General features: G+C 38.5%; 19 protein-coding genes and 4 long non-coding RNA genes across 30 annotated transcripts; 13 read left to right on the forward strand and 10 right to left on the reverse strand.

Moving 5' to 3' along the window:
• The first annotated feature begins 1,113 nt into the window (after nt 1-1,113).
• On the forward strand, nt 1,114-5,894 carry LOC121807018 (major facilitator superfamily domain-containing protein 12-like). The gene is made up of 12 exons (XM_042207203.1): nt 1,114-1,277; nt 1,762-1,831; nt 2,030-2,226; nt 2,532-2,607; nt 2,945-3,028; nt 3,111-3,190; nt 4,304-4,430; nt 4,541-4,600; nt 4,704-4,754; nt 4,840-4,998; nt 5,183-5,315; nt 5,475-5,894. The coding sequence occupies exons 1-12, from the start codon at nt 1,114-1,116 to the stop codon at nt 5,645-5,647; spliced, it is 1,374 nt and encodes a 457-aa protein (XP_042063137.1). The 3' UTR covers nt 5,648-5,894.
• LOC121807019 lies at nt 5,187-5,955 on the reverse strand. The gene is made up of 3 exons (XR_006051735.1): nt 5,828-5,955; nt 5,367-5,664; nt 5,187-5,294 (listed from the first exon to the last, which is right to left on the reverse strand). It is a non-coding gene; the product is annotated as an uncharacterized LOC121807019 (long non-coding RNA).
• Nucleotides 5,956-7,016: 1,061 nt separating this feature from the next.
• On the forward strand, nt 7,017-11,995 carry LOC121808582 (serine/threonine-protein phosphatase PP2A-2 catalytic subunit-like). Its single transcript, XM_042209140.1, has 11 exons — nt 7,017-7,356; nt 8,146-8,202; nt 8,519-8,602; nt 8,720-8,791; nt 9,150-9,221; nt 9,944-9,984; nt 10,523-10,589; nt 10,853-11,044; nt 11,139-11,228; nt 11,313-11,420; nt 11,541-11,995. Exons 1-11 carry the CDS (start codon nt 7,264-7,266, stop codon nt 11,604-11,606), a joined length of 942 nt encoding a protein of 313 aa, XP_042065074.1. The 5' UTR covers nt 7,017-7,263; the 3' UTR covers nt 11,607-11,995.
• A 204-nt stretch (nt 11,996-12,199) lies between these two features.
• On the reverse strand, nt 12,200-15,144 carry LOC121807278 (protein SOSEKI 1-like). 2 transcript variants are annotated; one of them, XR_006051784.1, is made up of 5 exons: nt 15,021-15,144; nt 13,665-13,800; nt 13,533-13,602; nt 13,340-13,460; nt 12,200-13,266 (listed from the first exon to the last, which is right to left on the reverse strand). XR_006051784.1 is itself a non-coding variant. In XM_042207495.1 (5 exons), the coding sequence occupies exons 2-5, from the start codon at nt 13,617-13,619 to the stop codon at nt 12,602-12,604; spliced, it is 723 nt and encodes a 240-aa protein (XP_042063429.1). In that variant the 5' UTR covers nt 13,620-13,800; nt 15,021-15,144; the 3' UTR covers nt 12,200-12,601. The 2 variants fall into 2 exon arrangements, 1 of the variants encoding a protein (XP_042063429.1); XM_042207495.1 differs by having other exon boundaries at nt 12,200-12,613; nt 12,728-13,230; nt 13,533-13,800.
• Nucleotides 15,145-17,583: 2,439 nt separating this feature from the next.
• LOC121808311 (RNA polymerase sigma factor sigB-like) lies at nt 17,584-21,521 on the reverse strand. 2 transcript variants are annotated; one of them, XM_042208728.1, is made up of 7 exons: nt 21,240-21,521; nt 20,294-20,508; nt 19,490-20,095; nt 18,662-18,892; nt 18,393-18,533; nt 18,113-18,313; nt 17,584-18,049 (listed from the first exon to the last, which is right to left on the reverse strand). In XM_042208728.1, the coding sequence occupies exons 1-7, from the start codon at nt 21,334-21,336 to the stop codon at nt 17,768-17,770; spliced, it is 1,773 nt and encodes a 590-aa protein (XP_042064662.1). In that variant the 5' UTR covers nt 21,337-21,521; the 3' UTR covers nt 17,584-17,767. The 2 variants fall into 2 exon arrangements, with proteins under 2 accessions (XP_042064662.1, XP_042064661.1); XM_042208727.1 differs by having other exon boundaries at nt 20,294-20,574.
• A 164-nt stretch (nt 21,522-21,685) lies between these two features.
• Nucleotides 21,686-23,498, forward strand: LOC121808313 (protein TRI1-like). Its single transcript, XM_042208730.1, has 2 exons — nt 21,686-21,984; nt 23,145-23,498. Exons 1-2 carry the CDS (start codon nt 21,871-21,873, stop codon nt 23,268-23,270), a joined length of 240 nt encoding a protein of 79 aa, XP_042064664.1. The 5' UTR covers nt 21,686-21,870; the 3' UTR covers nt 23,271-23,498.
• LOC121808314 lies at nt 22,529-23,274 on the reverse strand. Its single transcript, XR_006052171.1, has 2 exons — nt 23,133-23,274; nt 22,529-23,047 (listed from the first exon to the last, which is right to left on the reverse strand). It is a non-coding gene; the product is annotated as an uncharacterized LOC121808314 (long non-coding RNA).
• A 153-nt stretch (nt 23,499-23,651) lies between the features above and the next one.
• On the reverse strand, nt 23,652-26,544 carry LOC121808312. Its single transcript, XM_042208729.1, has 7 exons — nt 26,334-26,544; nt 26,077-26,249; nt 25,953-26,005; nt 25,572-25,686; nt 25,345-25,467; nt 24,112-24,271; nt 23,652-23,966 (listed from the first exon to the last, which is right to left on the reverse strand). Exons 1-7 carry the CDS (start codon nt 26,490-26,492, stop codon nt 23,781-23,783), a joined length of 969 nt encoding a protein of 322 aa, XP_042064663.1. The 5' UTR covers nt 26,493-26,544; the 3' UTR covers nt 23,652-23,780.
• Nucleotides 26,545-27,911: 1,367 nt separating this feature from the next.
• Nucleotides 27,912-29,074, forward strand: LOC121809898 (glycine-rich protein A3-like). The gene is made up of 3 exons (XM_042210742.1): nt 27,912-28,046; nt 28,345-28,625; nt 28,682-29,074. The coding sequence occupies exons 2-3, from the start codon at nt 28,349-28,351 to the stop codon at nt 28,885-28,887; spliced, it is 483 nt and encodes a 160-aa protein (XP_042066676.1). The 5' UTR covers nt 27,912-28,046; nt 28,345-28,348; the 3' UTR covers nt 28,888-29,074.
• Nucleotides 29,075-29,970: 896 nt separating this feature from the next.
• Nucleotides 29,971-32,167, forward strand: LOC121809897 (protein ANTAGONIST OF LIKE HETEROCHROMATIN PROTEIN 1-like). Its single transcript, XM_042210741.1, has 5 exons — nt 29,971-30,179; nt 30,434-30,967; nt 31,068-31,293; nt 31,383-31,828; nt 31,911-32,167. The coding sequence occupies exons 2-5, from the start codon at nt 30,437-30,439 to the stop codon at nt 31,932-31,934; spliced, it is 1,227 nt and encodes a 408-aa protein (XP_042066675.1). The 5' UTR covers nt 29,971-30,179; nt 30,434-30,436; the 3' UTR covers nt 31,935-32,167.
• A 10,766-nt stretch (nt 32,168-42,933) lies between these two features.
• On the forward strand, nt 42,934-49,273 carry LOC121808354. 2 transcript variants are annotated; one of them, XM_042208785.1, is made up of 2 exons: nt 42,934-44,195; nt 48,857-49,273. In XM_042208785.1, exons 1-2 carry the CDS (start codon nt 43,817-43,819, stop codon nt 48,982-48,984), a joined length of 507 nt encoding a protein of 168 aa, XP_042064719.1. In that variant the 5' UTR covers nt 42,934-43,816; the 3' UTR covers nt 48,985-49,273. The 2 variants fall into 2 exon arrangements, with proteins under 2 accessions (XP_042064719.1, XP_042064718.1); XM_042208784.1 differs by having other exon boundaries at nt 42,934-44,183; nt 48,845-49,273.
• A 186-nt stretch (nt 49,274-49,459) lies between these two features.
• LOC121808002 lies at nt 49,460-50,298 on the forward strand. Its single transcript, XM_042208334.1, has 2 exons — nt 49,460-49,536; nt 49,626-50,298. The coding sequence occupies exons 1-2, from the start codon at nt 49,460-49,462 to the stop codon at nt 50,296-50,298; spliced, it is 750 nt and encodes a 249-aa protein (XP_042064268.1).
• Nucleotides 50,299-53,268: 2,970 nt separating this feature from the next.
• On the reverse strand, nt 53,269-54,534 carry LOC121808003 (aspartic proteinase CDR1-like). The gene has a single exon (XM_042208336.1). It carries the CDS (start codon nt 54,532-54,534, stop codon nt 53,269-53,271), a length of 1,266 nt encoding a protein of 421 aa, XP_042064270.1.
• Nucleotides 54,535-62,475: 7,941 nt separating this feature from the next.
• On the reverse strand, nt 62,476-63,714 carry LOC121808004 (aspartic proteinase CDR1-like). The gene has a single exon (XM_042208337.1). The coding sequence runs from the start codon at nt 63,712-63,714 to the stop codon at nt 62,476-62,478; it is 1,239 nt and encodes a 412-aa protein (XP_042064271.1).
• A 7,968-nt stretch (nt 63,715-71,682) lies between these two features.
• LOC121808667 (aspartic proteinase CDR1-like) lies at nt 71,683-72,165 on the forward strand. Its single transcript, XM_042209265.1, has one exon. It carries the CDS (start codon nt 71,683-71,685, stop codon nt 72,163-72,165), a length of 483 nt encoding a protein of 160 aa, XP_042065199.1.
• A 559-nt stretch (nt 72,166-72,724) lies between these two features.
• Nucleotides 72,725-76,108, forward strand: LOC121807719 (pentatricopeptide repeat-containing protein At3g03580-like). Of its 2 annotated transcripts, XM_042208002.1 has the most exons (4): nt 72,725-75,174; nt 75,268-75,304; nt 75,414-75,532; nt 76,086-76,108. In XM_042208002.1, exon 1 carries the CDS (start codon nt 72,725-72,727, stop codon nt 75,050-75,052), a length of 2,328 nt encoding a protein of 775 aa, XP_042063936.1. In that variant the 3' UTR covers nt 75,053-75,174; nt 75,268-75,304; nt 75,414-75,532; nt 76,086-76,108. The 2 variants fall into 2 exon arrangements, with proteins under 2 accessions (XP_042063936.1, XP_042063937.1); XM_042208003.1 differs by lacking the exons at nt 75,268-75,304; nt 76,086-76,108 and having other exon boundaries at nt 72,725-75,130; nt 75,414-75,522.
• LOC121807722 (glutathione transferase GST 23-like) lies at nt 75,829-76,750 on the reverse strand. Its single transcript, XM_042208009.1, has 2 exons — nt 76,410-76,750; nt 75,829-76,286 (listed from the first exon to the last, which is right to left on the reverse strand). Exons 1-2 carry the CDS (start codon nt 76,719-76,721, stop codon nt 75,930-75,932), a joined length of 669 nt encoding a protein of 222 aa, XP_042063943.1. The 5' UTR covers nt 76,722-76,750; the 3' UTR covers nt 75,829-75,929.
• A 712-nt stretch (nt 76,751-77,462) lies between these two features.
• On the forward strand, nt 77,463-79,310 carry LOC121807725. Its single transcript, XR_006052027.1, has 3 exons — nt 77,463-77,596; nt 77,853-78,588; nt 79,228-79,310. It is a non-coding gene; the product is annotated as an uncharacterized LOC121807725 (long non-coding RNA).
• A 2,332-nt stretch (nt 79,311-81,642) lies between these two features.
• On the forward strand, nt 81,643-83,726 carry LOC121807724. The gene is made up of 4 exons (XR_006052026.1): nt 81,643-81,843; nt 82,009-82,062; nt 83,214-83,283; nt 83,374-83,726. It is a non-coding gene; the product is annotated as an uncharacterized LOC121807724 (long non-coding RNA).
• Nucleotides 83,727-83,887: 161 nt separating this feature from the next.
• LOC121807723 lies at nt 83,888-85,584 on the reverse strand. The gene is made up of 4 exons (XM_042208010.1): nt 85,349-85,584; nt 84,625-84,748; nt 84,474-84,546; nt 83,888-84,371 (listed from the first exon to the last, which is right to left on the reverse strand). Exons 1-4 carry the CDS (start codon nt 85,374-85,376, stop codon nt 84,105-84,107), a joined length of 492 nt encoding a protein of 163 aa, XP_042063944.1. The 5' UTR covers nt 85,377-85,584; the 3' UTR covers nt 83,888-84,104.
• A 313-nt stretch (nt 85,585-85,897) lies between these two features.
• LOC121807721 (BTB/POZ domain-containing protein At5g17580-like) lies at nt 85,898-89,275 on the reverse strand. Of its 2 annotated transcripts, XM_042208008.1 has the most exons (3): nt 87,838-89,275; nt 87,695-87,755; nt 85,898-87,618 (listed from the first exon to the last, which is right to left on the reverse strand). In XM_042208008.1, the coding sequence occupies exons 1-3, from the start codon at nt 87,876-87,878 to the stop codon at nt 86,044-86,046; spliced, it is 1,677 nt and encodes a 558-aa protein (XP_042063942.1). In that variant the 5' UTR covers nt 87,879-89,275; the 3' UTR covers nt 85,898-86,043. The 2 variants fall into 2 exon arrangements, with proteins under 2 accessions (XP_042063942.1, XP_042063941.1); XM_042208007.1 differs by having other exon boundaries at nt 87,695-89,271.
• Nucleotides 89,276-89,500: 225 nt separating this feature from the next.
• On the forward strand, nt 89,501-96,606 carry LOC121807720 (pentatricopeptide repeat-containing protein ELI1, chloroplastic-like). 3 transcript variants are annotated; one of them, XM_042208005.1, is made up of 11 exons: nt 89,501-90,504; nt 90,699-90,731; nt 90,795-90,966; nt 91,031-91,209; nt 91,286-91,428; nt 91,494-91,589; nt 91,657-91,726; nt 91,797-91,880; nt 91,948-92,056; nt 92,318-92,484; nt 93,654-93,755. In XM_042208005.1, the coding sequence occupies exons 1-10, from the start codon at nt 89,548-89,550 to the stop codon at nt 92,395-92,397; spliced, it is 1,923 nt and encodes a 640-aa protein (XP_042063939.1). In that variant the 5' UTR covers nt 89,501-89,547; the 3' UTR covers nt 92,398-92,484; nt 93,654-93,755. The 3 variants fall into 3 exon arrangements, with proteins under 3 accessions (XP_042063939.1, XP_042063938.1, XP_042063940.1); XM_042208004.1 differs by lacking the exons at nt 89,501-90,504; nt 90,699-90,731; nt 90,795-90,966; ... (5 more) ...; nt 91,948-92,056; nt 92,318-92,484 and adding exons at nt 93,073-93,205; nt 95,904-96,605 and having other exon boundaries at nt 93,654-95,541; XM_042208006.1 differs by lacking the exons at nt 89,501-90,504; nt 90,699-90,731; nt 90,795-90,966; ... (5 more) ...; nt 91,948-92,056; nt 92,318-92,484 and adding an exon at nt 93,073-93,205 and having other exon boundaries at nt 93,654-96,606.
• Nucleotides 96,607-118,130: 21,524 nt separating this feature from the next.
• On the forward strand, nt 118,131-119,338 carry LOC121806871 (AT-hook motif nuclear-localized protein 23-like). The gene is made up of 2 exons (XM_042207040.1): nt 118,131-118,206; nt 118,309-119,338. Exon 2 carries the CDS (start codon nt 118,338-118,340, stop codon nt 119,163-119,165), a length of 828 nt encoding a protein of 275 aa, XP_042062974.1. The 5' UTR covers nt 118,131-118,206; nt 118,309-118,337; the 3' UTR covers nt 119,166-119,338.
• The last annotated feature ends 6,981 nt before the right edge of the window (nt 119,339-126,319 follow it).

A 126,319-nucleotide genomic window follows, 5' to 3' on the forward strand; every position in this document is an offset into this window, starting at 1 on the left:
TGAAATTATAATTTTATCATATATAATAATAAACAAAATTCTCATTCTTTCACTTTAGACTGCAATTGAATTCACAAAATTATATCGGTGCATATGGCCTGATTGGATTTTGATGAATCAGATCGAATAAAAAAAGTGTGTAGGGATAATATTGTCTTTTGAATATGGTGACTTATTTGTGTTCCCAACGTACATAATGCAAGAGGTGGCGAATGGCGCGTCATCGTAATTCGATACATTCAAAGAAGGAAGGAAGGAAGAAGAAGAAAGCAGGCATCTGCATCACCTACTAGAGTTGCACTGCCAGTGAAAACCTACAATCATCACAAAATTCTCATCTCTTCCAGGAGCCTTACTCAGTGATCATTTCCACAATTCAATTAACGTCTGTGTTGATCAAATCACAGAGAGGTATGAAATCAAATTGCCGCATTAGATAATTGAAATTTGCTGCACCGTAGAGCTTTACTGCGCCTTGTGTTTTGTCTATACCTCTTTCTGAGTTTTCTCATGATGGGTGGTGGATGAAGGTTTTCAATGCAACCGCAAGCATTATACCAATCTAGCTTCATGAAAATACTAGTTTTAAGATTCTGAATGGAAGTTTCCATATATAAAGTCATTGTGTTTGTTTATTACTGGTATGAAACCCTGCAGTTTACATTCAAATACATTGGAGCTGAAGATGAAGAATAATCCTATTTTCTTTTTCTCAACCATGAAATTGAGAAGATTTCATTTTCCCATCTGCTTTCTTTTCCCCTTATTTTCTGAGAGGATTAAAGAATTGAACTCCATCCACACACTCATAAATTTTTCATTATACAATAAAGATTTGTGAAGAATCAGAGCCATAGCCCAACCTTTTGCAGAATGCTCAGTAGGATATAACCTGTTCTTTTATAAGGCTCTCTACTACTTTACACTAGTGGTTTTGATCATGAAGGGAAATCTAGACTTAAGAACATAATCTGCAATGTTAAGAGAGTATGGTGTCTTTCGAGTATTTAATTACTTCACAACATCAAACAGTTTCTTGTGTTTGCGATGACTAAATGGGTATAACTTGCAGGAACTAACCAACTAAGAAAAACTTGAGACTTCTAAAACAGCATGACTCGGGGCTCAACGGATGATGATGATGATTCATGCACCAGGCCTGTCAAAAGATGGTCCATCTTCTACTATGGGGTGGGACATATGTTGAATGATGTAACATCTGCATGTTGGTTTACATATCTCTTAGTGTTTTTGACCGATATCGGACTTCCCCCAAGGTTTGAACATTGTTTATTACTCTCTGTTCTTCTCCTTTAATATATTATTCATTTATTTTTCTAAACTAGAAGAATCGTGTTTCCTTTTACCCTTCCAGTGATGGCACATAAAACAAAGTAGTCATCTATAATGTCAACATGTATTGTTTGTTCTCAAAGTTGAAGTTTGGTATAGTTGTGATCTGTAACGAATGTTTACGTCATGAATAAACTGAAACTATATTAACATTGGGTCTCAAAAGTAAATCCATAGATTGCACCACTACATTCTCAGTAGAAGCAACCATATTTTTTAGCATATGATTTTAGAAAATGTTTTCTTCTCCTTATCTTGTTGGTTGAGTTGGGGAGGCAGGGCATGTTGGCTTTGAAAGAGGAACAGTGACTTCTATATTTTATAGTAGTAGTTAGATTTGTTTTCATTTTACTAGTAATTCTGGTGATTTCTCATGTTTGAAATTTATGCCTTGGCTTTCTCTTCTAGTGATGCTGCTATGGTCATGCTCTCTGGTCAAATTGCTGATGGCTTCATGACCATATTTGCAGGTGAACTGGTATGTATAGAAGTTATTGTATAAGTTAAACATATGCTTTTATGCTTTGATACCACGTAATAAAGATATTACATACTTCTCGATCAGCTTACAAAAGTGTCAGATTTCTGTTCTGAAGTTTAACTCTATGATAGTGTGAGAGAATTTGTTAGGTACTTGAGAGTAGAAAGGTGATATTTGGTTTTCTGTTTCTCATAGATAGACAGGTATGGGAGCTTCAAGATATGGCATGGCGCAGGATCCATTTTGGTTGCTGTTTCATTTTCTTCCGTCTTCGGTGGTTGCATGCCTTGCAAAATTATAGGTTCCTATTCATCTACTACACAAACCATCAGTTATAGCCTCTTTGCAGCAATTTTCAATGTTGGCTGGGCTGCCACTCAAGTTTCACACATGTAATTGAAGCCTTTTATCGTATCTCAATAATTTGTTGTTCTTGTTGCTGTGATAGGATTAAGTGCTGAAACCAAGCACTTTCATTTACTAGTTTTATGTATTAAGAAATGTACTTCATATGGATCATTACGAATTATGCTGTATGAGTGAATTTGTGATTTATGATTTTTGGCCCATGGGAGTTAAAGGAAATAAACTAGTACTCCAATGGAGTATTATTTAATGCAAACAAGTCAAATTATACTGCTGGCTCTTCTGCTTATATTTTTTAGTCGATAATGCTGCAAGTCTGCTCTTGTTGTAGGTCCATGGTTAACTGCATCACCCTGAATTCAACAAGCCGGGTAGTTATGACCAGTTGCCGCAATGCCTTTACAATGGTACTAGTTCTACTATGCTCTCATCCATTATATTAGTACTCTCACCATCCCATTAAGCTTGGCACGCTTCCATTATGGTTGTCCCATTTGTAATGGCCCAAGCCCAAAATGGGGAAAAATAGGGGTTTAGTTGGTGTGTCCATCTCACTTTATGCACCCTTCCTACTTTAAAGCACTCTAAATAAGTGGGTTCATCTCACTTTATCCCTTAATCAGGCATATTTCTTAAAAGTAGGGAGTCATGCTTAATGGGATGAAGGGAGTATATTGTGTGCGCACGAATTAACTTTTACATGATTTATATTCTCGCATTTCCTTACCTTCACTTTTGGTAAAGGTTGCGAACCTTAGTCTATATGCTGTTGCTTTTGTGGTATTCAAGTTTAACACAAGACGGACCATTATTGAAGTTGAGCATCAGGTATTTAAACTAATAGTTTGTTTACTTGTCATTTTCTCTTGGGCTGCTTTCTCATTTCTTTGTATCTTTTGTATGTTTTCAGTACCGCTGGATAGCTTATGCATCGATCTTCATTGGTTGCTGCTTTGTCGGTATATTTCATCTCGGAACTGCAGAGCCAAGGTAAGTAATATATGTTGGTTTTATAATGATGCCTAGAGAAAATTGTTTGGCTTCCTTTTGTTAGTAATTAGTTTAATGTGTATTTTCTTGTGCGATCCAATTAACTGATTACTTGCTTGGAATTCTTTGTGTTTGTATGCTCATAAGTGACCAGTAAAGCATGCTCCAAATTGTTAATTTAGTAAGATGTATAGTGGGGTTTGTAAGAATGTAAGACATGATATACGAATTACATTACGTCATTACCTGATTTTTTGAGTTTTTGTTTTTCCCCTTTCTAGTACCCAATGCAACCTTATGTCCCATGTATAAACACTATTATTTATTGCAATCTGCTAGTTGATTTTGAATGTTAAGCATGCACTGCTGGTCTTGTTAAATGACAACAAGTTTCATGCCATATTTTTCTATCACAAATTGAGACAACTTCCTCTTCCTTTGAACAAAAACTACAAATGTGATTTTCACGGGCTTTACTTATGTAAACTTATATCCTATTGGATGCTACGCCAAATATTGGGATCTTCAGAGGGCATGTTGTGAACTTCAGAAACTGCTGGGGTACAATCTTTTGAAATCTTATGCTAACAGTAATAAGTGATTTACTTATATAACAGCCCTAATCATGGCTTACCTTCCGCATGGCACTGTAGTTTTAAAGTTTCAACAATAGGATTTAATGTCGGCCTAAATGAATAAATCTTTAAGCCTTGACTCTCAGTTATTTACAGTTTGAAACTTGGGTCTCTTTGAGTAATTGGTGTCTAACCAACTAGTAGGAGTAGAACTTATGAGTGTGTGAGGAGTCAGCTAAGAATCTGGTCGTGAACAAGTTGTTTGTTCATGTGTGTTATCCTTCTTCTCCTTGATGAAAGAATCGAATCACTACATTATTCAGATCCCATTGTAAGAAATGTAGTTTTAACTTATCTATGAGGAAGTGATAGGGAAGAAGGATATTTTTTGTTCTGATAAGAAATATTTATAAGTGGTTGAACATTATGCGTTTCTTAATGAATGCCAAAATTCAAGCTTATCATGCTAAAATTAGTGTGTTACACTTGCTCAAGCTTAGACTTGTTATGTTTGAATTCCGTTTGTGGCTTTGTGCAGATTAAAAAGAGAAGCTCATGAAAAAGGATATGCCAGAATTTCTTGGACATACTGGTTTCGAAAGTTGTTATACCACCAAGTGGCGCTTGTATATGTGCTAACAAGACTAGTCACAAATGTATCCCAGGTTAGCATGCAACTGTCTTTGCTGTTTTGCTCAATTATTCGAGAGAGTCTGAATCAATCAATTCACCTATATCTTTATTTAATACAGTAGTTTTTTCCATTGTAACTCAGGCATTTCTTGCTTTTTATGTTGTCAATGAGCTGAGGATGGACCAATCTGCCAAAGCCTTGGTACAATATTTTAGTGCTTTCTTGTAACATAAATCTGTCATATATTTGAAAAACAAGTATATATTTAATGTGTTGTAATCGTGTACAATATTTGTGCCCGTAGGTGCCTGCTGTCATCTATGTATGCAGCTTCGTCACATCAATCATCCTACAGGTTCACTTGAAACCAAATTACGTACAAACTTCTATCTCATTTTATCACTTTAACATCTTTCCACAATTGCTTGCTCTTTATATAGGAGATGGCCTGGAATAGTCATCGGTTGAAGGTTTCGTACTCTGCTGGGGGGCTTCTTTGGATGATTTCTGGTGTTGGCATCCTCTTTTTGCCAAGCAGCATGAAATATTTCATGTACCTTATATCAGTAGTGATTGGAGTGGCAAATGCCTTGATGATGGTAAGGAAAGTTTTCATTTGATAACTAAGTAGAAATTAGAGGCAGCATCATTAAACAGTTATGATGTGGTTGCCTTCATATATATATATATATATATTTCCATGAATATGTCAGTTCTTTTTATGTGCATTTTTGGTTTGTTGATCTCCACATTTCTGAGCAGTGACCTTCATGGAATGACCAGGTGTCAGGGGTGAGCATGCAGAGCTTCCTAGTTGGTCGAGATCTCAATGGATGTGCCTTTGTTTATGGATCATTGAGCTTTATGGACAAAATAATATGTGGAGTAGCATTATCTGTTCTTGAGTCGTACCAAAGTAAGTTAATTTATTTACGTGATACTCCTAATAATTTGTAGTTTTACTTACATGCGTATTTCGGTTGCATCCTTTAAACTCAAACAAGACGTTTGTCATAATAAAATTTCATTCAAGGCCATCTGCTTCTTTGAGCTAAGGTTCCTACATGTTGGGCAGGCTCGACTCCAGATGAAGTGCGGAACTGCAATCCTGTATTCTCTCTTTCTATTACCAGATACGGGCTTGGGCTTGTTCCAGCCATATCTGCACTGGTTGGTGTGCTAGTGACACTTAGCATGAAGCTTCCCGAGCCGACCTTAACACCCTTAATTGCTCCTCTACTGGAATAGCTCATCACAGATGTACACTGTACACATTCTTAAAAGTCAAATCACAGGTGTGTCTACATTTCATGAAATCAAAGTTGTATAATTGAACTAATAGCTCTTAGAATGTCAAATTCTAGTTCATGTGGGAGACAAATTTTGCTGCAGAAGGAAACATAGCTCCAAATGTTTAGTTTGACTTACCATGTACAAAGTTGTAATCACTGAACAACTGATGCTTATACCTAAGGCATATCATTCTTCACTCACAGTCTTGGCTGTCAGGATCGTGCCAGTTCTTGATCTGACAGCGACTCATTTGGCTATACGCGGTGGATAATGTTTGGTATGCTTATTTCTACTGGCTTCTATTCGCACAGCCAGTGAGATTTTTAGTGTGGCGGGATTGTTAGCTACAAGTATCTTCTTGAATTCCAAAGGAAATCATTTACGGGCGTTTCTGATCACAAATTTTACTAGGGTATCTTGAACCACATTTTTTTCTTCTGAAATATCCAAGTCTTTTTAGTTTTAGGGGACCATATTTCTGATCTGTTCAAATAGGAATATAAATATATGTAAACAAAATAGCCTAACTGGATCATTACATGTACTGTACTAAACTGGTAACTTCTGTAGTATAAGCCATTGCCTTTTTTTTCCATGAAAGAATCACTTCTATTAATAAAAATAATTATTTTTAGATTGATTTTAATATATAATTTTTATGTATAAAAATATTATTTACAATACATGACTAAGCGGAAGACACCTGTTTTTTTTTCGTATCATATCTTTTGGAATATTTGAGATATAGGCGTGGAAAAGAAAGATTATAAAGAACGTGATTTTCCTATCAAACAAACGAGGCGTAGGGATATTTAAATGGTTAACCAGGTATTGGTTAATCGATAAATAAACCGATTAAGATTATTACGGGCTAAGTAATAGTTAATTATTTTGGGTATAAGTTCTGTTACATAAGAGGATCATGTTGGGGTCAGTGAATTCACTTATAAATCCGTTTGATTATATATAAATTTCTAAATTGTACTCAACACTCCCTTTCCATCTGGAGTGGATATTAATCTGAGATTATTTCTGCATTGTAGTTCATGTATGCAATAAAAAATGCGTCAATATCGTATTTTTGATAGACTTCAGCGGTTAATTTGAACTAATTTGTGGTCAACTTTTTACAAATTGAATAACGTATCTTTTTTTTTTGGAGGAAAAAAAGTTCAAATATGGAAGTGTACATATAGCAAGTTCAATCATAAGTAAACATCCAAATAAAGCCATTTATCAAAATAAAAAATAAAACATAAAAATTCAAAATCCATAAATTAATGGATTAAAAAAATAGTAAATCGACCATTTTAAAGTTTAATTTTCCTTCCTCGGTTTCCACCATCTTCATCCGCGCGCACTCTTCGCGAGTCCTCGTGCTCCTCCTCTCCTACTTCTTTCTCTCTCTAGATTCACTGAATCCTGTATATCTTTCTCCAATCACTTTTTCAGTTCCCTAAATTTTGCCCTAGGGTGGAGTCATATCTTCCCGAGGCGCCTAGTTTTGGTGGCGGGGAGGCTGCGGCGACTGAATTACGGTGGATCTGAAACTAGAAGGAGGAAGAAGCAAGATGAGCGCGGATCTGGTGGCGGAGAGCACACATGGGAATCTGGACGAGCAGATTGCTCAGCTCAACCAGTGCAAGCCTTTATCAGAGCCCGAGGTTTTCTTCATTTATTTGTTATTTTCCGATACCCTTGTTGATTTTCTGTTTAGATTAGCTTAAGCCTGGAATATATGGATCTGATAGATTTGTACCGATTGGTGAATTCGACAAGTTTAGAGGTGTATGGGGATACTTATTCTTTATATTTCTTAAATTTGATAACTTTAGTGTAGGGTTTATTGGAAATGACTAGATTGGGGTTTTGAACTTTTTATTAAGCGACTTTTTACTGTAACTGGTAGAGAGATAGGAGCCTTGCTACTTGCTAGAAACTCTGTAGTTGTAGTGAGGTCTGAAAAGAGAGTGGGAGGTAGTTAGAACATCCGACTGAAGCTTTTATCTAATCAGTTTGCCTGATACTTAGAAACTAATAGTAACTGCTACTCCAGTTGGTAACTGATAAGTTACTTTACTCCCCTTCAGTTTGAACTATTGGCATCTCTTTTTGCTGAGGCAAGAACTAACTACACCTCCTTTGGCGATGTAAAAGTTGGCCACTTCGTAATGTATAGATGCTTGTGATGTTTCAGATTTGATGATCATCTAGTAAATGATCTTTCTGGCCATTCCTCTGAGTGGTCAACCTTGCTAGCTTTGTCAACTCATTTGCAGTTTAATTTTAGATTTTTGGGGCGTGGTTCTCAATATTGCTGATGGTTTGACCTGTTGTATGATCTCTAAGTATGTAGAATGTTCTGTTTTATTCTTAGAATCTTTTTTCAGCGAATTATCTTGGAGATGCAATGGATATTGTTTTTTTGAGTGTTGGTTATATGCTGAATGTAGGTTAGGGCCTTATGTGAGAAGGCTAAGGAGATACTGATGGAGGAGAGTAATGTTCAGGTATAAAGTTTTTTCTCTAGCTGTTGAGTTGGTTTAGCCCTGATTAGCAATTTAACATGCATTTACCGTACATATACATTTTTAGATATATTATGGGTTCCCCTACTCTCTAAACTGTTTTGCTTTGGAAAAATACAGTTTCTTATTTTGTCTCACTATATTCTTACTTTTGATATCTTAGTATAAGTGGGATCGTTAATGATACTTGATCTCTGCCCTTCAGTGAGGTGGCTCAATCCTTTTATCTGGGTAATTTGAGGATATATATGAAAACTTAATAATTGGAGATGCTATATTGCTTTTTTTGTCGCTGCAGCCAGTGAAAAGCCCCGTGACAATTTGTGGTGATATTCACGGTCAATTTCATGATCTTGCCGAACTATTCCGCATTGGAGGGAAGGTATTGCTTTGGCCATGATAGTTTGCTATCTTCTAAGTTTCTTCAACTTTCAGTTAAAATGTATTGGCTAATGTTCGACTAGTTTCTCATATTAGTTTCATTTTTTCATATGGACAGTGTCCAGATACAAATTATCTATTCATGGGAGATTATGTTGATCGTGGGTACTATTCGGTCGAGACTGTTACTGTAAGAACAAGTCTTATGAATGCTATTTTGGAATGATATCTATATTGCTTATATTATTCATGTTGGATGAATTATGTTGATAGCTTTTATCATGTGCATTAATAAGGGGGAATTATAACTATAAGAACAGCCCAATGACTCTGATTTTGGAATTTATCTTAATATTATCTGTGAATTTTAGGTGGAAGGTGTTGGATATTTTGTAGGAGATTTGTGTCTTTCAACTTGTATTATACACTCTTCCCCCCCTTCTCTTCTATGTGTCTTCCGATAACACCGTTCATGCTCTTGAGTGGTGCAGCTTCGAATGCTTTATCAAATAATCTTTTAGAGGTGCTTAGAGTCTTATTTTCTGCAGCTATTAGTGGCTCTGAAAGTGCGCTATCCTCAACGTATCACTATTCTCAGAGGAAATCATGAAAGTAGACAGGTATCGATTATTTTGTGGCCGTTCCTGTTCCTTTTTAATATATTTAGTTATTTACAGCACTTGGAACCTGTTTCCTTTTTTACAAATTTGTTTATATTGTTGGCAGTTGACATATCAACCTCATTTATGCTAGAAAATTTGTTTCAGTCACTGCTATGTGCATTTTAATCTCTTGAACATTATATTATTATCTGATTGTTGTGCAGCTGATTTTGAACGGTTTATATGAGTTTTGTTTGTGCTGCTGCTAACTTTTAACAGTTACCTTATTACTTTTCGTGGTAAATCGTGATTGCAACTGAAAAAATGACATTAGAAGATGATGTTCTGTGTGGCATTAGGACTACTAGCATTTGTTAAAACAAAATTTGGATCCAGTCTTATACTATTTTGAGATTGCTGACAGCCTGACCTCTCTGTTGGAGCTAATGCTACAGATCCAGGATTTGTTGTTTCCTGGGGGTGTTGCTTACTATAGTTAGCTGTTTGTATCAGGACTTCTTTATTTGGTCCCACGGATTTGCATGTCCAATTTATTGACTCTTTTGTACATTTCTTTATCTTCTTTCTCATCTGAGGAACTTTAAATCTTTATTTTACTGTTCAACTATTCAGGAGAACTATTGTTGTTTTATTTACTTGCCCTTTGCAGTAATGCTATCCTTAAAACTAATATGTTTATCTACTATTGCCTTACTATTTATTTTTTCTCCACCTTGCAGATCACTCAAGTATATGGTTTTTATGATGAATGTTTGCGCAAGTGAGTTTCTTTTGTGACCCTTTTTCATTTATTCCCAAGTTGTTTCAGTAATGTATAATCTTAACTTAAATTTTCTTTCTTGAGAAACATATGGCAAGGCTTAAAATAGTAAGGCTCACTTAGTGTTACTGTTGAGTGAAACTTTCATTACCAAAGACCATAATATGATTCTTTAATAGATTTAGGTGGTATGATTTATGACTTTCATAATTTTGTTATGTTACTTTATTACTTGGGAGATTCTTGTCTATAATCATATCTGCATATAAAATATTGCATATGCAAACAGAAGGTATGCTGGAGCAAGTGAATTCTTAGTAGTTGCTGAGGACTTCAGTTAAGAAATTCATAAAAACATATATAATATATTGGTCAAGTAGAAGCATTCCAGTTTTCTATAAGTTATCTCTGTCCATGTATTGTATCACAAGGATGTATTTGAGTACCTGTGATACGGCAAGGATGCTTTACTGATATGCACATGTTCTTCACATCCTACATAAATACAAATGCCTTTAAATTATCTCTTTTGTTATAGGTATGGAAATGCTAATGTTTGGAAGACATTCACCGATCTGTTTGATTATTTTCCCCTGACCGCATTGGTTCGTAGATCCTCTCTTCCATATTATTGTTATTTCAAAGTTTCTTATTGACATGTATGCTATCAGAGGTATAAACAGTTTCTTTGGAGTCTTATTTCTTATTGACCCTACACAAATGTTTATTAAGGACTGAATTGTACAGACTTGCAATTATAGTTTATAGGTTCAGTTTCCTGTTTCTTATATGGGACTTTGATTGTTTTAGGTGTATGGTTTATTGTGCTTGCTATTAAATTAATCTGAGATAAGTCATCTTTGTGTAGGTTGAATCCGAAATATTTTGTCTGCATGGTGGTTTATCCCCGTCTGTTGAGACCCTTGACAATATAAGAAACTTTGATCGTGTTCAAGAAGTTCCACATGAAGGTCCTATGTGTGATCTTTTGTGGTCTGATCCCGATGATCGTTGTGGTTGGGGTATATCTCCCCGTGGTGCTGGATACACTTTTGGGAAGGTATTCTTCTGCCTGATAAGGGTTCTGGTTTTATTCTTCCACGAGGACCTTGACTTACTAATTAATTCTTCAACTATGCCTACTTATTCCCCAGGACATATCAGAGCAGTTCAACCACAGCAACAGCTTAAAACTAATTGCCAGAGCTCATCAACTGGTTATGGAAGGATATAACTGGGCACATGTAAATATTCAAAGCGATATTAGACCCTTTTTCTTTCTAATTACCATGAGTTGGAATGGATTTTCATTGTTACTTTGTCTGCAGGAACAAAAGGTTGTTACTATATTTAGTGCACCAAATTATTGTTATCGCTGTGGAAATATGGCATCCATTTTGGAAGTTGATGATTGCAGGGAGCATACGTTTATCCAGGTTTTCCTCTATTCTCATGCAGGCTGTTCATTTTCAGCCAAAAAAAATACAAGAATGGGTTTCCAAATCGGTTCATGTAACAGTTAGTTGACGATGTTCCTTGTAACTTTATCTCTATAGTTTGAGCCAGCTCCAAGGAGAGGAGAACCTGATGTCACTCGGAGGACCCCCGACTATTTCTTGTAGCTCTGATACTTGTAAACTCATCTTCTGGCTATATATGATGCGTCAGTTTGGGGTGCTTGCATGGTTGTTGCCTGAGAGATTTGAGGTTCAAGTAATTCACCTATTTGAAGTTGGTGCAAGTGGGAAGGTGCATGCAAGATGAGAGGCTCCTAGTCTTGCAAGTTATATTCTAACCTTTCTTAGGATCCAGAGGTCTGGAAGTTGGAATAGGGGATGCTTCTGTGTATCATGTTCTATAATTTTTTTGATGTGATGTTCCCCATTTCTACTCTTAATTATATTCTGTTTTTATATTCATCTTTGAATCACTGCCATTTGGGGGATAGGTGTGTTGTTGGAATTATTGCACAATCTGTCAATTTAAGCCTTCTCATTTTCTTGGTTGCAAATCTCCATGCTATTGAAATCTTGATATGGACTCTTTGTCTGGTTCATTTGTTCATTTGCTCTCTCTCTCTCTCTCTCTCTCTCTCTCTCTCTCTCTCTCTCTCTCTCTCTCTCTCTCTCTCTCTCTCTCTCTCTCTCACTCACACACACACACACACACACACAAAGTAAAACGATTGACATAATATGAGGGTGAAAACTAAATGTATCGAAATTGCATCTCTTTTCACAAAGAAGGCTGAAACGCTTTACATCTCTCTGTCTATAGAATGTGGCTTTAATTAGTAAAGAGTGAACAAATGGCCAGAAAATGAGTCCCCACTTTCTTTAGTTGCCTTATTATCAGCAGCCACATTTGGAGAAAGCTTTCAGCTCCTTGCAAGATTTCATGTGGGCATGCATCTTCTCTGGCTTGAACACCTTCCCACATTGTCTGCAACAACAAAGAAACACATAACTGCATTCGGGCGGCTCGCCCGAGGGGACAATCTCTCAAGAAAGCAATATCTACTTAGTAGCAATTCGGCCCGTTCATGGGCTTATAAGGAGCACAAGGTGCCTTTAGCTCTGTTGGTTCACCCTTGCTCTTCCTCAAATCCTCAATCCCATCAAGGCTCTTCCTGCAAAAATTCAATCATTTTCCCATCATTTTCTCAGTAAGTTAACACAGTAGACAAATGGCAAGAAATATTTCCACTAAAGTATTGTCGAGCCGAAGCAGGAATCCTACACACCCTCTGTGAGCCTCCGAAGCCACCACTATCCCTTTTCCACAATGCAGCGGAATGAACATTCTCCACATCACTCCAACACATGCTCGTGAAAGGCTGCTTGTTTGGTTTCTTCATTGGAACAACTGCAGACTCATTCGTCTTTATATCTCCACAAGTGATCAGGTTCTTGAGCATTTTAGATTTGCTGTTCGTGTTGTTCTTGCTCTTCATGCATTGAGGCTCTGATGCCAAGTCCTTGCACAGGTCAACATCCTCAGCTGGAACAGTCTTTTCATCAATAGTGGCATTCTTGCTTCTCTTCTTGCTTAAAAGTGTGGAGTAAAAAGGCCAATGCCGCCCCACTTTGTCATTGATGCTTGGCGTTTCTTCTTTGGTTGTGTCCGAACTTTTCTCCATCTCGACTTTTCCCGAGTCATCTGTACTTGTGGATGTCTCTGAGCCAAAAGACGGCGATTCTTCTTCGATTTCAGACGCCGGTATTGATGAGACTTCAACTGAGGCCTCTGTTGTTGGGTGAGTTTGTTTTTTTTCCTAACCAACTTTTTCCTCTATGTATGAATATTCTGATTACCAAAGATTCAATTTGGACACACACTAAGTAAATGAATCTACCTTTGATATTGATGGATGAAATCTCTGATCCTTGAAGCACATACTCATTGTATGAAATTGGAGTGATGAGATCATCATCTACCAAATCCTGCCACACATGCCCTGTTTTGTATCTCCTGCACTATAAAATCAATAAAAAAAAAAAACACCTCAAATTTCCAACTTTATAAAAATGTACAAAAATGAAACCTACCTCTTGTATGACCAAGAAAACGACTCCGGTATCTCGTTCCCACGCAGCACCGACAGCCATCTCTTCACATCTGCATTGCAGTGTCATATCATACACATATTATCTTGCTTTGTGAACTCAAAATTACCAAACCTCGCAATCGAACACCATTTCTGGAGAGATGATGGACTCGAATGAGATGAGGGTGTTCGATACGCCCCTTTCGACTAAGAAAGTAGACGATGTGAAGCCTCCTCACTTCTTGTGTCTCCATTACTTCTTTCTCTGCCTAACAAAAAACAACAAAACTGCCTCCTTATTCCACTTTTTTAGGAAGAAAAGAATAAAACAGAAGTTCAAATGGCGAGTGAAACCCGAGAAAGAATTCTATGTTCTATGCCGGCCTGAGATAAAGCAAGAAACCATAAACAAAACACAAAAATAAATTAAAAAAACATGCATGCATCTAATATTGCAGGCCTACAACGACAAATATACTCCTATTTTAGTAAAATATAATAATGCATAACATTATTAATTGTTGTGAGAATCGAAAGGATCATTGGATAACGAATTTTTTTACCATATAATTATGATCTGTTAATTCGCTTTCTGCAGGAAAAAAAGCACATACACACGCAGTGAGGGAGATTGGATTGGTTAATATACTTATATAGAAATACTGCAGCTTTTGACCAACTTTTATTTTATTTTTATTAAGATGGTCTTGTTTTTTTAAAGAATCATGGTTCCCCGTTTACCTTTTCGGTGACTCAAACCCTCGAATCCCTACCTATTAAATGGAGATAAAATCATAGCACGATTTCTCTATTTTTAGTGCTCAAATGGTTAGTAGAATAACATTTCTCGTCTAATCATATAAGGAGCATCCACAATGGGGCGAACGATAGCGCGCCCGACGGACGATGCGTCGTCCGCGCCCTAAGCTTAGTCCGCGGACGAAGCGCGGACGATAGGACATCGTCCGCCTATTGTGGGCGACGCGGACGATGCAACGCGTTTTAGTTTTTTTTTAAATTCGAAAATTTTGTTTATATAAATACTCTATCCTCAGATTTCATTTGTAACTTTTCAATTCACTTTTCAACTCTCAAATTACACTATAAAATGGATTCGAGTGGATACTCAAGTCCTGGTAGCCCGATATTTGGAGATGGCGCACGGTGGTCAGGTACACAACCTGGCGAATATCGGTCGTTCGACGACAACAAGCAGTACGACCCCGACTTCAGTACGGATTCGTACGGTCTCTCTGACATGGAGCCGTCTCCAACTCGCCCTGCCGCCCGTTCCCGGTGCGCCGCCCCTGCCCCCTCCGCCGCTGCCGCCCCTGCCAGAAAGAAGCGGACCAAGCACCAAGCAAACCTAAACTATACTGTATATCAAACCATGATTCCCACAATACTATATTTTTTGCCAAAGAGCTCACAATACAAAAAATTTTGGTGGAATCAAGCAAATATAGTTAAAACAGTGTTGAGTGAAAACCTTGAGCCAATTCCTTTGCCTCGCCTCACTGCTCCACCTATGTGCACATTAAAAGACCATAGCCGTTTCTCGTAGTTGGATCTCCCTCTCTACAACTTAAGCTTTTGTAGCAATGGTGCATTTTTTTTTATAGATAATGCTCCAAAGCTTCTCTTCTAAGCTAAATTTTTTGGACGACCACTTTTTTTGAGAAGACCACTTTAGCTCTGCACAAATGCAGTCAATTCATTTCTCTATGTATTTTTCTTCTCACATTTTTCTACCACTTTCTATTTTCCCTCCAAAAAGGGTATCAATGTCTTTTCACCACATTGGCAATTTAGATTAGTATAGATGAGACACTAATAACGAGTCAATTATGATTTCTTATGGGCTCGGTCGATTAGGGCACCCGCAACGCGGGCCGTGGGCGTTCCGCGTTTCGTTCCTCCGGAACGAAACCGTAGCGGAACGCGTTGCGGCGCTACGTTTCGTCACGGTTCCGTGCCCATGCCGTCACGGGTGCCGTCGGCACGAGACGCGGCACGGTCTGTGCCGCCACGCGCTTCGGCGACGTGGCTCTCCCCGCGACGTGCGTGACGCCCACTCGCTGCCCCGCGAGTGGGCGTCGTCACGGTGACGCAATAATTCGATTTTTTTTAAAAAAAAAATCGAATTTTAAAAAAAAATACTTTTATTTATAAAAATTGTTTTTAATTATAAAAACAATTTTTACAAATAAATGAATACAAGAAATTCGTAATATCCCATATATATTTGATGGACTTGCGAATTTATGAAACCATTCTTGGTTGTTTCTTTTTTATAGAGACAACCTTGAATGTTTTATGTTCCACTTTCGATGTGGGACAAACTCATTCTTGGTTGTTTCTCTTTTATAGATACAACCTTGAATGTTTTATGTTCCACTTTCGATGTGGGACAAACTCATTCTTGGTTGTTTCTCTTTTATAGAGACATCCTTGAATGTTTTATGTTTCACTTTCGATGTGGGATAAAATCATTCTTGGTGGTTTCTCTTTTATAGAGACATCCTTGAATGTTTTATGTTTCACTTTCGATGTGGGACAAACTCATTCTTGGTTGTTTCTCTTTTATAGATACAACCTTGAATGTTTTTATGTTTCACTTTCGATGTGGGACAACTCATTCTTGGTTGTTTCTCTTTTATAGATACAACCTTGAATGTTTTATGTTCCACTTTCGATGTGGGATAAAATCATTCTTGGTTGTTTCTCTTTTATAGAGACATCCTTGAATGTTTTATGTTTCACTTTCGATGATGTGGGACACTCATTCTTGGTTGTTTCTCTTTTATAGATACAACCTTGAATGTTTTATGTTCCACTTTCAATGTGGGATAAAATCATTCTTGGTGGTTTCTCTTTTATAGATACAACCTTGAATGTTTTTATGTTTCACTTTCGATGTGGGACAAACTCATTCTTGGTTGTTTCTCTTTTATAGATACAACCTTGAATGTTTTATGTTCCACTTTCGATGTGGGATAAATCATTTTTGATTGTTTCTCTTTTATAGAGACATCCTTGAATGTTTTATGTTTCTCTTTCGATGTGGGACAAACTCATTCTTGGTTATTTCTCTTTTATAGAGACAACCTTGAATGTTTTATGTTCCACTTTCGATGTGGGATAAAATCATCCTTGGTTGTTTCTCTTTTATAGAGACATCCTTGAATGATTTTGTCCCACATCGAAAGTGAAACATAAAACATTTAAGGATGTCTCTATAAAATTGTATTTTAAATTATGTCATTTTTTTTAGGATTTTAATTATGTCTTTTTTTATTTTTTTGAATTTTAAGTTGTATTTATATTTTATGTTGTAATGTTATTTTAATTTTAATGAAGTGTGTTTGTTTTAATTGAATTGGATTGGAAATAAAAATAAAAAATGAAATTGAATGAATAGTAATTTAAGGAACGGTTAAGGAACGGATAAGAAACGGAGGGTTGCAGGTTCCGTTCCTTAGTTAAGGAATGGAGCAAAAAAGTACAGTGGGGCCCTCAAATAGTGGTTTAAGGAACGAGATAGGAACGGTATAGGAACAGCGTTGTGGATGGCCTTATGCTTGGTTAATAAAATTAAATTTGTGGTTGGTTAATAAAATTAAATTTCACAATTTAATTTTAAATAGATAATAATAATGAATTATAATCACTTCCTTTTAATTAAAACAATCTCACAATCTTAATTCAATATAGAAAATTAGAGTATATGATAAGGATGGACTAGCCTTAAATAAAACTAAACCAATTTAAAGCCCACCTATCTCAATTCCTCTCATTTAAGGGCGCTCGCGCTTTGCCAAGTGCGCCTCCTCTTCTATAAATTAGGGATACATTAAAACAGAAGTGTCTCTACTCTCTAGTTACAGAATCCAAATCCAACCTCCATTTATTTTAACCTAATCATCTCAATCTTAAAACTAATTCTTGTAACCCAACTTTAATCTTCATTTCTGTCCAAATCAGCGTGCACACAAAATTTATAGGTATTTCATGGTATTCAAGTAGTACTCCATTTCATAAACAAAAACAAAAACAAAAACAAAATTTATGTAACACAAAAATGTGGTATTCACACATGATAAGAATTAAAGAGCTATTCTTATCATGATATATATGCTGATCTCGTAAAGAGAAGGGGATGAAAAATGAGAAAAATTCCGTAACACGAACCAGACAACAAGCAAGCCTCAAACTCAAAGAAATGAAGGGGAGTTGCTATGACGCTACGTACTGGTGCAGGTGTTTCGTTCTCTTCTTGTTCTTCAGTTTACGAAAGGCGCTAGATTCTATCTGCCTGATCCTTTCCCTGCTCACACCCATAAGCTCCCCTATTTCTTGCAATGTCTTCATTCTACCATCCTCCAGCCCAAACCTCCACGACACCACTTGCTTTTCTCTCGGATTCAGGCTGTCCAGAACCTTCGCCAAGTCGTCTCTCATTACCTGCTTAATCAGCAACTCCTCTGATGTCTCTGCGTCAGGGTCTGAAATCACATCCTATACAAGAAAAAAAGTTAGACGGTGTGAGATGTCAACAGAAGATGTGATTTTGGAACGTACTGAAGGTTTGAGGTCTTGGTTGACTCCAATTTTCTGGTCGAGGGACCTTGGAGCTTTGGGGGTCAGCATGACTGCAGAAAGTCGCTTCATGGAGAGCCCTGTCGCTTCAGCAACTTCTTCATCATCAGGAACTCTACCATTTTCGCTGTAGAGTTGCTTTCTTGCCTCCTTCACTCTGTAAGTAGCTTCAACCATGTGAAACTGTCATCATGCAGCCAAAGCAAGCAAATTTAGATCACATAAGCCTCCATGTAAAACTATAGTGAAGCAGAATTCTTACTGGTAGTCTAATTGTCCTGGACTGGTCAGAAAGTGATTTTCGTACTGCTTGCTTTATCCACCAATGAGCGTAGGTGGAGAACTTGAAACCCTTTGAGGCATCAAATTTCTCTGAACCTCTCACGAGTCCGCGACACCCTTCCTGTGGACATACCAATAACAACAATTAGTGAATGATGGGGTTTGAGACAAATAGGTCATAGTAGTGTTTTTCTATTCCTGCATTATAACTTCAGATTTGACAATCAGAGGTCGCCAAATAATGAATACCTGAACCAAATCTTGAAGATTCATCCCAGCTCCCTGGTAGTTTTTTGCAATAGAAATAACTAGCCGTATGTTGCTCTTAATCATTTTATCTTTGCATAGACGACCATAATCCAGTTGCTTCCTCAAGGTTTTATGATCAACACCAGCCGCTGCAGCCCATTGGGAAAAAGTAGATGGGCTTCCAAAACGTTGAGTAAGCTCTTCCTGTAATTTTTCCAACTTCAGTAGGACCTGCGTTCATTATAGATATACGTTAAATGCAAAAGCAACATGAGTCATCTAGTCATTGCAAGAGGCTCATAGAACAGAAAGAATAAGAACTTTTAGTGATAACCCAAGATCCCACTAACTATTACCAATGATAACTAATAATGTTTCGTCAGACTGAGTGGAAAAATCTACTAGTACTTCACATCTTTTGTAGTTGAAGAATTCATTTAGAGTGATGAAATGTATTAATGTGGCTGGATACACAACCTTCTGCAAGTTAAATTAGCTAAGAATAAAACATAATTCATCAACTTCCAAGTCAAATTGATACGAAAATAGGACATGCCAACATAAAGGGGATTTCTGATAAATGAAGACTAAACTTCCATTAATCTAAAGATCCATCAACTTTATTGCCTGAAATAATTTCAGGCTCATAGAAAAATAAGGTTTTAAGAGGGAGAGAGGATAGAGAAATACAAAACAGAAGATTTATCAACAACAAAAAAATGGATGTGAAACTTCATAGTGCAGTATTAGGGAAAGAAAATGTCAAAGTAAATGTATGTGTCATTAGGGGAAAAAAATGAATCGGAAACCAAATTTATCTAAAGCTACCTGGATCCCTTCTGACAACATCTGCTCTTCGGAAGCAGTAAGTAGCCTAGAAGAACTTGTTGTCCCCCTTAAGTAACGTAAGGGATCGTTGTAATCTATTTCCTGTACAGAAGAGCGTTTTTTTCGGCTTGAAGAACCAGATTTCACAGACACTATGTTGGCTGCTGCCTTTTCTGCTGCCCTACTTCTCCTGGCTTTACGTTCTGTCTGGCGCTTTGATCTTACAGTTATACTCTCAGACAGTTGTGACTCGAGAAACTCTAGTTCCTCAGCACTAGGTTCCACATCATCAGGTTCTGCAAGGGGATCAGAAACTGGAAAATTTCCCCCGAGCCCAATGTCAGCAATTTTAGACTCTGTGAAAACTTTTTTCGCAGGATAGGTAAGCTGCCTCTTTTCAAACATCAAATTATCTACTTCAGGTAAGGTTCCAGTGGTAGTGCTACTTGACCTGGTAGATTTACGATGGTTGATCATCATGGCTGCATCTTTTGCTACTTTGACTGCCTCCTTAGCTAGTGCAAGTGCTTCAGATGCAGCAGCACTGATGACAGTTTCTTCCTTCGTGAAAATAGTCGCCTCATCCAAATTCGCTCCATGACGTATCTGCATTGTAATTAATGTTATCAATTATTATTAGCTATCTAGTTAAATAACTAACGAAAGAACCTGGATTTTTCCTACAATTCAAATCCAAGACAATTTTCTAAAGACAGTCTCTCATTTCAAAGGTGTACATGTAACCATCAAACAGAAACAAGTATTATCACATCCTGAATTCTGTAGAATGTTTTTTTGTCCAACCTCAGATGGGGGCCCAACTGCTCCAACATATGCCAATGGTCTCTCCGCATCATAAGGATTTGGATGAGTGTCTAAAGAAGCTACTTTTTCCAATTCAAGCACTGCAGATGTTGATGCCAATGTTCTCCATGATCTATCAGCAGCAACTGAATTAGGAAAACCCTCTAAAGATGATAGTTGTAGCTTCTCCAGCTCAAGCACTGATGATGTTGTGGCTGTTGGCACAGACGTGACAGATAAGATACATTGTGTCCGGAAATTGATGGCCTCTCTACTCTTTACTGCAAATAAGTCCATTATCAAAATAAATCCAAAGCTATATAAGCTTGATGTCACCAACAGCATCAACATCCCAGACCATTAGGATGACTCCACAATTTTTTGTGTTCTTCTATATAATAAAAACCACAGCTACTTAGCTATCTACATGCCTTGACATAGCTTGCTTTAAAGCGTTTATAAGCTCCTAATATGTTTTAGAATTAATAAGATGTTCTCTTATAAGATTCACAACACCCAAGTTGTTGATAAAGCTAAAGGTATTTTTCAAATTTGAGATGGTGCCAAATATCTTAAAAATGTTATCATATCCAATAGAACAAAACTTCCCAGAAGCAGCGATTAGGCGAACTGGATTTTCAATATATCCCATCCGCATCCAAAACTTTATAGGGACTTACAATGTCCATCACCAATGTAGCAAAACATAACTGAAATCTTATACTACTCCTACTAAATTGATTCTCCAGTAGGAACAACAGCCTATTCTTCTAAACTCTCAAAGTGGAATTTTGTAAACACAAGACAAAAGACTGCACCATAGATATCTAAAACAATCTGCTACAAACTCAATTGAACAGATTCAAATTCTCCCCACAAACACACGGAGTAATGCTGCACAATCAATAATTCCACAGCAATACATAGAGAGGAGGGAATCACTAACATGAATGGGCAGAAGAATGGCTCTGGGACTTGAAGTTAACTGCAAAAGTGTCAGGCGAGCACTTGAATTGCGGCAACAGGCACGGCATACTTCCCATATACACACATTTATAAAATTATATTAACACTTCCAAACATTACAATTCCATGACTCCTGTGCTCCACGTAACTGCTGAGAAGACGCTGTAATCAGAGAACGAGGGATATATAGATACAAAGACGCTGAGAAGCTCAGCTCACTGCAGTACGTGGTGAAATTCTCGGAGAGAAAGAGAGAGAGATAATAATAATAAGGATAAGAGGACTGAGGAAGACAACTATTTATCTCTTAAATAATAGTTGGGCTTTGTCGGCCTATTTGGTCTAATAACTGGGCCAGATTATCGAGCCCATTCCTAATAGAGCGGTAAAAATGATTTTATAAATAAAATATTCGAAAATAAAATTGAGGGAAGTGATCTCTCATCACTGTCTTCTTCACACTCAGCATTCAAACCCTAGAAGAAAGGCAATGTCGACGGCGTTTGGATTGCTCCGGGGATCCAGGGCTTTGCTAGCCGCCGCCAGGTCTCCCGCGGTGACGAGCGTAAAAGCCAACTAAGCAAAAGAAGCCAACCCCACCGTCTGGGATAATGAAGGCCAAACCGATATCGCTCGCACTTCAGGATTTTGTGGGTGAGCCAGAAATTTCTAGGGTAGAGGCTGTGAAGAAAGTCTGGGCGTACATCAAGCTCAACGATCTTCAGGTATTGTAGCAGTTTGTCTATCTACATTTCTAATACTATGCGTTTGTGTTGCTGCATAAAGACTTACCGGTGATGGTTTAATTACTTGATTAATTGAACTGTTAGTATTTGCTGAGGTTGGATATATATGTTGCACATTTTCTTTTGTATGTGATGTTTGTTTGAATATGTAAATTGGGAATTTGGGATATGTTATTGGGTCCAATGATTTACTGAGCATCCAGTAAGTTTTATATGTATGTTCTTGTCAGTTTAGTTGTCACAAGTGGTTTCTGTTGATTTAGTGTTTGAATGCTACTATGTCAGAGGACAGTCTTTTTAGTTAGTTGTTAGGCTGATCAAACTTTGATCTGTATAACCTTCTTTCTGTCATTTGTGTGTCAATGAATATTATCACAAATTTTAGCACTATCCCTCCCAACGCAATTGATAATTCATGTTGTTGCTCGTAATACTTAAGAATATGCTTGGAAGTTGGAAATATTTTATTGATTAATAATCAATTATAGTTTGAAGATACAATCCTTGATGCAACAAGAGTATATTTTTCTGTTTCTTTAGAGTGCATATGTATTAGGCTATAAGCTCATTATGACCTGAAGAAACTGAAGTTATGTTTCCTATCAGCTCATACAGTATTTGCTTTTATCATATACTTATAAGAAATTCAAAGTTGAATCTGTAACAGCTTTAAATATTTGCTGTTTCATTGAAGACAGCTCTCTCATTTAGTATTTGTTTAATCAATGCTAACTCGCTAAGACATATCAATTCTGAGATAAGAGAAGCCTCATTAGACTTCCAGTACTTGAATTAGATGATGCATTTGTCCATTTGATGTTTTTGGGTTACCTGCTTCCCCTCCTGTGTGTTCTGCCGCCAATATGCCACCTTGGAGCGGAAACAATGAACATTAAACACTCCATTTGAGCTTTTTAATGCATCAACACTTTTAAAATGAAGCAATCCTAACATGTCTTGTCTTCAGCCTTGAGAAGATATGATTCTTTGTGGAAGCTATTATTTCTTGTGCTTCATTGAGATGATTGCTTCTTCAAATAGGCTGTGAAACATATAATATGAACTTGCTACCTAGTTGAAATTCCAACTGCATCCATTTTACTGGTTAATATTGAATTGTTCCAAACCTTTTTGTGCAGAACCCGGTAGATAGGAGGGAGATCTTCTGTGATGACAAGCTCAAGAAGCTCTTTGAAGGAAAGGAGAAAGTGGGATTCCTTGAGATCGCTAAGCTGCTCTCTTTCCACTTTGTGAAGACAGCTTGAATGCTGCTGGGGTTCGTTGTCCAAACCTCGTGAAGAAGTTTGCTTGCAAGTTCTAATTTAACATTCTTTTTTTTTTGTGGAGACTTCCAAGTTAGTATTTTCTAGCTTGACAATGTAAAGGTAGGATGATTTCTGCTTTCTCTCTCTCCCTCTTGCTAAGATGTTTCTGATTTCTGCACACAGAGGAACAGACTAATTGTTTATCTGAAATTCATAAATTTTGACTAATTGTCTTTCAGCCCTTCCTAAAAAATCATAATTTGTGCACTCGTATATCCAGCTATTGGAATTGGAAGGCAGTCTGAATGGATACATCATAATTTGTCTTCTTATAAAAAGACAACAACGATCTTTATAAGTAACTTATTTTAAACAGAGAAAGAAAAGAATGATGTATGATTGAATACCATAACTTGAACTGAAATAAATCTAGGCAGTAATATGTGATTCAACTTCAAGTATATTGTGATATGTACAAAGTCTCAAGTTATTTACTGCCGAAATGCAGTATCAGTTGAGAAGGTGATGTATCCATTGCTGCACAACAGCAGGGGAGCCGTACCAAGGTCTTGTTTCATCCTTGGAACCAACGGGCGAATGGTAGACTCCATCTAGGCTGATATTGAGTGCACCTTTGAGGTGTGCAGACACCTCCGGTACTACTCCATCACCCCATACATCCGCTTGCCCACAAACCTAATGAACAAATCTTAATTTCAGAATGAGGAAGGGAAAAAAGAATAGATTCTCCATAAGCTAAGGGAGATGAATTTTTTTCTTGTTAGATGGTACTAAGAAGTAAGCAGCCCCCAGCCAACCAACCTGAAGCAATGATGTTTACCTGCTTATATCCTTGACCAACAAATCGAGCTTGCAAAGTGGCAGATGCTGGTGCTGATGTCTTAACAACACTCATTTCACCAACTGGTTGCTCTGTTTCTACCATCAGTTCTGGATTTTCATCACTAGTCGATCCAAGAAGACGGACACCTTGTATGTATCTGCAGTATGCACCAAAAAGGTCAGCTTCCGCAATTTCAGGAGCCCACATTGGTAAAAACAAGCACACATATTTCAGTTGTGCGGCCTGTTTCTCGAGTCATTTCTCTTCACGGTTCACACATTTTACAGATCATTAATCTCTAATATAGTAGCCCTCTACTTGTGAACAGACTACCTTTTATTTTATTTTATTTGAATAAACGACCTAAGCATGCAAGAGATCCTACTTAACTCTTTACTCTAAGTAGCTTGAGTAAACATCAAGATTGCAGAGTAAAGAATCCGGTCCCTTAACCTTTTTATATAGTAAACCAAAAACCATTTCCATAATCCAAAAGTTGAGTAATAATCTGAATAGTTTCTGTAATTGATTGATAAATACTCCCAAGCCTTAGCCTTACACTTATGGAGTAGTATTTTCAGAATCCTTTGAACTTACAGAGTGCCTTGCTGCAGCTCTATCATAGCTGCCCTTGCTGTCTACGACAACCTCTCCATCTATTCACAACTTTTGCACACTGATGAGTCAATAGCTCTTCAAGCCAACATCTCATTACTGAAATTATGTTTAGACTTGGATTTTTCTAGTTGATTCATTCACCCTTATTAGAAAAAAACGATAAGAGTACATGACTTAAATGGATATCTTTGTATCCTTTCCATGACCATTCTCCTCAACATGCCTAAAAAAGGTTTAAGAAACGCAGGAAAAATGAACCATCGAGCACTATCCCTTTTCCAACTCATCTACATTAATGTTGGTCAGTGAAGCGGAAATCTATACAGATGTTTTGCTAGGTGGTTCTACTTTTCAAGAAAAAACAGAAGAAGAAAGGAATGCAAGACGAGAGAAGTGAAAAAAAGGAGACAATGTGATTATTAGTCACATGTCTAAAACCCTTATGTTATTAAAAGCCTAAAGAGAGGTAAGGATGCAGTTCATCTCTTGTATGTTTACTTGCATCATGCCATTAAAAATGATGAACAGCTCAAATCATGAAAGTATTTTCTAGCCATAATTATATTTTAATGTATAATCTTCTAGGATGATTTCGACCATAATTCAGGTTACCTCCCTGCGATGCAGACATATCTTAGTTCCGGGGTGTATACAGCTTTAGCACAATGCTTGTCAACATAATCCAGGAGGCCTCTAGTTTGATCTATGACTCCTGAAACACCCTTAGGCGGTGCACTGACATCAACAAAGAGAAACATTTAACAGCAAAGCATTTTGTAACAATGAGTAAGCACATAATAGAGAAAGAGGCATATAAGTAATCTAAGCAAGTTAAATACAGGTGTGGGGTTCCTAATGTCAACAGTAGGGAAATATCCGATGTGCCATATTCTTGCAAATAAACACGGGCCAGCCATCCTCCTGCTGAGTGCCCAATCAAAGATAATGTAGAACCTACACGGAAAATGACTCCATTATGATTAAATTAGTCAAGGAGGCCTATTGATCAACTCTAATGGTGAAATTTTTTGTATGAGATGTAAAGCTACCTAGTTTAGACTTCAGACAGTTCCACACTTACCTTAGAATTAACAAACCTAAACTATACTGTATATCAAACCATGATTCCCACAATACTATATTTTTTGCCAAAGAACTCACAATACAAAAAATTTTGGTGGAATCAAGCAAATATAGTTAAAACAATGTTGAGTGAAAACCTTGAGCCAATTCCTTTGCCTCATTAACAGCTTCTTCAACCCTTTGAAGATACCTGCCTTAAGATACATGATGTAAGATTAGTTTGACAAGAAAAAATGTAGCATGAATCTGAATGGTGGTCACCAATCTAGAACCGGGCGAGGGCGGAGGGTGCCACGCCAGTAATTTGAATCAAGCAAGCCAGCAGCATTTCTGAGCCAATCAATTCTGGAAACCTTGGCAGTGACTGTTGGCACCCCATAATCTTTCAAAATTAAGGCTAATTTCTGGTAGTCAGTGGTATTATTCCCCAATCCCTGCAACAAACACAAACATAAACATAATTTCGGAGATTGCATTTTAAAATTACTTGAGGAAAGCAAGGCAGAGAGAGGACTAACAGGGAGAATGACAGCAGGACGGTAGGCGGTGGAGGAGGAGGAGTCGGTCTGAGAGAGTGGTGAAGTGCAACGGTAGCGGCAGCTGCGCTTTGACGCTACTGATAATTGTAGTTGTGATGGTGGTGGAGGAAGTGGCGGCGAAGCGAAAGCTACGGCCATCTTCGCCGCCAGTTGAGACGTTTGTGGTAGTTAATGTCCACTGCCTCAATATCATCACTTTAATTTTGAAAAGAATTAAGTAATAGTATTAATATTTACGTTTCATCAAATTTCAGTTAAATCTGGTAATAAGCTCGGGTCCACTTATGCGAGGGATAATTAATATTTTACAGCCGTAACTCTATGAATATTTACAACACTCTTGAGTGATGGGGCTTTTTAATATATTTAGTGATGTTGGTGTGATTCGAGATGAAATGTCATACGTGAAGCATTTACATATTCTTGCCCAACATCTTACTGCCTAGATAAATTAGAATAGTCTAACTGTCGAAGAATCAATACTTTTGTATAATTAATTCTATCTATGTTAATATCAGTCTCGGATTCGAATTTATCAAAAAGGTCATCTTCCCAAATCCCAAATAATTTATGGCAATCAATTACTACCTTCAGCTTCCCAAATAATTTATGGCAATCAATTACTGTCTTCATCCCACGTTAATTATCACATTTACTTTTCTACCCTCATTTTATAAAAATGATAATAAATAGTTAAAGTAGAGAAATAATAAAGTAAGAGAAAATAATGTAAAGAAGACTTTTCTCTACCTTATTCTCTCTATTATTTTACTATTTCTTAATTTTAACTATTTATTACTCCCTCCGTCCACAAAAAAATAGGTCACATTGTGAATGACACGGATTTTAATGTGGAATAAGTAAAGTAAGAGAGAGGGGAAAAAGTAAGAGAGAAGTAGTATTAGTGGAATGTGAGGTCCATATTATTATTAAGAGAGAGGAAAAAAAGTAAGATAGAAGTTGTTGAAAACTTTCCATTTTTAGATGTGCTCTATTTTTTGTGGACAACCAAAAATGACAAATCTGCTCTATTTTTCGTGGACGGAGGGAGTATCATTTTTACAAAACGAGTGCAGAAAAGTAATTAATGTGACGGTTAATGCGGGACGGAGGTATAAATCATCTGTATTCGACAGTGTTAGCAAGAACAGTCATCAAACCATAACAAGCAATCATTCACAAAAATGAACTAAAACTATTTTTAATTTACTTATTTTTTAATTCAAAGGAATGGGATTTGAAGAAGCAACAAAATTACTTACTCTAGGTGCTAACGATTTATTCGTTCCGGTGGTTTGCTTAATTTGACTATATTTCATTTTTTGTTACTTAGTATAGTTGTATTTCTGAATCAGACTCTATATCGTTAGGAATTAATTTTGATTACTTAAAACAATTGAATTCCATTTAGAAAAATCCCCATTTTATTTTCTCAGAACACTTTATGCGAAAACTAGAGCCCACTTAATAAAGTACACGCGTAGAAGAAACGCATGACTAAATTAATATAGTATATATATATCATATATGTGTGGTTGTGGTTGTGTTTGTGCATATATATAATTTCATCAGGTTATACTTTCTATTTTACCGTTCATAATTTTGTTGTTCAAATCAACCTCTTCGTTAAGGAGAGGAAAAAACCTAAACAGATAAGAAAGGATAAAAGAAAGAGAGGGCTGATCTTACAAGGTTAATTCAATCAGATGAAATGAGCTTTCTGTTTGTCATGCATATATGAAATCTGCATGAATTATTGCTGTTATTTTTAATTTTTTTTATAGGGTTATAGTTTTTTTTTTGGTATGTTGATTAATTTGATATATTATGATTATGATGCATATGAAAAATCGGTTTGTTTTCCTTTATGCATATGAGCATTTTGTAATTGCGGATTGATCATCACAAGTTTCCAGTTATAATTGATAGATGTATGAATGAGGAATGATTCTTTTATTGGTTGTTGAGATTGTGGTTGGTTCAAATTCAGAAAGATGGGAGGTGGAAAGAACAAACATGATGGCCGGGACGAACAGGACAGAGGGATATTCTCTAATCCCGGTGCGTATGCTGCTGGAGCAGGACATCATTACCCTCATCATGGAGCGTACCCTCCTGCCGGATATCCACCCCACTGCTATCCTCCTGCCGGATATCCACCACAAGGCTATCCTCCGGCTGGTTATGGATACGGATATCCTCCACCACACGGAGGGTATCCTCCTCCATACGCATACCCTCCAGCAGGCTATCCAGGCGCACATCATTCAGGTAGCATTTTCATTGAGGGTTATCATATATATGATGAGCTAAGATGAATTGTTCAGGGCCTGGAATGGGAGGACTCGTTGCAGGGGCTGCAGTTGCATACGGTGCTCACCACATGGCGCATGGGGCGTACCACCGTCCTCATGGTGGCTTCTTTGGCCACCACGGCAAGTTTAAGCACGGGAAGTTCAAGCATGGCAAGTTTGGGAAGCGCTGGAAGCATGGCATGTATGGGAAGCACAAACACATGAAACGATGGAAATGATCGATGCGACAAACCATCCTAGGTTTTTCTGTGTCATCATTTTATTTCCTCTACTGTTAATCTCAAACTTATATTTCTTCTATTATGGTTGTGTATAGAGTTTGTCAGTTAGTTACTGAATGAATGTTATGTTGGTATATGTGATGCTAACAACGAATAAAATACGAGACTGAAATACGAGTAGATATCTCCGATGGTGGTGCTGTTTTTTCTTCTTTCTCCCTACTAATCCATGCATATCATCTCATTCTCATCCAAATAGTTTGAATGTTGTTATCTATTTCTGTTACTACTAATTAGTTTTATGTAAACATTAAAATTTCATTAATACTATAAACTAAATTAGTTTGGAGTTGGCCCTTTCACAATTCTTCTTTTTCTTCCTCCTCGAGTCCTGTTTATACTAAATCTTTGTACTGAAAATTGTTCAGTTGTTTTGTTGGGGCCATAATCCTCTTTCATTAACCTAATTTATATCTTTATGATATGATCTTCACTTCGCGCAAGTAATAATTTTAATCATGTTAATTAGTTTATTAGTATCAAATGTATTTATCATAATTCGAAATATTATTTGAATAAATTTGTAAAACAACGAGATTTCAAATGTGAATAAATAGCTAACTCCGTTTCACATTGAAGTTGAATAAGATGGAATCGTGTGAAGTATGAACAAAATTTGCCTGATAATATAATAGAAACATGATAGTTGTATTGAGTATTGACTGATGTCCTATTTTTGTTTTTTTTTTATGTTGGGCGTATTTCAAGTTTTAATATAGACTTTAAATTAAAGTACCAAACAACTCATTCAATATATGGTACTCTAATATCATATCTTATCTACCAAACACAAATAAACAATACCAATCACCTCTTATTCCACTTTAACAGTTTTGTCATATTTAGGGCTCGTTTTTTAACATGGATTTCTATGGATATGGACAAGTAATCCACTCAAATCCCACATTTGATAACTTGGACATACTGTCCACATTACCCGGGTTTTAAACCATGTGACCCGGAAATTTACACTGTTGCAGTAGGAAATTAGCTGGATTAGTGTCCACCAAAATTGTATGGATTCAAACCTATTCTCGTTTTCCGCACCTAGATTACCCTCCCATTTTCCCCATTTATCCCTCGTTCCTAACTCCTTTTTCTTCAATGTCGCATTACGAGATTCATTAGAAATTTGCGAGCGATACGGCGAGGGTTTTGGGGACATTACTGGCGGTGACAACGGAGAATTACCGGTGCTGACATGGTGGTGGAAGCTTCGATTGATTCGGGTAAGGATTTTCCCCCTCCTTGGTAGTCATTTCGGGAATAGCTTTCGGAGACAGTATGACAAAATCGGCTTGTGAAGAACAATCTAATTACCTAATCTGTTTGTTTGCTAAACACTCTCATTAATTTTGGTTGATTTTGTTTGCAAAACCTTGATTTATCTACTTGGGAAGAGAACAAGATATTTGTTTGTTCGATTGATTCGGGTGATATTTGCTTGGGAAGAGAACAAGATATTTGTTTCGAACGTATATAGGTCATGGCAAATCGAGCGTCAATGAATTTAGCTGTGATTCAAAAGGTGGAGGATATCTTACACAATCAGCAATTGGAGCTGCTGTCTATTGTTCTCCCTCTCCTCCGTATGAGGGGGAATCGTTCTCGCAGGCACATGAGGACCATCAGAGCTGCTTTTTCTCGGCTAAACCGGATCCCTGCCCAAGTAAGGTACTTTAATAGGCTCGTGAATGTCTCTGACGTCGCCTGCATAGATAACTTGCGTATGGACCGCAACACATTCGGTAGATTATGCATTCTCCTTCGTGGGACCGGGGATTTGGTGGATGGGAACTTTGTGAGTGTGGAGGAACAAGTTGCCATGTTCTTGGGAATCCTAGCACATCACAAAAAAAATCGTATAGTGCGGTTTCAATTTACGAGGTCTGGATATACTGTATCACGTTATGTGCACGCCGTGCTCGGTGCGGTCCTCAAGCTACATGATACCCTGCTCGTGACACCCGAACCTGTGTCTGATGAGTATGATGATAGTAGGTGGAAATGGTTCAAGGTACACACCATGTTTACAGCTTTGATTTTTGACAACCAACGCAGATTTCTCAATCAAAAATGTATTGAGGTCAAATTGGTTCACATAACTATTTTTGCAGGGATGCCTTGGAGCTCTGGATGGAACGTACATTAATATGCATGTACCAAATGAGGACAAACCCCGCTATCGATCAAGAAAGGGGCAGATTTGCACGAATACATTGGCTGTATGTGATCGGAAGATGAGATTTGTGTATGTTCTTTGTGGATGGGAGGGTTCAGCTGGAGATGCACGTGTATTACGTGACGCCGTCACTCGGGAACACGGTTTAAAAGTTCCAAGAGGTAATACCTACGAACTTCAATATGTCTTTGAATCGGATTGCGTTATGTTTTATTCAAGCCTAATAGTCGAGGTATCTAATTTGTATTAGGCAATTACTACCTGTGCGACAATGGCTACGCGAATAGCGATGGCTTCCTTACTCCATACAAGGGGGTCAGGTATCATCTGAAGGAGTGGGGTGTAGGTACACAGGCACCACAAAATGCGCGTGAAATATTCAACATGAGACACACAAAAGCTCGTAATGTGATTGAGAGAGCATTTGCAGTGTTAAAAATGCGTTGGGGTATATTAAGGAGCGCTTCGTACTATCCATCGAAAATCCAAATTAGACTTATGATAGCTTGTTTCTTATTGCACAACTTTATTAGGTCTGAAATGGAAAATGACCCAATGGAAATTGACTTAGACAATGCAACACCAATTGATGTCGGCCAGGGTGAGGGTCATGCGACAGAATTTGTCGATATCGTTGAGCCATCTCCGGCGTGGACCAACATGCGTGACACACTTGCAGAATCAATGTGGAATGGGGTATGGTTTCCGATTTCCATCGATTGTTTTCATAATTCCTTGTAGCGGCGAAGCTAATCCTCATGGTTTTCTCAATTTGCAGTATGGGATCAATTTGGCTCCGTGAACGTGAACGTTGGTTACCTTTTGAAGCAGCAACATTGAGTTCTTGGATCGAGTTTGTTTTTTTGGACATGAACCTGCGATGTGCTTAACACTTGCGTGCTTTAATCTTCACTCTATTTGCATGTAATCTTTCAACTATTTGGCTGTAATCTTTAAACTGACTTGACTCTATAAATTGCAGTGTTATATAACTACTCCCATTCAACTTTTTGGAATGAATCATTTTGTTCTAAAGCGACCTTTATTTCTTTATCGAGATACTCTATATTTGTTTGCTTAAAAAATAACATGTGAATAAGTTCAGACATGTGAAAGCTCATTTACATGCAATTGCACCACCTCCTGAAGGTACAGATGCCAATTTCTCCCTTCCACCTGCAATCAGCTCAGTGATATCTTTGCCGGCAACTTGGGATAGAAGCAATTCAACTCTCTCCTGATCAAACTCAGCTCCAACTGAAACAAAAATAATAGATAATTACAGAATATCAATAAATGGAACAACACAAAGTCCAAAAATCCATTCTTTGAAAAATGTTTCAAAAAATGACAACATCCCATGCCAATTTTATAAGTAACGATACTGCTTATGTTTACAAATGTTAATTGGCAAGTGCAAATCTCCAGAATTCATAAACAGAACATCTGACAGAATTCATAAACAGAACATCTGAAACATTGAAGGCTTCATAACCACAACCATCACCCAATATGAACAACTGAACTGATACATGAATACCACATAAGCTATATTTGAAAGTAAATTTTGTTATAACATGGGATTATCATTAAACTTAAATAAACCATAACATTATAACCAGATGACTGGCAACAAGTTCGCTACATGGGGTGATACAAAAAACCTGACTAAGGACATAAGCATATACTAGATGCACCCATGGTAACAAACACAAAAAATAACGTCTCCTAGTATCATCTATTCACAAACTTAGACTAATATATTAGATAACATAAGTGAGATAACCGTAACCCCATCGCGATCACTAAAGGCTATGGGTTGCGGTGCGGTGCTAATGGACTGCAAGAGGCCGTCGACGATACACCAGGAGATGACAGTAGGTTATTATTCCCCCACAGGGGGTGGCGAGTTTTAGAGTTAGAGATAGTTCGCAGTTGAGCACCATTTGGAGATGAGGTGACGTAAGGATTTGGAAGACCGTTTGTAGACTCTGTACCAGGCGAGCTTTCGGTGAAAAGCTTACGTCGAACTACCTTCGGAGTTTGCGGTGTAGGTGATGTAACCTCATCAAGGTCAATCACAACAGGAACAGTTTGTGCTGGGAGGGCCGAGACAACTTCCACAGGTTGTGCTGGGATGGCCGAGACAACTTCAACAGTGTCGGAGATGACTATAGGCTCCTCTGGATGGAGCTGCTGACCATGAGGATCCCCCACAGCTGGGTCAAAGAGAACACACAATTTCTCATACTCCGGCTCGTCTCGATGATAGTAGGCAGCCGCAAAAGGATGTGTCTGCAAACCGAACTTAAAGGCGTCAAAACTTAAGGATGGTTATTGTATAAGAACTGTGTTATCATATATCGGTTGTACCTTAATGATCTTTTGCCAAACCGTATAGTCTGCAACAACGACCTGCATGTCGGGCACCCAACAAGTGCCCGTCGTCGTGACAACATCCTTGAAGGTGAGATAGCGTGCATACATAACCATCAGTCGTTGTGAAACTTCTATCGGCATGAGGTGGACACCTAGCTCTCGCTCGATGGTGGCGCCCGCCTCATAGGCGACTGTGTCCGGGATGTTATCTTCTGGCCATGGATTATCACATCTCATTCGGATAGCTGTATCAAGAACAAGCTCATCCATCCTTGGGTTCCACCTACCTTTGTAGAAAAAAGCATTTTGTTGGGGGATTATCATCTTCCTTTTGATTCACGTGCAATTTGGCTGTAATAAATCATCCACATCTCTGCTTCTTTAATAGAGGATGTATAGTGTGTGTAATTACTGTGATTGGACGAGAACAATGGGTTGGCAGTTGAATGCATTCAATATTGGCACCAACCAAGCCGCCGACGCCATGATGTAAAGAAATTAATACCGAAATGGTAGTAGTTGACCTTCCAAATTGATTAGCGCATGACACTGCACGAATTGTAGCTGAGCATTCAAATCACTTAAAGACTAAATGAGGTGGTAGACGTTGTGTCTTTATTAAATGGGATACTAGTTCCTTTGATTTAAATGCAGATGTGAGGGTATTATTCACTATCTTCAAATTGAAACGAGACAAAAATGGGTGGCGGCTCGTGCTATGGAGACGATTCCGACGACGACTCCACTGATCCCCGCAAGGAGCCAAGCTTCATGAAAATATTTGATGTGCAACGAAATATGGAGAGCATCGTGAGAAATTTTATGTTCTTGTGTAATTTTAATAAGTTTTATCCACATTTGCTTTGAATCTAAGTAGACGTGCATCTTAAATTTCAGCGCATCCCCGGCGAGTGGGTGCGCAATTACGGCGACAGACTCCCATCCCATTGCACCTTGTCCATGCCAAACGGTGTACCATGGAGTGTTCAAATGGTAAAAGAAAATGACGTTTGTTACTTCAGACAGGGGTGGGGTGTCTTCGTCCGTGGGAACACCATAGAAAACAAGGATATGATCTCTTTCACCCACGTCGGCGGCGGTGAGTTCCATGTGCTACGCTGCAAATTCCTCACAGGATGCCCTTCAAGGACTGACTATGATGGTGAGTTTTCATCTCCCATTATTGCGTAGAAATAAGACTAATTAGTTTAATTTATTTACTTTATTTAGCATCATTGAGCCGGGAGCGAGTTGAAGAACTTGTTATAGATGTTGGTTCCTCCGAAGACTACTCCACAGGTGATGAATCTTAGGATGATTTCAGTACTTAGCTATTTTTGATAGTAGTCTAATTTACTTCTAGTTTTGGACTTCATAATATGATGTTGTGTTAACTGCATATGACTAGATGTTTTGTGTTTGCTATCAAGTAATCCCTCAATGTCTTAAACTGTGGATGCGTTCGCCTCCGATTGACAAAGGGATTAACAAGTGTTGTGTGTTTCGCAGTGCAATGATTATAGCTGATATTTCATGTATGATAAATAGGTGTTCATCTCGTTAACATAAGATAGATGTAAGCCATGTATAGAGAAACCTACATAGTCAACTACCATAGATTACTTAATAGACGTTTAATGTACAGACAAAAGCCATTCTATTTATAGACAAAAGCCATTCTAACTGATACCAGTCCATGATAAGGGATAGTAGCAGGAGCAGTATACTACATAATTTAGCTCCAACAAAAGTAAGAAGGTGATACAATCACCTTTTAACAAGTCTAAATGTCAACACTTCCAAACAGCCAAAAAACCATAGCATACTTCCTTGTCATTCAATTGCCATTAAACTTCTCCAAAGCTCGGTAAACATAAGCTTGCCTCGCAACTTCATGAAGACTCATGAAAAAGTCCAAATTTTCCACCTTTGATAGTATGATAGCAGAGGCATCGAAGACTTGGTCAAGAGTGAGACCAGGAATGACCCCAACAAGGTTGAAAACCTCCTTCCTCGACTTAGTAAGCTCGAACTCATACCCAATTCGGTTGGCAAGATATTCAAGCCTGTTGTTAGTGTCCTCATGCATCTTACCAATCACATCAACCAGCCTATCTAGAGCATCCTCCTTGGTTTTGCGCTTCTTTGGTGCACGTTCCTTGGGTGCATTTTCCTTGGGATCACTTCCTCCTGCTGCGCTAAATCCACTGTCGGTTTGTGCCTCAGGGGAGAGGGCATGGGACGCAGAATCATCACCGAGGAATGGATCAGGGACATGGTATGAACTCCCCTCACCTGCAAAAACCTGTGAGGAACCAGAGAAGTTCTGCTGATACGCCTCTCGCGGACCAACTGCATGTTCACCACAGGCCCTGTCCTTGCCGAAGACGATTTTCCAATCATCATAGTAAGGCCAAGACTTATTGCGGATCCCTTTTACACCTGGGTCGGACTACACATAGACACATAAATATCAATGAATTAGGCAACGTCGGTTATGTACCCAATAGGGATGACTATAATTCATCGATTACAAAGCAGATCGGCACCCACATACCTTCAGAATATCGGTCCATGCAGCGTCATCGCAGTCGATTTTGTAGTCACCGTACAGATTGAAGCCGATACCACTCCTGCTGAGGACTTGTGACAATGCGCCGTAGTGCTTCTTCCAAGTATGAATCTTGGACTGGATATGTGGGTTTACCTTCAAGTCAGTGTTAGGGAACTCACGGCGTAGCGCGTCCTCGATCTTACCCAGGTACCCGCCCCTAAATCCATTGTCAGCTTTCCATCCAGTGGCGACGAGTTCTTTCAGCGTTCCAATTAGAATCTCCTCTTCTCTGTCGCTCCAACACCTTCGTCCACGGTCAAGGGGGGCCAGTGAACGAGACGGCCTCCCAGGGGTTGGCAATGTCATTCCAGTGGGTGCTAAGACACAAAAAAGTATTTGTTTTTACACAGCTAGCTTAACTAACAAATAAAGATCGTGTACGAGACAGTAGGTATACAGAAACTACCAACTAAATGTGAGCCTTTTACCGTGTACATTTGTCTTCCGTGGTGGCTCAAAACCAGTGCGACGTGACTCGGCCATGTAGACTTCACCGACGCAGCCCAACGCGAATTTGCACACAGAGTACGCGACGACAATGAGTAATCAACAAGTTTAATCATATGCCAAATTAATTGCGAATAAAATATGAGATTTTCGCATAAATTGCATTACACCCACGAATGAGTAAAGCCAGATTCACCACAATTTTGCAAGATCTCAAGCATATTCCCAAAGTAACTGATCAGTGAACATAAGCAAAGTCTATTTTCAATTCTTACTTGGATCTTGTTGGTAGATGCTCCTCCCAAGCGTGGCGCGTAATGTTGCTGTTAAGGCGGGAACAATGCTACTTTATAAGTTCAGGCGAAATAATAGGTGATAGTTTGGGAATATGAGAAAATACCAGAGGGTATAGATGCCTTTTTGGTGGAAAACCTAACTTCTACAAACTGTACCAAACATGGGTCATGACATGGGCCGAAAATGTCCAACCCACAAAACATGTGACAAATTTGAGAATAAGCCCTACTTATCCTCCTTCACAAACCCTGAAGTAATCCAGCCCACTAATACCAGTCCATGTTAAAAAACGAGCCCTTATCATACAAACCTTGACTAATACACCTAGGAAAAGGAAACTATGATACTGCTGCTGTTGCTGTTGTTATTTCTTTAATTAAGTAGTACGAATTTCATTTTTAACTTCTCACTTTTTGCACTGCATTTTACTTGAAGGTGTGGCCATGTGAGCGATTGATTCCACAGTAAATTACTAGTACTACTATTTATCCATTTAAACACGAATTACTAATATTAGAGCATTAGCCCCGGTGCGGATATCCCGGCGGACATCCCCACAGACATCTCAAAAACACCTCATGTCATGTCATACGGACATCCCACTGCGAATGCCACGTCATACGGACATCCCACTGCACAGTGGCGGACATCCCCAAGGACATCCCGACGGACTTCCCACAATAGAATTTTAAAAAAAAGAAATTAATGCAATAATCGGGACGTCCTCGTGGACGTCCGTGGGAGTCAACGCAATGGCGGATGTCGCGACGGATATCCGCGGAACGCCGCCGAACTCCGGTGTCCGCATCCGTGCCTCCCTTGCACAATGGCGGACGTCCCGCGCGGACTTCCGGCACGCCGGTCGGAATTCCCCCAGGACGGGCGCCATTACTAATGCTCTTACCCTATTGAAAAAGTTAAGGACATGAAGTTTAGGTATTTGATCAAGTTCTAACTAATTTACAGTAATCAGTAATAACTAATTTCAATTTTGTATGTTAAAAATATTAAAATAAAGCCATAAATTTATCAATCTTCTTGTGTTGATAAACTTATGTCTTTGTGTTAATATTTAAATTTACATGTTATATTAATATAATTATATCTTTATATTGATAATTTTAATATAAGTTATTAATTATTAATGTAAATTAGTTACTCATGAATTCATTTTACATATTCACATATAAATGATTATTTTTAAGGCAGGCAAAGAAGGAATTAAATGGTACCCGTGTGGCCGTGTCAGTGACGCATATATCATCTTATCTATTAATTGAATTAGCATTAGTTGAATTAAAAAAACCAGACAGTAGTCAGTTAACAAATCATTAATTTATAAGTAATTAATATTAATAATTAATACCGTCATTATAAATTAATACTAATATCTAATCACTTGAATACGGATAAAGTTTATTTTGTTGTATTTCCTTCGTCTCTGAAAAGTATGCACTATTTCCTTTTTTTCCGTCCCCAAATAGTATAATCATTCCTTTCTGGAAACTCTCTTCTTTTTAATGAGGTGGTACTAATTCTCCACTAACAATACTTAAAAATTTTTTTCTACCTCTCTCTCTTACTTTATCAATAATGCATTCAAATTAGTGTCAAATCCAAAATTCATACTCTTTGGGGACGGACGAAGAGAGTATTTTTTTTGTGATGTTGAATGCGACAAAATTCATTAAGATTTATACTCTCTCCCCTCCATGTTAATAGAGTCATTTTTCTATTTTGGGAAGTTGCAAGCTAATTGAGTAATTTTATTTTTGGCAAAAAATAATTATCACTTTTACTTTATTCTCTCTTCATATTTCTTATTTTTTCCACCATCTATTTAACACACTACTCATCTATTTAACACACTACTTTTAAACTTCGTGACGAGAAAAAAAATTGTCTCTGTTAACTAGAAATGGAGGTAGTATCAAAGCTGTGCTATGAAACGCACAAATTTAGGAATAAAACGGCACCTTCTCTCCACTTTCTCAATCTTTCAATATTTTATTCTTATTTTTATATTTTTAAATTATGAAGACAATGCATGAGTTGAAAGTATATTACCATCCGTGAATACGGAGTATAATACTGCTAAAAAATGTCAGTACTACTATATTAATTTGTTAAATCGGAAAATATTAATGGTAGGTATCCTTTTTGAAATAAAATATTTAAAAATAATAACTATAATTAATAGTGTTTAAAATTGAATGCCCAAATTAAATGTTAATCAAATTATCAAATTCTATAAAATAATTATTAACGAAAGGAAATATGAAGGATAGAAAATGATATGCTATGCCCTTTATGTGAACAACTTATGTGAATACCATCCTCGTTTAACCCATTTTACATTTTTAGTATTTTTTTGTTTTATAGTTTGATTATAATACATTTAAAATTTAAATGTTATAGGCCACCATCCTTGTTCGACGCATTTTTAGCGTTATTCAATTTATTTTATAAAATTCATAAAAGTTCGATTTGTAGTTTTATTTTTTATTTGAGAAAACGAAAAATTCGAACTTTGACTTTTATAAATTTTATAAGATTAAAAATACCAATAAAATTTTTAAAAATGTATTAAATCAAACTATAAAGCAAAACGAACAACACTAAAAATGTGTTGAACGGGGGTGGTGCTCATATAAGTTGCGTATCATGTCATTTTCTACCCTTCATATTTCCTTTCGTTGTTAATTATTTTATAGTATTTGATAATTTGATTAATATTTAATTGAGGAATTCAATTTTAAACGGTATTCATTATAGTTACTATTATTTTTAAATATTTTATTTTAAAAAGGATACCTACAATTAATATTTTCAGATTTTACAAATCTTTCAGTAATTGAACGAAATAAAAAATTAAGATACTAGTTCAGAAAGCGGCATGTGCTATTTGGCGGCAAAGTCGCACTTGTGGGGCCCTTTTGCGCCGATTCCTCACTTGCTTAGCTCATTAAATCCATTTATCGCATACGTCTAATTTTTTCTATTTTGTTCCAATAAAAAGATACTACTACTAATTGCTATCCTATTTTTGTGTCAAATAATGACTAAAATATTTGATTGGGAGGCAAAATGGCAATATCTCCAAATAAAAAAACATTCAAACTAGTTGTAACTTGTAACATTCAAACTAGTTGTCTATTTCGTTTTATAACAATGAGTAGTTTAAAATTTACACCATAATAATGATGTACTCCGTAATTATATACCCCCTACGTTTTGCTCGAAATGGTTGGTTACAGCTGTGTTCAATGTGTGTGTAAAGTAATTAACATATTCTTGAATTCTAATCTCAATTTAAAATATCTGCAATTTGAAATTCTGAAATTTCTACCTTTACCAACTTCATACCTACCAAACTATTTTTATCGCCAAAATATTATAGAAAATCAGATCTCGCTAGAAGTAGAAAAAACTATGCATTGTTTTATTCTTTCTTGGTTGGTTCAATTTTAATCATTACTATGTTTAGGATAAGATGTTTATATGTTAATTAAGGTCTAGTTTGTTATTAGGCTATATTAGGATTTGATTAGATAAATGTACCATGATATGGGACGTGAGATTTAGACCCAAATTAATATATCTATGAAAATTAGGATGGACTCAATCTAGCTAATTACGTTTAATCAAGTCCCAAAACTATTAAAAAAATTCTCTAACCCGAATCCAAACCTAACTTACTACCTTTAAACTTTAATCTGCCCTTACACGACACAATGCAATACTATAAATTCTCTAAGTTAACACGATTTACATGATTAAAATCTTAAATGATTAAAATATGATTCATACAATAAACCTAACTTACACGAACTTAAAAATAAAACTAAAATAAACCGTTATTCATAAAACAACATTACATAAAATCTCAAACCTAACTAGAAATGTTCTACTAAGAGTAGGACGGATCTACTATATTATTCTAAATACTAAAAATAATATTATTATTGGCTTAGTCAAATCCAAACCAATCCAACTCAAACCCAATCTAAAATTATTGGATATCTAACGAATCCATAGAAAGGGATCCAAACCAAATAAAATTTGATCAAAACTTATAATTCCATACTTCTTTATGTCATATTTTCATATCATATCAAAATTAGTAGTCCTAATAAAAATTGCACCTTACTCCTTTTTCAAAGAAAATCAGTACATTACTTTGTTCCGTCATTCAAGGGAAATTTTAAGGCCATCCACAACGCTGTCTCTATACCGTCTCTTAAACCGTCTCTTAACTACTATTTGAGCACTATTTGAGGGCCCCACTGTCCTTTTTTCCTCCATCTCTTAACTAAGAGACGGAGGCTGCAACGCTCCGTCTCTTAATCGTCTCTATACCGTCTCTTAATTACTATTCATTCAATTTAATTTATAATTTTTTTTAAAACCCAATTCAATTTAAACAAACACACTTTATTAAAATTAAAACAAAATTAAAAAACACACAAAATAAAAAACACACAAAATAAAAAAAACACACAAAATAAAAAAACACACAAAATAAAAAAACACACAAAATAAAAAAAAATTAATCGGAAGGGCTAATCATCCTCCGGAGGCGGTCGAGGTTGAGGGGGAGTCGGAAGGCCAAGTTGTGCTGCCATATGCACAATTCCGTTCCACCAGGCCGCGTATTGGGAGTGCGAGAAGCGGGAAGTGTCCGCCATTGTGGCGGTCATGTACGCCACCATAAGTGTGTCCGAGCCTCCTCGCGAGCCCGATCCTGAGGCCGGCTGGCTTGATTCGCCTCGGCCCTTCCTTGCTCTAGCCGCTTTCGCCGCCTTCGTCCCTTGCGGCCGACGGCGCGTACTCGCGGATCCTCCTGCATCGCCGACCGTACCCGCAAACTCCTGGGATTCAGCATCATGTTGGCTGATGCCTTCAGCGAAAATTTCAGCGAAAATTTATAGAGTAATTTTAGATGATATGAAGAATAGATGTGTAGTTGTGTGTAAATGAGGATGGGTTTAGGAGTATTTATAGAGTAAAAAATTTAATAAAAAACAAAAAAAATATAAAAAAAAAACAAAAAAACGGTAATAATACCGTTACAAAATTTTTTTTTTTATTTAAATTCGATTTTTTTTTTAAAAAAAAATATTTATTGCGTCAGCACGTGACGACGCCCACTCGCGGGCCGGCGAGTGGGCGTCACGCACGACGCCGGGCTGCGCCACGTCGCCGAGGCGCGTGGCGAGCCAGCTCGTCTCCTGGCTCGGCGAGACGAGTCGCGCGACGAGACGGGACGAGATGGAGGCTGCAACGCGTCTCGCCGGGGTCTCGTCTCGCTGAGACGAGACGCGAGACGCCGGCGAGTCCCGTTGTGGATGGTCTAAGTATGCTGCTGACATTTAAATATTTATAACAAATAAGTCAAAATTGAAACAGTACAGATTAATCAATATTGGTATTTTTGGTTTTGGTTAGTCTTTTTTAAATATAGAATGTTTGTTTTAAGTGGCGTGTACAATTTTTCAGCCGGAAAATAATCATTTAATTTTTGTAATATAAAATGAAATCATTTCATCTAAGTCCTAAGTCATTTAAAAGAAACAGAAAATTTTGTGTCTTGACAGTTTAAGTAGCAGAAATTTAACAAGGTAATAATATCCCTTTATTTTCTCCCCTAATTTGTTGTATTCCATCTTAAAACCGCACGCAGACTGTATGTTGACACACACACACACACCATAAGCACTACTTCTTCAACCCCAACAACGCATTGTGGTATGTGCATAAGTAGTCTATGTGAATTATTCTTTGCAAGCGTGGTTGGTGCTTTGGTCCAATCGTTTATGACCAAAGATCCCCCTTTTTATAATTCCGCATTATCTTTCTTGGATCTGCAAAAGGGCAAAGAGGCAAAAAGGTGATGAAACGAGTCCTCATTTGAAGAAAGGGTGAAAAGGCTCAAACTTGAAGCTTGCTTTACTAGGAAATTTTGTGGGTGAGGGGAATTTGGCAGCTTTTTTGTTGGGCCAATTCTTGATGCAGTGAAAGTGGGGGTTTGTTTGAAGGAGAAGATATTGTTTTCAAGGTGGGTTGTTTGCTTTTTCTTGTCTGAGTTTCAGCTGCCTATGAAGCTGTGTGTTCCTTTAATGTATCTCTGTGCGTGTGTGTTTTTATTTTAGTTTTTGGGTTATATGAACAGAGTCTATGACTCAAAGTTGTGATTTTAAGCCTACTAGGATTGAGAATTGGATGGTAGTTTGGAAAGAGTTGGTCATATAAAAAAGATGAGAAGAATATGATACTACTGCAGTTGGGGGTTTTGTAAGGAAATATGGATGGTCTTCAGAATTCCCAATTCTTTTGTGTTAGTGATAACGTTGGGCAAAAAGCATTCCTTATTCAATTCTTGTAAAAAGATAAGCATTCCCTAATCAGAGGATAAGGATTTTCAACGATTTGTGTGTGTTCATGAAGTTGAATTTGCCAATTTTCGGAGTTGGTGTTTAGGTGCATCAAAATGCTCTATTTCTTCCTTTTCATCACTTCTTTGACCGTGGTAAGTTGTTATGAATGAACTAAAGCAAATTTTCAAGAAGCAGCAGGGGAAATTAGATGTTTAAAATTGCTGTTTTGCTAACCTTTGTAGTATCACAGGAAGTATAAATCGAGTTTAAGATTACTTTTCTTGTTCTCCACTTACTCATATATATATATATAAGATTCTTGCTATTTATGCAGCAAAACATAAGTTGTTAGAATAGGTTCAATCTAATATTTCTTCACTTTTATAAGGCCATATTAGAATAAGATCAATCTGAGAAATTTTCATTGTTGTCGAAATTTCGAGAAAGGCTGAATTCTCCTGGTTATGAACTCTAGTTATTGCATAACATATCATCCTAATTATCAACATTCGGTGACTTGGTGTAACAGCTTACTCCATACAGAATCTGTGAAGAAATGGACTAATAGGAATGGATCCTCAGGCCTTTATTAGGTTGTCGATTGGGTCTCTGGGAATTAGATTTCCCGGAAGTGCTGCAGAAGAATCTGGTATTTGTTCATTTTCTTCTCCGTGTGTATGTGAGATCCGCCTCCGCGGCTTCCCTGTGCAGACAACACCAATCCCTTTTGTACCATCTCCTGAAGCAACTCCTAATTCTCACAGTGCCTCGTCCAGCTTTTATCTCGAAGAATCTGACTTAAATGCACTCTTAGCACCTGGATGTTTATATGCCTCCAATGCGAGGCTCGAGATAGTGGTGTTCATGGGGAGAAAGGGTTCCCACTGTGGTGTTGGTGCCAAGAGGCAACAGATTGGAGCTCTTAAGTGTTGGATATTTGACACACAAAATATAGGAGCACTCAACAAGGATGAAATATGGAGGATAAGTATTAATAAGCTTCTCACAAAAGGATTACAAAATACAAAAACAAAAAGATGTGCTTCAGCACTACAAACTCTCACTGTTTATCTATGAGCTACGGCTCTTTCTCTCAATTCACCACTTCCTTTTCTCTTGATTGATTACATTAAACTACTACTACCCCTATTTATAGAGATTCAAAACTAGCTAGCTACAATACACATCATCATAGCTTAATTAGGAAGAAAACAAATGTAATCCACTACCTACACCACCTAATTATCAATATGGTACGTGGCTTTCATGTAGCCATGAGGAAACAAAAATCATCCACGTATAATAACTAGGTGATGCACCTACTTCATCACTTTTTCTTAATCTTGAAGTAATTGAGTTTAATAAACTCAACATCCTCCCTTAAACTCAATTCTTCAAGGTTTTCATGCCAAGCATAAATTTCAATCTTCTAAAGACATCCTGTTTTAGTGGCTTCGTAAAAATGTCAGCAATTTGATCTTGTGACTTGCAGTACACTAGCTCCACATCATTTTGGTTCACGTGTTCCCGAATAAAATGATAACGAGTATCAATATGTTTACTTCTTCCGTGGAACACTGGATTTTTAGCAAGTGCTATTGCAGACTTATTATCAACACGTATCTCTGTCGGGCCTTGTTGCGCGAATCCCAGAAAAGTTAATAAATTTCTCAACCAAATGCAATGGCACACCGTTGAACTTGCTGCAACATACTCAGCTTCACATGTTGAGAGTGTCACTATAGCTTGCTTCTTTGACGACCAAGTAAAGACAGCATCTCCAATATAAAAACAGTAGCCGGTAGTGCTCTTTCTTTCATCCAAGTCTCTTCCCCAATCGCTATCCGAATAACCAATGAGCTTAACTTCTTGATTAAAGGGATAAAATATACCTTCATTCAGCGTACCTTTAATATAGCGCAAAATCCTCTTAACTGCATTCAAATGAGATTGTGACGGCGTTTCCATGTATCTGCTGATTAATCCAACTCCATAGAGAATATCGGGCCTAGTGCACGTTATATATCGTAAACTTCCAACGAGGCTTTTGAAGTAAGTTGGATCCACCTCAGCTTCACCATCATGCTTCCTTAATTCTTGACCGATCGCCACGGGAGTGTTAACAGGATTGCAGGACTCCATTTTGAATTTCTCCAAGATTTGTTTTGCAAATGAGCTTTGAGAGATAAATATCCCATCTTCATTTTGTACTACCTCAATTCCCAGAAAATGTGCCATCAAACCAATGTCCGTCATCTCGAACTCTTTGATCATGCTCTTCTTGAAGGTATGAAACATTGTTTCACAATTTCCAGTAAAGATTAGATCATCAACATATAGGCAAACAAATAACATGTTACCTGCAGCATCTTTCTTCAAGTATAGAGCATGTTCGAAAGGGCACTTCACAAAGTCATTCTTCAGAAAATACTCATTGATTCTGGAATTCCATGCGCGAGGTGCTTGCTTGAGCCCGTACAAAGCTTTCTTCAATCTGTAAACTTTATTCTCAGCTCCTCGTTTCACATAACCTTCAGGTTGCTCCACATAAATTTCTTCTTCAAGAAAACCATTTAGAAAAGCCGACTTCACATCGAGCTGATAAATCTTCCAATTGTGTTGGGCTGCCAGCGAGATAAATAATCTGATCGTCTCAAGACGAGCAACAGGAGCGAAGACTTCACTATAATCAATTCCGGCCTTCTGCTTGTATCCTTTCGCCACTAACCTCGCTTTGTACCTTTGCACTTCACCATTGGCATTTTTCTTTGTTTTGAACACCCATTTCACACCAATTGCTTTTCGGCCTTCTGGCAGTGTTGTCAACGACCAAGTATCATTTTTCTCAATCGCATTGATTTCTTCATCCATTGCAATCTTCCATTTCATTTCTTGTGCAGCATCTGTATAAGCAATAGGATCAGCATCCATATAAAAACAAATAAGATTCACATTTTCCTCCACGGCTTCATCAACTTCTTCGGTAGCTTCATATATATCGTTCAGATTGCGCATCCTTCTTGGCCTTCCGACTGGACCTTGAGATGATGTTGGTGAATCAGGTTCTTCAACTTCACGTGCATCTTCTTGCTGATCAGGTACAATTTCTGACGAGCTTGCAACTTTTTTATCTTTCCAGCTCCATGTTTGATCTTCTTCAAACACCACATCACGACTTAAGATCACCTTCTTTGTGAGTGGGTTATACAATTTGTAACCCATTACTCGATCTCCATATCCCACGAAGATACACTTTTCGCCTTTATCATCAAGCTTGATTCTTCGAGCTTCAGGAATTTTGGCATAAGCAATGCATCCAAAAACTCTGAGGTGCGCAACACTGGGCTTGAACGAGCTCCATGCTTCTTCGGGCGTCATGTTGCGAACACTTTTGGTGGGACACCGGTTCAGGAGATATACTGCTGTTGCGACAGCTTCAGCCCAGAATTCTCGGGGTAAGTCCTTCCCTTTGATCATACTCCTCGCCATATCAAGAATTGTTCGGTTCTTCCTTTCAGCAACGCCATTCAGTTGAGGAGTATATGCAGGTGTAAGCTGGTGAACGATTCCATGATCCTTGCAAAACTTTTCGAACAAATCGGATGTGAACTCGCCTCCTTGGTCGGATCTGAGAACTTTAATATAGTGCTCACTCTGCCTTTCCACAAGAATTTTGAACTCTTTGAAAATATCAAACACCTCAGATTTCCTTTTCAAGAAATACACCCATGTCTTTCTGGAATAATCATCAATGAAAGTTAGAAAGTATTGATTACCTCCAGTAGAAATAGGCTTCAGAGGACCACAAACATCTGTATGAATGATCTCCAATGGGCGTGATGCTCTCCATCTCATTTCTTTTGAGAAACTTGGCCTGTGATGTTTTCCCAGTACGCATCCTTCACAAACTTCTTCAGGATGATCAATATGCGGCAAGCCTTTCACCATATTCTTTGAAGACAAAAGCTTCAAACCACCAAAATTCAGATGTCCAAGACGCAAATGCCATAACCATGATTCATCTTTAACAATTGCATTCATGCACTTCAACATATCATGTTTCATATTCAATGCAAATAATCTATTTTTGGACATCTTCACAGAGGCAACCAAACTACCTCGAGCATCATTGATAGACAGATAAGAATTTTTGATATTAACATCAAATCCTTTCTCCAGCAATTGACCAAGACTCAAAATATTGCTCTTCATAGCAGGCACATAATAGACGTCATATATAAAACCATGATTTCCATTCTTCAACTTAATCAAGATATTACCTTTTCCTTGCACCGCTACTTTGGAGGAATCTCCAAAAGTAACATCCCCATAAGATGTTTCCTTTAGCTCCACGAAGAGTTCTTTGTTCCCGCACATGTGGTTACTAGCTCCAGTATCCAAGTACCACGTGCTGCACTGATCACCTTCAAGTCCTTTATGAGTAAAAAGAGAGGTGTAAATTACTTGCTCATTATTGTCTCCACCATCGGCATAATGGACTTGTTGGTTGGACCTGGTATTTCCGGCTGTTGGGCATTCATAGCTGTAATGCCCGAATTTGTGACAAGTATAGCACTCAACATTTGCTTTATCAAACCCTGGTTGATTATAGGTTTGAGAATAACCGCCTCTGTATTGTCCTCTTCCTCGTCCTCGTTGTCCATAAGAATTCCGACCTCTGCCTCGATAGGTGGAATTTTGACGTCCTCCCTCATTTTGATAATTCTGACCTCGTCCTCCTCGATTTTGGTAATTCTGGCCACGTCCTCCTTCGTAATGATAATTTTGGCCGCGTCCTCCTCGGCCACGATAGCCTCGTCCTCGGCTTCTACCTCGGTTGTATCCGCCACGTGATGTCCCAGGCTCAAACTTCTTGTCTTCTTGTATCGACATCTTTGCTTGTAGCATATGCTCAAGTGACGGAGTTGTCTTTTTCTTCATGCGTTGCTCGTGGACTTCCAAGCTGCTCTGTAACTGGTCGATTGACATAGTGTTGAGATCTTTTGATTCTTCGATAGCCGCAATGACGTGCTCAAATTTTGACGTCAAGGAACGAAGAATTTTCTCAATGACACGAACATCTTCAACTATCTCTCCTTGCCGTTTCATTTGATTCACAATAACTAATGTTCTTGCGAAATAGTCTGAAATGCTCTCCGTTTCAGACATGGTCAAACTTTCGAACTCGCCACGTAGGATCTGCAGTCGAACTCGTATCGCCTTATCAATACCAGTGAAAGAATTCTTCAAAATCTCCCAGGCTTGTTTTGACGTGGTGGCTGCACTTACTTTCTCGAACGTGGTTTCATCAATACCTTGATAGATATTGAACAATGCCTTCTTGTCTCGTTTCCTTGCATCTTTGAGGGCGTTCTTCTGGTTGTTTGTCAGGGCATCTTCGGCTTCTTGGGAGACAGGTTCGGTGTAGCCGTCTTGAACAATATCCCACAACTCTTGTGATTGCAACAAGACTCGCATCTGAATACTCCAATTCCCATAATTGTGTTTCTCTAATTTGGGAATCTGGGGTTGAACCATATTCAACGTTGTCGCCATAGGTAGGATCGAGTGGCTCTAGATACCAGATTTGTTGGATATTTGACACACAAAATATAGGAGCACTCAACAAGGATGAAATATGGAGGATAAGTATTAATAAGCTTCTCACAAAAGGATTACAAAATACAAAAACAAAAAGATGTGCTTCAGCACTACAAACTCTCACTGTTTATCTATGAGCTACGGCTCTTTCTCTCAATTCACCACTTCCTTTTCTCTTGATTGATTACATTAAACTACTACTACCCCTATTTATAGAGATTCAAAACTAGCTAGCTACAATACACATCATCATAGCTTAATTAGGAAGAAAACAAATGTAATCCACTACCTACACCACCTAATTATCAATATGGTACGTGGCTTTCATGTAGCCATGAGGAAACAAAAATCATCCACGTATAATAACTAGGTGATGCACCTACTTCATCACTTTTTCTTAATCTTGAAGTAATTGAGTTTAATAAACTCAACATTAAGTTGGATGTTGGCCCTGAATGGTGCGAAGGAAAGCCAGCTGTTCTTTTCAGTGGCTGGATTGGCATCGGCAAGAGCAGGAACAGGCACGAGACAGGGAAACCAGGAGCTGAGCTTCATATGCGTGTGAAGCTTGACCCTGACCCAAGATACGTTTTCCAGTTCGAAGACGAGACTATGTTGAGCCCGCAAATTGTTCAGCTTCAAGGCAATGTCAAGCAGCCTATTTTCAGCTGCAAGTTTACTCGAGACAGGTAATGTTAATGTGATTAAATCAATTTTTATACTGGTGTTATAGAAAATGAATGAATAGTCGTTTCTTGTTTTGATGAATGATGTTCAGGGCATCCCAGGTTGATCCACTAAGCAACTTCTGGTCAAATGCAGCCGATGGTTCGAACCAAGATATGGGGAGACGAGAGCGCAAGGGTTGGAGGGTGAAGATACATGACCTATCCGGCTCAGCTGTTGCAGCGGCCTTCATAACAACCCCTTTTGTGCCAGCAACGGGTTGTGACTGGGTGGCAAAGTCCAATCCGGGAGCCTGGCTAATTGTGTGCCCGGATCCATGCAGCCCCGAGAGCTGGCAGCCATGGGGGAAGCTCGAAGCCTGGCGTGAACGAGGAGGAGTCAGAGACTGCATCTGCTTCCGCTTCCATGTCTTCTCAGACGGGCAGGAAGGAGGGGAGTTTCTGGTTTCGGAGGTACTGATCAACGCGGAGAAAGGTGGGGAGTTCTTCATAGATACTGACAGACAGGCAGCAACGCCAATGCTGAGCCCACAGAGCAGCGGAGACTTTGCAGGGCTGAGCCCCGTTGCTGGTGGATTCGTCATGAGCTGTAGGGTGCAGGGGGAAGGGAAGTTGAGCAAGCCTCGCGTGCAGCTCGCAATGAGACATGTCACGTGTGTCGAGGATGCCGCCATCTTCATGGCTCTCGCTGCTGCCGTCGATCTTAGCATCGAGGCGTGCGTACCCTTTCGTAGAAAGATTAGAAGAGGCACACATTCTTGGTGAAGAAAATAGTTTCCTCTGATTATTGGATCACATTTTTGTACAGAATCAACTTGAATTGGATGTTGACACTACTCTGTTACTGCTAATTATCCAACTTTGGTCAAAATTCAACAGGATTACATGTACATCCTGCCCATTAAGAATTCCGAAAATATTTTACAGCATGATCTTGATTGAACATTTGAGAAAATTTTGAATATTACAGATTGCAAACTTTTGCAATTGTGATTTAACTTTTTTACCCTAACAAATGATCTCAAGTTCAGTCATCAACAAATCGATTAGAATAAGTAGAATAAGAAAAATAAAGAGCAGTAATAGGCAAGAAAAATCCAAATTCGATGAACAGAAAATTCAATATGTTGCTCCATGGGTAAAATTTGAATTATTTACAATGAAAGAGCATGATAAAGGAAAAAAGAAGTTCCACGTGGCAAGAATCAGGTGTAGAAGAACACGTCATCAGCAATATTGACATGCTCAGAAAGTTTGACGTCGTCAAAACGAGTCAAATCATCAGAATCTTGACTGTTAGCATCTAACGGCTGGTAGCCCTCCACGTCATAACCACCCGTCTCCCGCAGTCTTCTTGTTGGTCTACCGGGACATAACAGATCCCCTCCTTCAACGCCGTCAGATATCACGACGTTTAAATCGCAGTGCACAACATTGACGCCATGCGTTGCCGGAGACGGCACCGGTGATGCTACTAGATATTCCGCACCCTCAGTCTCAGGAGCCGGCGACGGACTTCTGCTCAGAAAATCTTCATTCCCGTTGAGCTCAACCGCAGGAGACGGAACCATCCAGTCCGGATATGAATCAGCTGCACCGTCGAAGGCCTCCGGAGCTGGTGCCGGACTCTGGTCTTCGGATTTCTCCTTGTGCGCCGGCGCCGGTGCCGGAGAAGGAACTCTGTGTGATCTGCCCTTACCGAAAATCCTATGAATTGGATCCGGAGAAAGAGCACTATGTGATCTTCCCTTAGCAGAAACCCTAAGATTTGGCGATTTCTCAGAAAACCTAGGAATTGGGGCCGGAGAAGGGGCTGAATCAGCGACGGCTTCTTCGGGTGGTGGAGCCGTTAGAGAGGTGTCTAACGACGCCAAAACGGAAACCACAACCATCCAGCGGTTATGATAAACCTCCCTCATTCCGACGGGAACGCCGTCGACGCTGACGGCGCCGGCGTTGGACACGATGCGAACCGTCTTGTTCGGGGACAAAGTGTGGAATTCAATTCCCCTCGCCCTCGCCGCGATCCTGGCAAGATCGGTGAAGCGCTGGCGAATGGGGACGACGTGGTGGCGGAAGTCGTAGTGGAAGCCGCCGGGAGTCATGAACAGGTGCTCGTCGGAAACCGCGAGAACAGTTACGGACGTCAGAGGGAGCAGATCCGATCTCCGAATACTCATGGCGGAGGCGACCACGTTGTAGCCGTTCCGGCGCAGAGCCCTCATGGCGCGGTCAAGAAACACGCGGTTGACCTGGAGCGGCACGGTCTCGGCTGTGGGATCGCTGTAGGTGACGGAGCATCTGGTGGCGAAGGAGGGGTTGAGGACGCCGTCGATGCCGTGGACGATGAGGTGCTCGTCGACGTAGAGGTCGGGCTGGCGGATCTTGACGGTGGCGATGGGATTGGTGAAGGGCGAGGAGGAGATGGAGATGTCGCTGGCGCGGGTGCTCTTCAGGAGGTAGAGGCAGTTGTTGTTGTAAAAGGTGCGGAGCTCGTCGCCGTCGTCGCGGGAGGAGATGGTTGGCCACGTCAGGATGAGGGGAGGGCGGAGGGAGTGGTAGAGGAGGACGGGGACGGAGGGGCGCGGCGGGGGGCGGTGGTGGTTGCGGAGCCTGGAGGAGGCGAAGGAGAATGCGAAGTCCGGCGGGGCGAGGAGGGTGCCGGAGAAGTTGGTGGTGGAGGAGATGGAGACGAGGAGGGATGCGAAGATGGAGTAGCCTCTGATGCGGAGGGTGTCCGCGGCGAGGAAGGCGGAGGAGGGCTGCGGGAGGACGGGGCCGGTGATGGTGGTGGTGGTGGTGGCGGTGGCGTAGCTCCAAGAAATGAGGAGAGAGAAAGTGAAGAGGCTGAAGCAGTGGAAAGAATCCATGACTGTTTGTTTACTGTGTATGTGTGATTGAGTTTGCTACTGGAGAGGGAAATGCGGTTGCGAATCGGAATATAAAGAAGCAGAAATGAATTGGCGCTGCGATTTAACTTATTCTGTAACTGCTTCTCATCACTCGTACAACTAAGATCTTGATCGGACGGTCAAGATCAATCAAGAAACGCTGCATTTCTCCCCATCACATACTCTACTGTACGGTACTTAAAATTATCTAGACGTGGGAAATATTTCTTAGAATTACTGGATTATTTTTCTAATTTTCTTGTAATTTAATCAAATGTAGAGGTTTAATGTAATTTAGTGGAATGTGTGTAAGCCATTTCCCCAAACCGAACAGTTACCTTGCACTATTCATTGTTTTCCTTTTAAAACTAAAAAATGACAATTTATATAATATGAAAGCACTTCATAGATGATAAAATAAAGTTGTAAATAAGACATGTTACTTCAGTTTAAATTGTGTGTGAAATCATAATAACAATCAAACACAAGGAATAAAATTTATGATTCTAGAAAGGTTTAATGTGTAGTTCATCGTAGGTAAATGAATTTTGTTTGGGATTAAACTCGGAGGAATTTTGACTCTCTGAAGCAAACAGATAATTTTGCTCGCAGTATAGATAAACTTTATATGGCCAGAATAACCAAGTCCACAACAAATTAATGCTTGTTTTATCATTCTCAAAAGGTTTTAAGTCAATATTCTGTATAAATTTGTGTGTAAATTGTGTGTGAAATCATAACAATCAGACACAAAAAAGTAATCATCTTAGGTAAATGAGTTTGGGTTGAGTTAAAACTCAGAAGAAGTAGTGTAGACAAAACAAGTTAATCTATCTAGGTAATCTCAACAATTAGTATGCTTAAACGACACAATGTTGTTTGTGACGTCAAAACCTACCAAGTAGTTAACCTGAGCAACGTTACCGTAAAAAGAATGATCCAGCATAGGATCCGCCGCCAAACACTCATATTTCTGATTCACACTTGTAAAAACATTGTCCGCGTACCACTCCACATCCGCCCCTTTGAAATGCACCGTGATCCTGGGCAACGAGATTGGCTGCGAGTAACACAGCCGCCAAGTATCATAATTCCGAACCGGAACCTGATTGATCGAGGCCACTATCGCCGCCTCGTAATCAAAGTAGAATTTGGTGGGAAACTGAGTGATGGTTGCCCCAGAGTCGATGATAATGTTCCCTCCCGGAACGACCTCGGGGCTATCGAAAACCAGCCTCTCGTTCCCCACGGTGATCCCCTCCAGCGCCAGGTAGTAGAAGACGTCATTCTTCGTCATCGGCGTCGACACCGTTCCCAAGCCTGAAACCATCGCGTCGGAGCCGAAATGCAGAGTGCTGGACACTGATTCGTCGGGGTTGAGGCAATACGACACCTTGTCGTATCCTAATTGGGAGAGGAGCGAAGCTCGCCCCACTCCAATTCCCACGACGCCGTTTCCGTTTTCGTCGTTGCCGTTGTTGAAGACGTCTCGTGCGCAGCCGAACACGATGTTGGGGAAGGAAATCCGTCCCCCCGCGGCGGTATCGAAGGAGAAGGTCTCTGTGGCTACGGTTCCCTCGGAGCGGGACCCGTCTCCGTATTCAATCTTGAATCCGCACGTATCGGATCTGACGTCGCAGGAGGTGGACTCCTCGTACTCGGTGCATTCGCGGGAGCCGCAGCTGGGCTCGTTGTAGGTGTTGGAATATCCGGGGTCGATGATTGGGACGCTTCTGCGGACGCATGTCCTGCACGGGACGCACTCCGTCCACACCAGATCGCTTCCCGTGTCCAGGAGGGCTACGGTGGGCTTTGGGGGGGACCCGATGGAGTACTTTATTAGGTATGCTCCGTTGCCGCGGGTGATAGGCGCTTGGGCCGTCTCCTTTCGCCCATGGAATAGGTCTCGTTGCTTCGCTTTGGCGAGGCGCTGCTCCCGCGTCAGGGAAGGGTCGTACAGAGGGGAATGGGGAGAGTCTCTGTGGATGATTTCTGTGGTGAACCCACTGATAATGCGGCTTCCATTATTATTGGCTAATGAGTAGCAGAAAAAGATGGAGACTAGAGCCATGTAAGGAACCAACAACATCGCTTTTAGGGTTTTCGCCATGTTTGGTTTAGGGTTTAGACTCACAGACAGTATCTATTCTTTTTATAGGAGAGGAAAGATGAATGAAATCTATTTTCGTCTAATTATCTCACGCCATTTATTTCTGATTTCATTTCCATCATTACCAAAAATTGCATCTAAATGGAACAAAAATATTCATGGAAGCTTTCTTTATCTAATTTTTGTTTTCCTAGTTAATTACTACGTACTAGATGGAAAATTATTATTAACCAACATCAATTAACTTGTATATATTATCCTTATATAAATTAGGTTTCTTTTAAAATTATTACCTAATTCTTAGTTTATTTCCTTTTAAGAATGTTGATTCTCTAGACTCTAATATATGCATATAGTAAATCTTTTTAATCCACCATTTGTTTACCATACTAATCTAAGGGCTCTAGTTTGGCTTTAGATTTGATATTACTATAAGAATTGGGTTTATTTTGAGTTATACCCTTAGCAAATATATATGTGAATATATGTCATAATTGCTTTTGCATGGTAAAAGATTTGGCACGTGAAATTTAATTCATAATTAAGATCTCATGGTTGGTTATTTGTATTCATATCGAATTACATAATTAGGGGGGATATTCTATGAGATCAATCATCTTTAGACGTGTAAATTAATTTGTAGTAATTTCGACAGATACAACTAATAATAACAAATTTACAAATATGTGTTTAAATAACCAAGTAGTAATAGTTTAATCTACATATTTACCTTGAAAAAAAAAATTCGTATTTTAATATTATTTGATGTTAGTTACATTCTAGAACTGTCGTAAGTGTTGGCATATGGCAAGTGCTTCCAACACCTCAACTCCAAATTAGTACAGTACTTAGGACATGTTCCCTTATAGAATTAAGCATTCAGGGTCTAAGAAACGGGGCTGGTTTTGTACTTTTTTTAAATTATTATTTTTTTCACTTCAATTATAGGTTGCCGAGAATGCTGATGAGAGAGAGGGTAGAAGATGAGCTGATGAGGTGTATTGTATTGGGTGGAAATTGAAAATCAAAGGGGTATATGATATTTTGACACCAATTATTAACTCAATTTATAATGCATTTACAATTCTCCATTTTAGAAGAATTCAAAACTGAACATCTCAGCATGAAACAGTGCTGGCCGGCCGATGTTATATACTCCCCCCGTTTGCCATTAGGAGTCTCATTAATTGACGACACGAATTTTAAAAAATGTTAAGAAAAGTTAGTGGAAAAGTGTTAGTGGAATATGAGTCTCACTTATAATACCTCCGTCCCACATTAAGTGTCACATTTAGTGTAGGCGCGAGTTTTAAGAAATATGAAGAAAAGTGAATTGAATAAGTTAGTGAATTATGAATTCCACTTATATATATTAGTTTTATAATAAAATGTGAGTAGAATTGGTTGGTGGAATGTGGGGTCTACTTACCATTTATGTTAAAAGTGAAATGTGACTCTTATTGTGGGACGGACTGAAATGGCAAAATGTGACACTTAATGTGGGACGGAGGTAGTATATATTATTTTAAAAAGAAATATGAGTGAAATGAGTTAATAGAATGTGAGACCCTATAACTATTTATGGTATCCAAGTCTCCAAGCTCAACTGGTTGAGAAGGGAGGCAAGGATACTGCCCATCCAGGAGGTAATGAGTTCGAATCCTGGATGGCGCAACTTGAGATTAATTTCCCCTGTGGGCTTGACAAGCTTGCAGACCCCGACCCGCTTGATGGCGAGAATTTACGGTCCCGACCCCGGCTGCCCCGGACCCGTCGAACGGGGGGCTAGAGAACGAGCCTGAGGAGGGGCTTGCTCACAGGCTGGTGCGCGGCTGCGTGTGTCAGGGCTAGTCTTCGAGCCATGAGGGGCTGTGTGTTACGGTTAGCTCGCTTGCTGAATGTATCACGAACTCCGATGTGTGTGCGTGTGCGTGTGTGTCTGTATGTGTGTGTGTAAAAAAAAACTATTTATGGTAAAAGTGAATTGAGACTCTTTTTCACGGATGGACTAAAATAGAAAAACAGGACTCCTATTTGCGGACGGAGGGAGTATAACTTAGGTCTGAAAGAATTAAAGCTGAAAAGGTGAACACCACATAATGCCAAAAATTGAGGTCTTAACTTGCTATTTCTAAGATGGTGAACATGCCCTTATTATCATACTCATAGACTTAAATAGGCCTCATTTGTGGTACGGATCACCTAGGCCAGTTCAGTGAGGCCTTAAAACAACACCGTAAGGCCATCCGTCATGGAGCTGCAATGGACAACTGGCGTCAGCCACCGGTGTTGGATATTTGACACACAAAATATAGGAACACTCAACAAGGATAAAATATGGAAGATAAGTATTGATAGGCTTCTCACAATAAGGATTACAAAAAACACTCAAACTAAAAGTGCTACAGCACTACAAATCTTCCTTTCTTCCTAACTTGAGCTACGGCTCTTCCTCTAATTCTAACTCACAATTCTAATTTTTGATTGATATTACAATTACTAACTACACACCTATTTATAGAAGTTAAAGTCGGTTATCTAAGCCGACATAGTACATCTAGTTAATTCTAGTAAGCTCCTTAATTAATTTAATATTCCCAAATGCATGCCAACTGTAATCTTCTCGAGAACTCCAGCCCTTCATGTTAATCCACTTGAATTTATCCTTTCTTGATTTCTCCACAATGTTCACCAAGCTTCCAATACTTTAATAAACTTAATATTTCTTAATTATGAAGTAATTGAGTTTAATAATTCAACATCCTCCCTTAAACTCAATTCTTCAAGGTCTTCATTCCAAGCATAACCTTCAATCTTCTAAAAACATCATGTTTTAATGGCTTCGTAAATATATCTGCAGCTTGGTCTTGTGACTTGCAATAAACCAACTCCACATCATTTTGGTTCACATGCTCCCGAATAAAGTGATAACGAGTATCAATATGCTTACTTCTTTCGTGGAACACCGGATTCTTTGCAAGTGCTATTGCAGACTTGTTATCAACACGTATCTCCGTCGGGCTTTGTTGCGCGAATCCCAGAAAAGTTAATAAATTTCTCAACCAAATGCAATGACACACCGTTGAACTTGCTGCAACATACTCGGCTTCACATGTTGAGAGTGTCACTATAGCTTGCTTCTTTGACGACCAAGTAAAGACAGCATCTCCAATATAAAAACAGTAGCCGGTAGTGCTCTTTCTTTCATCCAAGTCTCTTCCCCAATCGCTATCCGAATAACCAACGAGTTTAACTTCTTGATTAGAGGGATAAAGTATACCTTCATTCAACGTACCTTTAATATAGCGCAAAATCCTCTTTGCCGCATTCAAATGAGACTGTGACGGCGTTTCCATGTATCTGCTGATTAATCCAACTCCATAGAGAATATCAGGCCTAGTGCACGTTAAATATCGTAGACTTCCAACTAGACTTTTGAAGTATGTTGGATCCACTTCTGCTTCACCATCATGCTTCTTCAATTCTTGACCGATCGCCACAGGAGTGTTAACAGGATTGCAGGACTCCATTTTGAATTTTTCCAAGATTTGTTTTGCAAAAGAGCTTTGAGAGATAAATATCCCATCTTCATTTTGCACTACCTCAATTCCCAGAAAATGTGCCATCAAACCAATGTCTGTCATCTCGAACTCCTTGATCATGCTCTTCTTGAATTTATGAAACAGTGCTTCACAATTTCCAGTAAAGATTAGATCATCAACATATAGGCAAACAAATAACATGTTACCTGCAGTATCTTTCTTCAAATATAGAGCATGTTCGAAAGGGCACTTCACAAAGCCATTTTTCAGAAAATACTCATTAATTCTGGAATTCCATGCGCGTGGAGCTTGCTTGAGCCCGTACAAAGCTTTCTTCAATCTGTAAACTTTATTCTCAGCTCCTCGTTTCACATAACCTTCAGGTTGCTCCACGTAAATTTCTTCTTCAAGAAAACCATTTAGAAAAGCCGACTTCACATCGAGCTGATAGATCTTCCAACTGTGTTGGGCGGCCAGCGAGATAAATAATCTGATCGTCTCAAGACGAGCAACAGGAGCGAAGACTTCACTATAATCAATTCCGGCCTTCTGCTTGTATCCTTTCGCAACTAACCTCGCTTTGTACCTTTGCACTTCACCATTGGCATTTTTCTTTGTTTTGAACACCCATTTCACACCAATTGCTTTTCGGCCTTCTGGCAGTGTTGTCAACGACCAAGTATCATTTTTCTCGATCGCATTGATTTCTTCATCCATTGCAATCTTCCATTTCCTGTCTTGCGCAGCATCTGCATAAGTAATAGGATCAACATCCATATAAAAACAAATAAGATTCACATTTTCCTCCACAACTTCATTAACTTCTTCGGTAGCTTCATATATATCATTCAGATTGCGCATTCTTCTTGGCCTTCCGACTGGACCTTGAGATGATGTTGGTGAATCAGGTTCTTCAACTTCACGTGCATCTTCTTGCTGATCAGGTACAATTTCTGACGAGCTTGCAGCTTTCTTATCCTCCCAGCTCCATGTTTGATCTTCTTCAAACACCACATCGCGGCTTATGATCACCTTCTTCGTGAGTGGGTTATACAATTTGTAACCCATTACTCGATCTCCATATCCCACGAAGATACACTTTTCGCCTTTATCATCAAGCTTGATTCTCCGAGCTTCAGGAATTTTGGCATAAGCAATGCAACCAAAAACTCTCAAGTGCGCAACACTGGGCTTGAACGAGCTCCATGCTTCTTCAGGCGTCATGTTGCGAACACTTTTGGTGGGACACCGGTTCAGGAGATATACTGCTGTTGCGACAGCTTCAGCCCAGAATTCTCGGGGTAAGTCCTTCCCTTTGATCATACTCCTCGCCATATCAAGAATTGTTCGGTTCTTCCTTTCAGCAACGCCATTCAGCTGAGGAGTATATGCAGGTGTAAGCTGGTGAACGATTCCATGATCCTTGCAAAACTTTTCAAACAGATCGGATGTGAACTCGCCTCCTTGGTCGGATCTGAGAACTTTAATATAGTTCCCACTCTGCCTTTCAACAAGAATTTTGAACTCTTTGAAAATATCAAACACCTCAGATTTCCTTTTCAAGAAATACACCCAAGTCTTTCTGGAATAATCATCAATGAAAGTTAGAAAATACTGATTACCTCCAGTAGAAATAGGCTTTAGGGGACCACAAACGTCTGTATGAACGATCTCCAACGGGCGTGATGCTCTCCATCTCATTTCTTTTGAGAAACTTGGCCTATGATGTTTTCCCAGTATGCATCCTTCACAAACTTCTTCAGGATGATCAATATGAGGCAAGCCTTTCACCATATTCTTTGAAGACAGAAGCTTCAAACCACCAAAATTCAGATGTCCAAGACGCAAATGCCATAACCACGATTCATCTTTAACAATTGCATTCATGCACTTCAACATATCATGTTTCATATTCAATGCAAATAATCTATTTTTGGACATCGTCACACAGGCAACCAAACTACCTCGAGCATCATTGATAGACAGATAAGAATTCTTGATATTAACATCAAATCCTTTCTCCAGCAATTGACCAAGACTCAAAATATTGCTCTTCATGGCAGGCACATAATAGACGTCATATATAAAACCATGATTTCCATTCTTCAACCTAATCAAGATATTACCTTTTCCTTGCACCGCTACTTTGGAGGAATCTCCAAAAGTAACATCCCCATAAGATGTCTCCTTCAGCTCCACGAAGAGTTCCTTGTTCCCGCACATGTGGTTACTAGCTCCAGTATCCAAGTACCACGTGCTGCACTGATCACCTTCAAGTCCTTTATGAGTAAAAGAGAGGTTGAAATTACCTGCTCATTATTGTCTCCTCCATCGGCATAATGGACTTGTTGGTTGGACCTGGTATTTCCGGCTGTTGGACATTCATAGCTGTAATGCCCGAATTCGTGACAAGTATAGCACTCGACATTTGCTTTATCAAACCCTGGTTGATTATAGGTTTGAGAATAACCTCCTCTGTATTGCCCTCTTCCTCGTCCTCGTTGTCCATAAGAATTTCGACCTCTACCTCGATAGGTGGAATATTGACGTCCTCCCTCATTTTGATAATTTTGGCCTCGTCCTCCTTGATTTTGGTAATTCTGGTTGCGTCCTCCTCGGCCACGATAGCCTCGACCTGTGCCTCGACCTCGGTTGTATCCGCCACGTGATGTCCCAGGCTCAAACTTCTTGCCTTCTTGTATTGACATCTTCGCCTGTAGCATATGCTCAAGTGACGGAGCGGTCTTTTTCTTCATTCGTTGCTCGTGGACTTCCAAGCTGCTCTGCAACTGGTCGATTGACATAGTGTTGAGATCTTTTGATTCTTCGATAGCCGCAACGACGTGCTCAAATTTCGACGTCAAAGAACGAAGAATTTTCTCAATGACACGAACATCTTCGATTATCTCTCCTTGCCGTTTCATTTGATTCACAATAACTAATGTTCTTGTGAAATAGTCTGAAATGCTCTCTGTTTCAGACATGGCCAAACTTTCGAACTCACCACGTAGGATCTGCAGTCGAACTCGTATCGCCTTATCAACGCCGGTGAAAGAATTCTTCAGAATCTCCCAGGCTTGTTTTGACGTGGTGGCTGCACTTACTTTCTCGAACGTGGTTTCATCAATACCTTGATAGATATTGAACAACGCCTTCTTGTCTCGTTTCCTTGCATCTCTGAGGGCGTTCTTCTGGTTGTTCGTCAGGGCATCTTCAGCTTCTTGGGAGGCAGGTTCGGTGTAGCCGTCTTGAACAATATCCCACAACTCTTGTGATTGCAACAAGACTCGCATCTGAATACTCCAATTCCCATAATTGTGTTTCTCCAATTTGGGAATCTGGGGTTGAACCATATTCAACGTTGCCGCCATAGGTAGGATCGAGTGGCTCTAGATACCAGATTTGTTGGATATTTGACACACAAAATATAGGAACACTCAACAAGGATAAAATATGGAAGATAAGTATTGATAGGCTTCTCACAATAAGGATTACAAAAAACACTCAAACTAAAAGTGCTACAGCACTACAAATCTTCCTTTCTTCCTAACTTGAGCTACGGCTCTTCCTCTAATTCTAACTCACAATTCTAATTTTTGATTGATATTACAATTACTAACTACACACCTATTTATAGAAGTTAAAGTCGGTTATCTAAGCCGACATAGTACATCTAGTTAATTCTAGTAAGCTCCTTAATTAATTTAATATTCCCAAATGCATGCCAACTGTAATCTTCTCGAGAACTCCAGCCCTTCATGTTAATCCACTTGAATTTATCCTTTCTTGATTTCTCCACAATGTTCACCAAGCTTCCAATACTTTAATAAACTTAATATTTCTTAATTATGAAGTAATTGAGTTTAATAATTCAACAACCGGCACCGCATTCACAATTCTACTGCAACAACAAATTTTTGGGGAGGTCACAAATTCAGTTGCAGGGTTCGCGGTGAGAGCAAGCCATTTTAAGAAAACTTATGCATAGTATATTTTTATAAAAATCTATTTACTGTATTTTATAACTACACTCTGTAAAGATTTTGTCTTAATTTTTAATATGGGCAATGCGTAAAACAAGCATAACAATTAACATTCATATACATATACTCAATCTACACATATTTTTCTTTTTCCCCAAGTTACTTGTACTATTTCAATTTTAAATAATAATTCGATTATTTAATTAAAAAATTAAAGTTAATTAACCATCAGAGTTGTGAAGTCATCATTTTGCATTTAATCGAATGTTTGAATTAAACTAAAATAGAGGGGCACCAACATCTGAATAAAAAGGGGGTTTTAATAAAACTCTATAATAAATAAGCAAAATTTATAGAGACAATGAGCACGAAGTTGCAAGTTAAGGAAATGAGCTAGGTAAAACGAGTTAGTCTATCTATCTCCCGCATTTGGTAGGCTTAAAGGACACGGTGTTCCTGGTAACATCATAACCTACCATGTAGTTAACCTGAGCAACGCTACCGAAAATCGGAATAGTTTGACGAGGTTGCAACGCCAAGCACTCATAATCCTGATCCACTTTAACAAACACATTCTCCTGCTTCCATTCCACATCCGCCCCTTTGAAATGCACCGTCATCTTTGGCATCACGAACGCCTCCGTGTAACACAACCGCCACCCCCCATGATCCCGAACCGGCATCTGCTCGATCGATTTGGCTATCGCCGTCTCCACATCATCGTAGAAGTTGATGGGAAGCAGCGTGAGCGCCGTCCCCGAGTCAATGATGATGTTCGCTCCCCCCACGGGGGTGATGAACGGAATCCTCTGGGTCCCCACGCTGATCGCCTCCATCGTCAGATAGTAGTAGCTCCGCAGCTTCGTCATCGGCGTCGACACCACTCCCCAGCCGGAAACCACCGCGTCGGAACCGAAATGCAATGTGCTGGCATCGTACTTGGATCCGTCTAGCGAGATGAGGCAGTATGAGAATTTGTCATATCCCATTTGCGGGAGGAGCGTGCCCGGCCCCACTCCGATCCCGACAATACCCGACCCGTCGTTGGGGAATTTGTCGTAGTTGTTGGTTCCGCAGCCGAAGAGAATGTTAGGGAAGCGAAGCAGGCCGCCCGCGGTGGAGCGGAAGGTGAAGGTCTCTGACCCCACGTGGCCGGTGGAGTGGGACCCGTCGCCGTAGCTAATCAGGTACAAACACTTGTCCCTGTTGGCGTCGCAGAAGCCTTTGTTCCCCAGAGCGGTGCAGCCGGGGGAGCCGCAGAGGGCGTCTTTGTAGGTGAAGGAGGATTTGGGGTCGAAGAGTCGGAACTTTTGGGGGCGGCAACTCACGCAGGGGGTGCACTGGGTCCATATGACGCTGCTGCCGGTGTCGATCATGGCCATGGTTTGCTTCAAGGGGGTCCCCATGAAGAACTGTATCAGGTATCCTCCTCCATCTGGGGACACGGGCGATACGGCCGTCCCCTTCAGGATGTCCGTGAAGTATCTGGACCGGGCTATGGATCGGTTCCTGGCGTTGTTGACGCGCTGCTCCAGCGTCAGAGAAGGATCGTAGAGAGGGGAAAGGGGGGAGTCCCTGTGGATCAGATCTGTGGTGAAGCCGCTTGCATTTGGCTGGCTTTTGCAGTAGCACAAAAACATGGAGACTAGAGCCATGTAAGGAATCAACATCATGGATTTTAGGGTTTGATTTAGGGTTTATGGTTTTGAGTCATAGTGTCTTACCTATTTATAGGAATGGACAGATGAGTAAAAATATTTCTTGATTCTCTCGCTGTAATTCTAAATCGTTTGCATCGTATTATTGACGTAAATAGATTTGGTTGCCAAATTCAGAATAAAATTTAAATATTAGGAGTATTAGTTTAAATAAAGTTGGGTACAAAAGTTCTAGAATGTACTAAGATCAAACAGATTTAAATTACAATATAAATTTTTAGATTAAACGTACTTGGTTTAAAACTTTTATTTAAACATATATATGTAAATTTGTTGAATTATTACTTGTAGCTTGTCGAACTTACAAATTTAGACATCTAGAAATGATTGATCTTAGAGAATATTCCCCCAAATTATATAATTCGATATGAATACAAATAATGAACCATGATTCTTATGAATTACTCAATCACATTTGCCAAATCTTTTACTTGGCTAAAGCACTTATGACATAATATTCGCATATATTTGCTAAGAGTATGATTCAAAATAAACCAAAAATTTATATCAAACCTAATTGTCAAATTAGAGCCCTTAGATTGGAGAAAAATTCAGCAGTCCGGGCATACCATATGGCAATATGACATGGTATGTCCCACTAATAATACTTTGACAAATGAATTTATAGAAGTCTAAACTAAATATTTTCATTTTTTTTCTAATAATGGACATTATTGTAAAATTTGGAAACAATCCAAAAATTTAGAAATACCTACATTTAATATAATGAATGAATTCATGTATAACATACTTACATCTTTTGTCACAAAATTAGTTATCAATAACAATACAAACGAGGATTTAATTAAGGTCATTTACTGAATATAATTATTCATATACGTGCAATAGTTAAATAATTTAAGAATGAAACTATATATTCATTCCTAATTTCGCATAGTTAATGTAATGCCACTGAATTTTATTTATAATATAATTATAGTTATATTTTTATTTGTGTTTTTTTCTGCACAGTTAATGTAATGATAACTTAAATTTGTTGTTTACTTATTTATTATTTTATATGTATGCAAAAACAAAAATACAAATGAATAATTATACTATTAAACTGCAAAAAATCATAACCTTAAATCAAAAACAAAATTTGTTAGCATTACATTAAACGTCTGACATTATGACTGATTATGTAGTTTCATTCTTATACTTATACTTATACTTTTTATAATTATATAAATATATAAGTGGCTAATAATAAGAAAATTACATAAAAATTGATTTTATTATATTAAATTATCATTACCATACCATAAAAAAAAACTCTAGAATCAAAATATAATAAGATAATTATTACATAGATTTTATATATTTAAATTATTCTTAAAATTTGAAATATAAAAGGACGAAATAATTTGTAGTTCATAGTGGAAGAATTTGGTCAAATATATATGCATTCATTATATTAAAGCTAATCTTAATTTTTGGATTGTTTCCAAATTTTACAATAATGTCCATCATTAGAAAAAATGATATTTAGTTTAGACTTCTATAGATCCATTTGTCAAATTATTATTAGTAGACATACCATGTCATATTGCCACATGGTATGTCCGGGGACCGCTGAATTTTTTGTTTAGATTGAAGATATGATGAACACCTAAAGAAAATTAGAGAATCAATCTTTGTAAGAGAAAATAAATTAAAAAGAAATAAACTTATAGCTAGGAAAACAAGGAGGGAGTATGAGGAAAGAATATAAAAGTCAATTGATATGGTCAAAGAACACTTTCCATTTACTTATTATAATTAACTAGTAAAGTAAATAAATACTAGTACTAAAATATGATAGGAAAGGTCCCGACGTGAATATTTTCGTCCATTTAGATGCAATTTTTGGGCAATCATCATAACGCCTTTCCAAATGTAATACTACTAGCTACTAGGGATGGCAAATCGTGCGTGTTGCGTCGTTATCGTATCGACACGATAACAACAAATACGAACACGACCCATTAAGAAAACTCCAAACACGAACGCGAACACGACCCGCTATCCTCAGACACGAACACGACACAAACACGACACGAACCCATTAACGGCACGAACCACTTCGGGTCAACACGACACGATAAGAACACATATATGACACGACACAATAACGACACTATAATAATATTATTTCTAATATTAAATTTTAAATTTTAATTTTAAAATAGATAAAATAATAATAATATTATAATATATTAATATTATTTCTTAATGTGTAACACGAACATGACATGAAGTTTTCATGTCGTTATCGTGTCGACACGATAAGGACACGAACCCAATAAGCTTTGACACATACCCATTAATTTCGTGCGGATTCGTGTCGTGTTATCGCGTCGTGCCAAAAATTGACATGATTTAAAAATTCGTGAAAAATAAGTACATATGTTAAACGCGAAATAAATGGTAAATTTATAATTGTAATTTTGACAGCCTAATCTATTTAAGTCAATGATGGCATGGTAATGAAATCAGAAATATATCCCGTGAGATAATTAGACGAATCTCACTATAAATAGATACCAGTAACAGATTGGTGACTCTAAACCCTAAATCAAAACATGGCAAAAACCCTAAATTCCATCTTCTTCATTTCTTATATCACTCAACTCTCCATCTTCAAATGCGAGGCATTAGCTAATAATAACGCAAGCAGAATCACTGGCATCATCACAGAAATCATTCGCATAGACTCTCCCCATTCCCCTCACCACAGAAATCATCCGCATATTTAAGCATGCTTGAGTATTTTTAAAATATTACTCATGTTTCAATTTTAATTACTACTCCTACTAGATAGCGGATAGAAGTTCCCCAAAGAACCATCATGTGGGTGGGTTTTTTGCATCGGTTAGCTTCCATTGACGAGGAGCATCCATGAGAAAGGCTGGGGTGATCAGGTGAGTAAGGGGCAGTCCTTGTAATAGTTGCACCCTAAAAAATGGAGGGAGAGATGTCAAAATTACTGGAGACGGTAGATTGAGAGATCTGCTTCTTCGGAAACTTATCAGGAAATGAAGATAAAATTTGTTTTGGCTTGGAGAAACAAGGGTACTTCATTGACATGACAGGATTACTATGTGTAACTAGCCTCTCTATCATCCACTCTCTCACTCTTTCTGTACCTCGTGTTATCTAGAGTATCAATAGGGAGTGAATTCTAGAAACTAACGTATAAAAAGCCATAATTTGTAATCAAATATTTAAAGAAATAAGAAAATATGTTAAATGCGAAATAAAGGGTAAATTGATTAGCATCGATTAATAATAATGTCATGCTAATTATAACTAATTTAGAGGCACAGCTAGCTAATTAAGAAAGATTGTCTTTTGACTCTATTTAATTCGGTTGATACTTACATTCCTATAAGGGCATCCGCAGTGGTGCGGATGTCTTAGCGGAATTCCCCGTGAAATTCCCACTGCCACGTCATAAGGACTTCCCACTGCTCTGTCACGTCATACGGACTTCCCACTGCACAGTGGCGGAATTCCCCTGCGGAATTCCCGACGGAATTCTCACATTACAAAAAAAATCACAAATTCATAAATTAACCACTTTCCGGAAGTAAAGAATTTATGGAATTAAAATTTTGACGCGAATAGGGGAAAAAATCCATTAAAAAAAGAAAAGTACATTTCACCAAATAAAAAAATACATTTTAATAATTACAAACTACGTCAACGACGACCCCTACGCTGCCACACTTCTTCAATAATATCGTTCTGGAGTCGAAGGTGGACTTGTTTTTGGTGCATGTCGGCAAATGCAAGGACTCGATCGACGTCGTCATGGGGTATCCCCATGCGTACATTGCTCGTGGCCACGCCGTGGCTTGGACCCGCAGCGTCAGTATCATCATTGGCCCAATCGGTCAGTGCTGGGCCTTCATCTTCGACGATCATGTTGTGCATGATAATACATGCGTACATGATGTCGGCGATGCTGTCAACATACCACAGCCGTGACGGACCCTTCACTGCCGCCCATCGAGCTTGGAGCACACCAAATGCTCGCTCCACATCCTTGTGCGCTGCCTCCTGACGTTGCGCAAAGTATACCTTCTCCTCATCCGTTGGGCATCTGATTGTCTTCACAAAGACGGGCCACATCGGGTATATTTCATCCTCTAAATAATAGCCCGTGTCGTGCTGGTTGCCATTGGAGACGAATTTGACGGCCTGACCAACGCCCATGCACTGGTCGTTGAAAAGGGGGCGACGACTGGAGGACGTTGATGTCGTTGTTTGCCCCGGCTACTCCAAAATAGGCGTGCCAAATCCACAACCGGTAGTCAGCTACCGCTTCAAGGATCATCGTAGGATTCTTTGGCCTTGAAACCGGTAGTGTACATCCCTTTCCAGGCAGCGGGGCAGTTCACAACAGATCTCATCCACAGAGACTCTCCCCTTTCCCCTCTCTACCATCCTTCCCTGACGCAAGAGCAGCGCCAGGCAGCGATCACTGGCCCGGTCGAGACGGAATGCAGACATCCTTTATGGGCGGAAGGTGACGCCCGAAGTGGCCCTGATTGAGGATAGAGCAACATACCTGATGCAGTTCTTCATGGACACCCCCTTGAAGCACGCCATGACCCCGGCAGCCACTTGATCTGGACGCAGTGCCTCCTCTGCAAGAGATGCAAACCCCAGCAATTCCCACTCTTGGACACAAATTCCTCCACCACCTACCGATTTGCCGGCTGCGGCTCCGTCGCCTGCAGTGCCTTCGGGTACTCACAATAATTGTTTACATTTATGTAAGATAATAATGTTTGATTTGGCAACAGGTACTGTCACGACCGCCCTTCTAGGGTATAATAAATGCGGCGATCGCAACTTAAATGGACTTAAAGGTAACAAGGAAAGTAGGCTAGGGTTTCATCAAAGAGGTTTGACCAAAGTATTTAATGAACAATTAAGTATCAGAAAAAAAGGTCACGCTTTAGCAATGAAATCCAATGAAGAATGACTATCATAATTTAGGTCAAAATGGCAGGCTCAAAATAATCCAAAACGTAACATGCCTCAATATCCCTAACAAGAATCCAATAGTTTCAGTATCAACCCAAAGATAAGAGTAATCATGTTATAGCGGAAGCATCCAAGAGAAAAGTGAAGTCATGTGTGAAGACACGACGACACTCGAAGTTTCAAGACAGTCTCATAAATTTAATTAATTTGCTCAACACCGCCAACCGCTCGTCGCCGCTCAACCTGCACATAAGGAAAACACATGCACGGCTGAGTAATATAATAATACTCAGTGGGCTCATGCCGAAAATATTTTCAATAAAAGTATTATTTATCATGCCATACATAAGTAACCATCGGGGTTTAGCTTTAGAAAGGCCCGAGGCACTCAAAATCATTTCCCATTGTAAAAATCGACTGATCAGTCATTTTCCCATAGATGTTAACCATATCTGCCAATACATGACATGGAATGTGGCCACAAACCAAGTCACTAGACCGGCCAGCCCGTGCGCTAGCACACGGTCTACCATAGATGTACACTAGTCCAAGTAGGGTTTGCGGCCCTACGAGGACCCGAATTCGATTTAGATAATAATGGCATAAAGCCATATCAGATAGGCACGTTAAAATCAAATAAGGCATGATAAACACAATTTCATTCCCATCGATAAAATATTTAGGACATCGTCCTTATTTAAAAGAAAGCCAACCTCGTCTGCTTAGATCTCAAGTACTTCCTTCCCTTTGCTATCACGCTGAGAGCACTAGTTATCACCTTTAAATTATGTGTAACACAATTCAGTCTCAATCATTGACTCAAAAACATGCATGTCCTATCGTTCCTTTCATCGTTTTCTTAAATCACCCATCCCAAACGTTTACCAACATAAGAAAACACACCATAGTATACCTCCATGTATAACACATAACCTCGCCATAAGATACGTTCTTTAGACACACATGCATCAAGTATTTCATTCAAACTTGACAACAAGTATTATTTAAACATAACAGAAATCTGGCAGAACTGCGCAGTCGTTTTGTAAAAATAATTAAAAATCCATCCGACCTCCGTTGGGGCTAAAATTTTACCACAACTCAGTATACACATCAAAGGTCATCCGGTTAAAATTTCACATCAAAATCACATGTCTAGGTCGGTCAAATAAAAAACGAAACTCACTGATCGAGAATACAAATTCTGATAGAACTGCGCAGTTGACTTCAAAATTTCATTAAAAATTCATCTTTCGTAAAAAAAGGCTGAAATTTATACACTACACAGAGGACAACTCAAATTTTACTCAGTTAAAAATTCGTGCCAAAATAAGATCGTTTGGTCTGTCAAACACACATCGGAATCTACTGTCCAAACGCCACAGTTTTCATGCTTCACAATTTTGAATTAGGGTTTATCTATCATTCACCCAAACACATATTCATGCTTCAAAAGGATCTCACAACCATGTTCTCATATATTCACATATCATCCACCAACAAGTCATCCACCATCTTACACATACACATACCTAAACGCATATCCACACTTTTCTCATGAAATCATTCTTCCCACCCGATTAAATTCTTAGATCTACGATTCCTACACTCATTGTATGCATGAGGGAATCAAGAAACATGGATTCAAAGGTAAGGGTGAGAAAGGTGATTCAAGTATACATTTCCCTTGCGAAAACAATCGGTAGAAGCGAAAAGTGGCTCGATTCTTCAATAAATCTGGAATCTCCAGCTCTAAAATGATGCAAGAACAAGAGATTGGTGAAGAATTGGTGGAGAAGGAGAGAGGGAGGAGAATAATCGTGTGGGAGAGAGAGGGAGGGGATGGAGGGGTTTTTTTATTCCTAGGTTTAGGGTTTCTCATGTATTTGTAGAGTGCAAAACATAATATCTTTAATTAAATAAATCAAAGATTTGAAAGATATGGTAGAGTGTAGTTGGCGTGATTTTTGGAGAGGAATAAGGAGGAATTCGAAATCTAGGCTATTTAATTAGCCTATGATTTAATTTGGTATTTCACGGAGTAGAATAAAATAATACGGAGCAGAATAAAAATAATAATCCTCCCAATAATATATGGAGTAGGCGATTTTTTTTATTCCTTCTCCCACAAGGAATTAAATTTAAATCCTAATAAAAATAGGATATGGCAAGATCTCCTTAGGTATGGTAAGGTTTGCTAGAATTTTTATATTTATTCATGGAAGGGAATAAATAAGGGATCAAAATATATAATAAACAATTCCTTCTTCCCTTAAATAGGGGAATTTTCGAAATCTCCCTAGGAATAAGGTAGGGGTCGAAAGTTTCAAATAAAAAGGGTAAGGTAATTATTGATGATCCTATTTAATCTCACTCATCCTTAGAAAAATAATTCACCACAATATATCTCACCCTGCATCAAATATTCAAACAGTCACGTCATAATTCAACAAGATTGACTATTTCACATTCTCGCCACGTCACGTCTTCAATGATATTGACCATTCAACGGCCACATCATTTCTCCAATAATGTTGACTATTCAAACCAAAACTCAACTCCAAAGCACAATTAGGTCACATAGAAATCAAGCAATTAATTCACTCGTCAATTAATCCACATACTTCACGGCATTAAAACATTTAATGCAAAAATTTTAGGATTCGAAAATTAGGGTTCAAAAAGTGGGGCGTTAGGTACTGCGACCCGTGGAGGGAGAAGTGCCTGTTCAAGAGTAACTACAGTGATGGGTCCTACATGAAAGGATTGGTGGGCTGATGAGCTTCCCTAAGATCGTGTTCGGGTGCGTCTTGACAACTACGTGAGATTCGATTGGGAGTGGGGCCGAGCTCGCTCCACAACCAATTAGGATACGACAAGTTCTCATACTGCCTCGTCCCAGCGACAGGCAAGTTCGAGACGAGCACGATGCATTTCGGGTCGGACGCGGTAGTTTCGGGGTGGGGAGTGGTGTCGACGCCGCTGGTGGAGAGGAGCGTGAGGCTGAATGCGATCAGCGTGGGGAACAAGAGGTTTGAATTCGCTAGCCTTTCGCGAGGAGCAAACATGGCGATGGACTCGGGGTGGGTGACGACGCTGCTCCCGGTTCGTTTGTACGATGAATTGGAGGTGGAGATTGCGAACTCGATCCCGCAGAGGGCGGTCAGGGATTTTAAAGACTGGCGGCTGTGCTACTCGGAGAAGTTTGTCATGCCGAAGATCACGATGCATTTCCGAGGGGCGGATGTGGAGTGGAAGCACGAGAATGCTTTTGTTAGAGTCAATCAGGATTATGAGTGCTTGGTGATGGACAATGGTTTTCATATTTACGGCGGCGTTGCTCAGGTTAACTACTTGGTAGGATTTGATGTCACCAGGAAGACGGTGTCCTTCAAGTCTGCTGAGATATAATTTTTTTTGTGTTCAGTTAGAGTATTGGTAGTAAATTTTTGTGTTGAGACAATAAGGAAACTAATCCTATTCTTAATCTCTCCCTCTTGTAGTCACCACATGAACCAGGAATTTAAATAAAGTTGGGGCTGATTTTTTTAAAATACTACTACTATCAATTTACATTTAATATATTTACATATTCCGAAACTAATTTAGAACACTTTTTGATATGAACAAAATATTTAATATTACAATTAATACCATGAAATTATAATTTATTTTTTCATTTATTAGTGTAATTATAATGATATACATTGACTTGAAAGTTCGCAATAAACAAAATACTCCTATATGATAGTAGTATATTCTAGAACACGTTAGTAATATAAAAAACAAAGAAAAATTCTATAATAAAAAATAAATAAAACGCAATCTATAATAGAAACAGGATTATCAGAAATCTTTTATGGAACACTTGAACTGAAACTGAATGAAAAACTAGTTCTTCTTAATTTAATTAAAAAAGAAATTTGCGATAAATATAATTTGGAGAAGTTCTATAAATTATCTCTGGCCAATGAAGGCGGCAAGGCAATTGGGTAATCTACTTTGGAGAAGTGGAGACAAGTACACTTCAATCTCAAATGCATTATCTTCTCCCGCTAACAGGAAAGATCTGCAGAAAATCCACTCTCTCCTGATCACTCTTGGTTTGCAGAACTCTGCAACCTTCTTAGGCATATTGATCACCAAATACTCTCAATTCAAAGATACTCATTCCGCTTTATTAGTTTTTGGTGGGATTTCTCCTCAAAACGATGTTTATGTGTGGAATACGATCATTAGAGCGATGACCCACAACAGATGCTACACAAAATCATTAGAATTTTACGCGGAAATGAGAGATTTGGGGGTGAAGCCTGATAATTACACATTCCCTTCTGTGATCAATGCTTGTGGGAGTTCGATGGATTTTGAGAAAGGGAGAGCTGTTCATGACCATGTTGTGGAGTTGGGTTTTCAATTTGATCTGTATATAAGTAATGCCCTGATAGATATGTATGCAAGGTGTCACGAATTGGGGTATGCTCAACTAGTATTTGATGGAATGCCCCACAGAGATATAGTATCTTGGAACAGTTTGATTTCTGGATATACTTCTAATGGCCACTACAAGGAAGCATTGGAAGTTTATCATCAGCTGAGAATGGATGCTTTGTTGCCTGATTCCTTTTCATTATCGAACGCCTTACTGTCTTGTGGCGGATTAGGGGAGGTTGTAGAGGGTGAAGTAGTTCACTGCTTGGTTGAGAAGCTTGGAACACGCATAGATGTAAATGTCAGCAATGCGTTGCTGGCAATGTATTTTAAGTGTGATGTGCTGGCTAACTGCAGGAGGATTTTTAGTGAGATGGTTCATCGAGATAGTGTCACATGGAATACCATTATTAGTTCATATTTCGAATCAGGTTTGTATCATGAGTCGATGAGGTTATTCTTGGAGATGGTGAGACATTCTAAACCAGATATTTTGACAATCACATCCGTTCTTCGTGCTTGTACCTGTGTTGGGGACTTGAATATGGGAAGATACGTTCATGATTACATGCTTAACAATGGATATGAGTGCAATATAGTGGCCACTAATATTGTTATCAACATGTATGCAAAGTGTGGTGATGTGGTCCAAGCAAGGCAAGTGTTTGAAAAAGCCAAAAACCAGGATTTGGTGTCATGGAACTCACTTCTTGATGGATATGTTGAAAATGAGTTGTATCAGGAAGCAATAGAGCTTTTCAGGAGGATGAGGACAAATTTTCAACCTGATTTTGTCACATATGTGACACTACTTCCTATGTCTTCTGGACTAACAAACCTGAATTTCACTGAGGAACTCCACTGCGATATAATAAAACGAGGGTTTGGTTCCACTCAAATTGTGGGTAACGCTCTTGTGGATGTGTATGCCAAATGTGGAAAAGTAGAGGATTCTTTCAAACAGTTTGAGAGTATGAAATTTCGAGATACAGTTACATGGAACTCAATAATTGCATCATGCAGTCACTCTGATAGCCGTATTCTTGGTCTTAGAATGCTTAGCAAGATGAGATTAGAGGGTATAATACCAGATATACCTAGTTTTCTAAGTTCATTGCCTTTTTGTTCTTATCTCATGGCCAAGCGACAAGGGAAGGAGATGCATTGCTGCATTTTCAAATTTGGTTTTGATTCCAATATTCCTATTGGAAATGCTTTGATTGAAATGTACTCAAAAACTGGGAGCTTAAGAAATTCAATACTGGTGTTTGAGAAAATGAAAGAGAGGGATTTAGTTTCATGGACGACAATTATTTCATCATATGGGATGTATGGTGAAGGAGGAAAAGCTCTTGAAGCTTTTGAGCACATGAAGGTAGCTGGTATTCTTCCAGATCATATTGTCTTCATTGCTGTTCTGTACGCATGTAGCCATTCTGGTTTGGTGCAAGAAGGTCGTATTTGCTTTGAGCAAATGAGGACAGAACACAATATTGTGCCTAGGATGGAACACTATGCTTGCATAGTTGATCTTCTATCAAGGTCTGGCCTCTTGGCTGAAGCCGAGGAGTTCATTTCTTTAATGCCATTGAAGCCTGATGCAAGTATATGGGGAGTACTACTCAGTGCCTGCCGAGCCAATGGTGACATGAAGATTGCAGAACGTGTTGCAGAACACATTCTTCAACTTGATACTTGTGATCCTGGATATCATGTTTTGGCCTCAAATGTATATGCTGCCTCAGGAAGGTGGGATCAAGTGGGAGTGATAAGGAAATCCTTCAAAGCTAATGGACTCAAAAAAGACCCTGGTTGTAGTTGGCTGGAGATTTCCACACTGTTGCAAAATACATATGAAAAATCATGATTTGGAAATACTAGTCACTAGTCAGAGATGCAAGCCACTTTCATCTGTAAAAAGACAACCTGTTGCTGTAGCCTGTAGGTATTATTGGTGATTGCATCGCACATATGAACCTTTTATTGTAGGTATCATTGGGTTCGAATGTCTCTCTCCTCTGGTTTCGTTGCATAAATTTAAATTCTGAGCTAATTTACTATAAAATGGTTCAAAAAATTTAGGAGGAAAGGGGAGTTTGGACAAGACGCCTGTCATATGGTATAAGATAGTTTTGTCTTTCTCCATTAAATCTATGCTCTTCAAAGTCGAAGAACTCTTGATCTTGTTATAGAGTACATCTTACCTGAATTACATGTTGAATGTGCAGAAGATCATCTGTATGGTACTAGACCACGGAAAGGCAGACAAAGTCAGTACTTGGTTTTAAGTTCCATGTGCTTGACCTTAGAAAGAGTTGGTCTGGTTATTATGACCACCTACCTGAAGGTAAGTTATGCTGGTTTTTGTCACTACAAATATCAATATTTCATCATGTAGTCCCAGTGATTTATACACATACATAATATATTAAGATTCTGCACGTGGATTCAATCTCTTTGCCCTTAATCCTATGATGATATGAATGACATTGGCAAACATTGGATCACTGTGTTGATTGTTCCTTATTGCCTTGTCTGTATTAAAATAGAGTTTCATCTTCAGATTCTACTGCCATAATACATATAGAACCTCAAACAAAACAAATTTTCTTAACCATCTCATGACTTATTAGACGCAACATCTGAAATAATTTTTATATCGATCTTTATTTCATAGGACAACATCAACTATTATTAAGTGAGACTGTGAATAATATTATAAACTGAAAAAACTTAGTTCTGTTTCATGGAACTTGTTTGAGGAAGTGTTCCCGCATGGCCTTAAATTTCTCAACCATCTTGTCTCGAGGTGGCCAGAACGCTTTTATAACTGGATCATCAGAGAACTTATTAATCCATGCTGATAATAGTGGGAATTTCTCTGCATCTACTAATTTCAGGTCAATTATCTCTTCCAGTATGCTGATCAAGTTGCCCATCCACCCAAATGCAAGATCAACATAGCCAATGGCCTCCCCTCCAAAAAAACTCTTACCTTTTAGCTGCTCTTCTAGGAATTTCAGATTCTCTGTCAGTGGACCAATAGCTTCCTCTTGGTCTTTTCCCTCAGAGGTGAAGACCCTCCATGTTGATGGCATAACCTGATTTTCACAAAGTGTAGGTGATATTATATCTATTGCCTAGATTAATAGTATCAAATATTGTTGCCTAGACTAATAGAGTTTTAATCTTATAGACTCTGATGTGAATGAATTTGTGTATACCTTGTCATCTCCGAACTGGGCCCAAAACCGAGCCATGGCTTTCTCATGAGGATCTTGGGGAAGAAGAGGAGGCTGCTTATACACATCATCTATGTATTCAAGAATCACTAGGGACTCACAAACTGGCCTTCCATTGTGCAGGAGAACGGGTACCTTCTTGTGCAGAGGATTGTACTCGAGGAGTGAAGCACTCTTTCTTGTTATATCCTCCAATACTGTTTCGTACTCCAAGCCTTTAATCTTCAAAGCATGCACCACCCTCAAAGCATAAGGACTTGACCATGTCCTCAGTAGCTTCAGATCATCTGCCATTTTTCCCTTTGACAGATGGTTAGTGCTTATCAATTCTATTTATATGGACTCACTTTCCTTCAGCTTTTGTATGTGTATCAAGTTTATACTGTTAATGATTTCCATTATTTGTTTGTATTTTTTCAAAGTATGGGACTGGGCCCGCTTTTGTGTCGATAATTTTCATGATTTTGGCAGGCCTGATAAAGGCTGATGAGGAATCAAACTTTTTGTTTGTCTTTCCTAATTTTTGTTATGGATGTATGCCATTATCTGCCGTCTACAGCGAATATTTATGAATATTTGCAGTCTGCTTCAGGTTCCACTATTTTAAAAAATGTATGTTCTTTTTTACAAAGAATATTCCATTGCAAGGACTAAAGTTGTGGTGACCCTACGTATTTTTGGATTTTTTTTAAAATGTCCATTCACCCTTTTGTTTGATATGAAAGAAGTTGAAGTTGACATCATTTTACCTCACATATTTTGGGGTTTATGTGGGATAATTTATAACATGGTTATCAATTTCTTGTTGAATGACAAAGGATTTCGGCTGCTGATGGCACTGCTGCACCCATACTTCCATAGTCTTCAGCTTATTCATAGAGGAAACAAACTCGTGCACTAACTTGTAGTAGTAGGCTTTTATTACCCTTGTATTTGAAACTCTTTTGATTTCTAGCACAAGCGTAACCTCCATCTCCAACTAACTTGCTAACATCTTGAGGCAGCAGATTCTGATTCCCAAGGACTCTCCTGTAGGCAGACATGAGCATCTCCGAGGCCAAGAATGGCAGGTTTGGACAAGGTATATATGCATGTGATGCTAGACCTCCTATTGTGGCTGCTGAACACATCATCATCCCTAAAAAGGGCAGCCAATGTTCCATTTTAAGGTTGGTGATGCTCCCTTCATTCACACACCAAATGTCTAGCAGCAAATCTATAAGTTTCTAAAAATATTCATATAATTTTTTTCCTTACCAAACAGTAGTACATTCTAAATTATGTAAAAGCTTTCTAATTAGCATGATTCAGTGATGAAGATATCAATATATGCATAGAAACAGGTTGGAAATACTTGGATCAAGACTGAGATAACATCCTCAAACATACATACATGCCTGAAATGATAATGTAACCTGATCACAGGCATATTGTACAATCACAGCTCAAAGCCATGACATGAGGAAAACTAACAAAATAATTCAAAAAAAAAGAACAAATTCAGACAGAGTTGGTCAACGGAATCTCGGAGGAGCCACTGGTGGTGGAGGGGCGCCTGGAGATCTGGTGGTTTACGGCGGCGGGGGCCGGGGGGCTGGCTGCGCAGCAACAACTCTTGATGAGGGTGTACAAAAAGGTGAGGAGCCAGAAGATCCAGGGGGCGCCGATGAGGAAGAGGGCGGCAGACGGGTGCCACGGCTTCGAGAGGCTCGGTACGAACACGTAGATCACGAGGATGACGCCGCCGGTGGTCACGCACAGGAAGAACACGGCGAAGACCAAAGGCACCCTCACGTCTCCTTCCTTATCATTCTCCATTGACGCCCTCTCACACAAATAAAATTAAAAAACTCTCTCTCTCTCTCTGTATATATATCTCTTTCTATGTATGTATGTATATGTGTGTGTGTTTTTCTATGTTTTTTTTATTTCTATATGCGTCGTTTGTCGACGATCATCTGACCATGCAGGCTTATGTATATAATTAAGGAACTCGCAATCAGATATGTGTTTGTTACCTCATCTTCTGATCTCTCTCTGTCAACAATGGTGAGTTTCCTTTTTGTGTTTGTCTGAATTGGGTTGCCGGTTTCAGGCAACCAGGGAAAGATGAGAAGATGAGCGCACCGATTCAAAAGAATAAAGGCCTCCGAAACCGCAGGTGTTTTTTATGTTTCCATTTTACTACTTTTTAACCCTCTCTATTCCAATTACTTTTTCATCTTTTTTCTATTTTTATACAATCTAATTCATCACAACACGTATACTAAATTCATACTCCATTATTAGTTGAATTACTCAACTTCTCTTTTTTCTTTTCATAATCGTCTTAGTGTTAATGAAAATTAAAGAGATTCGATGGTATGATCTTTTCAAATTGCTAATTATGTGTTATACCCAATGGGTAATTAATTGGCTATGGTGTTTGATCAATAGTGACTAGTTATATGAGTCATCGACTTGATTAGTAGATTGAATGTTGGTGCGTTAATGGAATGCTTTCAGTAATTTGCTTATTGATCTACCGATGGTGATGCTGAAGATTGCGGATGAAAAGGAGTGTTATTTATTTCTCCAGGATAATTATTAAATAAATCATGAAAGGAGCTCAAATTGTGATACTTACATTTTTTTAAATTGAATTATAAATGATGAAGTTTATAATTTTCGTAATTATCGTATCTGCCTTTCAGCAAAATAGTGATATCACTATCTAAAACAATTTTTTTAAATACAAAATTCTTCTAATGATAATATTATATTCTTATTAATTACTAGTACTATAATGCTATCGTTTCAGTTGGGAAAAAGGTTCCGCAGTAAATTCTTGAACGAAGTTGCAGCGCTTTCAATTAGAATCCGGCCATCGGAATCGGAATTTCACCCTCGGAAAAGATTGAAGAAGATATTACGATGGTTTTCTGCGCGAAATTTTCTGTGACTACAGTTTGGGCTGTGTTGGTTTTACTATGTTCTGATCTAGTTCTTGCCAAGTCTCGAGTCCCCATCTCTGTAAGTCGTGATTTTCCCTTTCTTTTTCCCGATTTTGTGAAGAATTGATATGATAGTCTCTCGTTTCAATCTGCTTCTTCACCTTCGCAGGACGCGGAGACTCGACAGAAGAAAAACGAATGCTATTCAGACATTGAGAGGTTTAATTTCATAAACCCCTAACTTCTCCTTCGTTGGTTTTCCATTTACTTGTATTTTAGTTTTCGCCCAAAATGTATGCCGGTATTTTCGCGATCACATGATTATGTTGAAATGCTGAGGATATTTTGTTGTTTAGATGTTAATTTCACATCTATCTGATTCTTGATTCAATGGATTTGATCAATTATTTATTTATTTGCAGCGGATTGTGGGGTGAGCGCTGCACGTCTTCGACTATAGCTAAGGAGAATTGTGCTTTACAATGCCTTTCGCCGATTTGTTATGAGCTCATCTACGAGAGTGATCCGGTGAGTGTTTTAACTATGTTGTAACTTAATTTTGAACAAAATCGTGTAAAATTTATATGGATTTGTGGTGATGACGTTTATCTGTTTCAAATGCTTCGATGTTACAGTTGGAAGAAGGGGAGAAAGACATCACTAGGAGTTCGGAGTATAAATATTGCATGCACAGGTAAAGGAACTAATGCTCACGGCAGTACACTGAGTATTTTCTGATTTCAATTTGTTATCGGTCTTACATGTCGTTGTTTCTGGAGTTTCGCTCACTGGCTTCTTTGTTCCTTTCTCTGTCTAATATGTAAAAGGGTGAGTGTCTCATCATAGAATGGAAATACTGTGTCGTGTCTAGCTAGCTCCAATACTCGACCACTGAATGCACTTTGGGAGCTCATACACTCGATCATCAAGTTATGAGAAAGTTAGTGATTAGAGATGATGCTAAGCTTACATTCTTCATGTCATTGTAAATAATAGTAGCTGTGAGTCCAGGTTATGCATTTAGAATTTTAATGATCATGGTCTTTTCTAGTTAAACTTTTTCTTGCGAGAGTGTTCACAGGCATGATTTTGATTTGTGAAAGACAATAATAATCAGTATGATGTCATAACCGGAGTTGTTCGACATGGTGAATGAGAACTGGTAAGAGCTTTGCCACATGAAGTGAACTCTAAAAAGTGCATTCCTAAAGAAATAATCATGCTCTGCATAGTATACAAATTAAGGCTAGTTGTCCTATTGAGGCATTGGTTTTGGCACGCTTGGCACACCGCAAATTGGACCTGTAATTTGGTAGGGCGATGCAGTTTGTTACTTGTATCTGAATCTGAAGTGGACGTCATGAAAAGTTGTAGATGCAATTGTTTTAGGGTTCTTCTACTTGCTGTCTTTATTGGATTTCCTTTCTTGGCTGCTTTTCCTGTCATGACCACATCCGGTTGTAGTAATAAGTTCCGTACTACCATACACATACAACACTGCTATTATTCTCTGGTTAGTGTGTTTGTTTAACTTACCATCTTTGAGGTCAACGGCAGGGTATCTCTCGGAGAAAGCATAGATGGCATTAGAGGATCGTTCGACCATTAGAATGTTTGATGCATTCTCTGGCAGTAGCAACAAAATGGTTTTCGTAGCAATGAGCTCTGCTGTTTAGTCGGCTTCTGTATTTTCTTTTATCATGTCATTTCTTGAGCAGATTTAGAACTCTGAACAACTGTTCATCATTATTTCTTCTCCCAAGTAGAGATTCTTTATGAAGGCTTTATTGTATATCAGGGATGAGGGATGATTTTCAAGCTTGATTTCGCTCGATTTGTAGATACATCATACATATATCTTTCATAAGGAGTCTATATTTATTACTCCTCAAAGAGTCTACACACTGAATTGGGCACATGAGGCCTCTTTTGGATAATTTGACATTTCTTTTTGATTTAGTGAGCAGAAATATTATCTAGAAATAAACAGAAATATATTAAATGTGATAATTGTTCATCTAGCTAGGTAAAATATTACAGGTATAATTATATAAAGCATACAATTAGAGGTGTTCAAGATGAACTGCCAACGGTCAAATTGGAAATCATGAATTAACATCTGATATTTATACTCCTATTGGATATTGACTTGTAATTTGTAATTTGAATTAGACGTAATATTATTGGGTCTAATTAAATACTACTCATAAACATTACTACTATATTTCAATATTTTATTTCTTTCACAAATTTTTTCTCAAAATCTTTCAAATAAAGCATTTTAATTTATTAATATATGAAGAAAAGAGTTTAAAAACTTCAAAAGAAAAATGCCGGTTTACCGTAAGTCCAGAACTGACTATTGGTTTTACCTCCCAAATTTGTAAAAGCCCTAATCCTCTCTTTCCGTTGGACTGTTTGGTCTTCTGTAAAGGCGTTCAATGTCTTCGAACTCATCATCCTCCGACTATCTTCAGAAGCAGGTGTTTTACTTATTTATTTTTTTCAATTCCTTATTCTCTCTATCTCTGCGTGAATGTGTGTGCGTGTGTGTGTTTTTTTTTTCTTTTTTTTTAATTAAGGGGGCGAGGCCTTTTGTGCTTTGATTTAATGCGAAATTTATTTGTGGATGATGATGGAATTGACAGGTGAGAAGTCACGAGGTTGCTGTGGCGGAACTCAACTGCCTTTCTTCCTCTCGGGTGCATATGCTGTCCTCTTTTTTCAAATATTTTATTCTGCCGCTATTCTTTCTCGATGTAAAATGTGAAAACGCTTGTATGGTTTATGGAGCTATCAAGTTTGTCTCTGTTTGCTTGTTTTTCTTTTCTTCTTCTTTTTCATGAGGAATGGTTTTTTTATAAGTAATCAGTTTATGAGAAGAGTGCTAAATGGTTTTTTATAGACTGTTTAGGGTCCTGACATTCCTGACCGTGTAAAACTGTGTTTATTTAGCATGGAAGAGATAACAGTATTGAAGAAATGCAGAAGAAGTATTTTAAGAGAAGAGATAAGGATAGTTACTTCATTACCTGACTTACAGTTTTTTCGATGGTTTCTGGTTATTTACTACCCGTAAACTTTATCTGGCCTGGTATGTGGTCAACAAAAATGTGGGGGCATTTGGTGTCTCATATCCCAACCATGAGGAATGAATGGAATAAGGGTCGAGTTTCTATGTAGCTACTGAGCTATGAGCTAATCGCTCCTACCATTCCAGGGTGTGTCAGTTAAGGTGTTATAAATTTCGTAGCAATGTTTATATGCTGAATAACTTCATTCATGATCATCCTGGTCTGTATCTGAAAACTTTCGGTTCTGTTTACATTTTCTATTTGCATGTGTCACTATATTCAAATTTTGCTTGATATATTCTCTGAATGTGTCATTTGATTGATTGTTGAGCGTTTGCAAATTGAACTAATAGAGGTTTATAAACTGGTGTAGTGAGATCAAAGCTGCATGATATGTTGTGGCAATTTGTGGTCTAGGCTGTGCATATTACATTGCATAAGTGACATCTTCACCTCAAGCTTAGATCAGGTGATATGTAAATACCACACAAGAAGAAGTTTGTCTGCCTATATATGTGGGGCTGTGCGTAATCTTTTTCATATACATGTATATGTGTGAGTGTGTAGTGTGTCTGTGTGCCTTTTTGTTAGATAAGTCCAAAAGTCACAAGGGATACTATTATATAGGTCGCTGTGCCCAGATTTGGAGGGATATCACTCTTGTGTGGGACTCGAGAACTCTACTTTGTTCCTATCTCTTGTTGGATGATTTCAATACTCCGACTAAAAAACTGACTATATCATGTAATTTTACGCCGTGATATTATGTTTCTGTGTAGGCTGTCTATCAAAGAAATGGAAACATATTTTTCCGAACAACCATTCAGAAAGCAACTGCATTTGAACAAAGTATACCTTTGAGTTTAAGTGTAACTATTCTTTACTTGTATCATTACATGGCTTCTTTATTAACACTTCACTATTGTTATTATTGGGCAGAACAATTGGATGCAGCAAAAGCTAGGCTCCAAAAGCTGAGTTGATCAAATCCATGTACCTGACTTCTATCAGCCTTGGCTTTCGTGGTGCAACGTTCAGCCTATGTAGTCTTGATAACATTTCAGTACCCGAGTTGTAGACTACAGTGTGGTGGGGAGTACCTCATATTTTCTTTATTTGATCATCAGTGGGTAAAACATCTATATCTAACAGCAGTTGTTAGAAGATAGGAAAGATGATCACTTTTGCAGATCACTAGGAATATGTCTTAAATCAATTATCAGTGTGTGGTTACTTTGTAGTTTGTACGTTTGTAAATAATAATGAACTTTCTAAGGCATCAGTTTCGTGAATCATGGCAGTCTTGTTTAGTTGATCTTATTGTTATGTAGCACAGTTGACATGATATTGATTTGGCAATAAAACGCAAGTGCAGATAGGAACCAGAAAAATCTGGCCAAATGCTCCTAAAATAGTACTATATGGAGATAGAACCACAAACTGTGATAAAATATTTACAAAAGTTCTCTTTAGCCAACTGATGAAGTAATTACAACTTTCAAACACCATATTCTCATGCAACATTTACTGCACCACATTTCCAACTAAAAACCCCTTATTTGCCTTAGTAAGATAACGAACTGTTTTATCAAGTAGCAAAAGCTTTCTACAGACCAATGGAATGACAAGCAGCCATCTTTTTTTACACAAATCAGTGCAAATTTTAGTATTTATGCTTTCGCTGAACCTTTTTGCAAAGCAATGACCACGAGGGTGACAAGGGACGCATAGACTGAATTGGGTATCTTCTCCACCACCTTCCCGACACCAGGAACATTCTCAGTTGACCTTTTTGTTAGAAGTGCCACGGTTGGAGCAGTGACCAGAGCAATGATCAAACCCTGACTCACCGTCATGAATGTATCTTTTGTTATACGGCTGATAAACTTGACAAATTCTTCACGATCCAGTACACCATCGAGGTTCATATCACACTCCTGTGCAACAAAAATATGTACAGTAGTCTTAGTAAGCTGCCATGGATATGCTTTTCTGCAGAATATATGGATTATCTTAGGTACAAAGTGTGTATCTCATACCTCCATGAGTTTGCAAACTTGGTCCTTTGTTGGGGGATCAAAGTGAGGACCAGGCAAACGCTTATTAATATCACTAGAAAGAAAAGAATATGTATCGTTTAGGAAGCTCAAAAAAGAATGATGTGGAATGCATGGAGGTGAAGCTTCTCACTTGTATACAAGCAGCACACCAATATAGAGTTGTTCAAATGTCAAATTACTTCCATCACCATTATTAACACGGTCAAAAACCTTGTTGCTGATATCCCATATCTGTTTTTCTTTCCATTCTTTTGCTGCAAAAGAGAGGAATGATTTATAGTGAAACCATGTTGCAGATTGCAGGCATTGAAAATCTCAAACACATAAACAAACATAAATCAGCAGGAAGAAAGAACACAATGATCTAAGAGCATGAAACGGCCCTATTTTCGGCATCAATCCAAATATAATCCATATATCATTACCCAGAAATATTACATTATCGTTTGGAAATTCAATAGGAATCGAAGAAATTTTGCCAAAAATACCTGCTTTTCAACAATTATCCCTCTTTTCACAAACAAAAATTGCGAATGAATTTTAGGCACGAGAATCAAAATCAATGGTATCTAATAAGATTTTTCTCTTTTTATAGATTTTGTTGTAGTCACCACAAAGTGCAATTTCCACACTTTTTTCACGGTTTTAGTGCGCAGAAGAAGAGGCTCAACTATGATACTAGAATAATACAAAAACTCAACTTTTACACTACTCTTTCTCTGTAACAGATTGAAACACAGCTCTCCCATACGAGATTTTCCCTCCAAAACCAAAAGCCCACAACAAAATTTCACAACTCAATTCTTACATATCGAAACGATATCGGTTCGAATTTGAAGAATACAACTCCGTACCTTGAAACTTTTCAAGAATTTGTCCCATGGGCTCTACGGAGGTGTGATCAAAGGCTTCAGAAAGTGAAGTAATCAACGCTTCAAAGTAGTTGGTAAACAGAAGCTGTCTTTCTAATTTCGTGGACGCAAACCCTGCGCCTTAGAATATATACTCCACTTAAATAAAAACTTCAAAATTTATTAAAGAGATGAAATTATGTGATGAGTTTACACGAAACGTAATTTAGCGGAACACCAAGGTGAGGCAGTGACAGCAAATAGAGTATATGTTCCTTTTTGATAAATAGTACTCCCTCGGAGAAAAAAATGTCACACTTGTGGGACGACACGAGATTTTAGAAAGTTTTGTTTTATGTATTAAATAGAGAGAAAAAATATAATTTTATATTTATGTGAGAAAGAACTTTTTTTAATGAGACAAACTAAAAAGGAAAGTGTAACATCGGATGAAGCAGTATACAAATAAATTTTTATTCAATAATAAAATAATTATAACTGAAATAAAAAATATCCCCTCCAAATTCTCTTCTTCTTCCCATCCCCAGACCTTCCCCACCCAAAATTTCAGCTCCCTGTGCAGCGCGAATGGGCGGTACTATCTATGAATTCCTTTGGAAACGATAAAAGAATGATTTAGAGTCATATAACCAAATAAATATTCATCCCAACGATAAAAAAACACGACGACGTGGTATCTATCTAGGATGCACCTTCTTCTTCTTGACATGGCAATCCGAATCAGGCCTCATCGACATGCACCCCAACTTCCTCTTCATCTCCCTCCACACACTCTCCTTCTTCTCTCTCTTCCCTCCTCCGCCTCTCACTATCTCTCTCTTCATCATCAAGCACTCTCTCTCCAGCTTCCTCACTTTGCTCCCCATCTTCTCCATCTCCACCCTCACCTCCGCCCCCTCCCCCTCCTCCTCCTCCTCCTCCTCTCCTCCCACCACCGCCTTCGGAATCACATCCCTCAGCTTCAACTGCGACGCGAACAGCGCATTCACCACCACCCGCAGCGGCAGCCTCCTGTTCAACGCCGCGTGCTGCAGCGCCTCCCCTGATAGCTTGCTGCAGTCTAGCACCTTCCCGCACAGATCCTCCTTCTCCGACTCCGTCAAATGCTTGTGCTTCTCCAGGAACACGTCCACCGCTCTGTAGATCCCGTCGTGGCTCTGTTCATTACCCCCCTCCGCCGCTGCAATCCACAGATCTACGATTTCCACAAATGTCGCCGTTTTCAGATCTATGTCCGCCGCGATCTCCGCCAGGAATTCGTCGACCAGATCCGCCACCGATCTCATCGGTTCGATGTTGTCACGGTTGTAATTTCTGTAGAAATGGCTCAATATCCTTTTCAAACACTCCGCATCGTATTTTTCCTGGTTTGTATATCCATTGCAAGGCATCAGAAGATCCTTCGTCTCCGCCTGATCTAACTGCAGTCCGATCCACAGCTCCAACGCTTTTCTGCACTCTGCATCGGCTTCCACAGCAATCGCGAAACGAAGCATCTCACACAGAGACGCACACGGAATCAGCCCCGTCTGATTCGGAATCAGCCTCACCAAAACCTCAATCGTCTCTCTCTGGCCGTCGATCTTGTCCAATTGCACCTCGTCGTCGGAAAATATCCAATTCTTCGCGTATTGCCACAGACTCGCCGCCACATATTGCGGCGGCACTTGGCGCTGGCTCATTCTATTGATGATCGGCGCGTAGAGATTCAAAGGTAGAGAAGCGAGATCCTCGGATTTCTTCCAATCCATATCGAAGAGCTTCCTCCTTATGCTAGGCCTAACAAGAGTTTCCTTCTCACGATTCTCACACTCACTCTCCTCATCCTCTTCATTCGTCATCAAAGGCTCCCCCAACAGACGCGGATCCTCAACCGCCTCCGATATGATCGTCTCGACGCAGCACTCCATCAAACCGAGCTTCTCCGCCTGCCTCAGCACGCTCTCGGCGCTCTTGATGGCTTTGATGGAGTTGTTCCAGCTATGGACGATGTTTTCCTTGAAGAACCACAGCGCCTTGTTAAGAAGATTGTTCGGGCAATAGCTCTCCGTCATCTCGAGGAAATTGGCAAGGCAGGCTACCCGAACCACGTTTTCCGACGAGAGACTGATGTCGTAGCCATGGCAGAATCTCGCCAGCAGCTCCATTGATTCCTGATCGATGTTGATGTCGCTCAGCAGCCGCGGGAGCTCATCGTGTGGGTTGCTCTTCACTTGTCTTGCTACCTTTCCCGATTTCTGGGCTAAACGTTCCTGGGAAATCCGAACTGGTAAAAAATGAGACATTTATTCGCTAATTTGGAATATAGTAGAGTATGATCTAATTTACCTTATCGAGCATTAATATATTCCCAGAGTGATGTTCATAGTTAATTAGGGGACGATATCTCCTACAAAAACACCAAGTTTTAACAAGTGGGGGGAAGTTGCAAGCAAAATACTTACGAAAAACAAGAGTTTGTGTAATTTTACCTGGTTGATAAATCTCTTGATCCTTTTCTAGCTGCAGCCATTTCATATATTCTACACCTCTAATCTAGATCAGTCTTATATTAGATAAACAATCAAATCACCAAAACATAGATAGAATTTGCTTTATGAAGAAACAGCGAAAAAGTTACCTTGTTGTTGTGGAAGAGAGAAATAAGGTAAAACTGCTTCCTCTTTGTTCTTGGATTTTGTGAAGTGCTGTTAATAATATGTGTAATCCTCTTTGAATGTGTTACAACGGTAGAGTTTGTTAAGATAAGTAGGGGTTCAAATGGGATTCTTCCGGGTTTTCTGTTTAATATTGTAGCTATGTAATTTAGGGCTTTTTTCTATTTTTACTTATTGGGTGGAAAACGGTAAATTCTACTCCAGTAAATTTATCAAACACTATAATTGTTTCTTCTGATTTTGAAAGTTCTTTCCGTATAAAATTTTTCTTTACAAATATAATTAGTTTTAAATTAATAAGTACTCCTTATTATTTAAGGATAAATATGATTTTATCATTAATATTCTAATTTTCTTTAGTTTGTCGGGTAGATTTGTGCATTTAACTCTTCCAATTTACTTATAGATACTGTACTAGTTTATTGTACCTTGTTAATGTATTTGCATTTAAAGACGGACAACATCTATGGATCTTTTTATTTGATCATGCTAGAGGATTACCCAGACAGGGCCCAATTTTTATTCGTCCTAGCCCACTGCACCCTAAATAATATCGAAATTTACAAATTGTTTCTGAGTTATTCGAGCATGGATGCGTTTTCATCTAGCCAAATTCATGTAGCTCGCTCGCCACATTTGCAATTTTATGTGATATATCTGTTATAATTTTCTGTATCAAGCTAATTCAAACTTAAGGCATCCTTTATATATTATCAAACGCAAAATCATGTTCTATCTCGTTTGAAAAAAATGTATCCGAACGGTCTCATTTTAAATTTAATTTTTTTAATATACAAGCAATTAGTGCGATGCGGGGAAAGAAAAATAAAGAGAATTGTACATTTCAATGAATGTACTATAAAATTTCATTTGAATTTCTCTACGTAACTAGTTATCCTTTACGACTCTCCGTTTTGTTTCCTTGATCCCAACAGGTAATTAACAGTCGTTTATATTTAATAAAATTGCATTTCCTTTATAGAAAAATCACATTTATCATTGTGCCGTTTATTATAGGACCAAATTTGATGTTTAGTGCTCTATATTTGATTGTCGATCTAGTCGATTTTTTAAAATAATTGATCATAATACTATATAGTCGGCATACACCAAGTTTGCCAAATTGAGTACATAAGTTGAAAGAATCACTATTCCATCTACCATTTCATTTTCACCCCAATCTTTTAATTAGACTTCTAAACTAACAACATATGAATAAGTTCCCAACACAGCTACAATATTGCACATTGTTTGAGTCAAAGATTAGACTCAAACCACCTTTTTTTTGTTATAAGACTCAAACCACATTGAATGCATCGAATACATTCGAACAAAAAACCTCAGACACCACGCCCAAAATATTTTAATGAGCAGCAACATTGTCCGAACATGGCATAGCAAAAACATGTTACAGCAAACAAGATCACAAACCTCTCCAGCCTCATCACCCCCTCGATGCCGAGCCCCGTGATTCCGCACCCAAAATCAGCCCCCGACATCAGCGGGCTGCCTTCGAGCAAGTCCATGGTGACGTCTCGCTCGGCCGGCTCGCCCTTAACCTCGTGGCCGAAGAAACTCGGCGGTCTCATCAAAGGCAAGGCCAAGAACTCGGACCTCACGGAAGAGAGACTTGTCGAGTTCAACAGAAGAAATGCACTTATAGAAGTAAGGTACCGCAGCAGCAGCCCTTACTACAAGGGATTAACAGACTTCTCTCTTGACATCAACAGAGAGAAGCAATCCGGGTTGAGCCCCGGTCGAGAGAGTCGCGCCACGAGCTATGTCACAGCTGGTTCCAAGTCCAGCCTCGCTGTCAAGGTGCAGGAATGGGGAGGGGCTTGCTTCACCCCCAAAAAGGATGGAAAGAGCTCTTCATCCTCGTTTTCTTCGTGGACGAAAAGCTCCCATGACAACAGGTTAACAACTTCATCGTCGTCGTCTTCATCAAGGGTCACGGAAACTGTAGTCTTGACAAAAATAAGGACCAAAACAACAGAGAATGAGCCAGTCTCTGTGAAGAAAAGAGTGACTATTCAAGCCACAAAGTTAGAGGATACCATCATTTCACAAAGTGCCAAGAAGCCATTGAGGGAGAGAGATTCTGGACCGCCATCGATGCTGCTGTTATCGCCACCAATAGCATCACCACCAGCGTCATTGCCATACCCACTGCCGGAGGTAACCATAAAACCATGGTTGTCGCCACCGCCCACACCACCTCCACAAGCAATATCACATCCCTCTTGTAGGGAAGCAGAAAATGAAAGAAAGTATACCTGGTCGGACAAATATAGGCCATTCTGGTTGCAAGATTTTCTTTGCAATAGGGAAAAGGCACTTTGGGTAAAATCGATTGTGCAGGGTTGGAAAGTTACTCAGGAAGAATGTGGTCAGTTCATATTTGAAGGAAACCCGGGGGTGGGAAAGAGAACCATGATTTGCGCTCTGCTTAGGGAAGCATTTGGACCAGACAAAGTGCAGGTACTCACATATCTGAAACAGAGAAATTACTTTACAAAAATAAATATAGTTTTCACAAAGAAATCATAATCATACATGCCTCTAGTACTGAGATAGCCAGTGAAAGAAGGTTATCACAATGGATAAATTAACTTGGCCTCAAAACTCATGTTACATATTCTTGTTTCTGATCTTCTGTGTTTTGTTATCCACAGGCAAAAAAAGAAACCAAGAACTTTTACTTGAAGGTAAATTCACATTCTATGTTCAAATTATTAGTACAATGACTAACATCACATTATTAACCACAGGGAGAAGCGGTGAGCAGTATAACTGTAGATCTAATGGTATCACCACAGCATGTCGAAGTCAACCTTTCTGACCTCAAAGGTTATGAGAAGCATGTCATTGTTGAACTCATCAAGGAGAACAGTCAGATGTTGCTGAACACAAAATTAAACTGCAATCAAGAAAACTGTAAAGGTACAGATACATTCTTAAATCCTAAGGAATTATCTACATTGAGGAGATACTGAAACCCATGCAGCTATTATTTTATATGAGGCGGACAAGCTATCTGGTGATGCCCTATCATATATCAAGTGGATGCTGGAGAAGTTCAAAGGGTGTAACAATGTATTCTTCTGCTGCAAAGACGCAAAAAAGCTCCACCGTATAATGCCACTTTGCAGGCTTGTGCAACTCAATAAACCTTCTACAGAAGAGGTAGCAGCTGAATGCCACTAAATTCAGAAAACTCATGCGGAATCTCAATTTCTCTTTAATCCTTGTGATTCCACAGATTGTTGGAGTCTTGAACTTCATAGCAGAAAATGAAGGAATACAGTTGCATCATCGGTTGGCGTATAAAATTGCAAGCAACTCCCAGAATAACTTAAGACAAGCCATACGTTCATTTGAAGCTACTTGGCACACCAACTCCAAGTATGTAGTATGTTTTGTCAATGTGAACACAACAAGTCTATCCATATCTAATGTTGCATGTGCAGTGCTTCTTTGACTGAAGACCAATATATCAAAACTGGGTGGGAAGATAAAATAGCCAATATTGCTAAAAAAGTTGTACAAGAGCAGAGCCCAAAGCAGTAAGTACCATGAATCTCAAGGATATTCAGTCTAACAATGAACTATAATTTTTCTGATTCATCATAGGCTTTATACTATAAGGGGTGAGCTTCAAAATCTTATAGAGCATAATGTGGCTCCAGAGTTCATTTTCCAAGTAAGGACACTCTGATTTTTTGATGATCATCAAATATCATCATCCATTAACTAATTATGTTCCTATGCAGACTCTGAAGGAAGAACTGATGAAGATTCTGCCCGAGCACTTACAACCACCATTTCACCAACTATATGATGAATATCAATACCAAGTATGTCAACCTATTCCCTCTTTTGCCTCTAATTGCAGTAATGGCTAACTCCTCTTTTTTATCACAGAAAATTCATGCCGGGAAGAAGTTTTTGCCCCATGCCCATCAAGAAGATGAGCTTGGTGAAACACAAAATGATCAAAGAAAGAATGTCCGAAAGTTCCTGAGAATTGAAGGTAAGGCAAGCATCCTTTAATATAAGTGACATGACATGGAAAACAAGAAGATACATTGGCAAAGCCATAACAAAGATGTACTCCAAATTGATTAATTTGCAATAATTATTATGATGATCTCTGCTCTGCATCTACATTGGTCACTATCAAGCCTTATTGTTTCAAGTGGTATTTCCTTTTTCTGTCTCTCATATTGGCAGTGTGAGTGATTGATTACAAGGCATGATTATGATGCATATAAACTCTCCTTCTTCCCTACAGAATTTATAGCAAGATTCATGAGTTGGTACAAGGGCTTCGTTGTGAAGGATTGCGCCGATCAACAAGTCCAGGGAGGCTAGGGTTGGATTGTCATCTCCGGAGCACTTTTGAATCTTCAAGTTCACAAGCAACAACTTCATTTACAAAATAAAGATACAGTATTACAAGTATGCATAATTACATATTGTGTTCAACTTCAATAAGGAAACAAGATTATCTCCCCTCTCATATTTCTACACCAACTTCAACTGACTAAAATTTCCCCTATGATTTTATGCTCTGTGAAACTCAATGTTCTATCTTCAGTTTTGTTTAGATTAATTATAATTAATAGTGAATACTCTAAATTTATTTAGATGGAATAATTTTAAAGTCACTGACTAAAATTGATTTTAGTTTGATAAAGTTCACGGACATAAAAAATATTCTCTCAATTATTTAATAGTACACGATATTTAAAATTAACCCAACCAAAAATTGTTTCCAATGTGATTAGATTATAAATGCCATTAATTTATGCCAACTCGTTGAATAGGTTATGTATTTGAGTTGGTGATAATTTTATAACTGCCAAGTAGTGAAATTATTTAAAAATTATTTCTCCACACCAAAATGATTAGACTAGGTGATTAAAGGTTATATAACTGCTACATTAATTGTTATAAATATTAAAATTAAAAATTAAATTTGAGACTCAGAACTCGCCTTTTTATATACTCCAAATAGAAATAGATTCTGCCACGATTCTTATCGAGAAAAAAAAAAGCGCCGTATTTGAACAAACAGATGTGGTTGGTGCCACCGGTGACAACAGCCGCTTTTCATATCCGCGGCATGAATTCAATCCTCCCAACCATTTTCATTATCTGTTAAAACATCTGCGTAAACGTATCCCTCATTATTCTCTGCTTTTCTTTAAATTTTGTGAACATTTGTTTCGGAACTTAGACCAATAGTTTTCGTGGGATTTTTGTATAGTGTTTCCCTGTTGACCATTAGAGCCTCTTAGAAATTTTAGTTTTCCAGTGATTTCTGTTGAGGAACAAACAACCTAGTCTGCAATTAAATTCTTCAACTTTACATACCTTAACTGAAAGGTGTTTGGTGAAATGTCTAACTCGTTTTCTGAATATGGATGCAGTGAGTCTAGTCATGAAAATTAATGAGCGCATTCAGATTTCATTATTTGATATGCTATGTTCCATTACTCTGCTCTAAGTCTAGTTTGGAAGCTTTGAATTTTTTTATATACTATCGTGTGATTGTTCTCATGAGACATGTTCTGTTTTGATTTCTTTGTGAACATCTGTTTTATTTACCTTGGTTGTACTTGCAGATATCACATTTTCGCTGACTACATTGAAACTCTCTGAGGCATCTGGTCAAGCCCCCAACTGCGGTACACTAGCAAGCTATGCCCTCAATTCTACCGGTGGCTCAGGCAACACACCCAGAACCTGAGAAACTAGCTTTGCTTATTGATCAAAGCAAAAACGTCAGACGTCTGAAACAAATCCAAGCAGTGCTTATCCGTCGTGGCCTTGACAGCTATCCGGTCTTAAATCTCAAGCTCCAGTGTTCCTACTCTTCGCTTGGACGTGTTGAAGACTCTGTGGCACTATTTAACCTTACACCGAATCATGATGTTTTCTTTTACACGGCCATAATTCGGGGCCATGCCAAAAATGGCCTCCATGAACAAGCTCTTAATTTTTATAAGCAAATGCTGATTGAAGAAATAGAGCCGAATGCATTTACCATGTCTAGTGTCCTAAAAGCTTGTACACTGGAAACTGGAAAAGTGCTCCATTGCCATGCTCACAAGTTGGGGCTTGTCTTGAATAGTTATGTCAGAACTGCTCTCATTGACATTTACGCAAGAGGTGGGAACATTGTCTTGGCCCGTAGACTCTTTGACTCGATGGTGGAGAGGAACTTGGTTACTTTCACTTCGATGATTACTGGATATGCAAAGAATGGGAATATTGATGAGGCAAGGACATTGTTTGATGAAATGGAAGAAAGGGACGTGGTGAGTTGTAACGTCATGATTTATGGTTATGCTCAACATGGAAGGTCGAATGAGGCCATAGTTCTCTTCAGGCAGATGTTGAAGGCTAAGCTGAAACCCGATGAAGCTACCATGGTGGCAGTTCTCTCTGCATGTGGTCAGGTAGGAGCACTGGGATCAGGCCAGTGGATTCATTCTTACCTTGGCTATCAAGCTACTTTGAATTGTCGGGTGGGGACTGCTCTGGTCGATATGTACAGCAAATGCGGAAGTTTAGGGGATGCTAGGAAAGTGTTTGATGAAATCAAAGACAAAGATGCTGTTGTTTACAATGCAATGATCGGAGGATACGCTATTCATGGATTTGCACAAGACGCGATGAAGCTGTTCAAGGAAATGTCTGAGATGGGACTCCACCCCACGGACATAACCTTCATCGGCGTTTTGAGCGCTTGTGCACACTCTGGGTTGGTTTCTGAGGGCTGGGGTTATTTTAATGCGATGAAAGATAGATATAGCATTCAACCAAAGGTAGAGCACTACGGATGCATGGTGAATCTTCTAGGTCGAGCTGGACGCCTAGAAGACGCGTACGAACTGGTGAAGAGCATGAGCTCAGATGGCGACTCTGTTTTATGGGGAGCATTGCTCAATGCATGTAGGCTTCACAAGAACATTGCTTTAGGAGAAAAGGTTGTGGAGTTCCTTGTGCAACGTGGTCTTGCAAATTCAGGAACGTACGTCCTCCTCTCCAACATATACGCTGCTTCAGGAAATTGGGACGGGGTGACAAGAACAAGGGTTATGATGAAACAAAGTGGGGTTCAGAAGGAACCGGGGTGTAGCTCAGTTGAAGTGAACAACAAGGTACACGAGTTTCTTGCTGGTGACACGAAGCATCCTAAGAGGAAAGACATTTACGCGATGCTGGAAGAGATGAACGAGTGGCTTAAGGCTCACAGGCATACCTCACAGACAAAGGAAGTTTTACACAACATTGACGAGGCTGAGAAGGAGCGGTCACTTGAAGTTCATAGCGAGAAGCTTGCGCTTGCATTTGTTCTTATTAGCACAAAACGAGGAACCCCAGTCAAGATTGTTAAAAACCTCCGAGTTTGTCCAGATTGTCATGCTGTGATGAAGCTTGTGTCGAAGATCACTGGAAGGACGATCATTATGAGGGATCGCAACAGGTTTCATCATTGTGTAGATGGTATGTGTTCTTGTGGTGACTACTGGTGACTTATTCTGTTCATTTCACAATTAGCAGAACTCACAACAGAAGAAAAAAGAAATAAAGAATTTGTATTAAGCAAATTGATGTTTCCCCTATCTAATCCACCCTGATTAAATCTTAACTAATTGGATTTAATCAAGTGTTTGCCTCTAACATGAGGATGGCTTTGAAGTAACCTCATCTTCCTCATAACCATCTGAATTGGTGTAAAATCTATCAAGACTGGTCTCAGAATCAATACCCTGCAATAGAGAGACACATAGTGAGTAACCTGATATTCACCATCCCAAGCTTCAAACACTCTCGCAGTCGCAGAGTCCCTAAACTTCTGTTTGTAGGCGGCGAGCAGCCTCACAATCAAGAAACGAGTGCGCTTCTCCAGCTCGCCTTTCCTCAGCAGGATGGAGAATTCAGCAAGGATCTCCTTCAGTTTCTGCGGGGAGACATCCAGTAACAAAGAGCCGCATTGCCAGCAGAAGCTCACGGCGACTTCAACCTTGTCAGGAGCAGTAACACGTCCAGCGCCAGAATCTCGTGAGCGACTCTCTGGTTGACGAGCTGGACTAGGAATGTTGACGTAGTCAGCATTTGCTTCTTGTCTCTGCGGTTATGCGCGGCTCTTTTGACGAGCAGGTGTCCGACTTGGGGGAGTTCAGAGTTGATTACGGCGAGTAGACGTTGGACGACTCTGGGGGTTCAGACTGCGTTTTGATTACGGCCTGACAGAAGAGGCCTCTTCATGTTCTCGCTGAGGATTCGACCTGCCACGGACTCGAAATTGGAAGCGTTGGCCTTTTCGACGTTCTTTTCTTCATGGAGAGCCACTCTGATTCTGTGAGCGCTATGTTCTCGTCGAGAGTAACTGCAGACTGCATCGAATTCATTGATGGAGCGTCGTTGTCTGTGTGTCTGTAGCAGAGAGATTTGATTGGATAGTTGGAGTACTTATAGGAGGGGATTTCTGTTTATTCTGTTTATGTTTGGGCTGCAAGCATCAGGAATCCCGGAGACTTTTGATATTTATATTATTTGAAGATTTTTTATTTAAAATATACTCCTCCCGCCCTCCCACCCTCCCTCCGTCCCAACTAAATGCATCGTGAAATATAAGTAAATTTCACCATAATTCTGCAACGTCTTTTTTTAGAAACAAAGAAAATAGTTACGTTGAGTTGCAGAATCCAGACGGAATAACGCGGTTTGTTTTAATGGACTAGATATTTGCTTTTTAAGTTTTTAAATAGCTTTAATTTCACGGTTTTTTTTTGAAAAATCCAAAAATTGTTCTTTCGTCGCAAAAACTGGCAACATTTGATTATTTCCTTAACAAATAGTCAAATACTGTACAATTTTTTTTTACCAAAAAAGTTCACCAAAAATTTATAAAAATGATTAGTAATAATATCTTTCGAGATGTTACCAAATTGATTAGTGTTTTCCATATATAATGGTTCCATCCATTACCCAATAATACGCTAACCTATAGTTCCATATCCATATATAACCATTAAGGAGTAGGAGTACTATTTACTACGACAGGAAAATAAAAATAAATAAATCCATAAAAAGGGAGTGGAAAATATTATGTAAACAAGGAAAATTCATATATTTATTAGTGGAGAACATAACTTTCGTCTCTAAATCTCCACTAAATCTGAATCATAAAAGATTATCACCGGAATTCCATCTCAATGTCATAGTGCAGTTTGAATAAAGAAATTGGGCTTACAGAATTCAATTAACATTGGGCCCGAACATAATACTTATTGGGCTTTAGCTTAATTAGATCAGTAATAGATTATATTGGACCTACGGAGCACTCCCACGTCTTTTAATCAAGGCGTGTGCAAAAAAATTTATTATCACAAACGCAAACTTTACTGTTCGATTAACCGCATCAAATTAAACTATAAGAATTTCTCATTTATATTTTAACGCATCTAATCAAATAAGAAAGTCTTCTTTTATTTTTCAAGCAATTTGATTTACTGTTTTACAAATAAAATGTTTCAGACGTCCTACTTTGTCCTAAGAAAATTTTGTTTATTCTAATAAAAGTCTAATTTAATTTTCTGAAAAACTAATGTTTTGCATATAAGCAAAACACATTATAAACATATTTTAAGTAAACATTTCTGGATTTTTAATATAAAAGATGACTGGCTGAATAAATATTGAACAACTATGAGAAAAATACTTGGTTTTGTTTATTTAGCTACTTTGTAATAAATATTTTCTTCTTAATTGGCTTGTATACTACATAATGCATCAATATATTTCCACTTCATATATCTATTATAGGAGTATCCGAGTATGTATGTATCCAATTATTATTTTAATATTGAGATCTGGCCATGGAATACATGGTCTCGTATCTGTGTATCACAAAAAAATTATTAGTATAATTAGCATTTTTATCCAACAAAAAATTGTCCATATAAATTGAAACATCAAGGATAAAGAAAAAAAAGACTTAGAACAGAGAATAAGGAGTATATATTGCCACCATTTTATTTCTAATTATTTATTAACCACTATTAAAATTGGGGTTTAGATTCAGTTTTCGGTATTCAAATGGTTGCCACTATTATAAGAGAGATCAGGATTTGTTAATTATAAGCTACCTTGCAGTATTTTAATTAATCTAAGTTAGTTACCCTTTTAGGGGGAATACATAAACAACTATCTGCAACTGTATGGGGATTATTTAACTTATTCCATTGCCCTCTTTAAATAAATAACTATGCGACCACATGTAGTATTTACATCTACCTATTTCTATATCAGCGAAATAAGAAATGCACATGTTTCTAAAATCAAAAGTTGAAGTGTACTTACTAACTCGTCAATCTAATGATTGTTAGGTTAAATCATGCTAAGATCTAGGCGTTTCAATCACTATTCTTCCTAACTATTTGATCTCCAAATTATTCCAGAAACAGTATTCATTCTTAAAAAAATTCTTTGTTTATGTCCTTTTTTTATATCACTGGCCATATTTAATTATGAACATGTTTTTTGGCTATGCACTCTAATAAATTAATAAATTAATTCACCACATACTGTATACTTTTTTTTTAAATATTGAGTGGATGGGGTTAAATACTAAAGTTGAATGCTTTATAATAATATTGAGAAAACCAAGGTCCACATCTAGCTGGTTGATATAATTGCATCACTTGGACAAAACCTTGGAGTTGCTTAAAATCAGCACATAAGTTGGTATAACCAATAAATCTAAAAATATGGACCAATCTTTCACCCTAATCAGCCCAAGATTTTTGTTAAACTCACCCAATATGGTATCATAGGTGTAACAATCTTTTTATCAAATTCCCATTTTTTTTTTGTAATTATATCTCTCGAAACCCATTATAAACTAGTAATTCGAATATTTAATTCTTGTTTGAATAAAATCCGAGTGCTCACCTCTTCTTTACTTCTAAGAGCATCTCCAATGGCGGACGTCCGGTCGGACGTCCGCGACGGGCGACCGGGACGTCCGCCATTGTGGCGTCGAAGGTCGGATATGGACGTCCCGTGAGGACGTCGGGTGTCCTCGGACGTGCGGGCGACGGATGGGCGGACGTCAGCCATTGTGGAGTGGGTCGGACGTCCGGTAATTATTTTTTTTTAAACTCTACATATACGGCTCGTTGAACTTCATTTCATTCGTACCACTCGTGTTAATTAACTATGTTTTTGTATGTTTTATGACTATGTATTTTTGCCCGTATTTTGCTTTCCCGTATTCCGTGTCAAAATTATAATTCCGTTTTTACGTAATTACATTATTGTGATTTTTTTTATTGCGGGAAGTCCTAGTGGGAAGGGCGATGGGAAGAGCGGATTGTGCAGGGGATGTCCTAGTGACGTGGCAGTGGGATGGGAAGTCCTAGTGACGTGACAGGAGGTGTTTTTGGGATGTCCTAGTGGATGTTCGAGTGGGACATCCACCCACTGGAGATGCTCTAACTGTCGTTGCGATTGGTGCACCCATGAGTAAATTTAGCATTACTACCATGTATTAAAAAATATAATATTGTTTAGGTAAGAAACATGGAGGGGACCTCGGACTTTAAGTATGGGATTAGGAGAGAGTTAATAACTTTATTTGAGTCCGTAGACGCGTTCCTATTGGTGGATAGTGACTTGGTTTTGAGATTATCAAGAAAAGTTGTTAATTAATGATTAATTAAGGCGGAAGACGACAAGTTCAACGCAAGTGTTTAAACTATTCCCATTTGATTTGCGAGAATGAAAAATAAGACAATTTTTGCTTTGAAATAATCTGTCCAAGTTGTGAATTGATATGCCAACTTTTTGGGGATTGAGGGGCCATTGATGTATCTCTAACGATGGACCAAAAACTTAATTAGGTCGAATAATTTTTGTCCGAAAATTTGTTCTATTTTTGTCTTACTAATTAAACGGGGAAAAATCATACAAATTGCACATGCACATTTATAAATATATATAATGGAGTAAGTACTTTTGTTTATATTTAACAGAGTTTTTATAATGGTTTAGCTACTGTACTCAAGTTAAACATCATTCTTAAATTTGCAATTTTAATACTGTAACAAGGTATAATTATTCATTATAACTCTCAAATAGTATGATAATTTCGATATTGATTACCAAATTAAAACTCGTAACTAGGTAATGTATTCATACAAGGAAGTACAAGTATTTCAACGATGAATTAAATAAGAAATAATGCAAGGGTCGCTTCACTGAGCAATTATTTTGTTACAATAATTTTGAAGTTATTTGACTTGAATTTAATTAACATAACGAGTCAACCTTGCAAAAAAAGTCTTTTTTTTTAAAAGAGGGAAACTTTTTTGGTCCATGAACTTTGTCATAGTATCATTTTAGGTCCGTGAATTTTGAAAATATCATTTTAGGTCCGTCAATTACAAGTTAATATCATTTGAGGTATTTTGAACTATTTCTGGACGAAAATGCCCTTAAGGTCTTCAAATGGCAATTCGGACAATTCTTTCACTACTCATCTTGTGCCAGAAGCCTATAGTCCAACAATTTTTACTGGCAAATTTTTATAATTAAATTCAATTTGGATGATAATTGATCTCCATTCTGAAATTCATATAAATAATACTCCGAATGACCATCCAAATTAATAGCTATCTAATTTCAAGACAAATAAACTAAATATAATTCACAAATCACATATAGTAAGTTCTTAAAATGCAGTTTAGATTGAAAAAATAAAATAAAGTATCAAGTCTCAATTCACTATCCCTATATAATTGGTCATCTAATAATTGAAAATTTAACACATATACTATTTTTTATGGCAAATTTTAATTATATTTAAATTCAATTTGGATGGTAACTGAATTAAATAGTACTAAAAATATTGTTGGACTCTAGGTGTTTGACGCAAGATGAGTGGCGAAAGAATTGTCCAAATTGCCCTTTGAAGGCCTTAAGGGCATTTTCGTCCGGAAAAAGTTCAAAATACCTCAAATGATATTAACTTGTAGTTAACGAACCTAAAATGATATTTTCAAAGTTCACGGACCTAAAATGATACTTTGATAAAGTTTGTGGACCTAAAAAGATGTTTCCTCTTTTAAAAAAAAGGTATAACTTTATTGTAAGAGATTTCACATTGTAAACAAATTAAACTTCCTCGTTCACACTAGACTCCCTCGCACAATTTACCCATTCAAACAAATTGATGATGTATGTTTATCTATTCAACAGGTGAATAGTTCGTGTGAGTCGTGTGACAAGGTAGAAAATACTACTATGAATATAATTTGATATTAATAACATGTACTACTATATAGTATCTTTCAAAAATAAATGAGAAAAAATTATTATCTTATATAAAAATAAATAAATAAATATAAATACAGATATTAAATTACTGAATATTTATCATTAAAAATTATAATACTCAAAATTATTATAGGTATATTATCAGAAATATAAAATTGCAACTCGCAAGCCTATATTTTATATTATTTTCATACAGAAAAACTTAATCCTGTCACATTAATGACGGCATCAATGGAGAATATTTTAAATTAATTAAAAGTATACCAAAATACTTATAATTTCATACTGAAGGAACTTAACCTGTCGCATAGCATAAAAAATATTTGAATTAATCCACCTATGTATACCAAAATAATCTCACTCCCGAAAATTGCAAACGCTTAGAGAATTTTTTTTAAACCATTAAACTATAGAGTTAGTCAGAGTATAAATTAAATCTCACAAAAATGTAATCGTGAGAGACCTAATGAACAATTAACTAGTCCACGACAAATTTAGAGGCAGAAGTGCGTCTTACATGGGATACAAATACATACAACATTTTAATCTAATTTACTATTTCAAAATGTAAATATTATCCTTGTGTGAAAATTATGTATTTTACAAAAAATTGTTTATAAAATTATTGTTTTTATGACAAAAAGTACTTCTGCGCGTCTCTTACATTTTTTGCCCATGACAAGTTCTTGTACTACTCCGTATTATCTTATGAATTTGTATAATGAATTTATGTATTTTCCCAGCTCGAAGGAATCAAGCTACACTGTATTTCAAAGTTACTATGCATTAGAATATAGGCAAACAAAAGTTAAAGATATACTATTAAATTACAACATAATATTAGTAGATCACAATAATGCTAAAACCATATCGTACCATTTTAAAATTATACAAGCCATAAAAATCTTCCAAAATAGAGTAGATTAAGAATCAAACTCCACTATCCCCTTCCCTAAGGTGCAATTTGTAATAGAATTCGTTGTCTCATTACTATCACGGCCCCACATCGATATTTGTTTCTATAAATAAAAAATTAACAATTTATTTACTTGATTATGATAATCAAAATTATAACCACATATTAACAGTAGAGTACGGAAATACTCCTAAAATGAAATCCTTACTTTCCATTCTCCAAATCCTGACTAACTACTAAATCTTATTTAATCATAGGGAGGCAATGTTTTTATGTACAAAAAGAAGAAAAGATTAGAAACAGAAGTTAACACAAGAATCATACGAAGAAAAATACTACCTCCGTCCCTAAGTTTGTCCCATTTTTCTATTTCCGTCTGTCCCCAAAAGTTTGTCCCATTTCACTTTTTACTATTTTTTGGTAGTGTACCTCATATTCTACTAACTCATTCTTACTCACATTTTATTATAAAACTAATATATAAAAGCAGGATCCACAATCTATTAACTTTTTCAACTCACTTTTCATTACATTTCTTAAAACACGTGCCAGGTCAAGGTGGGACAATATTTGGGGGACGGAGGTAGTATAATACAGCTGCTCACCCGTGTTCAACGAATACATTTTTAAACAATGTTTCAAAATATAGTACTATAAATATAATATAATACAGCTGCTCACCCCGTGTTCAACGAATACATTTTTAAACAATGTTTCATAATATAGTACTATAAATATAATAATTCTAACGGTTAGAATTAACATTTCAACTTGAAATAGACGTAATTAACCCTCTAAAAAAATTTCTATTTTTTTATCAAAACATATTGTAGGGATCAGACCAGTCCAGATTCACTAATTACCGAGACCTCTTTATTCTTGTACAAGGGAGCTCAGTCAAACTCTCAACCGCGCGGCTGATTTAATCAAGATTACAAATTTGATTACAAGTAATAAACCCTAGCTATTACAAGTCTTGACAGAAACCCTACCTAGTCCCTTGAAGAAATCACCATCTGCACACTTAAAGAAACCAGTTAGTAATAACAAACAAGATCCTCTCGGATCCAAGATATTACAACTGAAACGAATAAGAAACACATAGAAAACCGAATAGATCACAGTGTTTGGCTCAGTCACCCACCACCAGTTCAGATCTATTCAACCAGAAACTAGACCCAAGGGAGCACCGTTGAATCTGACCAGAGATTCACCTCTCACCATCAATACCGACTCACCGCAGCCCTTTCACACCGGATCTAGTACCACCGCACACAATCTCACACAGAATCTCTCACAAGCCAAAACCCTAGATCTCACACACACACCGGCAACCGAAGCAGTTGCCTTCGCCAGCTAACACCACCGTCAATCGCACAAGGAAACAACGAAAGACCCACAGGGAACCACCAGAGAAGTCATCGGAGAATAAGAGAGGAGTTGAGAGGGAAGAGAGGACACACTGAATCGAGTATGAAGAGAGAGAGAGAGTGAGAGAGAGATAGAGAAAGTGTGAAAGTGAGTGATACAAACTGTCACACCTCTCACATATCTAACACAACCCTACATCCAACGACGTAGGTTCAAGATCCAAGTGAAGGTAAGATGTGGCAGTCATCAGACGGTGGAGACCAAAGATCACCGGGGTTAAGGGCTTGGCTTCTTGGGCCTAGCCCAATAAATTGGCATCGAGCCAAATTAATTCACAGCCCAAATAAATGTCCACCAAAAATATTGAACATACTCCACCTTAGACTTTATACTGGGAAACCAATCTGAACTGCAAGCTAAGGCTTAAAATCATCATAGCCTACAAGGCAGCCCCCTCAGCTCCAAAGAACAAAAGTTCACTTGCATTTAGGAAAGCCACCAGGTTGCCCTTAGACACCAGAGGGCTTGCACCCATTAGTCTAAAGGACTTCATGCCTCTAGTCACCTAACACCCTTACCACAACTGATAAGGTGACTGAGGTCTTTCCCCCGGGACATGCAACCTATCCTAGATCAAAATGCAAAAACTTTATGCAGAAAATAAGTTTTTCAAATGGTAAGCTTTTAGTTCCCATGTCAGCAGGATTTCTATCAGTATGCACTTTTTGAAGAAAAACTTCACATTTTTCTACAATATCTCTAATGTAATAAAACCTTACATCAATATGCTTTGTTCTATCATGGAATACAGGATTTTTACATAACTGAATAGCAGATTGAGAATCAGAAAACACAGTAGGAGAAGTCTTCACAAAATTTAGTTAAGAAAGAACTCCCTTTAACCACACAGCTTCTTTCGTTGCCTCTGTTATGGCAATATATTCTGACTCAGTAGTGGACAGAGCCACTATGTGCTGTAGCTGAGACTTCCAACTAATACATGACCTGCAGACTATAAACACATAAGAAGTGGTGGACTTCCTCTTATCTCTGTCATTATTATAATTAGAATCAACAAAACCAGTTAGTGACACATCATCATCACATTTAGAATAGCACAACCCCATACTTAGCCGTATGTCTCAGATATCTCAGGAGCCATTTCAAAGCTTTCCAATGAACAGGACCAGGATTGGCCATATATCTACTCAGGCATGACATAGCATAGGCAATGTCAGGCCTGGTACTCACCATTAAATACATCACTGACCCAATACCATTTGCTTTAGGAACTTTTCTCATAGCATCAACATCAGATTTAGGTTTAGGGCACAGATCTTTACTCAACATAAAATGAGCAGCTAAAGGCACAGAGGCAGGTTTAGCATCAAACATGTTAAATTTTTTCAGAATTTTGTACACATAAGGTTCCTGATGTAACACAAACATACATTCCTTTTTGTTCCTGAAAATATTGATTCCCAATATTTTCTTAGCATCACCAAGGTCCTTCGTATCAAAATTCTCACTTAAAGCAGTTTGCACAACCTTTATAGTTTTCAAACAGGGACCCATAATAAGCATGTCATCAACATACAACAATAAGAAGACATGCACACTATCAAGATTCTTAACATATAAGCATGCATCAAAAGTACTTCTCACAAAGCCTAATTTATGCATACAAGTATTAAACTGTCTAGGGGACTATTTTAAACCATACAAGGCCTTTTTCCACAGACACACATGATTGGGAAACTTAGGATCAACAAAGCCTTCAGGCTGTTTCATGTAAATTGGTTTATCCAAGTCACTATGCAAGAAAGCAGTTTTAACATCCATTTGTTTCAATTCCCAGTCAAAGTGAGCACATAAAGCAAGCATCAACCGCACAGTAGTAAATTTAACAACATGAGCAAAAATTTCAGTATAATCCACCCCCTCTTGTTGAGTAAAACCTTTTGCCACAAGTCTGGCCTTGTACCTAAGGCCCTCCACCTCATTTTTCAACTTATAAAGTCATCTGCAATCAACCACAAATGCACCAGGAGGCAAAGGTACAAAAATCTAGGTAAGATTAATTTTAAGAGAATGCATCTCCTCCAACATAGCTTTATGCCACTGACTCTAGAATTTAGACTTGACAGCCTGCTTATAGGACCGTAGTTAATCCACATCAGATTCATACACATTGAAAGCCAAGTTAATCAGGGCAACCAACCCCACATAACCATCATATCTAGAAGGTTTTTGAACATTAAGCCTTCTAGGTCTATCCCTAGATAACACATAGTCATTCAAGTTGGGAGCATCAATAGCATTTTGAATACTAGTAGAGCTATTTAACACATTCTGGGCAGGAACATGAGGATTAGTTCTCACAGGACTAACATGCATATCACAAGCATTATCAATATTATCAGGTAGAGGCACATTGTTGACATCATTAGCTTGTAGATTTCCCTCATTGAGTGTCTCATCAAGAGTATAGACTGGATGAGAGTTCCAAAAAGACTGTTCCACCTCACTTGGAGCATCCACTGAATGCTCCACACCAGTGGGTTGTTCTGTGGACTCTACCTTAATAAGAGGATCATTGTCCACAGTATCTGAAGCAGGGTTGTTTGTCACCTTTAAGCAAGGGAATTCATCTTCATTAAAAACCACATACATGCTAATAATGACCTTAAACCCCACCCAAGCTCATCTCTCAACCAGACCCTATATCCTTTAACACTCTCAGAATATCCCAGAAAAACACCCTTTCTAGATCTAGGCTCAAGTTTATCAGTTTTGGTATGCACAAAAGCAGAACAACCAATCACTCTTAGATGAGAAAGATTCAAAGTTTTTCCAATAAAAACATGTTCAGGGCACGCCCTAACAAAGGCACAAAGGGAGATCTATTAACCACGTAAGTAGCAGTCAACAAAGCTTCACCCCAAAACTTTTTAGATAAACCAGATTTTGCAAGCATGCATCTCACTTTATCAAGTAAGGTCTTATTCATTCTTTCAACAACCCCATTTTGCTGTGGGGTATAAGGAATAATTTTATGTCTTCTAATTCCAAAACCAACACACATATCATCCATCTGTTTATTACAGAACTCCAAGCCATTATCAGTTCTTATAGCCTTAATTTTCTTTCCAGTCTGAGTTTCAATCAAAGTCTTCCAAGCAACAAGTTTTACTAACACTTTACACTTATGTCTCATGAGGAAGCACCAAATTTTTTCTTGAAAAATCATCAATAATTGATAGAAAATACACAGAACCAGAATGAAAAGACACAGAAGCACGGCCCCACACATCCATATGCAAGTATTCAAAAACATTTCTACTAATATTTGTAGGTACATGAGTAGGAAAGGTAACCCTATGTTGTTTACCCAGCACACAAGTGTCACAGAAGGGCAAGTTACCATGAACATCAGCTTCAGATAAGATAGCATGCTTTTTCAGAATATTCAGGACCTTTTCACTCATGTGTCTAAGCCTATTATGCCACAACATAGTTTTATCAATTTTAACAACATTAGCACAAGCTTTTTCACATGTAAGAGGCACAGCAGTACAGACATACAAACCAAATTTTCTTTTAGCCTTAAACAGACACATAGAACCCTTGTAGATTTTCATGTAACATTCCCCCCATTTACCCCCCATGCCAGAGTTCTCAAGGGCAGTACAAGACATCAAATTATAGCATAAATCTGGAACATATCTAACATCGTTCAGGTTCAACACATAGTCATTATCAAACTTCAAACACACAGTGCCAATTCCAAGAATTTCACACTTCTTATCATCAGCCATTGACACATAAGTATTAGTTACAGGCTTAATATCAGTAAACACTTCTTTGAAGGGACTAACATGATATGTACATCCAGAATCACATAACTAATCATTTGAAGTAAAGGGGCACATAGGAGAAGCATTTATATACATCAAATCATGCACCATATACACAGATTCATTATCAGCATCATATTTGGCCACATTCACAAGATTTTCAAGCTGAGAGTTATTATTGGGAGATTTATTCTTTTTAGACTTTGTACACTCTTTTCTGTAGTGCCCAACTTCTCCACAATTAAAACACTTCCTGAAAGATTTTGGGTCCCTGCTATTGGACCTAGATCTGTTCTTTTTCTTAGAATTAGAGCTGGTACCTGATCCGCCATTTGATTCATTCTCCCCTCTTGAGTTAGGTCTTCCTCTGACATTCAGAGCCTTATTAAAATCATTTTTATCAGCAACTCTTTCCATTAATTCAAGTTCTTTAGATTTTAGGGAGCTAATGATCAAGTCCAGAGGGACAGAGTCTCTGTCATACTTAATGGTAGCTTTCACATCACTATAAGAATCAGGTATGACATTCATTAGAGCAACACTAGTGTATTCATCAATAGTTTTATCACCAGATCTTTTAATATCCTGCACAAGCTTTTGAAACCTATCCACATTATCATCAATATCCTTAGTCAGATCAAGCTTAAATTTGAACAACTTTTCAAGCAAATACATCCTGGAGGACATAGAAGTCTCAGTGAATAGAATATCAAGATGTTTCCACATTTCAGAAGCAGATTCAATATGATCAATTTTCCTAATCACAGAATTAGACAGATTAAGCACAATAGTAGCTCTAGCCAACTCATGCATCTCATCCAGCTTATCTTGAGCAGTGTCATCAGGCAAAGAACCATCAACAACTTTAAACACTTTTTGCTGAATAAGAACACATTCAATTTCTGTTTCCAAATAACAAAATCATTTTTGCCATTAAAAGGAACCAAACCAACATGTTGAGTCATTTTTACAAACAGACAACTTAGCACTTATACACAAGCAGAAAAAACAGCTTTCACAGACAAGCAACACATTCACACTGACTGCCAAATCCTGATTGTCACGAGCACACTGGCTAAGGTTATCCCAGTTCGCAAGCTCTCACTACTGAAGGGCGCCGGGGGTCACTTAGGCAGCAAAGATGCTTGGTGGCCAGGAAATTAAGCCAGTAAGGAAAACCAGAGCAAGCAAGCAGCAGAAGCAAGAAAACACAGAAAGCAAACGCAAGAAGAGCCTAAGTCTTTGCCAGAGACTATCTACCAGCAGACAACAGCCCAAGCCTATGGTTGGCGCTAAATAGAAACAAGAAACACCATAAAAAAGAAGAGAATACAACCAATTTACCAGAGCGAATCCCCACTCGAAGAAGGATTCCACTTGCCCACCTCCTTAAGTGACTGAGCTTGCTGGACTAGTCCCCCGTGGATCTGATACAACTGTAGGGATCAGACCAGTCCTGATGTACTAATTACTGAGACCTCTTTGTTCTTGTACAAGAGAGCTCAGTCAAACTCTCAACCACGCGGCTGATTTAATTAAGATTACAAGTTTGATTACAAGTAATAAACCCTAGCTATTAAAAGTCTTGACAGAAACCCTAGCTAGTCCCTTGAAGAAATCACCGGCAGCACACTTAAAGAAACCAGTTAGTAATAACAAACAAGATCCTCTCGGATCTAAGATATTACAACTAAAACGAACAAGAAACACATAGAAAACCGAATAGATCACTGTGTTTGGCTCAGCCACCCGCCAACAGTTCAGATCTATTCAACCAGAAACCAGACCTCATGGAGCACCGTTGAATCTGACCAGAGATTCACCTCTCACCGTCAATACCGACTCACCGCAGCCCCTTCACACCGGATCTAGTACCACCGCATACAAGCTCACACAGAATCTCTCACAAGCCAAAACCCTAGATCTCGCACACACCGGCAACCGAAGCAGTTGCCTTCGCCAGCTAATACCACCGTCAATCGCACAAGGAAACAGCGAAAGACTCACAGGAACCACCGGAGAAGTCATCGGAAAAGAAGAGAGAAGTTGAGAGATAAGAGAAAACACACTGAATCGAGTATGAAAATAGAGAGAAGTGTGAAAGTGAGTGACAAACCGTCACACCTCTCACATATCTAAGACAACCCTACATCCAACGGCGCAGGTTCAAGATCCAAGTGAAGGTAAGATGTGGCAGTCATCAGACGGTGGAGACCAAAGGTCACCGGGCTCAAGGGCTTGGCTTCTTGGGCCTAGCCCAATATATTGGCATCAGGCCAAATTAATTCACAGCCAAAATAAATGTCCACCAAAAATATTCAACACATATTAAATCACGAATTTTGTTTTCTAAGCACCAAATATACATTACTTTATTTTTACAATGTTGTAGTTTAACGAAAAAACTTTTTGGACGAATCGACTCGAGTACTAGATTCTTTATCTCATGTAATAAAACCAAACTGATTGTATTAAATAATTTGATGTGAACTCTTTAGGCCACCCGCAACGCGTCACGCGGGTGGCTCGTAACCCGTCACGCCGGGGGTTTGACATCAACGCGTTCGGCGACTGGGGGGCATGTACAATGTCCTGGGTGGTGGTTTCGGTTCGTCGACGCCGGGGGGTACCAACCACCCCATTTTGATGTGGATGCATACGCCCGTCCCTCTGCCCCGAGGTATTCGCAGGGATTATCCCAGATTCGGGAGGATTATTCGGTTAAACCCACTTTGGAAGGAGGCCGAGGAGGTGGAAGCTCTACGGCGGAGGCGGAGGCGGACTAGGAGGAGGAGGATCTAGACTGGCATCCGTACAGCCCCAAGGAAACGATGGCTGTGTACAACGCCTGGATCAACGTCTCGTACGATCCCATCGTCGGGAATCAACAATCTCGGAAGTGCTTATGTGAAAAGGTCACTGAGGCCTACCACGAGATTAAGCCGAAGGGGTCCCGCCGTAGCACATTTAAGATGCTCCGCGCTCACTTTGACCGAGTCGACAGAGAAGCTAAAAAATTCTGCGACATCTACAAGAGTGAAGCGGCTCATTACCAAAGCGGAGCCTCGGGAGCCGACATTCTGAGGTCGGCTTTGCGAGTCTACTTTGACGACACCACCAAACAATTCAAGCATGTCGATGTTTGGGAGGTCGTCAAAGACGAGGAAAGGTGGGCCGGCGGTGTCCGGTCTAGCTCGGGCTCGACCTCGAAGCGCACGAGGCACACAGCGGGTGGCCAATACTCGTCTAGTGAGGGCGGTTCGGGCAGCGCCGCATAAGAGTTTGCCTCGCATGAGGTTGAGGGAACGACAGACGATGTCGGGGGGTCCTCCCGTGGGCGCCGTCGGCCGCAAGGGAGAAATGCGCCGAAGGCGGCTAGAGGGAGGAGGGGCCGAGCCGAACCAAGCCAGGCGGGCTCGGGCTCGGGGGCACCCTCGAACTCTCTAATGTCCATGTACATGACGGCCACAATGACAGACACTTCTCGCATGACGTCTCCCCAATACCAAGTGTATCTTGTCGGAATTGAGTTTATGGCAAGACAACTTGGTATTCCGCCTCCAGGTGGATTCAGTGCACCTCCACCGCCTTCGGGGGATGATTTGCCGGTGGAGTAATTTTTTATTTTCTATAAAATTGTATTTAAAATTATGTAATTTTTATTTTTTAGGATTTTAATTATGTATTTTTTTAATTTTAAGTTATTTTTTTATTTTATGTTGTAATTTTATTTTAATTAATGAAGTGTGTTTTTTATTAATTGAATTAGTTGGAAATAAAAATAAAAATAAAAATGAATGAATAGTGATTTAAGAGATGTTAAGAGACGGATAAGAGATGGAGGGTTGCAGATTCTGTCTCTTAATTAAGAGATGGATAAAAAGTATAATGGGGCCTAAGAATAATAATTTAAGAGACGATTAAGGCATGGATAAGAGACAACTTTGATAGCCTATTAGTACGTTAATGATAAGGCGTATGCTGACATTTATTATAAGCTGAGAAAGATTATGTAGAATGATGGTGATTTGTGATGTTGACAGGATTGAAAAGATGGCATGAAGGGAGTGTTAGATCTTCTGAGAGCAAATTGGATTTAGATCAGAAAACCCTAATAATAAATTTACATAAAATTCAACTCTTTTTAAAGAAAGAAGGCAGTTTTGTCAGTGTGCAACAGGTGACAGAAGGCCAAAATATAATAGTGGTACTAGTATTGAAAATTAAAGATTATATTATAATGGTGATGTTATAGGAAATTAATGGATGAAAGTGGAGTTTGTGGCGTGGGCATCATCAGATTGGAATGGCTTTGATACAAAGAAAAGTGAGTTAGAATTGGGTAGCACTAGCAGCATAGGTTATGGTGCCCTGAAATTGTGGGGGGTGGGGTTTTTAAGGTTTTGAGAACTGAGGCTCTTACAGCTTTATGTCCAAACACTATACCTACTATCACGCAATTCTACTCATCGTATAATTATTCTTTTTCATTATTTACATATTTCAGTTTTTTTGGAAAAATTAGGCATATCATTAATTGAGTTTACATTATCATAACATATGGACGTCATTATACACAAATTATCATAATAATAGAATTTAACCTAAATAAAAAATGGATAGTTAATAGTCTAATATATGGTAATAGAATTTAACCTAAATAAAAAATGCAGTATCTAATAGTCTAATAGTACATTATAGGGGTGGCGAAACGGGTTACCCGCGAGTACCCACACACGGCAAGTCGGGTACCCGTACCCGATTTTAGTCAAATTTGTTATCCCAATACCCGCCCAGCAACATATTGGGATTACCCGATACCAGTGTCGGGTATCCCGTACCCGACAATGCGGTACCTCGTACCCGATCCGAAACCCTGATAGAAAATTTGAAAACCCTAATAACCGACAACGTTCCCTAATTTACTGTATAATATCGATAGTAAGCTTTGAATAGATGGATAATAAAAGTGAGAGGACACTCTATAGCTAGTTCCAGTGAGTTTTCAATTATATGTTCATTGGAATATAACATTGTTTCAAAAGAACTCTTAGATTCTATAAAGTACTAAAAGATGGTATATGTCTAATACGAATAATATTGGATATTATCGGGATTAGCGGGTATACCCGCACGGATAGACATATAATATCGGGTATTTCGGGATTAACGAGTTTACCCACAAAACTCTAAACCACACTACACAATCCCGCCTCGTTTCCCGTTATCGTCGGGTAACGGGTACCCAATACCCGGTGGGTAGCGGGTCGAAATGGGAATTACCCATTACCCGCTACCCATTTTGCCACCCTACTATATCTTGTATCGATTTTTTTAATGGAGTATTATTTTTTTTAAAATTATCTCTTATTACATGGAAATTTATTTACCATTTTATTATAAGATCATGTGATTTAAATTTGGTATTGGTTTGCATTTAAAATTGGTTCAGGATTGATCAGTACTATTCTATACATAATACTCTCTCCGTCCCACATTAATTATCATTCTTATTGTGGGCACAAGTTTTAAGAAATGTAAAGAAAAATTGATTGGAAAAGTTAGTAGAAGTGAGATTCACTTTTTTATATTAGCTTATAATAAAATGTGAGTTAAGTGAGTTAGTGACAATTATTGTGGAACGGATCTATTATTGTGGAACGGATGGAGTATATATATATAGTGAATCCGTTTCTTAAATGTTTAACTAAGACTGCATATTAATCATCAGGTTTTGAAATTTAGATAACCCAGATTAAAAATACATGAGATCTGTATATCATTCAAAATATATTTTTATTTGAATAAAAAATTATGTTTAACTGTATACAGATCCATCATTTGAATAATATAATATTGATCTACAAATTCTTTTTTCAGTGAATACATATTCATTATGAATATTATACAGATCCGCATTATATTACAAAATACAAATTCATGTTGAACGATGTATAAATTCTAATTTGCAATATATGAAAAAAAAACAAAAAAACTAATATAATGTGATCCCCGCGATTTTTAATCTTTAATTAACTTTATTAAAATTAGTCATCCCTAAATTTTGTTTTCAAGTACACTTTGCTTGGATCCATTAAATAATCATTATGTACAACGAACTCTGAGGCATTCTTCCAAACAATAGCAACTTTCAGAAGAGGTACTTAATAGCTAGATCCACAAACATCAATGTCCCACTACTCTTAAATGAATTATTATTGGCTTTTATGATGCTAATTTATCATAGTGTTTGAAAAAATATGTTTTAAAATGTATTTTTAAACATAAAAAGTGCTAGCTAGCTAACACTAACATATTTTTTCATATTAATTTAATTCAGCCGTGCGTCAACGGTAGTTTATTCATGTTCAACTACTGAAAACTTCTCTTTTAACTATTTTGGCGTTACATGGTAGTTTGTTGGGTAAGCTAGGCAGTTAATAACCTTTTTTTTACAACATAATCAATCAACTAACTGAAGTAATTTTATAATTAAAAAAGAAAAATGAAACTAAGAAAGTATGATTGAATTGTGTGAGACGTGGAAGGGGGGCCTAGGAGGGGCGGTCAAACAGAGGTTTGACCGATTGGAAATGAAAGGGACAGCTACATTTGATATGAAAGCTTTCTCTGCATTTGACTTTGCACTCATCTCAACTGACCTCAGCTCTGCTTCAATTCTTGACCACACCACCTCTTTTAATTTCTTCTGGAATTAGTCATACCAGTTTCAATCGGTGCCGGCTGAACTGTACTCGGAACCCGAATGAAGACGATCTGGCACCGTCGCAATTGATCATCCGTTCAGAACCATCGATCAAACGACACTATGTTAGTGTTCGAAAAGCCATTCGTCATGTTTCTATTAGACAATAGAATTTAGGAATGAGTGTTTTAAGTGGCGATAGAATAAAGTAGGTGTGGCAAAGTGGGTAGCGGGTAATTGGTAATTCCCATCTCGACCCGCTACCCGCCGGGTATTGGGTACCCGTTACCCGACTGTAACGGGAAACGGGGCGGGATCGGGTAGTGTGTTTTAGAATTTTGCCGGTAGCGGCGCGGGTACACCCGTTAATCCCGAAAATACCCGATGTTATGTATTAGACATATACTTATACCCGCTACCCGCACGTGTATATTAATCCCGATAATACCCGATATTATTAGTATTAGACATATACTATCTTTTAATACTTTATAGAATCTTAGAGTTCTTTTAAAATAATTCTATACCAACGAATATACAATTGAAAACTCACCGGAACTAGTCATAGAGTGTCCTCTCACTTTTATTCTCAATATATTCAAAACTTACCATCGATATTAATACAGTAAATTATGGAATATTGTCGGTTACTAGAGTTTTCAAATTTTCTATCCGGGTTTTGGGTTGGGTACGGGATACCCGACACGGGTATCGGGTAATCCCGATATGTTACGGGGCGGGTATTGGGACAACAATTTGGCTAAAATCGGGTACGGGTACCCGCGGGTAACCCGTTTTGCAACCCCTAAAATAAAGTATGAGAAAAAATAAAATGAGAAAGAGTATATACAAAATAAAGTAGGAAAAAGAACATAGTTTAATGATAAACCAGACTAGTTCAATTTGTCACGCATATGTTTATTGAAATTATTTCACTCCATTAAAACTAAAATGCATAACAAGTTCATATCTCCTACTCCTATGATTTTTTTTTCAATTCGAGCATATTTCGATTGAAGAGAGCATAAAAGAGATTATATGCGATTGTATAACAATAAAAAGATAGTTCCTCTTGCTGCTATTATTTTCGAAGGTATATATCGAAGTTGATATTGGAGTAAGATGAATACCTCTGTTAGTATGCCTTAAATCTGTATTATTTATCGGTCAGCGAGTCAGGAGTGAGTGGGGGGGGGGGGGGGGGTGGTTTCCTGGGTGTCTGGGGGCGGAGGCGCCCTTGGCGGCTTGGCCTGATGTTATGCTATGTTTATGTTTTAGGTCCTAATTGTTATAATAGGTCTAGCCCGTCATCTGGTGCTTATTTATATAGAAGTAGGGCACGTAACTCTGTAATCCGAAAATAATTTGTTCTCCTTTCCTGCCCATGGACGTAGCTAACACAACGCTGGTGAACCACGTAAATTTGTGTCTCTTTACGTTTCTATTTGTCTCGATTATACAATTACTATATTCTATTTCCAATGTGATTTGTTGAGTACAAACTCAACCCACATCGGGAGTGACCCAAAAAGGAGAGGTTTGTTGAGTACAAACTCATCCCACATCGAGAGTGACCCAAAAATAAATCCATGCGGCTTGACCAAAAGTGGACAATATCAAACTACTGTTGCAGTCGATAATCCAACAACCTCAGATGCAAAAGTCCTAACAGACGAAAAATATTCTCATACAGCATCAATTTTTTTCATTCCTATCACGATATGAAGTCTAGCTTAAACATTATAAACCTTATTTTATTCAAGATGGAATTAGTATAATATAGTCAGGGTCATTGAATATTTTTTATCTTTTGCGATTTTCATGAGCTAGATCTGAGTTCCAAGTTCCAACTTGTTCTTTTCTTCATTTGTAGTATTGCTATATACTCATAAAAAGAAAAAGAGAGAAAAAGAGAGAAAAAGATGCTAGGTCAAAATTGCCTACTTTCACGAAATTGGCATAAACCATTTTTAGCATTTTAAAAGTAATTATGGGCTGGTTTTTCTTTATTATTAAAATAAACACATGATCAATGCCGAGTAATTTAACGTTGGGTTCTCTTTTATTACTACTATAAATAATTGATAAAGTCAAATAAGTATAATCTAATTCGTAAAGATAATATCCTAACCGAAGTAACACAATTTCCTACTGTGTACATAAAGCTATATGAAGTGTAAAAATAATTAAATATCATTGCACACATAAATATAATAAAGTATACTATGTAAAGATAAAGGTCGAGCATAAGAGAATTATTATCATATACATGCATCTTTCCACGACAACACAAGTAGTAATATTTTTACGAGACATCAAGGTATAGCAGTTAATTAATTAATTGAAAAGCCACTTATTGGATCTAATCTTATTATTATTACTATTATTATAATATTGCTAGGATAAGTGTATTCTATTATCAAATAAAATGATAGGGCCTGATCAGATGTATGTCGTTCAATATTATTATTGAGTTCGTTAAACTCACCAAATATAAAAAAATTACCACAATTATAATATCTGGAAAATATGAAAGAACAATTACTTTCTTAACTTAATCACATCATAGGGGTTCCTAGTGATGATATTATTATAATCCCGTTTCCACCTTTAGTTGGATAAAGGTACTCAAACGTTTGAAGAATTGCGCATATATATAATTAAAGTGTTTAATCAAGTGCTTATTTTAATGAAAACAATCTTTTACTAGATCACTAGAATCAGAATTGGAGTTTTAACTATAATTACATATCCAATTAATTCTAATTGGTTAGAGTGTGCACATCCTTTATATTAATGATGATTTTAGAAAGCAATTGGATTTTTCTATTACAAAGTGGTATGTATCTCAATTTTACTTCGTTTTAAATTATGCATCACTCACATGCACGGATATATCGGCGACTTTCTTGGAATATATATATATATATACATTAAATAAATTTTTCTCTTTTCCTCGTCGGTTAATTTTCGTTTTTCGATTTTTTGGTACATAAAGTTAATTTTGGATCTTCCATATATCATGGTCTATATTTCAATTACAATTTCTGTCGTATTTTATATGATACACAACATCCAAACTAAGACTAACAAACTAACAAGGTCAAAATAAATAAAAACAGCAAAAGAGAAAATAGAGCACCAAAACTATATAAAACACTAATATGATTTAAATATTTATCCCCATGGAACACGAACTAAAAGTTTATTAACACCTCTAAAATATACTACAAATACTTCAATCAATCATTGTGGAGTACTTAATGAGTTTATTAAATGTTATTAGCTACTACTATCTTCACAATAGTACGTACACATCGTTAAGATTTCGTCGTTTTAGGTATTGATAAGTGGAGTTGAACTACGAAAACGTTAATTAGAAGTAGTAGTGGTAATATACTAATATTATGTGGTCATATTCCTTGTTCATAAATAAACAAATTTACAGATTATTTTCTTCATATTTTCTCTATCCCTTAAAAATATAAAATATTTTCATTTTAATATGTTACTTAAAAATTATGAACTCTTTATTATGAAACCTTTTATTCTCTCATGAACTCTTTATTATGAAACCTTTTATTCTCTCAATCACATTTATTCTTTCTATCTCTCGATTGAAGTACTCCCTCCATCCCCAAAAAATTGATAAATTATATTAATACAGGTTTTAATGTGTAATTGGTAAAATAAAATAGATGAAAAAAAAGTAACAAAGAGAGAGGGAAAATATAGTGAAAGTAGTGTTAGTGATTTATGGAGTTCACGTTATTAATGGTGTGTAATTGTTTAAAACCTTTTCATATTTACAATTTGTCTAGTTTTAGGGGAAACTAGTCTATTTTTTTTAGGGTGTATATAATATACTGTATTATGGTATACTTTAAGCTCCAAATGGCTGTCTCTCTCTAGCTCTTCTCTCCTCCCCATTTCCTTTCTCCACACTCGATTCCCCTTGTTTTTCTATTCGCTCTAGGGTTTGATACTGTTTACGCTTTAAATTTGTTTATTTGGTCACATAAATATCGACTCCATTTTTATACTGTTTTCCTTAGATCGAAATAATAATTTTTTTTCAGGTCTCCTGTCTGTTGTGTTAATTGTATGTATGGCTGGTTTGGACCTCGGCTCCGCCTCCCACTTCGTCTCTCAGCTCCACCGCTCCGACCTCCACCTCCAGCGCCCTCCCGACTCCTCCGACGACAATGATTCCGCCCGCCACCAGTTCTCCGGCGAGAACACCGACAACAACTCCAACCCCGGCCTCGATCTCACCTCCTCCGGAGACATGGTGGGCCGCCGCCCCCGCGGCCGTCCCCCGGGCTCCAAGAACAAGCCAAAGCCACCCGTAATCATCACACGAGAGAGCGCCAACACCCTCCGGGCCCACATCCTCGAGATCGCCAGCGGCTGCGACGTCTTCGACGCCGTAGCCACCTACGCCCGCAAGCGCCAGCGCGGGATTTGCATCCTCAGCGGCACTGGCACGGTCACTAACGTGACCCTCCGCCAGCCCGCCGCGGCCGGGAGCGTCGTCACGCTCCACGGCCGCTTTGAGATCCTGTCCCTCTCAGGATCCTTCCTCCCGCCCCCTGCCCCGCCCGGGGCCACCAGCTTGACTATATATCTAGCTGGCGGCCAGGGTCAGGTGGTCGGGGGAAATGTTGTCGGGGCCTTGATTGCTTCAGGCCCCGTCATCATCATCGCCTCCTCCTTCACCAACGTCGCTTACGAGCGGCTGCCGCTGGAGGAGGAGGGGCTTCAGATGCAGCCGCAAACGTCGTCTCAGCCGCTCGGAGGCGGCCAGTTCTCCGATCCGTCCCTCGGGCTGCCCTTCTTGAATTTGCCTCTCAATATGCCTAACAACGGTCAGCTCCCAATCGACGGCGCTGGTGCATGGGCCGGAAACTCCGAAGCCGGCCGCCCCCAGTTTTAATTAATCAAGGTCAGAATATCATCATCTTCACAAACTAGAACAATTAATATTCTCCTTCACTTATCTTGTAAATTTAGGTCATAATTATTGTTTTTTTGTGGTGTTGCCATTGTACTACCTCTTGATTTGCCGAGTGATTCGAAGAAGAAGGAAAAAAAACTTGCGTTTGATGAGATTGTTTGAAATAATCTTTAGACATATTTGTGACTTTTGTGCGTGAGTCTTTGTTTATTGCAACTTGTGCACATAAAAATTTGTTTCTTCACAGAATCTTATGCTAGTACTTCAATTCATTTTTTAAATAAATATTTGAGGATAAGGGTGTGCATAAATTATTAATCTTGCACAAAAGTGTGTGCTTACAATTGATAATGCAGAAGATAAATCCTGTTAATCTAGTGATATCCTGAAAAGAAGTTGTATATAATGAATCCAATGAATATATGCATATAAACAAGTATGCTCGTGGCCAGCGCTAACGACAACTTGCTTCATATAATTAATAGGCTAATTTGTGCGACTTATATATAATATGTAACCACATAGATTCCTTTCTTTAACTCCAGCCTTGTTCTGTTAAGTCTTAGTTTATTAGAATGAGTTGTCTTAATTAAGTATAAGAGGAAGGAACTTTCTAGATCATTTTTTATTTAACTTTATTTTCCAAATTAAAGCTATGAAATTAATTAAGGAAAAGAAAGATAAGAGAGGAATACAATAGTCGGATGTTAAGTGAAATTATTACTGGGGAGTTTAGTATGACCAAGCATGCAATTGAAGAGGAAGAGGAATGGGGTAATAGATAAAGTAAATGAACAAAAGATACATTAACATCGAGGGTTTATCAAATTCTGTAAAATTAAATTTAATGTTTATGCGTGATACTGCATATGCATCTTACTTAAAATGTGTGTACATATGGGATTATATTCATGGAGACCGTAACTTTGCTGTAAACTTATCAATTATCAGGTTTGCTGCAAAAATTTCATGCTCTCTAATTTTTCCTTCATATATAACAATGCATTAGTTGTCCTTATACATAAACTAGGTATAACATTTTATTCAGATCTTAAATTAAAGCTGTATGGTAATTTAGATTAACCTCAGTAGATATCATGTGAGAAGTGAAATATGAAGTTATGAAGAGTGTGCGACTGCGTTTGTAATTTTCATTTTATTGTGTTTGTATGAAATCTGCATACTATTGAGGTTAATAAGGGTTAGCCGTTTTATATTTAGGACCAAACTGATAAATACTGTAACTACTGAAAATAAAGAAAAGGAAAGAACTAGAACACTGGTGATTATGGTGTGCTTCCCTCTCTCTTTGCTTATGATCATCATCTATACATATTGCCATTGTTGGAAGGAATTCAGGGACAAAGAAATCACGATAAGAATTTAAGGCAAATTTAAGGGTCTTCCTAGAATTAGATTGAATTCAAATATTTGTAATACAATTATGGGGCATATATATCTTCTCTCCTTATACTACAAATTTCGATCAACCCTATAAAGAGTAGTGGTTGTTACAATTAGTATGCATACCTTATTTCCTTATACAATTTTCTACATGGTATTTGAGTGTATGATGATGCTAGGAACTTAATTAGGAACTAGATCATCATCGTTCCAAACAATTCAAAAGTGAGGTAACAATACAAATCGCAAATATGATGCATAATTCACAAAAAATACCCTTGGGCTAAACTTGACAAGAACAACTACCAATCATATGTGCATGGCCAAGAGTCAGCAATAGAAAGCCGAGGTAAATCCTGCCACATCAATGGAGTACATACCTCCACCACCAACAGACAACCTAACATATTTTCATCAGGAGGGAACAAATTTATGTAGTACATATATATGGGTCAATAGTTTGTGTTCTAGTTGTATCTATCCAAAATATCACAGCCTTTGAGAGCTTTTTTGGTTACAAGAATATATCGAGCCAGTTCTCTAAGAATACATATACTTAAGCAGCAACAGTCCGTGACACGGTCACATCCATCTTATCTAATACTTTTGTGTAACTAGGAGTATAATAGTTTTGAGCTTAATTATATCATCAACAATTCAATATCTGATAATGGTACAAAATATTCTTTGAAATATCCTAGACCTACTATTGTGTAACTACGTAACTACTTACTGCCTCCGTCTTTGAAAAATAGAAACTTTTGAAACGGCACGTGTTTAAATACACAATTAGTGAAATAAGAGAGAATAATTGATAAACTAAGAAAGAAAATAATAAATACGAGTAAAGTAAGAAAGAGGATGAGAAAGTAGTGAAATAAAGTTAGTGGATTGTAGGGTTCACTTCCTAAAATCAAAAGTGTAGAAAGAATTCTATTCTTAAAAGACATACTAAAATGGAATTAAATAATTTCTATTTTTAAAGGACGAAGGTACTACGTATTACAGTGCTCCATGAATATATGAAGTGTCGGAAGATATTTAGTTGGAGTATCCGAGTATATGAAGTGTCGGAAGATATTTAGTTCTATTAGACAAACATTTTGTACACCATGAATTTGTATTCATCAAGTTCTAAACATTGGTGGAGAAAACGATATTTTTGGTTTAGTACCCGACTACAACTTTTTGCTGTTCTCTCTTTTTATTCTATTAAAAATATCTTCAATGATTTTTGGCCCTACAATAAAACTTAATTAATTCCCGATGGTTTCGACTCAAATAGTCATGATGAAACGAAGGAATGGACCTTCATGTTAAATTTTCTGAAAAAATGTATGGTCAGAGCATCCACAGTGGGACGGATGTCTCGACGAACATCCCGATCAACTTTCCAAAAACACATCCTGCCACGTTATAAGGACATCCCACTGCACTGCCACGTCATAAGGACATTCCACTGTACAACGGCGGACATCCCGACGGACCCGATGAACTTCCCAAAAACACATCCTGCCACGTCATAAGGACATCCCACTGCACTGCCACGTCATAAGGACATTCCACTGTACAACGGCGGACATCCCAACGGACATCCACAATAACAAAAAATCACAAATTCACCAAATTAAACAATTTACGGAATTAAAATTTCGACACGAATACGGAGAAAATGCAACCACTTTATTTAAAACAAAAAACATACTTAATTATTAAAAAAATACATAGTTAAAAAAACCTCAAGCTTCGACAAATGCGGCCCGTCTCACTCCTCGTCGTCCCCGTCGCCAGTCCCGGAGCCACTCTCGGGCAGGGGTGCCATCCCCAAATCGCGTCTCATAGTGTCGATGGCATCCTTCAACATGATCTTGTATACGGGATCAGTCGCTGCATACCACTTGTCTATGGTGTCGAGCATACTCTGCATTAGCTGCACACGGGTGAGATTGTTAAGCTTGGGACTGACCAGGGACGGAGATTCAGATTGGACCTCGTAGGACTCGCTGGCGCTTCCCCTAGCCATCCGCATTGCGGTCTTTTTTCCAACCGGCCGACGGCGGCGAGAAGACGATTGAGGGGTCGGAACTCTGCCTCGGCGTCAGGGAGTTCGTGGGAACCGGCCCTACTGTTGTACTCCCCGGAAGCGTTAATCTTCATCCGTTTCGGCCAGCCAGCTTCAACACCCGCACTAAACTTGGTGGAAGTCTGCACCATAAGATAGACCTCACAATATTTGAACTCCCTGAAACCCAATTCACTGTCGGGGTACTGTTGGTGAGACAGAAGCTTCATATCATCGGCGGACATGCCGCTTGATACCGTGCAGAGGTTATTTTGTAGATGCCGGCAAATCGGCTGAGCTGCCTCCTCAACCGCTCCCACTATTTCCGGCATTGCTCTCCATCGTGAGGCTTCCCCCCTGGCGGTTTGAATTGGAGGTAGCTTTGGCTAATGCGCCACCACATTATGTCGATGTGTTGGTTAACCCCGACATAGGGATCCTCGACTACACCGACCTAGGCCTTCGCCAGCGCAACGCACTCCCCTATGCTCCAGATGGTCCTCTATCTCACGCCGGCTTCCTCACCCACCCCCTCGGCCCCCGCCCCACCCTCGTTCCACGCACACGAGGACGAGGTAGTGTCGTTGCCCTTGCCCTTCCCTCTCCCCTGCTTCCGCGTCCTCCCTGCCGCCGGTTGCATCTCAGTGGGAGACTCCCTGACCGGAGATAGTCCCAACTCCTCAAAAGAGAAAGTCTCGATGCCGGTGAACTGAGTCTCTAGAGTAGTACTCTGGGGGAATCACTCGACAATAAATCCATGTAGAGGCGATAGACATTGTTCCCAGGTGATTGAGGGACCCCCCGCATGCTCCCCCCCCAGCGGCAGGCATACCCTACATCATCCTGGGCATCATCATCCCGAGCATTTGGGGCATCATCCCCGTCATCGCGACACTCACCCCGGGCATTTGGGGCATCATCCCACTCATCCCTGCACACCAGGGGGGTACATATTGTAATACCCCTGCATCATCCCCGCCATTTGGGGTTGGGGCATCATCGGCGTCATTCCGGGCATCATCCCGGATAATGGTGCACTTCCTCCGGCGTTTCCCCCAACTCTAAAGGGAAACGTCGGCGTTCTCCCTTGCCTCGCTCGTGGCGGGGGAATCACTATCGTGGTGCTCCATTTATCTTCAAAAGAAATGAAAGTATAGAGAGAGAAACTCGTTAAAACAAGTGGTGCTAATGAAATGAAGTTCAACGAGTCGTATATATAGAGTTTTTTTTTAAAATTAAAAATCGGGAGGTCCGCCGGAAACCCGCAATGGCGGACGTCCGCAAGCGAAGTCCGCGTCCGCCAGTCGCTCGCCTAATGGCGGACGTTCCGTGCGGACGTCCGGCACGCCGGTCCGACGTCTGCCGCTGCGGATGCTCTTAGAGCATCCACAATAGGGACGGATGTCCCGGCGGGCATCCCAAAACACCTCCCGCCACATCATAAGGACATCCCACAGTGTTGCCACGTCATAAGGGCATCTCACTCCACAATAATCAAAATTTACAAATATGCAATTTTACGGAATTAAAATTTCAACACGAATAAAGGAAAAATGCAACCATTTTATTTTTTTAAAAAAAAAGCATACATATTTAAATTAAAAAAAAATACATAGTTCAAAAAAAACCATCCCAAACCAAAAAACAATTCAAACAAAGTACATGTTATGCCTTTAATCTATATAGTTTGCCGCTAGCCGAACGGGGGTCTCGATGATATGTTTTTGTTTTAGGCCTTCATTTTCGACTATAATACATGCGTTAGAGTTTTTAAAAATCGTATATATAGAGTTTGCAACGAGCCGTATATATAGAGTTTTTTTTAAAAAAAATCAAAATTTGGGACGTCCGTCGTGTCACCGCTATAGCGGACGTCACATGATAGACGTTCGCTGAAACCCGCGGACGACCTCTCGTCCGTCGCCGACGTCCGCGTCTGCCTATTTCGACGCAATAGCGGACGTATGCCGGAACGTCCGTTATTACGGATGCTCTTAGGAGAGTACCTATTATTTCGGGTCGCATTAATCCTTTGGCCATCAAATCGTCCAAAATTACTTTAATATACATCTGAATAATATTACATAGTAGTATTATATTATTGACATAATTATGCTATGAAAAAAACATATAAATTCGTGACAGAACACTGCAACAAAAAAATCATCAAGAATATTTTTTAATATAATTAAATACGCTAATTTGTGTTTCTATACCATCAACGCTTCAATGTATCAAAAAATGAAGTTGTTTTGATTATTGAAACAACAGTGTCCAAATTCATGAATTTTTGCGACCAAAATTTAACCATATTTTACGATTTAAATGATTAATATCAAATATAACATCATGAATTAGTCAAATTACAATTTATTAATGGTGTCACAAATCGCTGTCAATATTGTAAAAATACTTGCACCTGTACGTCTATGATTGATAACATCTACTCACTCTCCCTCTGTCCATCGTTAATTTGCTTGTTTTTTTAGTCGTTCATCATTAAATTATGTTTTATTTCAGTTTTACTATTTCGGCAGATGAATCTGATATTTCATTAATCCATTTAATCACATACTACTAATACTTTTTTTTGCATCGACTCTTTTCTACATTTCTTAAAATGTGAGTTGAGATAAAGTCGAATATTCAACGATAGACTAATGGATACAATTGCTCTAAATGAAAAGGGCTAATGAATACGTACCAGCGTAGCATTACCTTGACGTTTCTTAAAATGTGTGTCGAAATAAAGTCGAATATTCAACGATGGACTAGTAGATATAATTACTCTAAATGAAAAGGGCTAATAAATACGGCGCACCGTAGTATTACCCGGACATTTCTTAAATTATGTGTCGAGATAAAGTCAAATTATTTAACCATGGAGTAGCAATTAAATTGCTCTAAATGAAAAGGGCTAATGATTACATAAAACACATTTTGGGCAACAATTTATTCTAGAAATTCTCAGTATAGATACAATACAATAGCATTAATTAAGACAAACAAAAACCTTGTATGAAATTCAAATTTGGAAGAGTACAACCCTAATACCAATTAAAATTGTTGAAAATCAAATTTAATCTCATATATATGTCACCAACATTTATTTATTTATCCCATTCACATCTCAAGGCAAACACTAACACTCTATAAATTGAGAAAAAAAATGACAAGAAAAAGGACACCCTCGCTTATAATTATATTGGAGCTGATTAGGATGGAGCAGAGCAGTAGCAAGCGGCTCAAGGAGTTGAACGAAGAGCTCCGCGGCCGCCATCTCCAGAGGGAGAACCATCGTCGCGAGCTCGAACTCTTCATGTTTCGCTGCATCAGCGGCGAAGCATCCCTTGACGACCTCGTCATCCACGACCCTGCGGAGATGAGCATTGTCATCAACAAGACGCTCGCCGAGATCAAAGCCAGGATGGAGGCGATGAGCGGGCAGAGTCAGGCGGTGCCGCCCAAACCATACGTTTTCAATCGTTCGTCTATGTAATTGCGGGTTCACAATCATCTGCGGTTGCTTGGTTTGTTTTTGTTGAGTCCTTTTAATTTTGTTGTTGTTTTTTCTATATTGGAATGTTCTAATTCAGTCGTTTTTACGTATGGTGCCTTTCGTAATTTATTTATTCTCTATTTAGCACAATATATATTTATTTGGCGG

This window comes from Salvia splendens, chromosome 6, assembly GCF_004379255.2.
Source record: "Salvia splendens isolate huo1 chromosome 6, SspV2, whole genome shotgun sequence".
Taxonomy (NCBI): domain Eukaryota; kingdom Viridiplantae; phylum Streptophyta; class Magnoliopsida; order Lamiales; family Lamiaceae; genus Salvia; species Salvia splendens.

Coding starts and splice junctions, on each gene's coding strand:
- LOC121808311 (XM_042208727.1), bottom strand. CDS start 21,336: ATGGGAAGTATGCCGTGCCTGTTGCCGCAATTCAAGTGCTCGCCTGAC. Junction 18,534..18,661: donor ATCTTCAAGATTTGGTTCAG/GTATTCATTATT, acceptor GTATGTCCACAG/GAAGGGTGTCGCGGACTCGT. Junction 18,314..18,392: donor CCAGGACAATTAGACTACCA/GTAAGAATTCTG, acceptor GCATGATGACAG/TTTCACATGGTTGAAGCTAC.
- LOC121807722 (XM_042208009.1), bottom strand. CDS start 76,721: ATGGCAGATGATCTGAAGCTACTGAGGACATGGTCAAGTCCTTATGCT. Junction 76,287..76,409: donor CCCAGTTCGGAGATGACAAG/GTATACACAAAT, acceptor TGTGAAAATCAG/GTTATGCCATCAACATGGAG.
- LOC121807719 (XM_042208002.1), top strand. CDS start 72,725: ATGAAGGCGGCAAGGCAATTGGGTAATCTACTTTGGAGAAGTGGAGAC.
- LOC121808312 (XM_042208729.1), bottom strand. CDS start 26,492: ATGGCCGTAGCTTTCGCTTCGCCGCCACTTCCTCCACCACCATCACAA. Junction 26,006..26,076: donor CCTCGCCCGGTTCTAGATTG/GTGACCACCATT, acceptor ATCTTAAGGCAG/GTATCTTCAAAGGGTTGAAG. Junction 23,967..24,111: donor TTGGTCAAGGATATAAGCAG/GTAAACATCATT, acceptor TTTGTTCATTAG/GTTTGTGGGCAAGCGGATGT.
- LOC121809898 (XM_042210742.1), top strand. CDS start 28,349: ATGGGAGGTGGAAAGAACAAACATGATGGCCGGGACGAACAGGACAGA. Junction 28,626..28,681: donor TCCAGGCGCACATCATTCAG/GTAGCATTTTCA, acceptor TGAATTGTTCAG/GGCCTGGAATGGGAGGACTC.
- LOC121808354 (XM_042208785.1), top strand. CDS start 43,817: ATGGATCCTCAGGCCTTTATTAGGTTGTCGATTGGGTCTCTGGGAATT. Junction 44,196..48,856: donor TTGGATATTTGACACACAAA/ATATAGGAGCAC, acceptor TTGACACACAAA/ATATAGGAGCACTCAACAAG.
- LOC121807723 (XM_042208010.1), bottom strand. CDS start 85,376: ATGGGACAAATTCTTGAAAAGTTTCAAG. Junction 84,547..84,624: donor GGTGTGCTGCTTGTATACAA/GTGAGAAGCTTC, acceptor TTTTCTTTCTAG/TGATATTAATAAGCGTTTGC. Junction 84,372..84,473: donor AAGTTTGCAAACTCATGGAG/GTATGAGATACA, acceptor TTTGTTGCACAG/GAGTGTGATATGAACCTCGA.
- LOC121808582 (XM_042209140.1), top strand. CDS start 7,264: ATGAGCGCGGATCTGGTGGCGGAGAGCACACATGGGAATCTGGACGAG. Junction 7,357..8,145: donor AGCCTTTATCAGAGCCCGAG/GTTTTCTTCATT, acceptor TGCTGAATGTAG/GTTAGGGCCTTATGTGAGAA. Junction 11,421..11,540: donor GGGAGCATACGTTTATCCAG/GTTTTCCTCTAT, acceptor TTATCTCTATAG/TTTGAGCCAGCTCCAAGGAG.
- LOC121808002 (XM_042208334.1), top strand. CDS start 49,460: ATGTTGAGCCCGCAAATTGTTCAGCTTCAAGGCAATGTCAAGCAGCCT. Junction 49,537..49,625: donor TGCAAGTTTACTCGAGACAG/GTAATGTTAATG, acceptor AATGATGTTCAG/GGCATCCCAGGTTGATCCAC.
- LOC121807721 (XM_042208007.1), bottom strand. CDS start 87,883: ATGAAATGGCTGCAGCTAGAAAAGGATCAAGAGATTTATCAACCAGGT. Junction 87,619..87,694: donor ATATATTAATGCTCGATAAG/GTAAATTAGATC, acceptor CGGATTTCCCAG/GAACGTTTAGCCCAGAAATC.
- LOC121808313 (XM_042208730.1), top strand. CDS start 21,871: ATGAAGGCCAAACCGATATCGCTCGCACTTCAGGATTTTGTGGGTGAG. Junction 21,985..23,144: donor TCAAGCTCAACGATCTTCAG/GTATTGTAGCAG, acceptor CTTTTTGTGCAG/AACCCGGTAGATAGGAGGGA.
- LOC121809897 (XM_042210741.1), top strand. CDS start 30,437: ATGGCAAATCGAGCGTCAATGAATTTAGCTGTGATTCAAAAGGTGGAG. Junction 31,294..31,382: donor CGGTTTAAAAGTTCCAAGAG/GTAATACCTACG, acceptor AATTTGTATTAG/GCAATTACTACCTGTGCGAC. Junction 31,829..31,910: donor CAGAATCAATGTGGAATGGG/GTATGGTTTCCG, acceptor CTCAATTTGCAG/TATGGGATCAATTTGGCTCC.
- LOC121808003 (XM_042208336.1), bottom strand. CDS start 54,534: ATGGCGAAAACCCTAAAAGCGATGTTGTTGGTTCCTTACATGGCTCTA.
- LOC121806871 (XM_042207040.1), top strand. CDS start 118,338: ATGGCTGGTTTGGACCTCGGCTCCGCCTCCCACTTCGTCTCTCAGCTC.
- LOC121808667 (XM_042209265.1), top strand. CDS start 71,683: ATGCATTTCGGGTCGGACGCGGTAGTTTCGGGGTGGGGAGTGGTGTCG.
- LOC121807720 (XM_042208004.1), top strand. CDS start 93,732: ATGCCCTCAATTCTACCGGTGGCTCAGGCAACACACCCAGAACCTGAG. Junction 95,542..95,903: donor GTTTCATCATTGTGTAGATG/GTATGTGTTCTT, acceptor TTCTGTTTGTAG/GCGGCGAGCAGCCTCACAAT.
- LOC121807018 (XM_042207203.1), top strand. CDS start 1,114: ATGACTCGGGGCTCAACGGATGATGATGATGATTCATGCACCAGGCCT. Junction 4,601..4,703: donor ACCAATCTGCCAAAGCCTTG/GTACAATATTTT, acceptor TTGTGCCCGTAG/GTGCCTGCTGTCATCTATGT. Junction 5,316..5,474: donor TGTTCTTGAGTCGTACCAAA/GTAAGTTAATTT, acceptor CATGTTGGGCAG/GCTCGACTCCAGATGAAGTG.
- LOC121807278 (XM_042207495.1), bottom strand. CDS start 13,619: ATGACACTGCAATGCAGATGTGAAGAGATGGCTGTCGGTGCTGCGTGG. Junction 13,461..13,532: donor TTTTCTTGGTCATACAAGAG/GTAGGTTTCATT, acceptor TTGATTTTATAG/TGCAGGAGATACAAAACAGG. Junction 13,231..13,339: donor TTCATCCATCAATATCAAAG/GTAGATTCATTT, acceptor ACCCAACAACAG/AGGCCTCAGTTGAAGTCTCA.
- LOC121808004 (XM_042208337.1), bottom strand. CDS start 63,714: ATGGCTCTAGTCTCCATGTTTTTGTGCTACTGCAAAAGCCAGCCAAAT.